The sequence below is a fragment of the Lynx rufus genome, unplaced genomic scaffold, assembly GCF_022079265.1.
Source record: "Lynx rufus isolate CCGP_SWC_20201006 ecotype Redwood Valley unplaced genomic scaffold, mLynRuf1.p SCAF_2, whole genome shotgun sequence".
Classification (NCBI taxonomy): Eukaryota; Metazoa; Chordata; class Mammalia; order Carnivora; family Felidae; genus Lynx; species Lynx rufus.
In genome coordinates, this window is record NW_025814834.1 from 102,942,072 (window position 1) to 103,074,863 (window position 132,792).

The 132,792-nt window shown below is 42.7% G+C and overlaps 2 protein-coding genes across 10 annotated transcripts; one reads left to right on the forward strand and one right to left on the reverse strand.

Moving 5' to 3' along the window:
- Positions 1 to 43,356: 43,356 nt before the first annotated feature.
- Positions 43,357 to 106,433, reverse strand: CUNH2orf76 (chromosome unknown C2orf76 homolog). 9 transcript variants are annotated; one of them, XM_047084667.1, is made up of 8 exons: positions 105,930 to 106,415; positions 94,523 to 94,647; positions 90,904 to 91,108; positions 80,312 to 80,456; positions 65,276 to 65,326; positions 60,414 to 60,451; positions 52,088 to 52,169; positions 43,357 to 43,971 (listed from the first exon to the last, which is right to left on the reverse strand). In XM_047084667.1, exons 4-8 carry the CDS (start codon positions 80,442 to 80,444, stop codon positions 43,895 to 43,897), a joined length of 381 nt encoding a protein of 126 aa, XP_046940623.1. In that variant the 5' UTR covers positions 80,445 to 80,456; positions 90,904 to 91,108; positions 94,523 to 94,647; positions 105,930 to 106,415; the 3' UTR covers positions 43,357 to 43,894. The 9 variants fall into 9 exon arrangements, with proteins under 9 accessions (XP_046940623.1, XP_046940622.1, XP_046940626.1 ...); XM_047084666.1 differs by lacking the exon at positions 90,904 to 91,108 and having other exon boundaries at positions 106,412 to 106,426; XM_047084670.1 differs by lacking the exon at positions 94,523 to 94,647 and having other exon boundaries at positions 106,366 to 106,420.
- A 150-nt stretch (positions 106,434 to 106,583) lies between these two features.
- DBI (diazepam binding inhibitor, acyl-CoA binding protein) lies at positions 106,584 to 112,166 on the forward strand. The gene is made up of 4 exons (XM_047085657.1): positions 106,584 to 106,683; positions 107,741 to 107,858; positions 110,405 to 110,467; positions 111,870 to 112,166. Exons 1-4 carry the CDS (start codon positions 106,675 to 106,677, stop codon positions 111,941 to 111,943), a joined length of 264 nt encoding a protein of 87 aa, XP_046941613.1. The 5' UTR covers positions 106,584 to 106,674; the 3' UTR covers positions 111,944 to 112,166.
- Positions 112,167 to 132,792: the final 20,626 nt, after the last annotated feature.

The window sequence follows — 132,792 nt, forward strand, 5'->3', positions numbered from 1 at the left end:
GCTCTGTGTGTTCCATGTGGGATGTCCCCTGGCTGGTCCCACAAGTCGGTCCAGGGTCCATCAAGAAAACAAGAACTCTTCAGAGAACAGCCACCTATCATGCAGTCAACCTTTTCTACTGAAGCAGAACTGGCTTACTGTATAGGGAAGAAAAAACCCATACACACAAAGCAGTCTAGTGGCTAAAAACCATTTCCTGGGAACAATGACCGAAAGATGGCCTTGAGCCCCTGATAAGAGTTTTCCAAAGAAAGAACCATGGTCAGAAAACAACTTCACTACAATAATTTTCAACAACAAAACAAATCTCATCTTGGAGTTTTGTTTTTCTGCTCTGTGTCCTTCCACACATCACGGTGAGACAGTTAAGCTTTAAAAGTGATAGAATGTCCATTATTAAGTTCTTGTGTGGTTTCACACAAGAACTAAGGAACAACCAGAATAACTCACGTAAGTTTAAGAGCAGATTTATCACTCAGCTACTTGATAAGCTGAATCTTTTCCGAAAGCAATGACGTGGGCCATTGGAAGTACAGAAGCTTGCTTCTACTGGGCCACTGCCCTGGTGTCTTTACAAAGAGGAAGCTAGAACCATTAGAGCAGAAATTCTCAATCTTACCAGACCAGCACCAACTTTTTCTAATGAATACTTGAAAATCTATTTTTACTAACCTAAAATGAAATTCAGAAATAGAACCTACCTATGCATATATTTTTTAAATCAATATAATAAGTTCTTAATTAAAACAAAATAGAGGGGCACCTGGGTGGCTCAGTTGGTTAAGCATCTGACTTCGGCTCACGCCATGATCTCACGGGTCGTGACTTCGAGCCCCGCGTCAGGCTCTGTGCTGACAGCTTAGAGTCTGGAGGCTTGCTTCGGACTCTGTGTCTCCCTCTCTCTCTGCCCTCCCCAGCTTGACTCTGTCTCTCTCTCTCTCTCAAAAATAAATAAAAAACGTTAAAAAAAATTAAAAAATACATTTATATAAAATGAAAATAATTTACACTAATATATACAATACTGATAATAGTAATTATTATGAGTAATAATCATACAGTAATTGGTTTTAGGAGACATACAATAATACTCAACATTGTTGACCTTCTTTATAACTGACATTTTATTTTTTTAAGTTTATTTATTATGAGAGAGAGAGACAATCCCAAGCAGGCTCTGCAGTGTCAATGCAGAACCCGACGTGGGGCCTGAACCCACAAACCAGGAGATCATGACCCGAGCTGAAATCAAGAGTCCAATGCTCAACTGACTGAGCCAACCAAGTGTTCCTTTGACATTTTAAAGTAAGGGCTAAAGAGGGGCACCTGGCTGGCTCAGTTGCTTAAGTGTCCACTCTTGATATCAGCTCAGGTCGTGATCTTGGGGTCATGGGATCGAGCCCCATGTTGGGGTCTCCCTGACAGCATGGAGCCTGCTTGGGATGCCCTCTCTCCTCCCTCTGGCCCTTCCCTGCTTGCATCTCTCAAAATAAATAAACTTAAAAGAAATAAGGGATAAAGGAAGTGTGTGTGTGTGTGCATGCACACGCGTGCACTGTCTGAAACAGTATTGAATGCTGTGGAGAAGCAACGTGCAGAGCAGTAAGTGTCCACTGAATTTGAAAACAGGGAAACTTTACGGTGAGAATGTCGATGTGGTGTTGGAGGACTGGGGAGGAATGGAGACGCTAAGGAAATGGAGACTAGTTCTGGACAACTCATCCAAGAGTTGGTTATAAAGTGGGAGAGAGAGGGGATTGGTAACTGGGGAGAAATCGAGGGACAGAAAGAGAGCTCGTTTTTTTTTTTTTTCCCATGGTTTTAATCTGAACGTGTTTTGGGTGTTCCTGGAAAAGAACAAGATAAACCGGAGTGGCTGAAGACAAGAGAGACAGAGACAGAATGGGAATCCCAAGTCCTAGAGGATATGGAAAGAGCACAGGTGGCTTCAGTGAGAAGGAGGAGTGGCCTGTCTTTTAAAACTAGGTTACAAATAATTGTTGGATAAAGTGAAAAAGGAGCTGTCCAGGGAAGCTTAATAGGGGGTTAACCAAATGAAACAACTGGTTTATAACATTTTTTTGTCTAAGGTGAAACATACTAATTTTGTTTCCTGGAAAGTGTGCCAAGTGGAGGTTTTGCCCAGTTAAATTCTGTTTTCCCCCACCACTTTCTGTAGTAACTCCAGGTCCTTTATCTGAGTTCAGGTTGACCTCTAATAGTTATGCAAAATTCTTTGGCTTCATGTTTGTGTCCTCTGTCGAGAAATGGGCAGTCACAAATGGAACCTTTGATACACTTCGCAACCAAAAGCCTCTACGTCAATCCTCCCGTAAAGTGAATTATCAACCCCTTGTTTATTGAGTGTTGATTTCATTTACCAGACCAGAAGCCTAGCTTATTTCCATAATCTCTATCATAGGCAGAGCTTACTTTTAAAGTTCTAATCTAGGGGCACCTGGGTGGCTCAGTTGGTTGGGCGACCGACTTCGGCTCGGGTCATGATCTCGCAGTCTGTGAGTTCGAGCCCCGCGTCGGGCTCTGTGCTGACAGCTCGGAGCCTGGAGCCTACTTCAGATTCTGTGTCTCCTACCCCTCCCCTGCTCACGCTCTGTGTCTGTCTCTCAATAATAAATAAACGGTAAAAAAAAATTTTTTTTAAATAAATTACTGTTCCCTTACTAGAGAATTCATTAATGCTTTCACCTTGTGAGGAGTCTTCCTGCTACACAGCAACTAGTTCCTGAACAAAAGACATACTTTTTAAAAAAAATTTTTAATGTTTATTTTTGACAGAGAGAGAGAGACAGAGCATGAGTGGGGGAGGGGCAGAGAGAGGGAGACACAGAATCCGAAGCAGGCTTCAGGCTCCAAGCTGTCAGCACAGAGCCCGACGCGGGGCTCGAACTCACAGACTGCGAGATCATGACCTGAACCGAAGTCGGACGCTCAACCGACTGAGCCACCCAGGCGCCCCAAAAGACATACTTTTAAATGTACTGCTAAACTCTCAGGAGGTAAGAGAAACCACATGGCAGAAAATAAATGGGAGCATGCATGCACATACAAATAAACAAGACAATGCTGTCCTTGGCTCCTGGCAAAAGCAAGTTTAAGTCCTATCTGGAGAAGAGCAACCTCAGTTCAGACCAACCAATGAAAGCTCCATATCTAAGATCAACAAACCACAGGTGAGAATCAGCAGAGACACAACTCCCAAGGACTTCAAAGAATAGAACTATCAAATAGAGAATAATGATAAAGTAAAGGATTAAAAAATAGAATCACAAAAATAAGAAATAAGGCACAATGAAAGGACTTGATATGATGAAAAACGAAAATTCAGGAATGAAAGATTGTTGGAAACAAACCTAATTTGATGGATTTAACTGCAGGTTGAAGAAAATTAGTGAATTGTAAATTGGAGCTGAAGAAATTACCCAGAATGAAAAAAAAAAAAAGAGACAAATAGATAAAAAATACAAAAGAGAGGTTAAAAGTTAAAATGAAAAAGTCTAACATACAAATAAATGGAGCCCCAGGATGAGAGAATGGTAGAGAGGCAAATTTTAAAGAGATAAGGGCTGAGGATTTTCCAAAAGCAATGAAAGACTGAAATCTAAGAAAAGCAGAAAGTGTAATGCATGCCATCGAGCAGGAAAACAAATTTGGAAAATGAAACCACACCCAGACACACTAAGAAACTCAAAAAGCAGCTGGAGAAAAGTGACAGATTATTTGCAGTTATGACATTATAACAAACTTAACCAATGGAAATCAGAAAATAGTGATCTAATATCTTGAAAAGTGCAGAGAAGAAATAACTGTCAACTTAGAGCAAAACTAATCTTTAAGAAAGAAGGCAAAATAAGGACATTTCAGATATAGAAAAATTAGAGAGTTTACCAATAGTTCTGATCTCAAGAACTACTAAAAAGTACACTTCAGATAGAAGGAAAATGATCCCAAACGGGGAACCAAAAAAACAAGAAGGAATGATAAGCAAAGAAATAGTGACCATACAGGTACATCTAAACAAGCCATGTCTATATGAAATAATAATCATGTCCACTTACATGGGTGCTTTTTTAAAAGGCACACTAAAAGACTAGACAACAATGACATGTAAGGTGACTGAGTAAATGAGTTAAAATGTTCTGAGACTCCTGTATCTGTTTGAGAGTGGGAGAAATTACGGACTAATTCAGATTTTGTTAACTAAGCTTGGAAAAATGCCAAAGGTAACCACTAAAAACCTTAAAATACAATATCCAAATCCTCAGGGGAGGAAAAAATGAAATAAGAAAACAAACAAAAATTTCAATTCTTAAAAAAGCAAGAAAAGAAAAATAGCATAGAAAAAGCAGCAGATATCAAAAGCAAAAAGCAGATGTTAGAAACAAATCCACCTATATCAATCACAATAAATACAAATGCATTAAACTCTTGAGTTAAAAGAAAGAGACTGCCAGATCAGATTTTTCAATATAGTTATATGCTATCTACAAGTGGCATACCTAAAAACTAAAGATAAAGCTATAGTAAAAAATGTGTTAGGCAAAAACAAACCAAATGAAAGTTGAGGTGGCTAGATTATTATACAAAGTACACTTTATGTCAAAGAACATTATTAGGGATAGAGATAGTCACTGTATAATGATACAGATTTAAATATTTTAGAATTGTATGTATTTAATAATGCAGCTTCAAAATACATAAAGCAAAAAAAGGGAGGACATATAGGGAAATTTATCATTCCTGGGAGATTGCAACAAACAAAAAGTTGTCTGTGTGTGGGTTTAATTTTTTTTTTTTAATCTCTCAGCAAAATAGGAATAGAAGGGAATTTCCTTAATCCAACAAAGGTAATCTATTAAAACTTTACAGCAAATATTATTCTTAATGGTGAAATGTTAGCAGCAGTTCACTTACAATCAAGAACAAAAATGCTCACGATCACCACTCCTACTTAAGATTGTACCAGAGGAAGGGCTGCCTGGGTGGCTCAGTGGGTTGAGCATCCAACTTCGGCTCAGGTCATGATCTCATGGTTCATGGGCTCAAGTCCCATGTTGGGCTCTGTGCTGACAGCTCAGAGCCTGGAGCCTGCTTCAGATTCTGTGTCTCCCTCTCTTTCTGACCCCACTTGTGCTCTCTCAAAAATAAATAAAACATTAAAAAAAAAAAAAAAAGGATTGTGCCAGAGGTACTAGCCAATGCAAAAGAAGAAAATAGTACATGAAACAAATGGTGTATATAGAACAAGAGAAAAAGACACAAAACTCATTATTTACAAGTAATAATTTCCTATACTGGAAACCCGAAAGAATCTACAAATCTTTATAGGTAATAAGAGAGTTTAGCTATTCTTCTTCTTCTTTTTTTTTTTTTTTTTTTTGAGAGAGAGAAAGAGCAAGTGGGGGGGGGGGGACAGGGGCAGAGGGAGAGGGAGAATGTTAAGCAGGCTCCATGCCCAGCTTGCAGCTGACTGGGAGCAGGGAGAGGGTGGGGGAGGGCGCCTTGATTTTAGACCATGGTGAGATGATTTGAGCTGAAATCAAGAGTCAGATGCTTAACCAACTGAGCTACTCAGGTGCCCTGAGAGTTTAGCTATTCTTTTTATTTAAAGATTTTTTTTTAATATTTTTTTTACTGATTTTGAGAGAGATGGAGGGAAGGGCAGAGAGAGAGAGAGAGAGAGAGAGAGAATCCCAAGCGGGCTCCATGCTGTCAACACAGAGCCTGACACAGGGCTCGACCCCACAAACCTCGAGATCACGACCCAAGGTGAAATCAAGAGTCAGACACTTAACCAACTGAGCCACCCAGGTACCCTGAGCTATTCTTAAATACGTTTGAATAACTAAAGGAAATCATGTCTAAATAACTATGGAGAAGCATGAGAATGATCCCTCACCAAACAGTATCAACAAAGAGACAGGAACTGACCATGCTGGATCTTGAATCCTGGACTTTCCAGGGTCTAGAACTATGAGGAAATTAATTTGTTTATGCCACCCAGTCTATGGTATTTGTTATGGAAGCCTGAGGGAGGCCAGAAGGCAGAAAGATGACATACTTAAACTGCTGAAAGACAAAGAGAGTCAACCAAGAATTCTAAATCCAGCAAAACTATACTTGCCATATGAGGGACAAGGAGATTCACTTCAACATGACAGTGTAAGGAGCTCCACTGACTATTCCCTAATGAAACTGGTGAAAATTAGTTTTTAAACCAAGCATTTAAGGCGTCTGGAAATGGTCTTTAGCAAATCACAAATGACAAAACATAGAAGAAAATCCACCCCACAAAATTGGTAAGAAAGGCAAGAGTGTGTGGTGTCTGAACCAAGACCTCTCCCTCTCTCCCTCTTCCATCTCGGTAAGGTGAAGACTCCAGAATGCTGCAGCCAAGAACCTCAGGCCACCAGCTGAAGCAGGTAAAGAGCTCTCTTCCCAGGAGAAGCAGAACTTCAGGGCTTCCCCCTGTATCCCCAGCTTCCTATTGCTGAGGCTAATTCCAAGCAAGTACTGTTGAGAGGTGCAGCCTCCTTTCTTCTGCTCAGCCCCCACTCTGAGAACAGAGGCCCCTACCTTGGGTGTGGCATGCTGAGAATACTGGGCCCCCAATTACCCTTGTTCCAGCTCATGAGGTAGTGGCTCCATGCCAGGAGAGGCAAACCAAAGGGACTTCAGGCTGCTGCCACCACCCTACAGTCATCACTCAGCTCCTAGAGCTGGACTCAGAAGCTTGCCATTGTTCCCACCCATAGCTCTAGAGCCCTGGCTCAGCGATTTGTCTAAGCCAGAGAAGCAGGCTACAAAATGGGAGAGCTCCTAATCTTTTCCCAAAGGAACTGACTTCATTTTCAACAGAGCATGGAGAAGTTCAAACCTAAGGGCGCTGTCAAGAACACTGGAGGTTTTGAAAAAAGGCAACGGGGAGATTTCATGGATTTTTAAGAAAATACAGCCTAGCTGTCAGCTGGCTAGTTTACAAGAGAACCATGGAGGGAGATGGCGGGAAGGAACCCTCCTGGGGTCAGAACAAATATCAAACACAGAGCTTAGAAGCTACTCCTTCTAAGGAGCCACACTTTGATTGGATTAGTCTGTAGAACAATTTGTGCCCCAGGGCATTACTGGAAACAATAGAGCAATCATCTAGCAGTTAGTGGAGTTTAACAGCTAGACTGTGGTCTGGGAAAGAAGGAGAACCCTACCAACACCACTGTCATCCCAAGGGAACTGTGGGTATTTCCAAGTTGGAAATACACCGTACAGCAGGGAGGAAATAGATGTCATTAAAATAATCCACTCACTAAAAAACAAACAAGCAAATAAAAATAAAATAAAAATAAAAAGCCCTGTGTGTGTGTGTGTGTGTGTGTGTGTGTGTGTGTGTGTGGCGGGGAAGGGGAGGAGTTATACACTACATTATCTAAAATGTCTAAGTTTCCAACAGAAAATTAGGAGGCATGCAAGAAACAGGAAAATACAACCCATACATTGTGAAAAAATAATAATAAGGCAACAAAAACTGCCTGTGAAAATGACCAGATACCAGATTTCACAGAAAAAAACTTCCAAATACCCATTAGAAATATGTTCAAATATGAAAGAGAAATGAACATATTCACAGGTAAACAAAAACTAATATTATTAGTATATATATAATTTATATAATAAATATAATTAATATAATATAATATAATATAATATAATATAATATAATAAGAGATAATTCATCACTAGCATATCTGCTATTACAAGACATACGAAAGGGAGTCCTTCAGGCCAAATTAATAGGACACTAGGTAATAACTCAAATCCACATGAAGAAATAAAGAACACTGGTAAAGGTAACTACAGAGATAAATACACAAATACACCTTTTTTATTTGTAACTCTTTCTCCCCTCTTATCACCGAGACCCCAAGACCTGGCCTGCGTACCTGCTTGTACCCACTGACTTTTGACCCACATTTTTCCTCAAGCTCTTCTTTCTAGCTTATCTCTGAATTCAGGCAAAAGACCCTACAGGTGTAACATCCCAGTGATGGGAACCAAAACTATCCCTCAAGCAATAATGACTGATTTGCTGCAAATAAAGTTTCCTTTTGTTCAACAACTCACCTGGTGTAGTTTCTGTGATTCACCAAGGAGTGAATACATATTTGTTTGCAATCTGAAAGACAACTCAAAGCAATAATTACATATCTGTGTTGATGGGCACACAGTGTATAATGATGTAATTTGTAAAACAGCACAAAGGAGGGAGGACAGAATAAACAGGAGCAAAGTTACTGAAATGAAGTTACTATTGAAATCAAGTTGGTTACAAGTTGGTTATTAACCCAAACTAAATGGTTATAAGGTAATATATCAATTAGAAGTCCCAACACAACCAATAAGAAAATAAGTTAAAATATATAGTAAAAGAAATGACAAGGGAATTGAAATTGCACACTAGAAAATGTCTATTTAACACAAGAGAAAGAAATAATGGAGAAACTGAGGAATAAAAAAGAAGACAGAAAACAAATAGCAAGATGGCAGTCATTAATCCTACCTTATCAGTAATTACATTAAATGTAAAAAGATTTAAAATTCCAGTTAAAAGGCAGAGATTGGCGGAACGAATTTGGTTTTATATGACCCAACTATCTGTTGGCTGCAGAGGCACACAGTAGACTCAAAGTCACAAATAGGTGGAAGTAAAAGGATGGAAAAAGATACACTGGGCAAACAGTACAAAAAAACAGAACTATATCATGAAAGACTATACAATAAAAGACTACTAGACTTTAAGACAATATTTGTTACTGGAGACAACACTTCATAGTAATAAGCGTCAACCTATCAAGAATTTTTTTTTTTAATTTTTTTTTTCAACGTTTATTTTTGGGACAGAGAGAGACAGAGCATGAACAGGGGAGGGGCAGAGAGAGAGGGAGACACAGAATCGGAAACAGGCTCCAGGCTCCGAGCCATCAGCCCAGAGCCTGACGCGGGGCTCGAACTCACGGACCGCGAGATCGTGACCTGGCTGAAGTCGGACGCTTAACCGACTGCGCCACCCAGGCGCCCCAACCTATCAAGAATTTATAACAGTTATAAGCATATATGCACCTAACAATAAAAATGCATGAAGTAAAAACTGTCAGAATTGAAGAGAGAAACAGACCACTCAACAATAATAGTTGGAGACTTCAAGAGCCCATTTTCAGTGACAGGTAGAAAATCTTGATAAAAGATCAATAAAGAAATCAAAGAATTGAACAATATTATAAACCAACAAAACTTAACACACATCTATAGAACACTCCATCCAACAACAGCAGAATATACGTTCTCAAGTACACATGGAACATTTTCCAGGACAGACTATGCAGTAGGCTATAAAACCAGTCTCAATACATTTTAAAAGACTGAAATACAAAGTATGTTCTCCAACCACAGTGGAACAAAACTGGAAAACAACAGAAAAATACTTTGGGAATTCACAAATATGTGGAAATTAAGCAACATACCAGCTGGGCAAAGAATACATAACAAGTAGAAATTAGAAAATAATTTGAGATGAATGAAAACAAAACCACAATATACCAAAGCTTATAGGATACAGCTAAAGCAGTGCTTAGAGAAAAATTATAGGTATAAATACTTATATTTAAAAAGAAGAAATAGGGGTATCTGGGTGGCTCTGCCGGTTAAGTGTCCAACTCTTGATTTTGGTTCAGGTCATGATCACACAGTAATGAGATCAAGCCCCACATCTGGCTCTACACTGCCAACAGCACGAAGCCTGCTTGGGATACTCTCTCTCCCTGTCGCTCGGCCCCTCCCCTGCTCTCTTTCTCTCTCACTCACACATTCTCTCTCAAATTAAACTTAAATAAATACATACATACATACATACATACATCTCAAATCAGTAACCTAAGAAACTAAAAAAGCAAAAGCAAAGGAAACCCATAAAAAGTAGAAGAAAGGAAAAGTAGAAAAGAGAGTGGAAATAAGGAAAACAGAAAAGAGAAAAACAATAGAGAAAAACAATTCACAAAACAAAAAAATCGATTCTTTAAAAAGATCAGCAAAATGGACAAACCTAGACTGAGCAAGAAAAACAGAAAAAAACCTTAAATTACTAAAATCAGAAATGAAAGTGGATACATTACTACCAACCTTCCAGAAATAAAATAGATTATAAGAGAATACTATAAGCAATTGTCTGCCAACAAATTAGATAGATTTCTAGGACAAATTCCTAGAAAGTCACAAACTACTGACACCAAGTCAAGAAGAAAATCTGAACAACCTATAACAGGTAAAAAGAATGAATTAGTGATCAAAAAAAACTTCCTACAAAGAAAAGACCTAGAGAAGGAGGCTCCACCAGTAAATTCTAACTAATTTTAAAGAAAAATTAATAATAATCCTTCACAAATACTTTCAAGACATAGAAAGTATGAGACATTTTCTGTTACGGGTTGAACTGTGTTCCCCCCCAAATTCACATGTTGAAATTCTAATCCCCAGTACCTCCAAATGTGACCTCATGTGAAGATAGGGTCTTTATGTTTTCTTTTTAATATTTACTTATTTTTAAGAGAGACCAAGTGCAAGCAGGGTAGGGACAGAAAGAGAGGGAGACAGAGGAGCCTGAAGCAGGCTCCAGGCTCTGAGCTGTCAGCACAGAGCCCGATGCGGGCCTCAAACTCACGAACCGCAAGATCATGACCTGAGCCAAAGTTGGAAGCTCAACCAACTAAGCAACTGAGGCACCGGAGATGGGATCTTTACAGAGGAAGTAAGTTAAAGTAAGGTCATTAGGGTGGGCCCTAATCTGACTTATGTCCTTATAAAAAGGGGAAATTTGGATAGATGTACACATAGAAGGAAGATGATATGAAGGCTCACAGGAAGAAGGTGGCCATCGACAAGCCAAGGAGACAGGCCTGAATAGATCCTTCCCTGGCCATCTCAGAAGGATACAATCCTGCTGCCACCTTGATTTTAGATTTCTAGACCTAGGAGAACTATGAGACTATATGAGTCAAGAACTATAAGACAATGAATTTTTATTGGTTAAGCCGCCCAGGTTGTAGTACTTTGTTACTACAGCAGCCCATCTAATACACTAATACACTTACTTCCCAGCTCCATCTATGTAGCCATTATCACCCTGACAATGAAACCAGACAAAGGCATCACAAGAAAACTACAGATCAATACCCTTTATAGATATAGACACTCAAAACAAATCCTTAATAAAATACTAGAAAACTGAACCCAGTAACATATTAAAAAATGTTACAAATCATGGCCAAGTAGAAAAATCAATGCCATATGCCATATTAATGGAATTAAGAACAAAAATCACATAACCATCTCACTAGATGTGTAAAAAAGCATGTGAAAAACCCAACACTTTTTCATGGTAAAGATACAGGATAAATTAAGTATAGAAGGAAACTTCTTCAGCCTGATAAAGGGCTTATATGAAATATCCCTACCTAACATCATAGTTGATGGCGAAAGACTGGATGCCTTTTTCCTAAGATGAAGAGGAAGACAAGGATGACCTTGTCTTGTCTTACAAGTCTCACCAAATTGTACTGGAGCCCTAGCCTGGACAACTGGGTAAGAAAAGACATAAAAGGCATCCAGATTGGAAAGGAAGAAGTAAATTATCTCTATTTATAGATGACATGATCTGTATATAGAAAATTCTAAGGAATCTACTAAAAGAGCTAATAAATGAATTCAGCAAGGCTTCAGGATAGAAGATCAATACATAAAAATTAGTTGTACTTCTTATCTGAGCAATGAACAATACAAAAATGCAATTAAGTAAACAATTCCAGTAATAATATCATCAAAAATACTTGAATACTTAAGAATAAATTTAACTCAAGAAACAAGAAAAATCTCAAATTAGCAATCTAACATTGCACCTAGAGGAACTAGAAGAAGAACAAAGATAGCCCAAAGTGATCAGAACAGAAGCAAAAGAAATACATAGAGGCCAAACAAAAAATAGGAAAAAAAAGTGTAAAAAAAAAAATCAGTGAAACCAGGAAACCAGGATTTGGTTATTTTAAAAGATAAATACAATTGATCAGTCCTTAACCAGACTCATCAAGAAAAAAATAGAAAGGACCCAAATAAATAAAATCAGAAATGAAAGAGAAGTAACAATTAACATGCAAGGGACTATAAGAAAATACTACAAAAAAATTATCTGCTGACAAATTGGACAACCTAGAAGAAATGGATATATGCCTAGAAACATACAGTCTTTCAAACTGAATTAGGAAGAAACAAAATCTGATTCATTACTGATTACTGCTAATGAAATTAAATTGGTAATCAAAAGCTACCAAAAAACAAAGTCCAGGGCCATATGGATTCACAAGTGAATTCTACCAAATATTTAAAGAAGAATTAATACCTTTTCTCTTCTAACTATTCCCATAAAGAGGAAGGAAAGCTTTGAAATACATTCTATGAGACCAGCATTACCCTGATACCAAAACCAAACAAAGACACCACAAAAACAAAAAGAAAGCTACAGGCCAATATCCCTAGTGAACACAGATGCAAATGAGCCTCAACAAAATATTAGCAAGCTGCATTCAACAATACATTCATCACAATCAAGTGGGATTTATTCCAGGATGGCAAAGATGATTCAATATTTGCAGGTCAATCAATGTAATACATCACATCAACAAAATGAAGGATAAAAATCATACGATCATCCCAATAGATACAGAAAAAGCACTTGACAAAATCCAACATCCATTCCTGACAAAACTCTAAACAAAGTGGGTTTAGAGGGACCATACCCCAACATAATAAAGGCCATATAGGAAAAACTCACAGCTAACATCATATTAAAAAAATATGATATTAAAAATGGTTAAAAAAGTGAGAGGTTTTCCTCTAAGGTCAGCAACAGACCAGAATGCCCATTCTCACCACTTTTATTCAACTAGTACTAGGAGTCCTAGCCATGGCAATCAGACAAGAAAAAGGAATTAAAAGCAACAAAATTGGTAAGGAAGAAGTGAAACTGTCACTATTTGGAGATGGCATGACACTATAAATAGAAAATCCTAAAGACTCCACAAAAAAACTACCAGAAGTAACAAACGAATTCAATAAGTTTGCAGGATACAAAATACCCAGAAATCAACAGTGTTTTAATATCCTAATAACAAAGTAGCAGAAACAGAAATTAAGAAAACAGTCCCATTTACAATTGCACCAAAAATAATAAAATACCTAGGAATCAACTTAACCGACTAAGTTAAAGACTAAAACTATAAAATACGGATGGGAAACAATTGAAGACAACACAAATGGAAAGATATTTCATGCTCATGGATTAAAAGCATTAATATTGTTAAAATGCCCGTACTACCCAAAGCAATCTACAGATTCCATGCGATCCCTATCAAAATACTAACGCGTGATCTCGCAGTCTGTGGGTTTAAGCCCTGCATTGGACTCTGTGCCAACAGCTCAGAGCCTGGAGCCTGCTTCAGATTCTGTGTCTCCCTCTCTCTCTGCTCCCTCCTCCACTTGCGCTCTCAGTCTCTCTCTCTCTCTCTCAGAATAAAATAAACATTGAAGAAAAAAAAAAAAAAAGAAGTACAAACAAGTTATGCAAGTGGCCAAAACTGCAAGATTTTATAAGAAATCTATGTCGACCATTTGCACAATATTAAAGAAGAGAAGAAATAAGGGGCCTAGATACAGCAAAAGGAGTCATGAGAATATCAAAGCAATGGCCACGTGTTCTGGAAGACGTAGCAAAGTTGCTTCTGGTTTGGATAAAGGAGAAGCAACTAGGAGGTGATACTGTGACCGAGAACTTTACCTGCGAGAAGGCAAAGGCCTTGTGTGCTGACCTCGTAAATAAACTGCCAGGTGCGTCAACAGAAAATGAAGAAGGCTTCAAGGCAAGCAGGGGATGGTTTGATAACTTTAAGAGAAGTGACATCCGTAGTGTTATGAGGCACTGAGAGGGTGCGAGTTTGGACGCTAAGGCAGCTGAGGCGGTCTCTATCAAGTTCCAGAAGCTCATGGTTTCTGAGTGTTACCTGCAGAAGCAAGTTTTTAACTGCGATTAGACGGGGCTTTTTTGGAAAAAGATGTCAAAGAGGACCTACGTTACAGAAGAAGACAATGCAGTGCCCGGTCACAAGCCCGTGAAAGACCATCTCACCCTCCTGTTTGTGCTAAGGCAAGCAGGGATTTCAAAGTCAAGCCCCTGCTCGTGTATCATTCCAAGAATCCATGAGCCTTCAGGAAATGCAAGGTGCAGAAGAGCCAGTTAAACGGTCTGTGGAGGTCCAACAGCAAGGCTTGGGTCACTTATATCTTGTTCATTGAGTGGATCAACGAGGTCTTCGGCCCTGCAGTGAAGAAATACCTTTTAGAAAAGAATTTGCCATTCAAAGCCTTGCTGGTTATGGGTAATGCTCCTGTTCATCCTCCAGGCTCTTAAAGCGATTTACTGGAGGAATTTGAGTTCATTAGGGTCAAGTTCCTTCCTCCCAACACCACTCCAATCCTCTAGCCCATGGAACAGCAAGTCATTTCAAACTTTCAAAAGCTTTACACCAAAGTACTATGTCAGTGATGCTTTGAGGTGACCGAAGGAACAAACCTCACCTTCCAAGAGTTTTGGAAAAATCATTTCCACATCATGAACTGCCTCAAGATCATCAATGAAGCCTGGGATGGGGTTACCAAGAAAGAGAATCCTCAATTCTACTTGGAGAAAACTGTGGCCCGATTGCGTTCTTGCCTTCTCTGAGGGGCTTGCCGTGAACACGAGCCACCCGTTGTCAATGAAATTGTGTCTTTGGGGAAGACCATGGGACTGGAGGTGAATGAGGGCGACATTCAGGAGCTGGTGGAGGAAGAGAGGCAGAAGCTGGCCACCAACAAACCAATGGAGATGTCGTCTACAGAGGAGGAGGAGAAAAAGGTAGAGGAATCCCTCACTTCAAACGAGATCAGGGAGATGTGTGAAATGTGGGAAACAGCGCAAAATCTTGTAGAAAAGCACCACCCGTATAAGTCTGTAGCAGTGCGAGCAATGAATCTGTTTAACGACAATGCAATGTCACATTTCCGCGAAATCCTCAAAAGGAGGCCAAAGCAAGTGTCATTGGATAGGTTCCCTGGTAAGTTGTACAAAAAGAAAAAGTTGCACAAAAAAGAAAAAGATTCATAGAGAGCAGTGATTCCATTAGTGATAGTGAAAGCTGTCCTACACAATAACCCTCCTCTCTCGTTTCCCTCACACCAGCCACAAAGGTTTTCAAAGGCAAGTGCAGGTTAATTTATTTTTCTTACTATTTTCTATTTTCTTTATTTCTATATTACAGTATTGTAATCATTTTATATGAATATTTTTGGGTTGTGGAACGAATCATCTGAGTTTCCATTATTTCTTATTGGGAAATTCGCTTTGATAGACAAGTGCTTGGATTACAAGCATGTTTCCAGAATGAATTATGCTTGCAAACCAAGGTTTTACTGTATTTTTATTTATTATTATTTTTAAAGTAGACTCCACGCCCACTGTGGGGCTTGAACTCACAACGCTGAGATCAAGAATCAGTTGGGGCGCGTGGGTGGCTCAGTCAGTTAAGCGTCTGACTTCAGCTCAGGTCACGATCTCGTGGTCCATGAGTTCAAGCCCCGTGTTGGGCTCTGGGCTGACGGCTCAGAGCCTGGAGCCTGCTTCCGATTCTGTGTCTCCCTCTCTCTCTGCCCCTCCCCTGTTCATGCTCTGTCTCTCTCTGTCTCAAAAATAAATAAAACGTTAAAAAAAAAAAAAAGAGTCAGTTGCTCTATTGACTGAGCCATCCAGGCACCCCACTAGGTAAATTTTATGATACGTGAATTATATCCCAGCTAAAAGAAAGAAAATGATTCAGAAGTAAATGGGAAGAAATTTTAAGAATACCTTAACCAATTTAATTAACATTCTCCTTATATGGATTCAGAAGAGTGATTTATGATGAAACTGCTTTTCAAATAAACTGATAAGAGAGCATTATGTCATTTTTTTTTAAATCTAAAGTAATTTTCCTTTTATTGCTGCACCAAAATCATGTTACGTCTTACATGGCTTCTTAGAGTCAGTGGAATATGGCATGACCAACGTGGCATTGCAGGTTACTGGGGAAAAGGAGGTAATGCTAATAAATGGTTCTTGGCAAATTGATTACGTATGTGGAGAAAAAATCCCACCTCACACCATTTACTAAAAACAATTCCAGATAAAGACTCAAGCTTCAAAGGTAAAACATTAACACTTAAAGGAGAAAGTACAGAACATCTTTATGACAAAGGGGCAGAGAAAGACTCCAACAAGACACAAAAGGCACTAAGCATAATAGAAAACAATATAGGCAACTACACTGTGAATTTTTTTAAGCCACTGAATTGTACATGTTAACATGGTGAACTTTATACTATAGGAAGTTTACCTCAGGAAAAATATTAAAAACTCTTGTTTATCAAAAGGCACCTTAAATGATATTAAATAATAACTACACTGGAATTAAAATAAAAACTTAACATTAATTAAAGTCTCATATTTAAAAAAAGAGAGAAAATATATTTTGCAAAAACTAAAATCAATTTTTGAAAAGTGACACCCAAAAAGAAAACTGGAGAAAAGACATGAACAGGCAATTCATAGAAAAAGATATATGGGGGTGAAATAAACCTATGAAGAAGAAATGAAAATGAAGGAGAATGCCAATGAAGACCACAACAAACAGCAAACTATTTCCACTGGGCAAAGGTGGAAAAGACGTCCGACAAGTATTGGCACACATGTGGATCTGTGAAGACTTTTGTATTCTGCCAGTGACAGCATAAATTGATGCAACAGCTTTAGAAAACAATTTAGCATTACCTTGTAATGTCAACTATTTGCCAACTAACAATCTGTGATTTTCCCCCCTGGCTATACTTAGAAACCTTCCTGTAGGTGTACAAGAGCAAACGTCTATACGAGAATTCATGGGCATTCTGAGAAGGCAGCAACACTGGTGTTGTAAATGTGTAATCTCTCCAAATTCCCCATAAAGACACGGGGCAGCCAGGATTGCAAAACTAAAATCCCCTGGGCAATAATTATGACAGTCACATAGATCTTGCAAACCTAAAACTGAACGGGTAGAAACATACCTACAAGCCCTGCATGGTGCAGCAGCTGAGTCAGAGGAAGCAACAGAGTATGTGCCAGACCTAAGAACTTCAAAATAAACCAACAGGCAGCCACGGGAAAGCCAGTGGGCCAATTAGAGAAGGGCACCTGACATAGGCGGGGATCTGCTTTCTCTGACAGCGGGTGAGTTCAAGGGGTGGAGTCTGAAGGGACCCGGGCAGACTGAGTCCAAAAAACACTCAGAGCTGACCAGCCCAGGCTCCCCAACAGGACGAACCCCCAGGTGAGGCACAACGGCTAGGAACAGAATCCAAAGGGAGCAGGTCAGGAAAACAGAGAAAAGAAAAAGAAGAAGATCCAGATAAAAGTAGCAGAGGCAGAGTCACTCAAAAAGTGAGGTGCTGCTGTTCTTTACTACTTAATCTAAATGACAGAAGGTACTCTAAAGTTGTGAAATTAGAATAACTCCTTTTTTTTTTTAACGTTTTATTTATTTTTGAGACAGAGCATGAATGGGGGAGGGGCAGAGAGAGAGGGAGACACAGAATCGGAAGCAGGCTCCAGGCTCTGAGCCATCAGCCCAGAGCCCGACACGGGGCTCGAACTCATGGACCGCGAGATCGTGACCTGAGCTGAAGTCGGACACTTAACCGACTGAGCCACCCAGGCGCCCCAGAATAACTCCTTTTTTAAAGTTTATTTTTTTGAGACAGAGCATGTGAGTGCGCGCGCACACACACACACACACACACACACACACACACACACACGAGCAAAGTGGGGGAGGGGCAGAGAGAGGGAGAGAGAATCCCAGGCAGGCTCCCCACTGTCAGTGCAGAGCCAGATACGGGGCTCGAACTCATGAACCATGAGATCATGACCTGAGCCGAAGTCAGAGGCTTAACCGACTGAGCTGCCCACGCACCCCAGAATAACTCTTATATTATACCTCCTTTCTATAAGTTCAGGAAATCTAATATTATGTAAATGTAAGTCATAGTTAAAAAATCAAATCCCGTACCGTTATTCAAGCAAAAAGGAGCAGAATCACATCCCTGTGGACAATGGAAGCAGTCCAGAGACATGCACAGATGGAAACTGTAGCCTAATATTTCAAAATGGCAAGAAGAAGGAGAGGAGATGTAAAGGGAGCCTACAGATTAAGGGAGATTAAAAAGACACTTTGAGGGGCACCTGGGCGGCTCAGGCAGTTAAGCATTGGACTTCGGCTCAGGTCATGATCTCACGATTTGGGAGTTCAAGCCCCATGTTGGGCTCTGTCTTAACAGTTTAGAGCCTAGAGCCTGCTTTCAATTCTCTCTCTCTCTCTCTCTCTCTGCCTCTGCCCTGCTAGTGCTTTCTCTCTCAAAAATAAATAAGCATTTAAAAAAAATTTTTTTAATAAAAGACACTTTAAAAAGAAAAAAACAGGCAAAGCTAAATTGTAGAATTTAGGAATGGTTGATAACACAGCAAGAACAGAGGTAATCAGCACAAAAATCAGGCTGGAGGAGGGAGAGCACTGTGTTTGGAAAAGGGAGCATGTCAGGCTGATGAGGTCGGAGTCAGTCTCCTTGCCATGGGGGTGTTTAAATGCATCCCCTTGTTAATTCATTAACTTTCATTTTGTTTTATGCTACATATACATGTATATGTGTGTGCTCATATAACGTTATTTTAACAAAACTTTTTTTTAAAACAGAATGTTTACAGAAGTATTATTTATCATTGCTTCAAAATGGAAACAACCCAAATTCCATTGACAGGGGAATGCATGAATAAATTGTACTATTCACATGATGGCTGAATATTCAGCAATGAAAATAAAATATGCCTTGCCCTAGTGAAACTTAGAAACAATATATAGACTGAAAAACACAAATCGCAAAAAAGGAAACAAACAAAAAGGCCATGGGATACCATTTTTAGAAACTTCAGAAACCAAGCAAAAGCTATACAATACATTGTTTAGAGTATACAGACACATATGATTTTAAAAACTCTTTTGGGGGGGGGCGGGTGGTGCCTGGGTGGCTCAGTTAAGCGTCCGACTTTGGCTCAGGTCATGATCTTGCAGTTTGTGAGTTCGAGCCCCGCGTCAGGCTTTGTGCTGACCGCTCGGAGCCTGGAGCCTGCTTCTGATTCTGGGTCTCCCTCTCTCTCTGCCCCTCCCCTGCTCACGCTGTGTCTTTCTCTCAAAACTAAATCAACATGAAAAAAAATTTAAATAAAAATTCTTTTGGGGAAGCACGGTGGTAAATACAAAATTTAGGAAGGAATACTCACATACAGTACTTTTTAAACTACATTTTAAAGGGAAGAGAATGAATGAGAAACCCAAAATTCAGTATGCTTTTTATTTCCAGGGAAGCAACAAGGATGAGATAATGTAGGCTCTCACGAACTTTATTCTTAAGCTGTGTGGTGGGTTCGCAGTGCACCTCCCATTATGGTTTCATAATTTACAAATATGTTTTTTTCGTGAAGAGTTTATCATATCTGCACACGAAGAGGAAAAAAATGAAAATGTAATTCTTCCCTTTATCAGCCATTTGCTCATTCACTCAGCCACTCAACAAATAGTTGTTGTGTGCCTACTGTATGCCAGGCACCGGGCGAGGTTCAAGGGCAGGGCAGTGAACAGAAAAGACACCACTGCTACCCTCTTGGGGAGCCCAACCTCCAAGGACTGGAGATGGTGCTGAGCGTGAAGTGGCTTTTCAACATCCGCAGAAGAGCCAGCAGCATCCACAGTCAGCAAATCAGTGTCAGGAGGAGTGGGAGATACCTTCCTGGTATCCCTTGACAGAGGTGGCTTTCAAATTAAGGCAATTAAACAGCCAACACGAAACAGCAGAAAGGTCAGACTGGCGCTCCAAGACAGCGGCTCCCAGACACTGCCGACTTGGTTCCAAGAGGAAATTTTAACTTTCTTAAAAATGGAATGTACACGGGGCGCCTGGGTGGCTCCATTGGTTGAGCATCTGGCTGTTGATCTTGGCTCAGGTCATGATCTCACAGTTGGAGAGCTCCAGCCCCGAGTTGGGCTCTGTGCTGACAGTGTGGGGCCTGCCTGGGATTCTCTCTGTCTCTCCCTCTCTCTCTGCCCCTCTCTCACTTGCATGCTCTCTCTCTCAAAATAAATTTAAAAACTCAAAGAAAATAGAATACACACACACACACACACACACACACACACAGATTATTCCAAGTTTATGTCCTCCCTCCATTTCTGGGTTAGGATCTCCTTTCATTTACCTATTGACAATGATGATGGACAGTTGCCAGGCTTTGTTATACTTTGGAGAAGTACCGTTTTAAAAAAATTTTTTATTAGTTTTCTTTATTTTTGAGAGGCAGAGAGAGATAGAGCGTGAGGGAGGGAGGGGCAGAGAGAGGGGGAGACACAGAATCCGAAGCAGGCTCCAGGCTCTGAGCTGTCATCACAGAGCCTGACACGGGGCTCAAACTCACAGACCTCGAGATCATGACCTGAGCCGAAGTCGGCCGCCCAACCGACTGAGCCACCCAGGCGCCCCACCGTTTTGTTTTAAATGTGCCTTACTTGGTAGAATGAAGACCTGGTGATTCCAAATCAATCTCCAAGATTTAAAGTATTCATTATTTAAATCTCAGAGTCGCAGAATTGTTGTCCAGAGTCGTATTTGAACCCAACGCTTACTTTTCTGGAAGAGAATGTAGGGAAAGTGGGCTCACTCTGCACTAACAAGGAACCGACAGTGTCACGAGGTGGGAGAGAACTTGCCTGGGGTCAGGGGCGGCCAGGGCTGACCCCCCAGCACGGCCGTCAGGGTGGACAAGTTCAGCAGCTTCTCCTCCTGGGCTTGGTGTCTTCATCCAGCAGTGGGAGGTGAAAGCCACCACACAGGCCGTTGTGACAAGTACAGAGAGAATACGTGGACGGTAAAGGAAAGACTGCCTGTCATGAGAGCACTGCTTGGCTCCGTTCCTGGCACCTAAGAGCATCCGTGCATGTACTTACACGTGGGTGTGTATATACGGGCATCGTGCATATGCTTGCACATATTACTACAAATACAGCTAGTCCTGCCAGGCGTCTCCATTACAGAGCCAGCCTGCAAGGAGTTTTGTCTGAAGCTCCAGCGATCCTTTGGGTGGAGTGAGCGGTGTCCAAGGTCAGGTGCTTAATTGGCTGGGCTCTTCTTTATCCTGTCGGCCAGGGAGCCAGCACCCGCACTCATTTTATGTAGCCCGCCTTCGCCATCTCTGCCATTCCAGACGGTGCCGGGGCCTTACTGCCTTTATATCAACGTTTTCTGCAAATCGACTCACTTTCTCCCTTGAATACATTAATTTTTAAAGCGCTCCTGTGGAGAAGCAGCATAGCACAGAGGTGAAGAACACAGAGTCAAGGGCCAAGCTGTCAGGGTTTCAACACTGCCTCCACCGCTTTGGAGCCTTATTTAACCCCTTCGTACCTCAGTTTCCCCATCTATAAAATGAGGGCAATCGTTCGTATCTCAGAGGTTTATAATTAGGTTATGCGAATCACAGCACTCTCTCTTTAGAAGCCTTTATTTTTTTTTAAAATTTTTTTTAACGTTTTATTTATTTTTGAGACAGAGAGACAGAGCATGAACGGGGGAGGGGCAGAGAGAGAGGGAGACATAGAATCGGAAGCAGGCTCCGGGCTCTGAGCCATCAGCCCAGAGCCTGACTCGGGGCTCAAGCTCATCGACCGCGAGATCGTGACCTGAGCCGGAGTCGGACGCTTAACCGACTGAGCCACCCAGGTGCCCCTCTTTAGAAGCCTTTAAAATGAGACTTCCGGAGAGTAAGTGCCATATAAGTTGGCTACATAAGTACCTCTAGTGTCAGTGGGAAAACCAGCATCACTTGCCATAAAGTCTTAAATAAAATTTTAAAGATAAAAACGAAATGGTGTTGTTAAATTCTAGTTAGATATTTACCTGCTAAAACACTTAGTGGAGTAGCCCTGGTCTTCTTCAAAATGAAAAACAGGGCACCTGGGTGGCTCAATCCATTAAGCATCCGACCTCAGCTCAGGTCGTGATCTCAAGGTTCGTGGGTTCGAGCCCCGCGTCGGGCTCTGTGCTGACAGCTCAGAGCCTGGAGCCTGCTTCCGATTCTGTGTCTCCCTCTCTCTCTGCCCCTCCCCTGCTCATGCTCTGTCTCTCTCTCTCTCAAGAATAAATAAAACGTTTAAAAAAATTGTTTTTAATGTAAAACACAGAGGACGCCATGAGGCTGAGGAAATCTTCAAGACGTGCCAGCAAACTGAGGCAGAAGACCTGGAGAAGACAAGAATAACTTTCTCAATGTACTACCACCTGAAATCATCCCCTGCTGCACTACGAGTAGGCTCTACCTACTCTGGAAAGTTCTGGAAAGGCCAATCGGACGTAAAAAGTTGGGAAAGTGAGAGGCATGCCGAGGGAGCACATATAAATGGAGAGAGGAAGCAGGAACCCCTGTGTTGATCCATTTATCATAACCTCCCCCCCCAACCTGTCCCGAGTTGAGAACGAAATACCTTATACTGATAGGCTGGCTCCCAGGTGGAGAATCTGTTTTCACTTTGAATTGAAGTTGTTGTACAAGGCGCTGCTGGGCGGGGGGGGGGGGGGGGGGGTGGCTACCGTCACCCACCCATCCTCCTCTCCGGTGACTCACCACCTCCCTTCCCAGTAGGTAGGTGGTTCCAGATGATACCTCACAGGCAACTTGCCTCCTAGTTTCTTTCACGGGCAGAGCCGGTTCAATTGTCATGTATTTATTCTTTTAACCACCAGTGTCACCTGAGAGGGCAGGCAAGAGCCGGGGTCCCTGCCCAACCCCCAACCCGTTCTGTGCAGCGCGGTTACCAGCACCTGCAAAGCGTCAGTCCCCGCGGGGCCCTGATGGACGGGGTGAGTACCCCCGCCACAGTGCCCCCCCACCCCAAGAGGATTAAGGGTGACGTTTAGGAAGCAGAGCTCCATCCCATCCCCGGAGGGAAGGTGCCACAGAGCCATCAACACACAGTTCTGAATAATCAGTTCAACACCAGAACAACGAAAATGGGAAGGGAAGATTAAAAAGTAATCCAAATTTCATAGCCCTGAGGGGTGTGATGGAATGGGAAATCCGGTGAAAGCATAAAGCCCAGAATCATAAAACCCTCTCATCTGAGTCTTTTAAAACCTCGAGGCAGAGGTAGGAAACAACATTCCTGCCCTTAGAAGAATTACCTTAAGTCCTTCTGAAAGAGTGCCCACTTGTGATGTTCTCAGTGGAGAAACTGCAGGGGCTGGCCACTCTAGGCGAGTGTCGGGATAACTCCCTGGGCCAGCTCACAGTGGATCGAGAAGTTGAGACCCCCCCTCCCAACCCCAGAGCTCTCTCCACAGGGTCCCTGGAAGATGCTGGCAACCATCTCCCTCCTGGCTTCAGGCAGGGTGCCAGCGGTGGTATCCAGGAGCAGCATGGGCAAGTGGGGGGTCGGGGGTGCGCAGGGATTTCACACCTGGCCACCTGCCAGCCCTCCCGTGCCCTGCTTTCTGTAACATGTTCGGCCAACCCCTGCCCTCTCCACCAGCACGCCTGGGTGCAAGCCCAGGGTTTATACCGGTGCTTTTTCTTCCCTCCATCCTTCGTGTGCACCTCCCTCCCACTCCTTTTTCTCCCCTTTCTCTTCTCCGTGCCCCGTTTCTATTTTAGTGCTTAAAGACCGAGATTGGAGGGTTTTCCCATTCTTGGGTACCATAATTGCCAAATCTGGAAAACAGAAATTGGGCTTTGACAATGGCACTGAATCTTGGAAACTGAAACTTTGCAGAAAGTCCAGAATACAAGCTCTATGTGACTGCATGACGAAATGCCCACAGACACTGAGGAACGCGGCTGAGACAGAGTTGGCTAGCTGGTAGAATCCGGCTTTTCCGCCCTGTCACCATGATATGTCACCATGATATGACAACAGCTTCAGACATCGTGCTGATGCCTCCTCTGAGCCACACATCCTTTTCTCCCCCCAAACACTGGGGTTCCTAGAAGCCCCCCATGATGAAGCAGCACCCAACTTCAATTTCCCCACGCCCTCTCAATCTTCATGACCAGAAGAACTCATCTCGCTAATATCTTATGGCCTTTCCAGAATTTTCCAGAATATGTACAGCCCAGCCCTAGTGCGTGTGCCAGGGGAGGATATCAGGTAAAAAGTGTGCATATCCAGCTACCTACCCATCACTGAGCCATACTGCGGGCAGGCCCCTGCCCAGCACCTGACAGACATCCTGTCATTTAATCTGGATGACACCCCAGGCAATGGGTGCTGTTGGCCTAATTTTACACATGAGGAAAATGGGGCTCAAAGTAAACTGTGCAGAGTCATAAAGACCCCAGAGGCTCTGTTCTTTTTTTTTTTTTTTTTTTAACGTTTATTTATTTTTGAGAAGAGAGACAGAGCGTGAGCAGGGGAGGAGAGAGAAAGAGGGAGACACAGAATCTGAAACAGGCTCCAGGCTCTGAGCTGAGCCCCGACGCAGGGCTCGAACTCGCGGACCACGAGATCATGACCTGAGCCGAAGTTGGACGCTTAACTGACTGAGCCACCCAGGCGCCCCACCGGAGGTTCTGTTCTTGACTACCATGTCGCTGTGCCCATGGAATTCCCAAAGAGGGGCAGTCGGTTAAGCGTCCGACTCTAGATTTCTGCTCAGGTCGTGATCTCACTGCACTGACAGTGTGGAGCCTGCTTGGGATTCTCTCTCTCCCTCTCTTTCCGCCCCTCCTCCCTCAAAATAAATAAATAAACTTTAAAAAAGAAAAAGAATTCCCAAAGAGATTTCAACGAATCACTGGGTTTGTGTGATACTAATTTAGGTATATTGTCAAATTACCTCCACCCTGAAAATACCGTTCCAGGTTTCCTCCTGCTGTAGTAACAACTACATGGAAACACAGAGGTACATCAGCCTGTGTTCATTTTGTATACTATGCATCATTTTTTTTTTTTTGGTAATTTAATGGCTAAAATATTTCTCATGTTTAAAACTCAAATACATGTACACAGATAAAAAATAAGTATACTTCAGGTATTTGCCAACAGAATCTTAGCAGTTAACAATTTTCTAAGGATCCATCCTTTAGATGGAATTTCACATGAATGAATTTAGATTTGAGTACCTATAGGTAGTATAATGTGAAAGCCTCTAAAATTTCGAGCCTACGCTCTGTGACACCGGCCGTAGAGACCTTAGGCAGATTGGTGCATGTGAGCCTCCGTCTTCCCATCTGTAAGGAGGGGATGCGACGTCTATGATCCAGGGTTGTGCACAACATCACATAAAGGCATTCGTACACAAAAAGCCCACCGCAGCCCTCACGACACATCAGTACCTTGTCATTTCCTTCCCAGGTTTCCTTAAATAAGGGATACACATTTGTTTGCACAGTCTTACTAAATTCTTAAAAATCAATAGTCATACCCAATTCACGTATATATACCTATATATAATAAAATTATCCGCTGTGCATAAAATCATGTGAAAAGAATGACACAGTAACTATCCACTGACATTTTATTTAACGTGATAGAGTGCCACTGTCTTAGTACAAAGTGACCTCAACCGCTTTGAAAGTCCTTATTTTTCCTGCAACAAATCATACGGTGAAGGAAGACCTTCACCAGGGTCATGTAATTCGTAAGGGCTTCTTTGGGAATATGTACAGGCATCTTTGGGGACTTTGAAGGAAAGTCTCAGTAATTGGTTTTAATGAGGCTTTTTTCCCCGCACAGGACCTATCCTGTCTCCCTTTTTATGTGTCAGGCCCATAATGGCGGGGGCCACATTTTCTCTTTTGTATCCCCTAGCCAAGCCAACTCAAATCAACAAAAACATTTTAAACAGATAGTGCATATCCAACACTATGTCAGGACACGGAGAGAATATAAAAGACGCAGAAAATTGTGGTCGTAGCTGTGAGGCACAGATAATCTCGTCAGGCAATTTTGGCACAGGCTGAGTTATCTGGATATTATTGCTGGTATGTGACTTCCTTAATGTAAGTTCCAGAAAGCCCAATAGCTTTTAGAAGATTATACGATGCAATAGGGAAAGTGAATCCATTCATTCGTATGCAAATAAATAGACCTATACATTTATTAAGTCCTGATATGTGCCAAGCAGGGGAGCTACAACAGTAAGACGTGAGCCCCAAACTTGGGGAGAGCCCCATCTTGTGGGGAAGATCAACATATGGAAAAGCAAGGCAACAGTGTGCTATAAGTGCTGTAGAAGACTGGCCAGGACATGGTGAGGACACAAAGGAGGGCAGAATTGAGTCTACTGACTGTGAAGTGATAGGACAGGGGGGTCAGAGAAGATCTTGGAGACTAGCAGTCCTTGACTGCCTCCCAAGATGAATGGCAGTCGGGTGGAGAGGGGGTGGAGCATTCCAGAAAGCAGTGTGAGAATCCTGAGGTAGGTGGAAGCATGCTGTGTCCAGAGAGAATAGGTGGTGGGGACAGAGGAGGGCTTTGGGAGAGGAAGGGGTCGCCAAATCACTAGCAAGAGAAAAGGCTGGAGATGTGCTTTGCGATTAATCCAAGAAGTCCCCAATGCCATGCTAGAGCATGCACTTTATCCTGAAGGAAATGGGGACCCATCAGGTGGTTTTTTAAATGGGGGAGGGGGTGGAGGGGAGAGGGCACCTGGGTGGCTCAGTTGGTTGAGCGTCTGACTTTGGCTCAGATCACAATCTCATGGTTGGTGGATTTGAGCCCAGCATCGGGGGGCTCACTGCTGTCAGCTCAGAGCCCACTTTGGATCCTCTGTCCCTCTCTCTCTCTCTCTCTCTACCCCTCCCCTGCTCTCTCTCTCTCTCAAAAATGAATAAACATTAAAAAAATAAAAATAAACAGGGAGGGACACAGTCAGACTTGCATTTTTCTAAAACAGAGATCACTCTGGCAGCAAGTGTGAAGGATGGACCCAATGGATGAGAGTCTGTAGGGAAGGACACCAGACAGGAGAGTGTCTCAGTGGTCAAGATGAGAAATGATGAGGGCCCAGATCAGGACAGTAGCAGTAGAAAGAGAAGCGGAGGGCGTTCTTATGCAGTGTTAATTCCAGGATTTCTGAGCTGACTCATCCTGAGAAGGTATCAGAAAATAGTGAGAAGCAAAGAAGATACCACTCATGGTAGTTACAATGAGGAATTTTTTTCTAGCACACCCAGTGAGTATAAGAAGCCTCCCTTTTACGCTTAGAGTCCCTCCTGGCTTCCTTACAAAGACAGTGTGGTAGTTGGCTCTGAGCAGGCTCTAAACGTCCCCTCCATCACTTACTAGCAGGGTAACTGAGTAAATCTATGTAAAGTGCTCTGGTGAGGACCCACACGGACTACACTCTCACTAAATACTAGCTATTAAGTACTAGCTGTGACTACATTAGCTGTTACTACACTATTGCATGGTCTCCCTTTTCATGGCTTGGCTTGGCTTGCAGAGGTTGCTGACCCTGGTTGTGGGAAAGATACTCAGACGTGGCATTTTCAAATACGGCTTCTGCCACTCACAGGAGGTCTACATGAAGGGAGCAGCCACCAGCCAGAAGTCAAGCAACTAGCACACCCCAGTTCTTAACACATAGATGCCACAGTTTCCCTCTATGTACATGCCCCCCCGCCCAAGACGCACCCCTCACTGCACCCCTGTGCGCCTGAGTGCACACACTTCAGAAGGTACTGGAAGGATGGCTAATCATATATTTTTTTCATAAGAGCTGAGACACACGGTCAAAAACAAGGGAAATTTCATTTTTTGTTCAGAAGAACAAAGAAGATTATGACCTTGAAGATCTGTAAAGGGGACATGATGCTTGTTCAAAGACATTAAGGATCTTTTTGATTACTTGAAGCTTTTTTTTTTTTTTTTTTTAAGTTTATGTATTTATTCTCAGAGAGAGAGTGTGTGCACATGCACATGTCACTCCCAGGCAGGAGACTGGAGGTTTATTCTCTGGGCTCTGGGACCTGGAACATTCTGGAGGAACAAGTCTCACCCAAACACAGAGCACTTGTATGGAGCTTTTAAACACCTCAAGCTTAGGAGCACTGGGGTAGCTCAGTCAGCTAAGCATGCAACTTTGGTTCAGGTCACCATCTCACAGCCTGTGAGTTCGAGCCCCACGTCGGGCTCTGTGCTGACAACTCGGAGCCTGGAGCCTGCTTCAGATTCTGGGTCTCCCTCTCTCTGCTCCTCCCCCATTTGTGCGTGTGCTCTCTCTCAAAAATAAATAAGTGTTTAAAAAAAATTAAAATAACTAAATAAATAAATAAACACCTCAAGGTTAAATATAAGTGGACATTTAGGGAATGCCTCTACGATGGAAGAAAGAACCCAAAGCCAACAACTGGGAAAAGGAATGCAGAGAAAACAGAGACACTATGAGGAGCAGAAAAAACATTTAAATAAAATAGCAATTATTAATATCTTTAGAAGAAAAGAGAAGATATCACACCCATACAATAAAGAAAGGATACGATAGAAAAGAAATACAGAACGAGAAGGAAATTGAAAATATGATAGCAGAAATATTTAAAAATAGAAAAATAAGGGGGTGGCAGAGTGGCTCAAGTTGGTTAAGCATCCAACTCTTGACTTCAGCTCAGGTCATGATCTCAAGGTTTATGAGTTCAAGCCCCACATTGGACTCTGTGCTGACAGTGTGGAGGCTGCATGGGACTCTCTCTCTCTTTTTCTCTCTCTCTCTCTCTCTCTGCCCCTCCCCCCATAAATAGGGGCACCTGGGTGGCTCAGTCGGTTAAGCGTCCAACTTCAGCTCACGTCATGATCTCATGGTCCGTGAGTTCGAGCCCCGTGTCGGGCTCTGTGCTGACAGCTCAGAGCCTGGAGCCTGATTCAGATTCTGTGTCTCCCTCTCTCTCTCTGACCCTCCCCCATTCATGCTCTGTCTCTATCTCAAAAATAAATAAACGTTAAAAAAAACTTTAAATAAATATATATATATATATTTTTTAAATAGTAAGATAAAACTGAGTAAACTTCCCAGGAAGGAAAACCAAAAGACAAAAGTTAAAAGTTTAGAGGAACAATCCTGGGAGTCTCATATCTGGCTAATGAAAATGCCAAAGAGAACAAACAAAACAGAGAAGAAAGAAATCACTAAAGAGCCTTTACAAGAAAACTTCCCCAAACTCAAAGATACGAGTTTCCAAATTAAAAGTGTCTCCCAAATGCCCAGTCCCCCAAATCTAAAACACACCCTTCACCAAAGAGAGAGGAGTTAGGTCAGGAAACAGTGGTAAAAGTCTTTCGTATGATTGATTTTTTTTTTTAACTTGGTAAGAAGTTACACACATTTTTTAATTCTCAAAAAAGAGGGGTGGGTTCTTTTGATAATTTGGAAGTAGAGTTTCATTCTGTTCTCTATTTTTATTAAATTATCCTTTTGGCTGGTAACAGAAATTGAGTGGCTATATTATCTTTCCTTAAATATTAAACTGGGCCAACCCTAGCATGTTGTATATGAATTTGTGATAACAAACACATCTATAAAAGACATCTTTCTTCTTTCTTTCTTTCTTTCTTTCTTTCTTTCTTTCTTTCTTTTTCTTTCTTCCTTTCCTTTCCTTTCCTTTCCTTTCCTTTCCTTTCCTTTCCTTTCTGTCCTTAGTTTTTATTTAAATTCCAGTTAGTTAACATAGAATGTAATATTAGTTTCAGGTATACATCCTATTTCTTCCTTTTTTTAAGTCTGATTCCAGGTCCCCATCTGTCTTGAAATTCAATCTCAGCCATTAATTGACCTTTCTTATCCTCTACCGCAAGGTTATGCAAAGGTCCTGGGGCGAAGTATTCTAGGATTCTCTTTTAGTCATCAGTTCACAGTGGCTTTCCCAGAGGAGACTATTGTTGCTATCCATGTGGTCCCGAGAAGCTGAGCAACCGGGCAGATCCTATAAGGAATGGAGGTCTGGAGTCTTGAGTACAGTGGGAGGGCTTGTCCAGTTGGGGGTAGCAATTTCCTCCCCAGAACACACAAAACTGCCAGTGGTAGAACTTGCCCTGTGGAATCATTCCAGCCTCCCGGCCTGCTCCTCCTTCCCCTCCATCTCAAGACTTACGGCAAAATCTGCCTGACCAGCTAAGGCTCCAGGAAAGACTGAAAGAATCTGTCTTCAAACACTTCTGCTTTCAGTCTTAAAGCACCCCTGGGTGAAAACACCAAAGAGCCTGACCACCTTGGAATGACGGGAGAAAAGAATACAGAGAATTGCATACAAATTCCTATCTCAATAAACTACTCTGTCCCCTTGGTCTGGAGACTTGAGGAAGGCCAGTCAGCAGAACTTTTGCACACGGGTCTTAACATGTTTCTGTCACACATGGGAGACCTGAGACCAGGGACTGCTCATGAGGTCACGTGAGCCCCATTCTGCCAGGGGCTGTAACCGTTTGGAAAAGGAAGAGCTGGGAAGGAGTTGATGAGCTCCCGCCTGGTGCGGGCCTTCCTAGGACTGTCACATGTGACCAAGCCTCTCCTCAGCATCTTGGCCTGCAAGCGTCTACCAGCTACGGTGTGTGCATTAAAGAGCTAAGTGGCACTGACAGGACTGAGGACCGCAGTTAGACCCCAAGAGAGTCCCCAGAGCTATACAGAGACCCTGCCATCTCGGGCCCTGCCCTCCGCCCTAGAGTTTTTTTCCATCGGCCAGACTCAAGCTGAATCATGAAAAGAACATGCAGAGGAAGTTCTGCACTGTGGCAGTCTGGTTCTCTATTCTGTTCGCTACCTAACGGCTGTATTTCTTTAATAATCTAGAAATAAACAAGGCTTTCTGTAAACTATTCAAAGGGTTAATGGTACCGCCTTATCACGTGTGAGCACTTCCAGCCTCCAGAAGGGACGAGATACTACCTCGTGCAAAACAACTGCCATGTCCCTGAGGCGGCAGTCACCCTGCTTCCAAAGCTCTGGGCTCTGCTGCAAACTCACCTTGTCACCTGCAGAAGGATTGTTTCCAAGCCCCTCTGCCGAGCACAATGTCTTCTCTAACATCACTGGTTTGGAAAGGGATTTGTTTAAGCATCTAAGCTCAGCTAAACAAAGGGAGTTGCACACAATGCAGTATCCTTGGAAGCTTTAACAAAGGATCTATTAAAACTTGCTTGCCAATTTTCAATCTTTAGCTTCCAAAAGTAATGCTCGACAAATAAGCAGGGGAATTTTCCAAAGCATTAATGCGTTGTTGGTATTCACTTTAGAAATAAGTAAGATTATTGAAGTCTAACCGATTAAAGCTAGTATTGGTTTTGAAGTAATCAGGCACTGACTTTTGAAAGAAATCTGAATTTGAGGCAGTAGCCGTCCCATGATCACTTTCGAACAAGAGTACAACATTCCATACCATTTACAGGCTGAAGGCTTTGACTTTCAGCTAAAGGACTCCAAGGCTGATCTGACAGGTGGACAAACCTCCCCAGCAAAGCACAGTCACTGACAAATGTCCAGCCGTCTCGCCCTTGAGACTCCGAGGCCCAGGCAGACTCTGCTGACACCTGGTGGCAGACTGTGAGTTCAAAGCTGATTTCCCTCCACCTGACCCGCTGCCTGGATTTCTAGTCCGTGTAACGAACACCTGCTAGTGTTTTGTGGAGGAAGAGCTGCTCTACAAGATCTAAAGATTAATAGCGGGGCATTAGCACCACTGAAGAAGTCTGGGCAGGTACCAAGAATATTCACACTGCAAAGCCTGCCTTTGCAAAATTGTTCTTCCCAAAGATATTTGTCTGAGCAACCTCTGAATCCACTTCTGTATCTGTTCATTCTACCACGCCTCCCCTGCTCCTGTTCTTTATAGCCAAAGAATACAGAAAGGAATGGCCTTATTCTTACAAAAAGGAAATTTAAGGGGCGCCTGGGTGGCGCAGTCGGTTAAGCGTCCGACTTCAGCCAGGTCACGATCTCGCGGTCCGGGAGTTCAAGCCCCGCGTCGGGCTCTGGGCTGATGGCTCAGAGCCTGGAGCCTGTTTCTGATTCTGTGTCTCCCTCTCTCTCTGCCCCTCGCCCGTTCTTGCTCTGTCTCTCTCTGTCCCAAAAATAAAATTAAAAAAAAAAAACGTTGAAAAAAAAATAAAAAAACAAAACAAAACAAAAAGGAAATTTAAATGGCTCTGCTGTTGTTAATGAACTCAACCCTAATTGGGAAAAACTCCAACCAGAAGAAAGAGGACAAGCACAGGAAACATTTGACTGGTAACATTTTGACAGGTAACATGCCGAGCGTTAGCTTCATCCAAGGGCAAGGCACCCAAGGAAAATGAATGGGAGGGAAGGTTTTGTGGAAAATGAAAAGTTGAGTCCTTGCCTGGGTCCCAGGAGCAGTACTGGGCAGTATTATGGGAGATGACAGGTGCAGGTGGAAGGGAGAGAATTCACAAGCAGTGGAAAATACCTGACTTGTAGGAAAAGGCCTGGCTTTACTTCCCAAAGTGCTTCTCTCTTTTGAGAGAGAGAGAGAGAGAGAGAGAGAGAGAGAGAGCACCCGCACACTCGAGCAAGTGGGAGAGGGGCAGAGAAAAGAAAATCTTAAGCAGGCTCTATGCCGAGGGCTAAGCCCTATGTGGGGCTCGATCTCACAAGCCTGAGATCATGACTTGAGCTGAAATCAAGAGTCTGATGCTTAATTGACTGAGCCACCCAGGCGCCCCACTTCCCAATATTTGATGTGGGATAACCTTTCATTCTGTGCCTAAACTTTCCCTCTGTGCAATGAATCTTCTTTGTGCAACAGCAACGTGACAGTTGTCCCCAAAATAGAGTATGTGTGTGCCAGGCACTGAGCCAGGTCATCTGACCAAAACCTCAGAGCCCTTCTGTGAAGTCAGTGCTATCATACCCCATTTAACAGGGAAAGAAACTGAGACGCAGACGGCCCGAGGTCACACCTCCCAACTAGTGACAACATATGCATTCTTCTAACCCAGGGCCATCTGCCTTCAAAAACCCTCCTCTTTCCTCCTTCCTCACGCTCACCAAAACCAAACACTGGGGGAGAAACAGTTCTGATCCATGCCGAAGTGCACCACTGGCCGTTTTGAATTTGTGTCATTTCAAAATGTCACCACAAGTTCACTTCTGGGTCACTTGTAAAACAAGCAACTTTGCACTAAGGTAAGTGGGTGGCGGGGGCGGGGGGGGGGGGAGGGGGGAGATCCTGCTGTAATTTGTACAGTTGTAGGATCCACGGTTCAGTTCCAGCAGAAACCGAGTACAGCTTTCCAGGGACAGTTCAAACAGAAACAAATGACAGTCTAGGACACCTATGTTGCCTCTTGTGAATAACCACCATGGCGCTTTTTCCACCTCACGCGAGAACCCCGCTGCAGAAAACACCTGGCAGCAGAGGGAAGCCACAGGTGCCGCAGCACCCAGCTTCAGGCCAGTAAAAACCAACTAACTCTTGATGAGATGTTTCCTCTCCCGTTCAATTCCTCAATTCCATCCGAGACACATATGCGCGCAGGACTGCTGACCAATTACAGCCTACGTCCGTGTATAAACGCGGATGACTGTTCTTCAAGGGCAGAAGCTTCTCGAGTTTGTCCGATCGACACAAGTTTCCTTTGCTATGAAATGAGCTTCAAGAATCTATAAAGTTTTGCTTTCAGGCTCAAATACAATCTCAAGGTCATTCATTCATTCAAGAAATACTTATGCTGCTCCACTAAGTGCCACAGACTTCTATACACTGGGGGCATTCTAACAGCAGGAGACAGACCAGAAAGAGGGTTTTTTTTTGTTTTTTTGTTTTTTTTTTTTTTTTTTTTAGAGTTAGAGGGGCAGGGAGTGCTGCAGGGGGCAGGCTTTTGCTATTTTATATGGGGTGAGCGGGGAAGTCTTTAACAGAATTTATGCAGACACCTGACAGAAACGAGGGCAACTCACAAAAATAACGAGGAGAAAAGGCATTGCAGGCAAAAGGAAGAGTGAGTGCAAAGGCCCTGGGCTATGAATGTGTTTGGCATGCACCAGGAAGAGAAGCAAGGCCAAAGCGGCTATTCAGAGAGAGGAGAGATGCTGGTTGAAGTCACATAAGCTTAGGGGCTGATCACATAGGACCTCACAAATCTCAGCAAGAAATTGGCTTTTTTTCCTCAGCAAAGGATGACAAGATTTAGGTTCTGGAACAATCACTCTGACTGCTGGGGGAGGGACACCGTAGCAGGGCAAGGAGTAGGAGCAGGGGGTCCCAGTTAGAAGGCTCTTGCAGTAATCCAGGGGAGAGATGGTGATGCCTTGGGCCAATCAGTAGCAGGGAAAAAGGCAAGTCGAGGCTGGAGGCTGGATATACTTCGGAGGTGGAGTTGACAGGGCTGGCTGATGGACTGGATGCGGGGTAGAAGAGGAAAAAGAAAAATGTCTTCAAAGTTTTGGGTCTACACAAACGGACGAGGGTTCTTTCCTTCGGTGGGGAAGACCGAGGGGCGACCAGGGGAGGGGAGAGAGCTCAGAAGCTTGTTCTCTGACATGTTAAGGTCTGAGATGTCTGTTAGCTCATTCGCCACCTTAATGGAGATGTAGAGTGGCCAGTTAGAGGTACGAGTGTGGGGCTCGGGGGAAGATCTGGGCTGTGGGGTAAAATGAGGAGTCCGCAGCATGTAGTTGGTGTTGAAAGCTGTGAGATGCCTGAGGTCATCACGGAGGTAGATGCAGTTAGAGAAGCCAGGGGGACTGGGCGTTCCAGTATTGGAGGAGATAAGGGCGGGCGGAGGAAATGAGGTTGAGTGGCCAGTGGAGCGCGAGGAAGCCACAAGAAGCAGGGGTTTGCAAGAGGAGGGTGTCCGTTGCTTTTGTGTCAAATGTCCCTGACAGGTGGACTCAAACACGGAGAAGCATATTCCTCTGGCAACAGGGGAACCACTGGTGACCCTGCCCGGCGCCGTGTCAGTAGACCGAGGGGGACAGAAGCCCAACCAGAGAGAGTTCAAGAGAAGCTGAGAAGTGGAAAAAAGGAGGGTGTGCAGAACTCTGTCAAGGGTTTGTGTTAACAGGAAGATGGGAGTCACCCCAGCATGTTCACATGCCGGTGGGAATGACCCGGAGGAGGGGCGAGGACAGCACTGTGGTGGTGCTTGGGGGCAGGGGCGGGGGCGGGGAGGATGCCCAGACGGAGGACAGACTTGGAAAGGGGCACTGCTGCTGGCTCACCACCGTCACAAGCAGGGGGACACGGTAGTGGGAGCAGGAGCAAGCCACCCGCCGATGGCCTGTTTTCTCAGTGAAACAGGAAACAACAGGAGCAGCCCTCAAGAGGAGAGGAGGGGTCAGGGTCGAGGGTCAAGGAGGATGTCCACTGGAGGACGAAGGAACCAGGGACATGCAGGGCTGCTGGGCAGCGTTAGGAACTTACTGGAGCCCGGCACTCATGAACCAAAGCTTTGTCAGTCCACATGCTTGTATCCAGCCGTGTGCAGGCATTCCAGGCACAGAGTGGGACTAAACCCAGGGGCATGGCGGATGAGGACCAGAGAATCTCCGGGGAGGGGAGGGGCAGTGAAAAGGTGGTAGGGGCCACGAACTCTAGGCCCGGCGAGGCTGAAGAACCGCTGAGGGGGTGGGCACTGGAGGGGGAGGGACGGAAGGGCAGGGGGCCACGGTTGGAAAATGAGAGGTGTAGTTATGAAGACCGTGTTGCCTACTGGGGTGTGGCTACTATGATGACCATGGCTAAGGTGTGACTGCAGGAGCAGGAGGCCGAGACGGAGTACAGGATCAGCACATCGCAGCCAGGCTGGTCAGTGACCTGAGAGCCCCGTGGTACTGTGAGGCTTGTCTGTACTGAACCCCGACCAGAGCGGTACTGGAGAGGTGACGGTGAGGCAGGAGCTAATATGGTGAAGGAATGGGGGGCAGGCGGCCGGGGGCCTGCAGGCGTCTGCAACGGGGGGTGGGAGGTAGGCAGTGCATAGTCTGATGGCACTGGGAGCAAAGTTGGGGGTTACAGGGAGGAGGAAGGACAAGGATTAGGAAATTAAATGAGTTTTTTTGTTTGTTTTTCGCTGAACAGAATTTAACACTGAAAGGATAGGAGAGAGCTCGTGATCTTTCTGGCTCCTACCATGAACTCCCCTCCCACAAATGCTGGCGGGGCACAGAGAGAGGTGGAGGGTGGCAATGAGTTTGATAGTGTGGGTCCAACGTGCGCAATGGGGGCTGCCCGGGCCTCCAGAACCCAAGATCCACCGCCTTGACGGTGGAGTTCAAAATATTAACCTCCAACCAATTAAGTAACTATCCTGCCAGCTTCAGTTACTTATGCTAATCTAACGAATCAGAAGAGTTCTGAGGAAAGTAAGGGAAACTGCGAGCAACCAGTAATCAGAGCCCTGCCCCCAACACGCATGCACACACAACAAAGAAAAGATGACAAGGGTTGTACCTCTAACACCGTCATCCTCAGACTTCTCTTCCCGCTACAGATGCGAGTCCACAGTCTCAGACACCCCCTCCTTGCCTCCATATGCAGCGGCAGTTTTCCAAAGGGGCCCAGGCAAAGCCGCCTCTCTGGGTGTCCCAACGAGGCAGGAACATCCTCACCTCCCCTGCCTGTGTGTGGAGGAGGCAGAAAGGAAAGCAACTAAAACAGCTTTGCTGAGGGAAAGCTCCTCAAACTCACATACAGCGAGGCTTAGCTAAATGTGGGACTAAATGTGGGACTAGGGCCTGTATGCTCCTGTGGCACAAGAACAATTGAAAAGGGCACAGAACCATGTAGAAGGGGTGCCAACCAATAACAATGGGACAGCGTCTCCTGGCTGACACCCTTGCTACCATGTTTCTCCAAGGGCCCAATATTGCTAAGTGTGGCATTTGAAGCCAGGAGGAACCTGTTCTGTGACTTCTCAGGTTTTAGGTCTTGGGCGAGTGTCTTCATGTCTGAGAGCATCAAGGTTCTTGGTGCCAAAATAAAGTTGATGGCTGCTGCAGTGCTCATAATGAGCATAAGACACTGTGCACTTACCTTTGTGCTAGCCCTGCGTGCCCCGTAGGCAATGTCTTGCTCGATCCCCAAAACTCTGTGAGGTGGGCATTGGCTTCTCATTCTACAGATGGGGTTCTGCTTGGAGTTCTTTCCAACTTGAGGACTTATGAGATCATACTTACAACACCTGCAGTGTCTGGAACATAGTGATGATTCCAAAGGAAAAGGATACTCCTGAACCGTGTTTAAGAGAATGAGAATATTTTAAATATCAAATGATAGTGCTTTAGAACGCATGTGTAAATAATGAGATATATGCAGAAAAAAGTATGGCATATCGGGCTACGCAAAGGAATGACCTTGGAAGAAGGGGATTTTTACTTACCTTAAAAGTTGGTTGTTTTTAACAAGCAGATGTTACCTGCTTGTTAACCAAAATTGGGGAGGCTGGGGGCTCAGTCGGTTAAGCGTCCGACTTCGGCTCAGGTCATGATCTCACAGTTCGTGGGTTTGAGCCCCGTGTCGGGCTTTGTGCTGACAGCTCAGAGCCTGGAGCCTGCTTTGGATTCTGTGCCTCCCTCTCTCTCTGCCCCTTGTTCATTCTCTGTCTCTGTCTCAAAAAAATAAAAATAATCAAATAATAATAAAATAAACAACAACAGAAAAAAACACACCAAAATGATCAGAAACACTAAAAAACCTATATAGAAGAAATAACCCTAGATGGGATAACCAAAGTGTTACTGGAGATTGCCTAACGAGTTTTTTTCCTTGCTTCTTTTAATTTTTTAAAATTAATTAATTTTTTTAAGCAGGCTTCATGCCCAGCACGGGGCCCGAACTCACAACCCTGAGATCAAGACCTGAGCTGGGATCAAGAGTCAGACGCCTAACTGACTGAGCCACCCAGACGCCCCTACTTCTTTTCATTTCTATACAGATATTAGTTATTAGTAATTCTTAACACAAATACATTCTCCTTATAAACATTACAGGCTTTTACGATTTTAGGACTTTCACCTCCCAATTGTGGTCCCCTCCCTAGAGGTAATCAGAGTTACCAATTTGGTGTATATTCTTTTTTGCATATGTACATATGTGTATACAATGTGTATATTCATATATATGTACATATATAGACACATTATAGGTATTATTTTGTGCCTTTAAACAAATGACATCACAGTTTGAATCCCTCTGCAATTCCATCAAGATGTCCCGAAGACGGTCCCGTGTCAGTAAATAATATATGTGCCCCTCATTGTTTCAAATTAAGTAGTTGAGAATCCAGATACACTGTACTTTGTTTACTCTGCTACGACTTTAATTAGGTTGTTTACAGTGTTTTTCTATTGCAAATAACACTGCAGTAGATTCCCTTATAAATGCCTCCTTCTGCAGGCACGAGAGGGTTTCCCTGGGACAGATTCTGGGAGGTGGAACTTCTGGGTCAATGGAATCTGCACTTTTGGTTTTTTAATAGATACCACACCTAAGGGACTGCACACGAATTTCTACTCCCACTGACAGCGTGGGTACACATCACTGCCAATATTTATTACCAAACCCTTTTTTACTTTTTGCCAACTTGACGAATGAAAATGTATCCTTTTGTTTTGAATCTCCTTGAATAACACCATGTGCTCCTTTTCACATGTTTATAAGCCATACGGGTTTCCTTTTTCATGAACTCCTCCATAAAATGTGTCTGTTTTTTTGTGGCATGTGTGTCCATTTCTCATAGACTTATTATAATAACAGTTATTCACATATTCAGGAAACGAATCCTTTGTCTATGTAAAATTTTTTTTCATGTTTATTTGAGGGGGGAAGGGGAAGCACGCGCGCGCGCGCGCGCGCGAGAGAGAGAGAGAGAGAGAGAGAGAGAGAGAGAGAGAGAGGGAATCCCAAGCAGACTCTTCTCTATCAGCCTGACTCGGGGCTCGATCTCACTAACCCAACGGTAAGATCATGACCTGAGCCAGAATCAAGAGTCAGACACTCAACCGACTGAGCCACCCAGGAGCCCCATTCTTTGTCTACTTTATAACTGCAAATATGGGGCACCTGGGTGGCTCAGTCGGTTGAGTGTCCAACTTCAGCACAGGTCATGATCTCACGGTTCGTGGGTTCGAGTCCCGCATTGGGCTTTGTGCTGACAGCTCGGAGCCTGAAGCTGCTTCGGATTCTATGTCTTCCTGTCTCTCTCTGCCCCTTCCCCACTCACGCTCTGTCTCTCTCTCTCAAAAATAATACATTAAAAAATTTTTTTTAAATAACGGCAAGTAGTTTCTCCCATTCACTTGTCTTTCAACCTTTTTTTTTTTTTGAGGGAGGGAGTTAGTTTTTCATAGAGACACATAAAATTTAGCAAATTATAGTATTTGCATTTTGTGTTTTAAGGACTTCTCTATCCCATGGTCATATACATAATCGATTTTTTTTCCTAATAAGCTCATCATCTTGTTTTTCATGCCTAGTTATTTAATCCATTTGAAATTTATGTGAATGGTAGCAAGTAGGACCCTAACTCACTCTTTTCACGCCTAGCCAGCTGCTAAAAATATCCTTTTCTTTTTTTTAATTTTCTTTTTTTTTAATTTACATCCGAATTAATTAGCATATAATTATCCTTCTTTTCTTACAAATACATTTATTATATACTAAGTTTCCACATACATTAGTTTTACTTGTTATTCTCTTTTTTTTTTCTTTTTTTTTTTTTTTTTGGTCTATTTCTGTATCACTCCCCAGTTGTTTTAATTATACACCTTTAAAGCATATTTTGACACCTGGTGGGTAACCCCCCTTCCTTTTTGCTTTTTCAGTTGATCGTGGCTCTTTTCGCACATTTCCTTTTCCAAATAAAATCTCTAAGCCAGTTTGTCAAACGCCAATATAAATCCTTGGGGGTTTTGATGGAGGTTACACTAAGTTACAGGTTCGGTACAAACCTACGTCTTTACGACACCGGGGTTTCCATCTATGAACATGTGATCCCTCTTCGCTTAGGTCTCTTATATCCTCTAGGAACGTTGTGTGCACACGTCTCAGTAGGTTGGTCACCAGGTGCTCTGGAAGTCTCTCGTTACTTCTCCTAATGTGTCACTCGATATGCTTGGAATCCTGTTGTCTGCAAAGGGATGGTTTACCTCCTCTCCAGTATCTGTGCTCCTTATCACTTTTCTTATTGTATTGGCTACAACAAGACCCGCAGAACAATTCTGGATAGTCCCGGCAGCAGTGGTCACCTTGGTCCTGCATCTTCTCTGATAGGTCTGCCTAGAACACTTGTCCCGTAAGCGGGTTCTCTGTGGACAACTTTCGCTAAGCGAACGGCACATCCTTTTCCTGCCTTTCACTTATGTCCGGGGTTGCAGATCATCAAATGCTTGTTTGGCAGCTGAGAGAAGCGTAATTTCTTTCTCCTGTAATCTACAGATTTTGTGAATTACTTTGATAGGTTTTCTGTAGTTTTGAACCAATCTTCCATTCCTGGTAAAAGCCCTCTTCAGTCATAAGACATTTCTAGTTTTGATTTCCACACCTGTGTTTATAACTATATGTAACTGTCTAATCAGGAAAATACACACCAAAACAAAGGACTTTGTATGCATCTTTTTGCATTGTTTGTTAAAAAAGAAAATATACAGGTAAAAAAAAAAAAAGGCTTCATTTTTCTTAGAAAAGAAAAACTCGGGGCGCCTGGGTGGCTCAGTCAGTTGAGCATCCGACTTCCGCTCAGGTCATGATTTCACGGTTCATGGGTTCGAGCCCCGCATCGGGCTCTGTGCTGACAGCTCAGAGCCTGGAGCCTGCTTCAGAGTCTGTGTCCCCCTCTCTCTCCACCCCACCCCTGCTTGTGCTCTGTCTCTGTCTTTCAAAAACGAATAAACATAAAAAAAATTTTTTTTAAATGAAAAACTGGTGTGTAAACTGAGTGCAAAACGAGCAAATGTAATGTGCTCTAACCTGTTCTTCTCCTCACCAAATCCCCTACTTGGGTCAACGCCCTCGCCATCAAGCCAGCCACTCGCTCCGGCAAGAATCACCAAGTCCCCACTCCTCCTTCTGCTACACCCTCCACACCCAGCCCTCACCAAACCCCAGATTCCCCCAGTCCCTCCACCCCACACCTCTAACTGGAGGCCACAGGGCTGACAGGGCAAGGTCAGGACTTCAAGATACACCCAGGTCCAATCCCACTGTACACGACTGCATCACTTTGGGTGAACTACCTTACCTCTCTGGGCCCCAATTTCTTTATCCATAAATAGATATGATACTATCAAGACTGAAGAGCTGGGGTAAAAAGTGAATGAGATAATATATGTAAAGTACCCCACAAGATGCTTGCCATGTAACGCGTGACCAAATGTCAACACTATCTCGCGAGAGTCTCCTCCCCTCCCCTTCCCCTGTGCCGAACTCTGGAGGTCAGCCATCCAGACTTTTGCCTGGTCCATGACAACTGTCTTTCTGCCTTCTAGATGCTGCGGCCAAAGCTCCCTTTCTAAAATACAAATCTACTTCTATAATTTATCTGTTTAAATCTTTCCATTGGCTCCCTACTACCTACTAGGTAAAGTTCCAACTCCTTAGCGTGATAGATAAAGCCTAGCTCAACCTCCCTTCTGGCCTTCTCTTCCTCCCCTCTGGTGCAAGGGCCTTCCACTCTAGTACATTGAAATCTGTAACTTCCTGTGGAAAATCCTGAGTTCTTTAACAGCATTTTGCCTTTACACATGCTGGTCCCTCTTCCTAAAAGCTTTTCCCTTATTTTCTACTAAGTAAAAATTCCTATTCAATCTTTTAAGAAAAAGCTCAACGGATACTTCTTTTAAAATAAAAATTAGGGGCACCTGGGTGGCTCAGTCGGTTGAGCGTCCGACTTCAGCCCAGGTCATGATCTCGCGGTCCGTGAGTTCAAGCCCCGCGTCAGGCTCTGTGCTGACAGCTCGGAGCCCAGAGCCTTGTTTCAGATTCTGTGTCTCCCATTCTCTCTGACCCTCCCCTGTTCATGCTCTGTCTCTGTCTCAAAAATAAATAAACATTAAAAAAAAATTTTTTTTAAATAAAAATTAACCCAGGGCACCTGGGTGGCTCAGTTGGTTAAGTGTTCAACTCTTACTTTTGGCTCAGGTCATGATTGCAGTTTGTGGGACAGAGCCCTATTTCGGGCTCCATATTCACAGCATGGAGCTTGCTTGGGATTCTCTCTCTACCCCTCCCCAGCTCTCTTCTCTCTCAAAATAAACTTAAAAAAAAAAACAAAACAAATAAATAAAAATAAAAACTAAGCCTGCACAGAATATAGAATTAACTATCCCATCATCATTGTTCCCATGGCAGCTTCCACTGTTACTATATTAAAATTACTTGCTTAAATATCTTTCCCCACTTGCTGAGGCAAAAACTGTGTCTTATTTAAGTGTTTATTCACTCCTCAGGAGCCTGGGTCATTGGCCCATTCAGCCCTTTTTTAATGAATGAAACCATGAATAAACTTTCTCTTTTAAATAAGGCTCTACTATACTAAATCTTTCAATAAAGCCCCAAAAAACCATATTTTGATTATGTTAATCAGACTTTCAAAGCTGATTTTTTTTTTTTAAGTTGCCCTCTACCACAATGAAACCAATTTGTCCTACTAGCAATTTTGAGGGTTCTTGGAATAATTCTAGGGCCGACTAACTTTGTAGGAGTTCTCATTAGATCCACATGCTGTCCGAGAGGCCCCTTTGAAATCAGGACTCTTTAGGAACTGGTAGTAGCCATTATAGGGAACCCAGAGTATTATATTATTTTGAAAAAAATGTACCTTCCATGACTTAGACTTGTTCTCAATGAACAATTTTCTTCCAGAAGTGCAAACATCCTGCTACCTTTTTTCTCCAAAGAAATGAGTTTGGTTCTATTATAGTTTGCTCCTGAAGTAAGGAAACACAGCTCGGGGGGTGGGAAATCAGTCGTGTTATTTGTGTGGGCTGAAATATGAAAAGAAAAGAAACACTCTTACATCAGAAAACCTCTCACTGTGGCCAAAAAGATGCCACATGAGAGACTCATAATCTCTGCTAACCAAAGACGGTAACGGTCCCCAGTGGCTCTAATGGAAACCATGGGAAGAACACAAAATGAACAGAATGACCTTCGTCTTATATTCTTTATTAAAAAAATTATTTTTGAAATTTATTATTTGAGAGACAGAGAGGGTGGACACATGCAAGAGAGCACGTGTAGGGGAGGGGCAGAGAGAGAGAGAGAGAGAGAGTGGCAGGAAGAGAGAGAATCTCCAGTTGGACGCTTAACCGACTGAGCCACCCAGGTGCCCCAACTTCCAATCTTTTTAAGGAACCCAACATGCAAGCCACCCAAATAACCCCTAATTTCAGAAAAATAAGTTATGACTAGAGAACCAATCGTCCATGATGATTTTTGGATAACCATTTCTTTCACTTAAAAAAAAAATCATATGTTTTTTTCTCATAAATAAATACATTATTTTACAACAAGAAAAAAAGAAAAAGTACAGACTTGCAGGGACAGAAAACACCACAGACTTCAGCAAAAATCGCAGAGCCTGCGATTAATTTTTTAGGTTTATTTATCAATTTCAAAAAAAAAAAACTCACTAGTGGGATAAAGAGCTTAAGACAGGTATGCAAAAAGGGAGCCCCCAAAGGGTTTTCACCAGGATGAAATGGGATTAGCTTTGTAGTTCTTATAATCTTCTTCACAGAAGAATGCAATTTCAGTTTCATGAGCTGGAAAAAAAAAAAAAAGACAATGGAAAAAAAATGTTAATATAAAACTAGATTTTTAAGCAAGTATTGAAATCCATATTACTCTGATTCAGTGTTTCAGACGCCGAAAGTGAGAAAAATGAGCTACTTGTTTGGTTTCACATTTCATCAAATCAACAAGAAGTATCGGTTGTTGTTGGAAGAATTCTGAACTCGAATAATTTAAAATTAAAAAGAAAAATACCCAAGAAAACAATTAAAAACAAGAATTCGTACAAGACTCTGGTGTCCAGGAAACCATAAAATTGCTCATGTTATAGACCTCTTAACAGTCCTAGAAAATTAACGTTTATTTTTTTTTTCCCCAAATTTGCTGCTCAGTTACTGAAGGCGGAGGAAGAATGCTCTTTTTTTCTCTCTCTGAAATTAGCCTGTAGGTATAATAATTTAATACTTAGAGGATCAGTAGAATACTTTACAGATCACTTTACATTCTCCCTCATGACCCATCAAAATATGTGTCTGAAGAAGTTAATTTTTTGCCTGCTTATGACTAATTCATGAGGCTTCAACAATATGCAAAGTGAAAGACACAAATTGGCTTCTACCGCAATACCTTCAAACACCTCTAATTATTCACAGGGGATATAGCACAGCTAAAGGACCCACAGAGGGGCAAAGCAGTCACATTCTTTCAACCCAGCAGGTCAAGGACTCCGTCTTCTAAAACAATAAGTCAGCAACATTATTAATTCAGACTGGAGACAAATCTGATGGAAAGCCTTCCAATTATTAAACATGCAATTCTTTAAGGTGTGCGCCAACAAGTTCCACATTCGTTTTTTAAATTAAACCAGAAGTTAATACAGTCTGCTTAGCTTTTACAGAAAGAGCAAAAGGGCCTTCAGAATCTCGACAAGAAAACAGACAAGATTATTTGTAATGAATACTGATCACTCAATTAACATATCCTGTAAAAACAGACAAGTAAAACTCTTCAAGCCAAATAAATAGGATAATAGGGAAAGATGCCAAGGATTACCACCCCCGGGTCTCTTAGTTTACCAAACTCATCTCATCGCTAGAATTTACCACAAAAGAATGAAATTAAGGAGCTTGGCACAGCACTTCAGTTAAAAAAAAAAAAATGCTGGTCTTAAGAATATCAAATTTATTGTTTCTCAATCATGAGTTGCCCGTGCTCATTACGGAAAACACAGAAATGTGGAAAGAAGAAAATAAAGACACCCATAGTCTCAGATCCTCATTCCAGTCTCACTGCATCTTCAAGATTAAGTGAAGATGAATCTTGATGAAAATCAGATTACAATCTCAGCACAATGAGCCTGGGGGTGGGGAGGAGGTGGGCAGAGAGAAACAGAGAATCGGTGAGGAGGGGCTGTAAACAAATGCAGCCCAGGCAAACCAGAAGCTCACGTACAGCTACATTTTACAAGAAAACAGCCTTTAAAAGAATGGCTAAGAGGCCCTGCACTTGGAATCAGTAAACTGTTGACAAGGGGGCTTCAGAAAATTCAGTATTCAAAGAGAAGATGTTTTGGGGTCTGTCCTTTCTACAAAAAGCTCCCGGGGTTTCCTTTTTTGAAGTGAAGCAAGCCCAAAGGTAGATCTATATCATTTATAAGCGACGCTAATCGTTCTTCAAATGGAGAATGGGCAAAAGGCACCCTGTTCTTAATAATCACAATGCAAAGTGTTATCTAGGATGTGCTATTTACATACAGAACTTTACACAGTGCTTTGCCCACACAGCACTTTGCTCAATACACACTAACTGTAATTACGGTTTTCACTTACTGCAGCTGACATTTATCTGTACCCCTTTTGAGAAAGGGATGCATCGTATGGTTCCTCAGTACCGCAGTAACAGGTTCAGAATAAGCGGATGTAAAGAAAACACTGACGAAGCATTTTTGTTTTGACATGCAGGTTTGCTCGGGTTTAATTAACTTACAGATCAACTCATTATTTATCTAAAGTATTTACGCCTTCTCCCATAATACAGGCTCAAAATGAGATCCTCCTAAGATCAAGATTTTATTTCCAGATGAATACTTTTCCTCAGAAAAAAAAAAAAAAAAAAAAAAAAAAAAAAAAAAAAAAAAAACAAGACTGACAAATGGATTACACTCAAAAACTTCAGGCTGGTAAAACTGACACCCTTAAAAAACTGGAAAACAAGACACAAATTCAAAGCAGGTTACTCAGAACATTAAAAAGTAAGACTTAAGATGTATTGTAAACTTTAGTAATGTGGTCCTCAAACAAAATGGAATGTTTTTTAAAATCAATAAAATTCTGTTGAAAATGTTTGAGACAACGATTTCCTGTATTGAGGATGCAAATTTACTTGTGAATTTAAAATGAAAACAAGTTACAAAAGATTTTCAAGACCTCTCCATAATCACCCTTTCGCACCATCATCCCTTAAATTCTTGCTTCTCCAATTCTATTTAAAATGGCTCCAGAAGAACCCTCGGGAAGGCTACTGTGTGCCAGTCCCCCAGGGCACCTGATTTTAAATTAAATGTGCTGTAGGCGACAGGGCACTCGGGTGCACAGAGCCTTGGCAAGTGGATCTGAAATGAATGTAAAATCTAAAACGCAATAAATACATTGCCAGTTCATCCTTTGTCTTACTATCAAATGATATCAAGTAAGAATCCTTCAAATACCACGCATCATTTTAATGCAGACTTTCAAGTTTGCTGAAATGAACATAAGCCAGGATATTCAAACTTTGAAAATGAAATGAATAATTGTATACCATGTGTCCAAACAGGTCAGACACCATATACGTTCAACTTTAAAAGGAAAATAATAATGCCTTTATATAAAAGGATGTAAGAAAAACCAATTTTAAATGTGAAATCTCAAGGAAAATTCAAGGCAATCTGCTTAAACTCCTTAACTAGCTTATTTCAAAAAACTCACCATCGACAAGGATTTATTGCAGTTTCAAACTCCCTGGCCTGTACTAGTCAGCACCAATGTAGCATGAGAAGAGAGACAGAGACCTGTGCGCTGACTCTGTGGGACAGATAATGATCAAGGCAGTCTGTAATGTGATAATAATTGCAGATTATGGACACACGTACACACACACACACACACACACACACACACACAATACGGGAAGAGCGAGGTTTGGTTTCTGCGGCAATTTGAGACCAAAAGGACAAAGTTCTGCCCTCTCTCCTGGTCCAGGAATACATCTTACCCTTGCCAGGTTCACAAAATCCCAATGTACAAATCATTCAAAACTGTGCTCACAGCTGAGTTATATTTCTAACTTTGCACCAAAGGGATCCGGCAGAAAGTTCCCAAACACAATGGTTTTTATTTTATGTTTGCTTCAAGCGTCTGGTGTTCCTGAGATCAGCTGGCAGAGAGGGTTTCAAGCTACAGTTTGAAGAAAACGAATAGTAAAGGAAATCTGACCTTTGACAGACTGGACACAGGCCTGTGATGTCCACAATGGTGATGGGAAGGTAGAAAGGAAACAGTCCAGACCTCTTGCTCTGGAAGCCCAATTTCCTGGGTCTAGCACCTACTTCCCTGAGTACCAGACTATCACTGTGTTGATGCTTAAAGTACAGAACAGCCCCCTTCCCGCGCTGTCAAGGGAGGAGAGCACGTCCGCCCGAAGATATTACTGCCCAGAAGAGAATGGGAAAGGGACCCAAACCTTCAGGAAACACAAATCAAACACGAGCCCGATAAAGGAATGGAAGTCAAAGAATCCCACAATATCAGCTCTACGTGTGAGGTCATCAGAAAGTGCTGGGCACAGAGTCAGGGATCTGGTCGTGGGCAGGCACCAAGAGGTGACACGCAGGAGGAAAACAGACCACAAGGGAGCTTTGGAAGGATCACAGCATCTGGTTTTACGCAAGCTCTTCCCTCAGATCAGCACTTCTGGTTTGGCCCACTGTATCTTGTCTTAAAATATTTCCAGCAAAACACAACTGGTTGAAAAGAGTTACCTTGCCACCATTTCTTTTCTAAGGAAAGAAGACTCAAAAGATAATAGTGGCAGAGTGTTGCAAAAGGAAAGAGATACCCCCAAAATACTTACATGCAAATCTACCACTTAGGGGAATCAGTGCACAAAACCACAATCATTAATAACAAGGTAAAAATCTTTCAATTACAAATAACAGTTCTGAGCCAAGCTTTCTTCTTCCTTCCAAAAAGCAAATCTTTTTACTTCTGTCTTTTAGCTCTGAGTCCGCAAGCGAAAATTTGCCCTGACGTCAGGCGCAGAATATACAATTGGGATCTGCAATGCAGATAAAAGGTCGGAGCAGGAACTGGAGAATTTCTCCGTGAGAAAAGAGATCTTCAAACAAGTTTGTTCCCCTAATTTCCCCTCCACACACACAGTCCTTCTTTCCCTTTCATGAATTCTGCAGAAAAGTCCTAATGATAAATTTGTTACATTGGCATTATTCCCATGGCAACTGGCTATGATGGCAGAGTGACAGCTCTACAGCAAGATCAAGTGGTACAAAGGGAGAGGGACGACTTCAAATTTTTCCCTTAAACCTCTTAAAAACCTAACCAGACACAGCACTGAGGGAGGGGCAATTCCCTAGAAAAGTCGCACACGTCAAGGGTCGTTTTTACAACTCTACTCCCACTTAGAATTTTTGGTTGGTCTCCAGGGCCCGTCGCCTCCTCCTCCAGGTGTTAAATGAAGCTTCTCCAGGGTACAGCTACACGGCCCCAGGCAACACAGAGGGACGCTGTGGGACAGGAGAGCCACTCAGGCTGGGCCTAGCGTCACCCCTGAGCAGGGCTAGGGGCTTGCAAGGTTCTTGTAGCACCCTGGGACTCGTGGAAAGGATCTGATTCTCATCAAAGACCCATGGCTTTAAAACAGGAATGACAAAAAGGTGGATTTGATGCTTACCTTCGCAGGTGGTTCATTACATGAGTCTGAAAGGTTTTTTTTAATTTTTCTTAATGTTTATTTATTTACTTTTTGAGAGAGAGAGAGAGAGAGAGAGCGCGCGCACGCAAGCGAGCTTGTGCAGGGGAGGGGTAGAGACAAAGGGAGACACAGAATCCAAAGCAGGCTCCAGGTTCTGAGCTGTCAGTACAGAGCCCGATGCAGGACTCGAACCAACAAACTGTGAGATCATGATCTGAGCTGAAGTCGGATGCTTAACCGACTGAGCCACCCAGGTGCCCGTACAGGAGTCTGAGATTAATTAAACAATTAAACCAACAACTCACATTTGCCAACTGCCTTCTCCAAAATGGTTTCCAAGCAAGTATTTCTGAGGGTCTCTACGGACATCGTTCCAGATGCTTTCATAGATTTTTTTCATTCAACTCTTAAGACAACAGTCTGACACAGGTCTAGTTGGTTCTGTTTTGTGTTACAGAGATCAGAACATTCGAAAACACTAAATGCCTTCCCAAAGGTCACAAAATAAGTGAAATGCAGAGCCCTCACTCAAACCAATTTTCAGGAGTCTATTCTTTATAATTGGTTCCTTAATTTACAAATTAAGTATATGTGAACTGTATAAAAATTTTCCACTACAAGAACAATTAGACAATATGGAGAGGAAAAAAAAGATCAATTGTTTAAAGTGCCACCGCCTGAAGAACCATTTCTAAAATTTTGTTACATGATCTTTTCTCCATATACACATACAGATGTGTAAACATGTATTTTAAACAGTAATGGTATCACACAACATATTCTATTTCCATTCAATAAAGAAAGCTCTACACCAGTGATTTCACAAACAGGGAAGGTGAGAGAACCCCTGCCACCCCTCTGAAGGCACATCTCAACCTCCGGGGAGTCACAGAGTTTGAGGAAGCGTACTCCTGTTGGCCTGGTAACAGATACAAGACAAAGTTAAGGAGCGAGAAAGTCTCATTGGCCAAACTGACCTACAGGAAGTTAGAGGTAATATACATTCCCAAGAGTAGTACAAAAGAGTATCCACTTCCCAACATTCTCTTGGATACTACCACTTTTCTTCATGTCTGCTAGTCTTGAAACCACTACTTGTCAGGGAGCCTGGGCAGCTCAGTTGGTTAAGCGGCCGACTTTGGCTCGGGTCATGATTTCACGGTTCATGGGTTCGAGCCCCATGTCAGGCTGTATGCTGACAGCTTGGAGCCTGGAGCCGGCTTCGGATTCTGTGTCTCCCTCTCTCTCTGCCCCTCCCCTGCTCGTGCTCTATTTCTCAAAAATAAATATTTTTTAAAAATGTTTTTTAATGTTTAAAAGAAATAATAAATAACAAATTGGTACTTGTCCAAGGTCACCCAGCCAGTAAGTGGCAGAATGAGGTTGTAAACCCAAGCGCTCTGGCTCCAGTCTCTAATTCTTAACCACTAGATTACTATTACTACATAAAATAGCATCTATCATCATGTATCTCTCTCTCAGGACTAATAAGGCTGAACTATTTCTCATATGTTAGCTATTTCTTCCACCAGTAGGATTTCTTATCTTTTTCAAGCTAATTATAAGAGCTTTTATCAATTCAGGCTAATAACTTTTTTGTCATATACAAAGTAATTTTTCATAGTTTGGTGCTTCTGCTTTAACTCTGTTTACAATTTTTCGTTTTTACGTGGTCAAATATATCATCTCGCCCCGATTTATGGCTCTGCCTTCAAAGTCATGCTTGGAGAGCTCTTCTCCCCATGATTATGAAATTACTAAGCTACATTTTACTTAAAAAAAATTTTTTTTACATTGTGACATTTAATCAATCCACAACTTATTTTGGAATAAAGATTGAGATAAGGATTTAAATTTTATTTTCCTGAATGCTTTGGCAATGGGCCTGACATCATTTTCTAGCTAATTCACTCTTTCCCCACTCATTTGAGATGTCAAAACTGTATCATATTGCGAACTCTGACTTCTTTTTTAGTTTGCTTCTGATCTTTTCCATGGAGCTTTCAATCCGTACATTAATACCACAGCAATGTTATAATAATTACAGCTTTATGCGTTAGTAACAAGCGGGGCTAACGTCTAGGTGCTGTATGCGTCAATAACACAGGTGCCACTTGCTGTAATAATATAATAGCATTTGAAGAAATAAATGCCAAAATAAAAACCGTGTTTTCAAACAATAGCAATCTTACCGATTTATAATATGAAAAGACACTAAATCCAGCTAAAAGTGGAAACAAACAGGGAAAGTCAGTCTAAGATTTTGTAACGTGTTATTCAAAATCCTACTTAAATTAGAAGACATGTCAGGAACTTACCTTAGCCACACGGATCCTTCGAAACTGAATTCCTGACATATGTCACTAAAATGACTCAAGAGAACACCTGCCAAAAAGATGGAAAGCTTCCTAACAGGGACCTCACTTAGAGTACCCCTTAACCAGTACATGTAAATAATTATGAAGGAAGTGTGATCTGTGCTGTTTCATTAGTCACTGACCGCAGAGGTACGTCAGAGGCATAGTGCCTTTAACTGCTCACACCTCTGAAAATCTTCACTGCTATTGCCAGATGATCTTTAGGTGTACATACACAGAATTAGACTGACATCTAATGGTCACAAAACATGTCACATGGTATTTCTTTAAAACAGAACCACACGCAGGTTGAAGAGCTAGGTGGGGCCCCTTTTCAACCGCACACACTAGGCTCCTGCTTGAAATTCCACGGCTTGGCGGCCCTGAGTGATCCAGAAGACTATTAGAAACTGCGCTGCACGTTATACAAACAACATCTTACTTCATTATTCCACGTTACTTCTACCAGGTCCGTTTCTCTCAAACCGTCAGTTCAAATGATGCTGATAAGAGTAAGTAGGTTATTAAGTGAGTAATAACCTGTCAATCACTTAAAATAACTCTCAGCAGAATTCTGAGCATACCTGCTGAAAAGAACTATTTGCATTCTGCACATTTGGAGAGCAGATATCTCCTGCCCTCAGTCAAATGATCTGAATGTACATCATTCTCGTCCTCCTCCTCTGAATAATTATCAGGGAGTGTAAAGAGCACCCAGGGTAGCATTTACTTTGCGGTGAGTTATCCAAACATCAGCCGGGCGTCAGCAGAGAGGCTGGGGGAGCGAGCGCCCCTCCAGCACCGCAGGGCCCCTCTCACTCACCGATTCCAGCGGCTCGCAGCGTGCTGTCTTCCTTCAGCATGAGTCTGTCGTCATCTTCCAGACTCAACACAAGCTCATTCGTCTGGAAAGAAAGAAAACCTGCATCTTACCAGTACTTATAGGTGCTTTGTGTTTGGTAAGACTTCTTGAAGACACAGGATTGTTACCCTGGGTCACGGCAATAACCGGAGTCACATGCTGTTCCCACCACCGACAGGGCAGAAGCACACACATGTGAACACCCATTATGTGTGCTCGCTCCGCAAGGGCTGGGGAGCACAGGGCTTTGGCACCAGGTCCAGATTAAAATTTGGTTTCCACCAATGCCCCGCTGTGTGTTCTCAACAAACTACACAGCCTCTCCAAGACTTAGTTTCCTCCTTTGTAGAAAAGGGTAGAGGAAGGAATCTTCTCTTTTTCCCTGTGGTGAAGATGAAATGAGATGAAACCATCAATAGGTTATCCGTCACAGAGCAAGGACTCTCCACATTAGCTGCTGCTATTCTGTTGTTGCTGTCGTCATCGTCGTCGTCATCATCATCATCATCTCATCCTCACAGTATTCCAGGAGACCACCATTACCATCATTACCACCACCACCACCATTATCATCATCATCATCATCATCTCATCCTCACAGTATTCCAGGAGACCACTATCACCATCATCACCACCACCACTACCATTATCATCATCATCATTGCCACAACCACCACCACCACCATTATCATCATCATCATTGCCACAACCACCACCACCATCACCACCACCACCATCATCATCATCACCATCATCACCACCACCACCATCATCATCATCGCCACAATGACTACCACCACCATCACCACCATCATCATTGCCACAACCACTACCACCATCATCACTACCATCATCATCACCATCATCACCACCACCACCATCATTGCCACAACGACTACCACCATCATCATCACCACCACCACCATCATCACCACCACCATCATCATTGCCACAACCACTGTCACCATCATCATCATCATCACCACCACCATCATCATTGCCACAACCACTGTCACCATCATCATCATCATCACCACCACCATCATCATTGCCACAACCACTGTCACCATCATCATCATCACCACCACCATCACCACCACCACCACCATCACCACCGCCACCACCATCATCACCACCACCATCATTATCATCATCACCACCACCATCATCATTATCATCATCGCCACAACCACCACCACCATCATCACCACCACCATCATCACGACCACCGCCATCATCACCACCACCATCACCACCACCATCATCATCACCACCATCACCATCATTATCATCATTGCCACCACCACCACCATCATCGCCACAACTACCACCATCATCATAATCACTACCATCACCATCATCACCACCACCACCATTATCATCATCATCACCACCACCACTGCCACCACCACCATCATCACATCACAACCACCACCATGATCATCACCACCACCATTATCATCATCACCACCATCATCATCGCCGCCACCGCCACCACCACGATCATCACCGCCACTACCATCACCATCATCATCATCTCATCCTCACAGTATTTCAAGAAACAGAGAGGTTACGAAACAGACCCAGAGTACATGGAACTGAAGCCTGAGCTCTGGCCAGCTTGACTTCAGGGAAAAACAAGCTTACATCCATGTATCTAAAAACCTTGCCCTATCGAGTAAACACATGATCCCATGTCATATTAACTTGATCCCATGTGATATTGACTGTAACCTTTCAAGATGAGGTTTCAGGTGGTGGTGGATGAATCTGTCCTCCAATGATTTTTTTTTTTTTTTTTACAAATCCAGTTAAATATTATAACTATAGGAGAAGACTTTGAGTTGATATCTGCCCCCAAAAAGCACACAGAGATGAACACACAGTCCACTTGTCAACCAGAATGCAGCTGCTTAGCAACATAGTCTATTTCTAGAATATGGTTAAGAGGGAGAGTCCACAGAAAGGCCACTCCAGCAGCCAAAATAGAAGGCCCAGAAGCCATGCTCCACAGTTCACAACTTCACCTACTAGAGAGCACAGGGCTTGATCTCCAGAGCACAGAGATTAAACGGGCGGCAGCTGGGGGAATGTTATTTAAAACAAATCATTTTAGAATAGGTAACAAACTCATAATACAAAATTCTCCAAGTGCATATGGATGGAGTGTAAAGTACGTCTCCTTCCAATCCCTACCTACCAGGTGCCCAGTTCTCCTACAAATAACTTCTACTAATTCTGGTGTATCCTTCCAGACACTGTCTCTGTATATGTTCATGCAGGCAGAAATGTGCATGTAAAATTTTTCAAACAAATAACAGCATATTGTACGCTATATTCTAACACTTTGCTTTTTTCTCTTAAAACATAGCTTAAAATCATTCCAAATCGCTATACGAGATGCCTCATAATTTAGCAAGGCTGCAGGGTATTCCACTGAAGAGACACAAACACACATACACACACTCTGTCCTCACTGATGGCCATTAGATTGTTTCCATCCCTTGCCACCATAAAGAACCCTGCAACAAATAACCTCTCATACGTGTGTCATTTTGCATACATACAAGTTTTATGGCGAAGATAGATTTTGCACAAGTTTTATATGTAAGATAAATTCCCAGAAGTAGAACCGTTGGGTCAGAGAATACACACAATTTTTTTTCTGGCAGATATTGCTAAATTATGCTTCACAGAAGTGGTACCACTTTACAGGAATGCTACCAATTGCTGAGAGTACCTGTTTCTCACAGCCCCCCTGACGGTATTATCAACACCGTCTGATCTTTGGCAACCTAACAGATGAAGATTATGTGCAGTCTTAATTTGTATTTATTTTGAGTAAAGCCATAAATATTTTGTTTTTTAATGGGCTCAGAGGATAATTTTTTAAAAAAGACTTTATTTTTAAGTAATCTCTATACCCAACATGGGACTTGAACTCATAACCCCGAGATCAAGAGTTACATGCTATTCTGAGCCAGCCAGATGCCCCTCAAATGATAATTTTCTAAACAGAATTGTAATACACACACACACACACACACACACACACACACACACAAAGAAAATTAGGCCTTGTCTGTAATATAACTTAGAAAATTTTGCTCCAAACAAAAAAGACTCATAAATATGGAGACCAAACTGAGGGTTGCTGGAGGGGTTGAGGGGGGGGATGGGCTAAATGGGTAAGGGGCATTAAGGAATCTACTGAAATCATTGCTTCACTATATACTAATTTGGATGTAAATTTTAAAAAATCAAAAATAAAGTTAAAAAAAAAGAAAAAAAAGAAAATTTTGCTCCAGTGTTCATTCCTTCCTTGATTTTTTTCTTATAATGTTTTTTTTCTAGTAAAAGTGCTGAATGCCTGTTGAATAAATACATGAAGTAAACTTAGCAATTTTTCTTACAGTTTCTGGGTTTTCTACATCTTACTTAGAACGGCCTTCATTCCAAAATTCCTTCTAAAATTTCACGTTTTCTTCAAACATGTTTATCAATTTCATTTCTTCTAAGCTTTTAATTATGGAGAATCTCAAACATACACTGTATACCGAGCAGCATACCGAACCCTCCACGTACCCATCACCCGGCATGAACAAATGATCTACCCATGTTCAATCTGTTTCATCTACATTCCTACCTGTGGGCTCTACTGTCACACTTAAGTCATTAACCCGATGGATATTTATTTTGGCATGAAGAAAAGAATACGGATTCAATTTAGCGGTTTTCTGGACGTCTCCCCAGTTGTCCCAGTAACACTTACAGAATCCTCCATATTTTCTCTACAGCTTTGAATTTACTATACACTAAATTCCCGTATATATTTGGGTCTCTTTCTGTACTTTTAATTCTGTGCCATTCACCTAACAGTTCATGTGCCAGTTACTACGCTGTTTTATTTACTTTAGTTTAATCATATGGCTAATACATGTCAGGGCTGGCCACTCTCCTTTCTCTTCCTTTTCCTGACTGTTCTTACTTTTTGCATATTAGTATTACAATCAGCTTCTTTAATTCATATATATACACAACTGCTGCTGTATTTTATTGGGGTGACATTAAATTCATAAGTTAACTAAGAGAAAACAGACATCTTCAAGCTGGTGCATCTTCCTATCCAAATACCCTAAGCATTTCCATTTAAGTCTTACGTTGGATCCTTTTGGTGTGTCTATTTTTTTTGTTGTTGTTGTTGTTAAATTGAGGTAGAATTTCACATAAATAAAATGCAAACATCTTCAGGGGAGTTCAGTTCAATGGACCTGGACAACTGAATAACCCTCACTAGCATTCTGAAGTTTTCTTCTTAAAGATCTTGCACATTTCTTAAAAAATTTCTTGCAGGGTATGATTTCTTCCTCTCATAAACTTTTAACAAGAGTAGTTACCTGGTTTCCAAACTCACAAAATAGGAGAAATCAGAGTTTTTATTTTAAAACAATTTTTTTATGTCTATTTATTTTTTAATTTATTTGAGCACAAGTAGGGGAGGGACAGAGAGAGAGGGAGACACAGAATCCAAAGCAGACTCCAGGCTCTGAGCTGTCAGCACGGAGCCCGATGTGGGGCCCAAACCCAAGAACCTCGAGATCATAACCTGAGCCGAAGACGGACGCCCAACCGACTGAGCCACCCAGGCGTCCCTAGAGTTTTCATTTTAAAACTCTTTAATAGGAATTATTCTGACTTTACAAACAACCCCATAATACACACACAGGTACATTTTCTTGATAACCATGAATCATATTACGGTAATTATTTACACTGTACTATTGATTGACTCATTCATTCAACAAAAACTGAGCTCAGGGGGCACCTGGGTGGCTCAGTAGGTTGAGCATCTGAGTTCAGCTCAGATCATGATCTCGCAGTTCATGGGTTCAAGCCCTGTGTTGGCTCTGTGCTGACAGCTCAGAGTCTGGAGCCTGCTTCGGATTCTGTGTCTCCCCCCCGTCTCTCTCTCTGCCCCTCCCCTGCTCGTGTTCTGTCTCTCTCTCTCTCAAAAATAAATAAACATTGGGAAAAACAAAAAACAAAAAACTGAGCTTGTGAGCTCCAAACAGTAGGCTCCTCCAAACAGGAGGCTCTCACAGGAAGGTATCCAGATAGTTTCATTGTAATAGTGGGAAGACATTTCTGTAGATACCTGGTAATTAAGAAGTCTCTAAAAGTAGAAAATTGAGGAAATGGGGGAAATGCCTTTGTGATCAAGGTCATTAAGACAGTTGGAAGTCTCTTCCTCTGGCTGAGGAAGGAGACTAAAACTACAGCTGGGTTGCTGGGTTGTTGGAAAACTGATGGGCTGGTCGCTGGTCCAGGGTTGCTTTACAAGCCCCACAGACGAGGAACAGAAAATGGAAAACAGAATGCAGATGGGGAAATGAGAAAAATGACTGGAAGCTGGATAAAGCACAAATGAGGGCTTTGGGGTAAAGTTTTTCTTAAGTTTTAAATCTGTATCTGTAAAAATATATTAACCCTTTTCCTTATAAAAAGCTGAAGAGGAAACGTGGAAGAACCATCCCTGGGGTGTATGGTCTGTACTTAACTAGAATGGTTATGGCTTAGATGAAAATTTATAAAGCCAGATTCCAGAAACATTCTAACGCAACTTTATTTCTTTAAATAAAGACATTGTTCAATTGGAAAGATAAGCTCTAATTGTATAACTCTAACATGCCAGGTTGGAACATGTGTTTAAAATATAAGAAACAGGCTCCTGGGTGGCTCAGTTGGTTAAGCATCAGACTCCTGGTTTCGGCTCAGGTCATGACCTCACAGTTCATGAGTTCAAGTCCCATGGTGGGTTCTGCACTGGCAGCACGGAGCCTGCCCAGGATTCTCTCTCTCCCTCTCTCTCTCTGCCCCTGCTCCACTCTCTCTCTCTCAAAATAAATAAACTTAAAAACCATTTTTAACATAAGAAACAATTCTAATAGATTTCCAACTACAAGAGGAAAATTTCCTGATTTTTTTTTAAATGTCATGATATTGAGTATTTGAATATTATGAATCAGGTCTTTGTACCTAATCGTACGATCATATGGACAAGTCCAACAATGTAAAAATGCAACACTGAATGGAGAATGACATCACTGTATTTCACAACCTTTTCAAAGAGCATATTGTTTCCTTATAACTTTATTATATATATATGTGCGTGTGTGCGTATGTATGTATACATATGTATGTATACATGTACATATTTATACATACATACATATGTATGTATATACACACACACACACACGCACATATATGTATACGTATATGTTTTTCTCCCTCTACAACAAGCCCAAACTTCCTATTCTCCACATTTTAGAGACAAGGTTGTAAACCCTCCTGTCCCAGAAAAAGAATGAAGTCAGTGGCCATAGTGGAGGGACATTCTAGCACTCACACAAAGTGCAGATTCCGCACCGCAGCCCAGACACATGTGGCACTGAATTTTAAAGCATCTGACAAGGGGTAACGTCAAATTGGTACATATAATCCGTGGTATAAAAAAGTAAAATTACTGGAAAGAACTAGTCCTACCAGCACCTTGATTTTAGCCCAGTGAAACTAATTTTGAAATTCTGGCCTCCAAAACTAGAAGAGAATAAATGTGTGTTATTTTAAGCTACAAGAAAAAAAATGTTTTTTGAAGTTACTAATTCACAGTTGATAGCCATACCCTGATGCCATTTTCTTTGTAATGTCCGGTATACATTTATTTGAAGGCTGACTGAGTTTATGGTAGGCATCTATGACTAGAGAAGACAATGAAATTAGGTGAATTCAAAAATAAATACTTAATTCAAAAATCGATGGTGTGCCTGGGTGGCTCAGTCGGTGAAGCATCTGACTTCGGCTCAGGTCATGATCTTGTGGTCTGTGAGTTCGAGCCCCTCATCAGGCTCTGGGCTGACAGCTCAGAGCCTGGAGACTGCTTTGGATTCTGTGTCTCCCTCTTTCTCTGTCTCTCTCCAGTTTACCCTCTGTCTGTCTCACTCTCAAAAATAAATAAACATAACAAATTTTTTTAAATTGTTATAAAAACACTCTTATGAATGAGGCATTGTGCTAGATATTGGAGATATGAAGAACAAATTATGGTCCCTCATCCTTGACTAGTTTGTATAATAAACTAAGGTTACAGCTTTAATGAGGAGTCGATACAAAGTCATTGACATTCAAGAAAAAAGATCGCTTTAGCGTGTATGAGAAGCAAATCTTTGATTGTGGCTTTATAAATACATTACTCTAAAAAAGTAAGAAAATAGACATGTAAACACATGATAAATAAACAGCTCTCTCCGGAGCAGGTAAGATACCATTAAGACTGCAGGCCATGCCCTGTGTGCAACTTGAAGCCATGTTCCCAAGAGCCAGAGTCCCGGACCTTCTCTTACACACAGAAAGAGATAGGTCAGAAAAAGCAAATTATTTTTACCTGCTTTTGGCTCTTTTCTTCTGGTACACAATTAAGAAAATCAAAGATATTGAACTGCCAGATAACAAGTGGTTTCCTCTTTTTTTTTTTTTTTTTTGTAACCTAAATTTACTTTACCAAGTTTTATGCTTATGTTTATTTTATTTTAAATATTCGCTTGATATAGAACATGTATTCTTTGGGATGCCTGGGTGGCTCAGGTAAGCATCTGACTCTTGATTTTGGCTCAGGTCGTGATCTCACAGTTCATGAGTTTGAGCCCCGCTTGGGATTCTCTCTCTCTTCCTCTCTCTCTGCCCCTCCCCTGCTCATGCTGGCTCACGCACTCGCTCTTTACATAAATAAATAAATATTTAAAAAAATAACATGTATGCTTTTTTATAAATTTTTCTTTTAACGTTTATTTATTTTTGAGACAGAGACAGAGCATGAACGGGGGAGGGTCAGAGAGAGGGAGACACAGAATCCGAAACAGGCTCCAGGCTCTGAGCTGTCAGCACAGAGCCCGACGCGGGGCTCGAACTCACGGACCGTGAGATCATGACCTGAGCCGAAGTCGGGCACCTAACCAAATGAGCCACCCAGCCGCCCCCATGTATGCTTTTTTAAAAATTAACATTTTTTAACAAGATCTACTACTCACAGGGATATGACTTGGTGAGGTTTTTTTTTTTTTTCCCTTAATGGAAAAGTAAGGCTGTAGGAAGGGTACTTATGAAATAAAAAAAAAATGCTACTATAATGGAAAATATTTTAGGAGTGCATGTGTTTGTTCCCTTATTCACTGAGACAGCCGACAGCGATTACTTTCTACGTGCCAGATGCCGTACATATGAAACGTACCTTTGATTTATGTGCTTGATGAACAATCTTTAGTTTATCTGAAAGAAAGAAAGAAGTATTTTTACAAAGATTATTCTAAAACTTCATTTTAACAATTTGCAATGGAAAGATACAGCTACAGAACTGAGAAACTTACGTCCTTGCCTTACAACCAGTTCACTTAAAAATGTAGTGCAGTAGAAGAAAAAGCACCACTATAGGCCATTAAAGATCACTGTGTTTAAAGATATCTGAAAGCCGTGGCCTTTGGCACACACAACTATATGCCGTAACCTGCAGTCACCTTGGCACACCTTCCCCTTAGAACAGAAGCCAGATGGATCATGTCACTCTGTCTTGTTCCTGGGGGGACTTGCAGAATGCTACAACGAGCAGATAATGTAAAAAAATTATCGGACATTAACATAAGCAGTTCAAAACAATCTACCTGGCTCTCAGAATGCATACAAGCGGCAGGAGGTCAAAGGATCACCCTGGTAATCTGGCCAAGGCTGCTAATGCCCAAAGAGTACCAGTATTTGCCTCCTGGTTTTCAAATGATGCACAGGCTCACACCGTCTAATCTGCTTTATTCAATCCTCCTTCACTCTTTAATCTGTTTACCTTGAAGTCAGGCCACACTGTGCTTTTCCAAGAAGTAATTTCTCCGCATTGGGCAAATTCTGACTCTGTAACAATGACCTCTTAATTATAAATAGGCTCAGCATTCAACAGGCTTAAAGTCACAAAGTTTCCAATTCTTCACTTGGTTTTCTTTCACCATTTAATTAGTGTACTGTGATTACATGTATTATTATATCTGGATAAACTCTTAAGCTTAAACTAAAATTTATTTCTATCAATCATGCCGTTTGATTCCATAAGGAATTCCAATAGTAAAACAAAAGGATCTACTTTAAAAAAACAGGCCCTGATTTAACTCTGTTCTAATAACACAAAAGAGGGTAGCTATCCAGTTAAGAACCAGCACTCAGAGTTACCCATTATTTTAAAGTCAGCTTTCAATTATCAATTGCAATTTTTAATACAAGGTCAGCCTAATCCTAAAACTCTATGTATTGTTAAGAACTAAAACTAAATCTAATCTAAGTGAAAAATGAGTATTAGGAATGTAAATATACCACAACTGCTAAAAATAAGCTTATAAGGTACACAAGAAAATAAACAAATAGGCTTTTGGATTACCTATTATTCCAAGTTCCCTTTTCTCTTTTTCTCACTATAGACAGATACTGGTTTATTATTAGAGACAAGTTAGAAAAGCCAGTAACAGTTTTTTAAGTAAAAGGATCCTGCTTAGGGTTCAGTTGGTTAAGCATCTGACTTCGGCTTAGTCACGTTCTCATGGTTTGTGGGTTTGAGCCCCAGGTCAGGCTCTGTGCTTACAGCTCGGAGCCTGGGGCCTGCTTCGGATTCTTTCTCCCTCCCTCTCTCTGCCCCTCCCCCGCTTATGTGCACACATGTGTGTTCTCTATCTCTCAAAAGTAAATAAATAAACATTAAAATTAAAAAAAAAAAAAAGGATCCCACTTAAAGCCTGTTACAATCAATATGTAAAACTGTAGTTTGGCCTTACCAAATATTAATTATGTTCTATATTTTTTGCTAATGAGCCTTTAAATTACAAATATCTTTGTTCTAATGGGTTCTGCAAACCCATAATAAGAGGGCTACATTTTTTTTTAGCAGAAGAAGAAATAATGTGAACAGAAATTTATAGATTTTTCCCTCCAACAGAAACAGGTAAGATGTGATAAGAAACAACAAGCTAGCAAAATATATTATATTAATAATAATGTCCCTTTCTTGTTAAACAATCTTTTTTCACTTGTTCTTACCTCTTTTTTTTTTTTTTTAAAGTTTTTTAACGTTTATTTATTTTTGGGACAGAGAGAGACAGAGCATGAACGGGGGAGGGGCAGAGAGAGAGGGAGACACAGAATCGGAAACAGGCTCCAGGCTCTGAGCCATCAGCCCAGAGCCTGACGCGGGGCTCGAACTCACGGACCGCAAGATCGTGACCTGGCTGAAGTCGGACGTTTAACCGACTGCGCCACCCAGGCGCCCCATCTTACCTCTTTTTTTAAAAAAAAACCTGCATTGGGGCGCATGGGTGACTCAGTCGGTTGAGCATCCGACTTTGGCTCAGGTCATGATCTTACCGCCCATGAGTTTGAACCCCGCGTCGGGCTCTGTGCTGACAGCTCAGAGCCTGGAGCCTGCTTCAGATTCTATGTCTCCCTCACTCTCTGCCCCTTCCCCACTCATGCTCTGTCTCTATCTCAAAAATAAACATTAAAAAGTTTTTAAAAATTAAAAATTAAAAAAATTTTTAAAACCTGCATTTTTTTTTAAATTTTCTTAATGTTTATTTATTTTTGAGAGAGAGACAGAGACAGAGCCCAAGCAGGGGAGGGACAAAGAGAGAGGGAGACACAGAATCTGAAGCAGGCTCCAAGCTCTGAGCTGTCAGCACAGAGCCCGACGTGGGGCTCGAACTCACAAGCCACAAGATCATGACCTGAGCTGAAGTTGAATGCTTAAACGACTGAGCCACCCAGGCACCCCCAAAAATATCTGCATTATTAACAGAAACAACATCTATGGGTATTGCACCCTTAATAGAAATTCCTTGAGGAACATAACCTCATAAAAATAAAAATAAAAAACTTGTTAGGTATTTGACGTGTTCACACGAGCATTGTTTAATCTCACACAGCCTCATGAAGCAAACAGTATTAGAAGCTCCATGCTGCACAGCCACCAATATTTATTACACACATGCACAGTGTCTAGGTGACAAGGATTTAAAAATAAGACAGCATCCGATGTGCTTTAGAACACACAGTCTGGTCAGGATAAATCAATAATAGATGTAGATGACAATTAAATGGGAGAAGAGCCCATGAGAAATCTCAGACTCTCAAGTCGAGTGAGCCAGCCCTTTGCCCAAGGGCACAAAGACCGCAACCAACAGAGTGGAAATCTGACTCTGCACCCTTTCCGCTCCCCATCACCCAATGGATTCTATTCCCACAGAGTATGTAGCAATACCAAAGGACAATGACAGGTGAGAAAGTAATGTTTGGCTGTTCTTAGTGAACACAAAGCAGCAGATTGTTACAAAGCCAAACCCAGACTGAGTTACTAAGTCCCTGGAAGTCTATCAAAACCCTAGTTCTCTAATTTCTAATTTCACAGATAAATGTATTCACTTCTTCTGCCAATTCACCTAAATAGTACACAAATCCTAGAACAAAGCAGTGTTAAAAAGGTGGAAAAATATAAAAGGCACATGATCTACCACCATGATGATTAACAATCAGACATTCTAATGCCAGTATCTAAAAGTTATTTTTCAAAATAACTTACATGGAACACAAGTTTGAGTATGTATGCATATGCATGCACATGCACACACACACACACACACACACACACACACACAGAGGCATGCACGCACCATGCAAAAAAGGAAACGGCATTTGTAGGTTGATTCAAGTTTAAGGTTATATTGCAAGTGATTATACTCTGAAAGCCATGAAAGCCAGAATTGAGAAGTTTCATATTTACTTAACCATGCTTTTTTATTCCTTTCTCTTATTCAATATTTAGTATGTAAATTCTTTAAGCACAATAAATCAAAGTACTTTCCATTCAGCGCCTTCAACTTCTGCTTGACTACCCCTTATGACCTCACAATTAGTCTCTGGATATTAAAATGCATACACACGGTGAAGATTGTGATTTCAAAGTATTTTAGGTCATAAGTTGCTCTACCAAATGGGAACAGAATTAAAAGCCACTCCAAAAAAAATGATCTAAGGTAATAAAAAATTTATACTTCAAAAAATGTCTGTACCAATTAACAGAAATATTTATTAGGTGCGTCATAATTTTCAAGTGAAGTCTCAGACTCAAAGTTTGATGAGTGTCATTCTGCTGAAGGTTAATAACCATGCCATCTTTTTACCAAATAATGAAACCCAACTTCCTGCCTCATTACTACATTTTTAAACAACACTGCAACATACAAAACTGCTATGTAATATGGTCAAGTTACTGGCATTTAAATTAATGTTTAATCTCTTCTTTTAATTCCCAGTCTTTAATCACTTTTAGTTTCTGGTTACCTTACAAAGAAATTCATTTAATTTTTTTTTTAATTTTTTTTTAATGTTTATTTATTTTTGAGAGACAGAGAGAACATGAGCGGAGGAGGGGCAGAGAGAGAGGGAGACACAGAATTCAAAGCAGGCTCCAGGCTCTGAGCTGTCAGCACACAGACCAACATGGGGCTCAAACTCACAAACCGTGAGATCACGACCTGAGCCGAAGCCGGACACTTAACCGACTAAGCCACCCAGGTGCCCCAAGAAATTCATTTTAGACATGGTTTGCCAAATATGCTATTTATTCCTCATAAATAGGCCACTTTCATACACAATTACAGTTTAATGATACACCAGGATTCCTAGATTTCTAAATAAACTTCCATATTGGTTTTTATTTACAGATAGTAAACTAATTTTTAAAAACCAAATTCAGGGGCGCCTGGGTGGCTCAGTCGGTTAAGCGTCCGACTTCGGTTCAGGTCATGATCTCACGGTCCTTGGGTTCGAACCTCGCGTCCGGCTCTGTGCTGACAGCTCAGAGCCTGGAGCCTGCTTCAGATTCTGTGTCTCCCTCTTTCTCTGACCCTCCCCTGTTCATGCTCTGTCTCTCTCTGTCTCAAATATAAATAAATGTTAAAAAAAATTTAAAAAAAAATAAATAAAAACCAAATTCAAATTGCTAGCAACGTAAAACTAATGTGAAACTATATTAATATACACTTTTAAAGAATACGAAAAATTAGTTACCGTATTTATAATTTCTGAATGGTGGTGGCAGGCTGGTCCTCAAAGGAATATCTATAAAAGAAATATTATTTTTATTATATTCAAATAGACACTCATAGTATATGCATAGTCTTTTGCTCGCTCTGTTCTCCTAGACCTCCAGACTAAGCTACTTTGAAAAGGTCAATAGAACACAAAATGAAGCTAACATGCCACCAAAATCCAAAGGTCACCTAAAATAATGGAATCACTGAGAAGATGTTGAGCCGTTATTAGCTGAACTAAGAATTCAGCAACGTTCTTAAATGCACTGGCATTTTATTCAATACAACAGCATCTATGCACATTTGAAATATATAGCATTCATGTGTGAGGTAGTATTTTCTATACAGTTGATGTTAGTTTAGCATATGACCCCTTCAGGGTCTTTGGCCAATAGTGGAAACCAATGATCTAGAACAGTCATTACTCTTCCCAAAATTCAGACAACCTACAATATAACTACTCTACCTCAGCAAAGAATGCAAAAAAAACAAAAAAACAAAACAAAACAAAAAAAACCTAACTAAATATTCTTTTTAAAGGAGTATTTCAAATACCAGTATTAGTTTTCATTAATAACATCTGATGCTACAATACTTACAGAGGGCAATCTTATATCAAAATTACACATGCATATACCCTTTGATCTAGGAATTCCACTTGGAGAATTGATCACAGAGATACACTTTGCACACTCTGTACACGTGTTCAATATGACACATATACCAGGATACTAACTGTAGCACTGGTTGCAATAGCAAATGCTTAGGAAAATCCAAAGAAACATCCTCCGGTGGGGGGTTTTGCAAATAAATTATAATATGCCCAAACAATGAGACATAGTTTTCAACTGTACAAAAAAACAAAAGAGGCCAAGAAAGCACTCTACTAATATAAGATATTCAAGATATGTTAAAGATAAAGAAAGCATAAGGCTGACCATTATTTTTCAAGTAAGCCACGTTTTGAGTAAAATGGGGGAAAAATAAGAATATATGTTTGTAACAATCCTAAAATTTGTATGGAACCACAAAAGACCCCAACTAGCCAAAGTAATGTTGAAAAAAAAAAAAACAAAGCGGGAGGCATCACAATCCCAGACTTTAGCCTCTACTACAAAGCTGTAATCATCAAGACAGCATGGTACTGGCACAAAAACAGACATTCAGATCAATGGAATAGAATAGAGAACCCAGAAGTGGACCCACACATGGATGGCCAACTAATCTTTGACAAAGCAGGAAAGAGTATCCAATGGAAAAAAGTCTCTTTAGCAAATGGTGCTGGGAGAACTGGACAGCAACATGCAGAAGAATGAAACTAGACCACTTTCTTACACCATACACAAAAATAAACTCAAAATGGATGAAAGACCTAAATGTGAGACAGGAAACCATCAAAACCCTAGAGGAGAAAACAGACAACAACCTCTTTGACCTCAGCCACAGCAATTTCTTGCTCAACATGTCTCCAAAGGCAAGGGAATTAAAAGTAAAAATGAACTATTGGGACCTCATCAAAATAAAAACCTTCTGCACAGCAAAGGAAACAATCAACAAAACTAAAAGGCAACCAACGTAATGGGAAAAGGTATTTGCAAATGACATATTGGATAAAGGGTTAGTATCCAAAATCTATAAAGAACTTATCAAACTCAACACTCAAAAAACAAATAATCCAGTGAAGAAATGGGCAAAATAGACACTTTTCCAAAGAAGACATCCAGATGACCAATAGACACATGAAAAAATGCTCAACATCACTCATCATCAGGAAAATACAAATCAAAACCACAATGAAATACCACCTTACACCTATCAGAATGACTAACATGAACAACTCAGGCAACAACAAATGTTGGCAAGGATGCGGAGAAAGAGGCTCTGTTTTACACTGCTGGTGGGAATGCAAACTAGTATAGCCACTATGAAAAATCGTATGGAAATTCCTCAAAAAGTTAAAAATAGAACTACCCTATGACTCAGCAATTGCACTAGTAGGTATTTATCCAAGGGATACAGGTATGCTGTTTCGAAGGGGCACATGCACCCCAATGTTTACAGCAGCACCATCAACAATAACCAAAGTATGGAAAGAACCCAAAGGTCCATCAATGGATGAATGGATAAAGAAGATATGGTATATATATACAATGGAGTATTACACAGCAATCGAAAAGAATGAAATCTTGCCATTTGCAACAACATGGATGGAACTAGAGGGTATTATGCTAAGCGAAGTAAGTCAGTCAGAGAAGGACAAATATCATATGACTTCACTCATATGAGGACTTTAAGATACAAGACAGATGAACATAAGGGAAGGGAAGCAAAAATAATATGAAAACAGGGAAGGGGACAAAACATAAGAGACTCTTAAATATGGAGAACCGAGGGTTGCTGGAAGGGCTGATGGGGTAAATGGTGAAGGGGCATCAAGGAAGACACCTGTTGGGATGAGTACTGGGTGTTATACATAGGAGATGATTCACTGGAATCTACTTCTGAAAATATTATTGCACTATGTTATATGCTAACTAACTTGGATGTAAATTATAAATGAATAAATAAATAAATACATTTTTAATCATGAAGAAAAAAGAATTAGCGTTGGATGCTATTTTCACTGTGGCTTTCTATTTTCTACTGCAATCTTTATTTGTTTATTCTGCTTACTTTGGTTTTCATTTTTCTTTTTCTAGTCTCTTAACATAGAAGCTGAAATCATTGGTTTGAGATCTCTTCTCTAATTTAGGCACTTCTAGTCCTATAAACATTCCTCTAAGTACTGTTTTACCGGCTTCCCATAAATTTTGCAAAGTTGTGCATTCATTTTTTTTCAGTTCACAATACTGCGTCTTTTGACCTCTGCTTTTGCACATAGGTTATTCAGAAGCATGCTAATATTTGGTTTCCAAATATTTTGGAATTTTCCAGAGATATTTGTGTTATTGATTTCTCATCTAATTCCACCGTAGTAAAAAAAAAAGCCTACGTTGTACGAGTTTAATCCTTCTACATTCATCATGACTTGTTTTATGGCTTGCAATATGGTCTCTTGGTATACGTTCTGTGTACACGAGACAGGAATGTGTATTCTGTTATCTGGTGGAGTGTTCTACAAACGTCAACGTAGCCAATTTAGTCCAATAAGTGTTGTTCAAGTTTTCTGTATCCTTACAGATTCTCTCTGTGTTCCATCAATTATTGAGGGAGCAGTGCTGAAATTTCTCACAATAATTGCAGAATCACCTATTTTTCTTTGCAGTTCTGTAGCTCTGACCTCATACATTTTTGAAGTTCTGTCGTGTCAGGTGCATAAACATTTAGAATCCTTATGTCATCTTAATTGGTGTCTTACCATTATCAAATGAGAGTCTTTATCCCCAGCAATATTCTTAACTCTGAATTCTACTTTATCTGATATCAGTTTTCTTTTGATTAGTATCAGCATGGTATAACTTCTTTGTCCTTTTACCTTTAACTGATTTTTATCTTTATATTTAAAGAGCATGCCCTGGGACACCTGGGTGGCTCAGTCAGTTGAACGTCCGACTTCAGCTCAGGTCATGATCTCACGGCTTGTGGGTTTGAGCCCCGCGTCAGGCTGTGTGTTGACAGCTCAGCGCCTGGAGCCTGCTTCGGATTCTGTGTCTCTCTCTCTCTCTCTCTCTGCCCCTCTCCCACTCACTGTCTCTAAAAAATAAATAAAAACAGTAAAAAAAAAACAAATAAAGTGCATGCCTTATTGGTGACACATAATTTAGGACTGCTTGTTATGTCTGTCTTTTAATTAGGGAGTTCAGACCATTTACATTTAATGTGATTACTGATATGATTGGATTGAAATCTACCACTTTGCTATTTGGGTTTGGTTTTGTCCATCTGTTATTTCCTCTTCTACATTCTTTTGACAAATGGCTCTCTGACAATTTTTTATGATTCCACTTTAACCCTTCTGTTCGCCTATTATCTATAACTCAGGTAATGTGTGTGTGTGCCCGAACATGTGGTTGCTCTAAGATTTGCAGTAAACAGCTTTAACTTATCAGTCTACCTCCAAGCGACACTGTAACACTTTATAGAGAGTGAAAGAATCTTATGCTTCCAGGGGCACCTGGGTGGTTCAGCCTGTTGAGCAACTGACTTCGGCCCAGGTTATGAAGTCACGGTTCATGAGTTCAAGCCCTGAATCTGGCTCTGTGCTGACAGCGCAGAACCTACTTTGGATTCTGTTTCTCTCTCTCTCTCTGCCCCTCCCCGGCTTGTGTGCACTCTCTCTCTCTCAAAAATAAACAAACATTAAAAAAAAAGAGGACCACCCAGGTGGCTCAGTTGGTTAAGCATCCAACTTCCGCTCAGGTCATGATCTCACGATTCGTGGGTTCGAGCCCTGCATTGGGCTCTGTGCTGACAGCTCAGAGCCTGGAGCCTGCTTCACATTCTATGTCTCACCTCTCTCTCTGTCCCTCCCGCACTCGCACTCTGTCTCTGTCTCTGTCTCTCTCTCTCAAAAATAAACACTGCAGAAATGTTTTAATAAAAAAATTTAAAATAAAAAGGATCTTATATTTCTATTTCTCCCCTCCTAGGCCCTGTACTAGTTCTGTCATATATTTTCCATAAACGCCACAACATGGTTAGTGTTTTTCTTTACGTGATGAAACATATTTTAAGAAAATTTTTTAAATAAGGGGAAAAAAAGCCTTTCATATTGACCCATGTTTACCATCTCCAATAGTCTTCATTTCTTTGTGTGCCTCCAAATTTCCATCTGGTATCATTTTCCTTCTGTTGGAAGAAGGCCCTTTAACATTTCCCATAGTTGATGTTTCCTGGTGATGGTTTCTTTCAGCTTCTGTACGTCTAAAAAGTCTTTCTTATGCCTCCATTTCTGAAAGATGGGAATAGAATCCTAGATTGACTTTTTGTCTTTCAATACTTTAAAGATGTCGCTCCACATCTTCTGACATGCACTCATTCTGATGAGAAGTCTGTGTCTTTCCTCTTTGTTCCTCCTTATATATTGTGTTCTTTTTTTTGGCAGGGGGGTGCTGTTTTTAAACTTTCTCTTTATCACCAGCTATAAGCGACTTCATTATATATGCTTTGGTATAGCTTTCTTCATCCTTCTTTTGCTTGGGATTTGTTGAACTGCTTGAATATGTGGGTTTATAGTTTTCATCACATTTGTAAAATTTTCGACCATCATTTCTTCCAATACATCTTCTGTCCCCGTCCCAGCTCCCCTCCTCATGGTCTCCAGTTACACGTATATCTGGCTAATGGCAGCTGCCCCACCCCTCCCTACCGCTCTATTTATTTTTCTTTCGGGTTTTTTTCTATGCTTTATTTTAGACTGTTTTTGTTGCTTTGTTTTCAGTTTAAGAATCTTTTCTTCCGCATCTGATCTACATGTTAATCCTATTCGGTGAATATCCATCTCAGACGTTGTAGTTTTCATCTCTAGTTCAATTTGGGATTTTTTTCTTTTCATATCTTCCATTGCTAACATGTTCAACTGTCCGTCTACCTTCCTGAACATTTGCAGTATAGTTATAATAATTTTCAATTGTCCTTGTCTACTAATTCTGTCATCTGCAGCATTTCTGGGCTGGTTTTACTGGATTGATTTCTCTCCTAATTATGGGTCATATTTTCTCACTTCTTTGCATGCCTGGTAAGTTCTGATTTGATTCAGGTCATTGTGAATTTTATCTTGTTGAGTGCTGGATATTTGTGTGTTTCTATAAACATCCTGAGCTTTGTTAAACTACTTGGAAACTTAGATCCTTCCGAGTCTTGCTTTCGAGCTTTGTCAGGTGAGAACAGAGCGGAATTTACCCTAGGGCTCATTGTGCCTTACAATTTCAGCAATACCCCTTTAGGTACTCTGCCTGATAACCTGTGAATTACAAGCTCTTCCATTCTGGCTGGTGTGGAGAAAAACAAAAAACAAAAAAAAACTATTCTCAGGCCTGTCTGAGCTCTGAGCATGCTGCCTTCTGCTTCCTTCAGATTGTTCTTCACCTTGACTTCCGGTAGTTTCCTTACACCCTTGTGCTGACTGTATTCAACTGAAGACACGCTCTGCAAATCTTCAGAGCATTCCCTTTGCACAGCCCTCTCCGTTCCAGGTCTCTGTCCTATGAAGTCTCCAGGCTCCCCTCCAGTGTGCCAGCTGTTGAGCTGAACTCATGGAACTCACCAAGTTCTACCTACTCTGTAGCCTACAGACTCCCTCCAGGTGGTAAGGTGGCACAAACACAGGGGTCACCTTGTTTGCTTCCCCTATCCCAGGGACCACTGTCTTATGCTGCCTGATGTCCGGTATCTGAAAACCACTGTTGCATAACTTTTGCATAGTTTGTTTGTTTTTTTTTGTTTTTTTTTGTTTTTTTGTTTTTTTTTTTTGTTCCAGGCAAGAGTGAGTTCAGTTCCTGTTGCTCACCTTAGCTGAAAGGAAAAGTCTGGGGCCTATCTATTACATTTTGAAAAGGATGTCCAACTTTACACAGAGTTTGTCTTTTATCTTTCCTCACCTTTGAACTTAACTTTGAGACCTAATGAACTTTTACAGGAGAATCTGGGATTACAGAATGAATTCTGCAAAAATTAATTTAATATTTCATTATTGGAAAGTTGATGAGAAGGTAACCACTAACTTTCCTCATTCACTTAGGTCTCCATGAAAGGCATCCATAGAAAAATTAATAAGCAAAATAAGGCAACTTAATAAATATACTGCTGGCAGTTAGGATGCCCCCCAAAGAAGTCTGACGTGTTAAAACATACATTTCAATATAAAAACCAATAAAGTCTCAAAAATTATTAAAATATCAACAGGCAATAAAATAATTCTTTACCTCATAGTAAAGGCTATAAAAATAGGAGTACAGTTTGTAACTTATTTTTAGACTTTTGGGAAAGCACAAACACCTAAGGGAAAGAAGTGACCAGTTCAAGGACTAATCAGTATAAGCAAGAACACCAAACACCCACCATTCATCAGAATAATGTCCAATATTATAACGTAACAAGGGGTCCTGTCTATATAATAGTAAGATTCCAAGGTTCAGTTCTATCGAGATGCTATTCATTTTAATTATGAAATACTCTAAACATAAAAAGTGTGGAAAATGGAAAATTCCTTTAACCCACCAACCAAATTTAACATACTGTCATGACTGCTTCAGATCCTTTTCTATTTTTTATGAGATAAAACAATATAGATACAGCTGAAACCTGTCTTTCCCTAGTCCCCTTATCTCTCCTTTCCTGGAAGTAAGCACTAACTGCCCCTAACTTATCATATCCCCTATGTTGTTATACTCTCATTCTATAAGTCACAGCCATAGAAAACAGAGTGTTATTTTGTGTTTTAAGTTTATAGAGTTCAGAATTTAAACTAAAGAATCTAGGGGCACCTGGGTGGCTCAGTCAGTTAAGATCCGACTTCAGCTCAGGTCATGATCTCGCAGTTCGTGGATTCGAGCTCCATGTGGGGCTCTGTGCTGACAGCTCAGAGCCTGAAGCCTGCTTCAGATTCTGTGTCTCCCTCTCTCTCTGCCCCTCCCGTGCACGTGCTCTGTCTCTCTCTCAAAAAATGAATAAACATTTAAAAAAATTAAACTAAAGGATCTACAGTATATTTTTTAGTACAAACTAGAAAGCATCTGTTGAAGGACGGGTCTCTTTGTGACAAGGTGATAATGTGCTGTGACTATGCTACTACAAAATTACCCTGTTCCTTTCTAAAAAAAAAAAAAAAAAAAGGAGGGGGGAGGACCAGGGGACTGCTTCTTTACAGCAGCATGTGAAATAATAAATGTAGAAAGAATCACACAGTAAGAAAAATCCTGATTTCTAGCAATATCAGCAATTCAGATAAGGATCACTGGTAAATACTATAACTACTGGAAACAAGATATGTATATGGTCTCAATGTTTATCACTCCATGTGCTACTTCTTAATTAGAAAGATACTTTTACAACAGAGAAATCCAACAGCCAGTGCCTTAACCAAATGACTGAAATTTGTATGACCAGTAACAGGACAAAGCAACATCAAGCGCTTTCGGATATGATGCAAACAAGAATGAGTCACCTCCATCGGAGGTCAGCAAACTATTTATGTAAAGGCCAGCCTGTCAACATTTTAGCTTTTGTGAGCCACACGGTCTCTGTCACAGCCATGGCTGTGTTCCAATAAACTTCGTTTACAGAAATCAGGTGGCAGCAGGTGGCAGGTCAGACTTAGCTTGTCGTAGCTTGTCCACCTGCAACCTAGGCGGTAATCCTGCCAAAAATGTTTAACCTGAATCTGATCATGAGAAAACAATCAAATAAATCTAGATAAAAAAAATCAATATAGTGACAGATAAAAGGTGGGGGGGCTGCTCCAGATCAAAAGGAATTAAGAAGACATGGTGTGCCAAGAAAAGACACAATGGAACCTGAGATACATGCTTCTAAATGAAAGAAACCAGTCCGCCAAGACTATATATTGTGTAAGTCTAAGTACATGATATCCTGGAAAAAGCAAAACTAGAGGCATTAAAGGGCTCAGTGGTTGCCTGCGGCTTGTGGGGGAGGATGAGCAGGCAAACCGTGGGGGATTTTTATGGTGGTGAAACTATTCTGTACAACAGTGTCATGGTGGCTACACAACATTAGTCATCTGTTGAAGCCCACAGAACTTTAGAGCACAAAGAGTGAACTTTAGAGCACAAAGAGTGAGCTTGAATGTGTGCAAAGTGAAAAACCACCATTTAGGAGGGCGGAAGATCCCAGGAAAGATTGCAGATAGTGACCAAAGAATCCAACTGCATTGCAAATGTACGAAGCAACCTTCCTGAAGGCAGTGAAAGAAAGGCTGCTGATCTAATTAACCGTGGCAATGAAGAGATTCTTGTAAGACTAAGGCAAAAGGAGCTGCACAAAAGCACTGTGCTCTAGTTAATATCAAGTTGCTTCCCAGAGGGTATAGATGAAAAACTCTGATACTGCTAGACATGTAAACTGGAATTAAAGAATTAAGTAAGTGGATGGCAGAGGATGGGAGCCAGAGTTCTCATTCTTGGAGTGGAAACACAAATCCGCCAGGGGAGGAAGCTAGAAGGAGACATGTTGGGATGGACTGGAAAACATCAGGAAGGACTCATGTTTACCACACAGATACAGATGGTGACATGAAAACACTTGGGGATGTGTGTATGCGCACAGGCTGCCCTTTCAGCGGAGAGAGCTTTATTTTTGTTTGTTTTTAATATTTATATATTTTTGGGAGAGACAGACCGTGAGTGAGGGAGAAGCAGAGAGACAGGGAGACACAGAATCCGAGGCAGGCTCCAGGCTCTAAGCTGTCAGCACAGAGCCCGACGTGGGGCTTGAATTCACAAACCGTGAGATCATGACCTGAGCCGAAAGTCGGACGTTCAACCCACTGAGCCAACCAGGTGCCCCTCAGCTGAGAGAGCTTTAAAGAACAATACCCCAGGAGTAATGACCACCCCCAGATCTGCGTTCAGGGACCAGGGATCCTTTGAGAAATGGCTGATTCTGGGACAGGGACAGGAAATCTACACAATGAGCCTGAAGCATCTTATAGCGCCAGAAAGTAAGAAAGTACTCAAAACACACATACACACAGAGACGGTATACGAGGGATGAAGGAGTTCTGAACTGCAAGTCTGGACAAACCCTCCACAGCTTTTTTCTGTTTTGTGGGTGAAATGATTTTACATTTAGAAGGTCTCACGTGTTACAAAATATTTAAATGCTTCCGAATCAAAGATTGATTAAAAGGTCTTATATTAGCTAGATAACTGGTTTGGACACTATTCTGAATCTAGAAAGTCATCTATATAAGGTAGTATATACAGTACCTCTGTGATCAGAATATCTGAATAACATCCATCCCCCATATGTTAATAACAGGTTTATTTTATTTTATTTATATACTCATACATAAATATAATCTTCTGTATTTATATACTTATTTATAAATAAATGAGCTTATATTTACTGCATTTATATAACTTTAGGTTTTAATAGCATGCTGTTGTGGAACAGTGATTGTCAATGGAGAATGAATCCAATTTAACCAAAGTTCCTTGGCTGAGGGAGAAATACAGACAGACAAGGCAGGAGACTAGATGAAGGACGGCAAAAAAGTGAAGAACAGTTAGAAAGGCAAGAAGTCATCTAAAATAACCCCAAAAGATCACGGCATGCCTGGGTGGCTCAGTCGGTTAAGCATCCGACTTTGGCTCAGGTCATGATCTCATGGCTAGTGAGTTCGAGCCCCTCATCAGGCTCTGTGCTGATGGCTCAGAGCCTGGAGCCTGCTTCGGATTCTGTGTCTCCCTCTCTCTTTGCCCCTCCCCGACTCTCACTCTCTCTCTCTAAAAAAATGAATAAACATTTAAAAAAATGTTTTAAATAACCCCAAGAGATCATTCATCACAATGACCACTTTTGGCTGTGTGCAAAATTCACTGTGCCACGGTGGCAAACCTCTCTGCTCACTGTCCGTGTTCAAAACGCTAGAGCAAGGTGAACTCCATGCAAAGACTCATTGACAGTGGGTCCATTTAGCTCAGAGATCCCACCTCAGCAAGTGAGGCAGGAGAACAGAAAGGAGGCAACTTAGCGCGGTGTTTAAGAGCACGCGTCGTACATAAACTGCCAGTGTCAAATTGCAGCTTTGGCTTTTATTAGCCACGTCACCGCAGGCAAGTGTGTTAACCTCTCTGTCCCTCAGCTGGTTCACCTGTAAGATGAGGACATAACCGATCCCACTTTAGAAGGATTCTGTGAGGATGAAATGAGATCACCTAGTTTAAGCTCCGAGCACAGGACCACATACAAAGCTGGTTACCATTATTACTTGAAAAATTCCCCAGAAATAAACTCTTTGGTCTTCGTCACATACAAAACTGTAAAAGGTAGACAGGTGGCCCACCGACCTTTCAGAGAGGTTCCACAGTGCTTCCAATCGGATAGGCTTGGGCACAGAGCCCACACCCCAAAAGTTCACCTTTTAGTGTCCCACCCTCACAACTAAAACAAGCAGCGGCCATGTTGTTACTAACACGGGTAAAAGATGTGGGAAGGCGCGGCCGAGCACCGAGCTGTGATCGGTACTGCTGCTCTAACGGAGAAGGCGTCCTAGGGCACCTAGAAGGAGAAGAGTACAGTGACCCCGGGGGGACTATGTCTCTTTCTGCCACTGCAGCAGCCTGAAGATCACACCTCATTCTCAAGGACTTGAGGAAGAACCTATCCTGCACCGTACCAAGAACATCAGAGTGCTTACAAGGTCAACACTAAGAAACGCTGTCAGCCATAACACACAGGTTTTAAAGTAAGCAATGTAGGGGTTTGTTTTTACTTCAAAACCCAAATATGCTTTTTGGTGTTATCTTTTCCAAAAGCAGGACACTCTGCAATTGGCAATATCTTAGTGCCAACTCTCAACTCCCCCCTAAGAATTAAGAACACAGCAACAACAACACATACTCTATACGTCAGCCTGTAGTTACTTTCACAAACAATTATGTTCTCATGAAATCTTTCACAGTCACTACGAAGCCAACTGACTGGTCTGTCTTCTGTATATGTCGCCCACCTTGACCTATACAGGTAATACTGAGTAGTAAAACTACCAAAATTAGAGGTCGGGGGAGATGTGAGGGAGAAGAGTTGAGAAGATTTACAAAGTCAATCAGGAAGTACAATGTCAAGAATTCACCACATTTTGGATTTGGAGCATGCGCTCTAGGCTCAGACCCAGCCTGATGGAAGAAGGCCCCCTGAATGGAGACCGCTGATCCCGAAGAGGCTGGTCTGCCAGATGCCTGGCCTTGCCCAGAGTCTGACCACATCTGGCATGTTCCGGGACAGGGCCAGCCGGGACTCCATCCCAGGCTGCGGGGGGAGGGGGGAGGGTACGGAAAAATGAATCAACCTGCACTGCAGTCCTGACTGGTGTCCTCATCTGTGTGAGACAACATGTGTGTTCAGAGCAGTGAGGGATAAATAAAATACTGATGATGGTGGGGGAAAAAAAAAAGGAATTTACCACATTTTAGAAACTTAGCTATATACATTTCCACCGCATATATATAAACCAAGATACTGGTTTTGCAATATCATTCTCCAGTAATGGAATCAGAGCTCCTCAGAGAGATAGCTGCTTCCAGGGCTGAAGCAGGGAAAGAACAGGACAAGTCTGGAACACCTTGTACCAAAAAAGTAAAGAAGTGCTCAGAGAATGATGGGGACATGTTAGAAGGGCCTGGGGCCCGATGGAAGGGGCTGTCACCAGCCAAAATGGGGATACCTGGAGCATCAAAATAAATAATGAGGGGTGCCTGGGTGGCTCAGTTGGTTGGGCGTCCGACTTCGGCTCAAGTCATGATCTCATGGTTTGTGAGTTCGAGCCCCATGTCGGGCTCTGTGCTGACAGCTCGGAGCCTGGAGCCTGCTTCAGATTCTGTATCTCCCCCCTTCTCTGTCCCTCCCCTGCTCATGCTCTGTCTCTCTCTCAATAATGAATAAGCGTTAAAAAAAAAAAATTAAAAATAAATATTTAAAAATTTAAAAAAACCAACAAAATAAATAATGAGAGTAAAGAATTATAATCCTCTGACTAAAGTAAGAATCTGTGAGTCCACAGTGATATGATTAATGATTAAATAAATAAATGGGATGGCGGAGGTGCGGGCTGTTCCTTAGTGGAGAAAAACAACTACCATATGTAAGAGGAAGGACAGAATAGGAAAAATCACCATTTGCCAATTATCATCATAATCACTGATCCCGGCAAGAATCATCAAAGAATGCTAAATTGGTGGATCAAAGTTTGAGAAGTAACAGGATATTCACATGGCCTCAGAATATATTCCTACAAACTACTTTTCGATTACGATTAAAATTTGCAGTGAAGAAACCTGACAGACTCCACTCCAACCAACTGATCAGAGTTACCATTGCCAGTACTGGTGTTGATGGACAGTGGAGCCTCCTGGTGTGATGCACAGAGAAGCCTGCATCACGTCCGGGACTGCTCTGCCAAACATATAACCTAAACCCGACTGTGAGAAGACACCAGAAAAATCCAACCCAGATGCACTCTATAAAACAACTGGCCCGTGCTATTCAAAGCTGCCAACGTGGGACGCCTGGGTGGCTCAGTTGGTTAAGCGTCTGACTTCGGCTCAGGTCATGATCTCACGGTTTGTGAGTTCAAGCCCCGCGACGGGCTCTGTGCTGACAGCTCGGAGCCCGGAGCCTGCTTCGGATTCTGTGCCTCCCTCTCTCTGTGCCCCTCCCCCGCTCATACTCTGTCTTTCTCTAAAAAATAAATAAACATTAAAAAAAATTTTTTTTAAAAAAGCTGCCAACGTGATGAAGGCTGCAGACTAAAGGAATCACAATGTCAGGGGAGCCTGGGGGGCTCAGTCGGCTAAGCGTCCGACTTCGGCTCAGGTCATGATCTCATGGCTCATGAGTTCAAGCCCCACGTCGGGCTCTGTGCTGATAGCTCGGAGCCTGGAGCCTGCTTCACATTCTGTCTGGGTCTCCCTCTCTCTCTGCTCCTTCCCTGCTCACACTCTGTCTCTCTCTCTCTCAAAAAGAAAAATAAACATTAAAAAAAAAAAAGTCAGATTAAAGGAATTGAATGTAGCATGTGCCCTTGAATTTTCTTTTGCTATATTTCAGTGTTAAGTTCCTGATTTTGATCATTGTACTGTAATTATGTACGAGAATTTCTTGCTTTTAGGAAATATACACTTAAATATTTAGAGATAAAGGAGAATCATGTCAGCAATATACTTCTAAATGGTTCAGAAAGAAAAAAATGAAGGGGTAAGTTCAGTAAGAGAGAAAAGGGAGAAAAGGAGACAAAGGTGGAGGGGAGGGGAGGCTAAGGTTAAAAAAAATGTAACAAACCACTAACATTTCAGGAACCTCTGTGAGAGCATCTAGGAATTCTCTGTCCTATTTTTGAAACTTCTCTGTGTCTGAAATTATGTCAAAGTAAAAAAAAAAAAAAATTAAGTTGGATATAAAGTGATACACTTGTCAAAACTCAGGGAACCGTATGTAATCTGTCCATTACATCATATATAAATTAGATTTCGATTAAAATAATAAAAGCTTATTCTAGATGTTTTATCAAATGTTGATGGTAAAAACAGGGGTTAGAAACCCATCGAGGTCCTACAAAAAAAAGCCTTCACTGACTTCATGCCTATCGAACGTCAAGCTCAAAATGAAAAACGAACACCAGTTGGTCTGGCTGTCATTTCTGTGATCACACTGACCCACAGCACTCATGATTTTCCGGCTATAAAGACGGAGGCCTGCCACCTTCCGAGCATGCTCCCCATGAGGCCCTCTGTGTGCTCAGCCAAGTAAGGCCATGAGCTACACCGCATTCCCTTGTTAATCAATCTCCAAATCCATAAGCCCACCACAAGCAAACCAAGATCTTAAGTTTTTTTAATTAAAAAAAAGGGGGGGAGGAAGTGGCGCCTGGGTGGCTTGCTCGGTTAAGCATCCGACTCCTGGTTTCAGCTCAGGTCATGATTTCATGGTTTGTGAGTTCGAGCCCCACGTCAGGCTCTCGCTAACAGTACATACACAGCCTGCTTGGGATTCTCTCTCTTTCTGTCTCCCTCTGTCTCTGCCCCTTCCCTGCAGAGGCTCTCTCTCCCTCTCTCAATTTAAATAAATACACTTAAAAAAAAAAAAAAAAAAGGCGGGAGGGGGAGGAAGAAGCCAAACATGAGGGTAATGATTCCCGAGGAGGGCACACGCAATGCCCAAAGAGCCTTGGGAAGATACTCTGGCTGATGCCAAAGCCCAGACCAGGAGCTGGCCTAGCACCTGGCTGAGAACCTAAATTAATATCTTTCAAAGTAGTTTTAAAAGATTACCATCAATATAGTAGTCAACTATTTTTCTCAAAATATTGATAAAATGAAATGATTAAGACATCTCATACCTTGCTTTAGAAATACTATAAATTCCTTTGTAGTTTGGTCCAAATTAACTCCATGATACACTATAGGTTTGAAATTGCGATGCTCAAAAGAACGAATGAGGCGTACTGTAATGGTCACTTCTCTGGAAGCCATGCGGAGAAATTCCTGTGGCGAGGGACATGAGAACAGTCTGAATAACATCCATTCACAATTACCCAACAAGCGTGCATTTCCACCATCAGCTCCAGGGCGCCCGGCCATCGTTCCCACGCTGCATGGTTACTGACGGAGTCCCCAAACCCAGGCCAGATCCCAGGCACCCAAAAGGGTCCCAAGGTTACCCCCGTCTGTCCACTGTGATCCTGGACAGCTCTGTCACAGTCACTGATGTCCTGATTGGCACAAAACGAACAGGGCCCAGAGGAACACAAGTGACACAGGTGTGTGGGTGCGTGTACGGGAAGAAGTGGGGTTTCCAAAGACGCATGGCATAGACATGACTGAATGGGATTTGCTGTGCCAGACGTCCCCTCACTTGGTCCTGAGACAGAGTCAGCTAACAATACGTCACAGTTTAATCTCACAACTGCTGCCAGATTTCAGTGCTGATTTCATTTTCTGCTGTGGTGTTTTCCCTCTTTCACGCTATTGTTTAAGCACGTTTGCCTCATTCTAAAACTACATGCTCGTGCTATGTGCCAGCTGTTAATGTCATCTCCCCTGACTCTACCATCAAACCATGAGGTATTACACTGATTTTAAAGATGAGGAAACAGACTTGGAGAGACTGCACAAATTGCCCAAGGCCGTAAAGCAGGTAAATAATGGAGCCACGTTTAATTCCAAACTGATGCCTGAATCGTGGCTCCCTTGTTTACCTGTTCCAAAGTCCATGCTCTCATACACTATCAGAAAATCACACCAAATTATTTCCTCCTCAAAAATCTGCAAAGTTGCTTATGATCTAATGAGAGAATTATGGTCTACTTCTATCCAGTAATAAGTACTTCATGCTTTCAACTCTGCATACAATTTGCAGCCGTAATATACAATTACATTTGGGAAAAAACACCTGTAATACTACACATTAGACATCTAACCTCCCTAGTAATCAGAGAAATTCAAAATAATGGGATCACTTACTGAACTAACAGACTAAAAAATCTGATAATATCTAGTGTCGGCAAGGGTGTAGAGCAATGAGAATTTAATCAGGGAAGGTGGGCATCCCAAACAGGTACACTTTTGGAGACAATCTGGCAATATTTAGTAAAACTGAAGATATATGCTCCTTTCAATACAGCAATTTCATTCATAGGTACCTGAGGGAACCTCCCAAATATGTGCAAAAGAATATTGTTTATTAATTCCAAAAACTGGAAACAAGATGTCCATCAACAGAAGAGGTAAGTAAACTATGGCATTCGGTGAAACAGTATAGGCACTAAAAATAAATGGACTGTACACACCAACATAAATGAATCTCAAAAATATTATGGCAAACGAGGGGCAGCTGGGTGGCTCAGTCGGTTAAGTGTCCGACTCCAGCTCAGGTCATGATCTCACGGTTCATGGGTTCAAGCCCTGCATAGGGCTCTGTGCTGACAGCGCAGAGCCTACTTAGGATTCTTTCTCCTTCTCTCCCCACCCGACCCCCACTTGTGCTCTCTCTCTCAAAATAAGTAAGTAAACTTTTAAAAATATATATTATGGCAAACAAAAAGAAAGCAAGTTGCTGAAGAGTCAGAGCACATTACCATTTATGCAAAGTTCAAAAACATAGCTTGTTTCCTCAAAAAATTAAAAATAGACCTACCCTATGACCCAGCAGTAGCACTGCTAGGAATTTACCCAAGGGATATAGGAGTGCAGATGCATAGGGGCACTTGTACCCCAGTGTTTACAGCAGCACTCTCAACAATAGCCAAATTATGGAAAGAGTCTAAATGTCCATTAACTGATGAATGGATAAAGAAATTATGGTTTATATACACAATGGAGTACTACGTGGCAATGGGAAAGAACGAAATATGGCCCTTTGTAGCAACGTGGATGGAACTGGAGAGTGTGATGCAAAGTGAAATAAGCCATACAGAGAAAGACAGATACCATATGGTTTCACTCTTATGTGGATCCTGAGAAACTTAACAGGAACCCATGGGGGAGCGGAAGGGGTAAAAAAAAAAAAAAAAAAAAGAGGTTAGAGTGGGAGAGAGCCAAAGCATAAGAGACTGTTAAAAACTGAGAACGAACTGAGGGTTGATGGGGGGTGGGAGGGAGGGGAGGGTGGGTGATGGGTATTGAGGAGGGCACCTTTTGGGATGAGCACTGGGTGTTGTATGGAAACCAGTCTGACAATAAATTTCATATATTGAAAAAAAAATTACTTAAATAAAAAAATTTTTTTTTAAAAAACATAGCTTGTATTACGTTTAAAAAAGAGATAATTGTTATTTCTGAGCCAAAGGAAGGAGTATGCAATACGAAAGAAGTACACAGACCACTTATATTGGTAGAAGTTTATACCTTAGGCAAGGTGTTCAGTATATGGGTCATACGTTATTCTTTACATCTTTTAATGTGTTTGGACTCCTTCATAATATACACCACAAGCTACACTAATTTGGCCTAGAAAGTCTTTCTGCATCATAAAATGCTGATACAATATTTTACTAAGGTTGAGGGAATATATAGACCATTATATATGAAAAGTAAAGGTTCAAGCTGCTTTAATACATAATTTATAACTACTATTGTTTATATTTAAATGAATGGTTCTTAATGAACTGAAAATTATTTTCTCTCCCTAAAATAAAGTTAAGGATTCACCTTATAGTCTTGCATAGTGGTTAATGGCCTTAAATTAACAAATCTTTTGGGGCACCTGGGTGGCTCAGTCAGTTAAACGTCCCACTTCAGCTCAGGTCATGCTCTCACGGTTCGTGAGTTCGAGCCCCGTGTTGGGCTCTGTGCTGACAGCTCAGAGCCTGGAGCCTGCTTCGGATTCTGTGTCTCCCTCTCTCTCTGCCCCTCCCCCACTCAAGCTCGCTCTTTCTCAAAAATAAACATAAAAAATTTAACAAATCTTTTGATAATTCCAATATTAGCTATGACATTATTTCTTCTTAAACTGGATTACAATGCCCCCACCCAAATTCTGATCCAAGAATTCTACCAAGTAATAGCACTTCAGCAGACATCCACAAAATTACAATTTAAAATATACTGAAGTACTTAATAAAGCAAACTCCTTAAAAAAAAAAGGGATATTATAAAAGAGCCCTGTATTTTTTTTTATGTTTGTTTATTTTTGAGAGAGACAGAGAGATAGAGACAGAGAGTGAGTGGGGGAGGGGCAGGGAGAGAGGGAAACAAAGAATTCGAAGCAGCTCTGAGCTGTCAGCACAGAGCCTGATGCGGGGCCTGAGCCCATGAACCGTGAGATCAAGACCTGAGCCGAAGGTGGATGCTCAATCAACTGAGTAAAATACATCTAAAATTTCTGTATTTTAGAAGCAGCGTTAGCAGGTTTGTTAAAAGCATGACTACTTCTTCCTCCTGTCATCAAGCTCCCACAACAAAGAAGCCCTCCAAACGACACCCACACACATGCAAGCCACACATGCCAGGAAGCCCTATAGAGTAGTCCAAGTGCTCGAAGAGTTTAGAGACAGACAGAACTAACTAAAAACCACCTCTACCTCTTTGCTGTAACACAAAGTTGGATCCCACACAGTAGAATCTCAATGAATAGTGGTAGCTGCTTTTAGCAATAGTCAACTTGGGATAAAATAGGGTTGGACATAAAGGCAGCTCATTTAGACAGCAGCAGAAGATCCTAGATTCCCAGGTGCCATAAATGAATCGTGTAAATGGTCTAAGGAGGCTGGGCAGGCTGGCACATGCATGCCTTATGAAACTGTTTTATAATTACAGGTTTGTTTCTTTCCCTTAATACAAAGCTTCCCAAAAGTCATACTTAAATAGCTGAAATTGCAAGTCTGCATTCATATCTAATTTGGTCCACAATGCATTGCCGTCTTCACGGGAAATTTGTTGTTATTTGTATCAGTAACTAAAGAATAACAGCTACTGTCAGAAACCAGCCATTTCCAGATTTGTTTTAAGGACTGCGGGAATTACAGCTTGTTGGTTTAGGAATGCAGACATAGTGAAGAGCCAGTTTAGAAAGCTAATATTACAGATTACAAAACGTGACATTTTCCCAGAGGTTCAACCTACTTAAAAAAAAAAAAAAATGGATCTCGTCAAATTTAAAAGACATTCCACTGAAGGGACAGAGAAACCAAAACAATACACTTGGGAATAAATTAATAAAAAATCCTCAAGGACAGACAAAAGATCTGAATAAATGAAATGACCATGTTCTTAACTATGAAGGCTCAAAGCTGTAAAAGAATCAATTCTCCCCTAAATTATTCTATAAACTGAATAAAATCTCGATCAAAGTATAAAAGGTGCTCTAGGAACGTGTCACAGATATTTCTAAAATCTATCGGAAAGAATAAATTTGTGAGCTTGGTCATCAAAGTCATAAAAAATGAAAAAAAGGACCAAGTATTGAAACACATTATAAAGCAACAGGCATATAATAGTAATACATGAATTAGCTGGTATGATTCATATTCTTACAAAAGTCAAGAGTAAAAATGTTAAAGGGACAACTTAAGTAATTTAATTAACTTAAGCAATTTAAGCTGTGATAATGAAGCAGGAAAACCTGGCAAATCGGTGGCACACAACAGAAAACTCAGAAACAGACTCTAGGTTAGAGAATTTGGTACAAGATAAAAGTGGTATTTTACATCAATGGGGAAAAGATAGTTTATTTAACAAATGGCATTAGGAGAATGGTCAGACATTTGGAGAAAAGTAAGGCTACATTCTTACCTCATTCCTTATACAAAAATAAATCATATAAGGAACAAATATTTACATTTAACTGTAAAACCACAGACAGGCACAAGAAAAATGGGCACATATTTTTATAATCTTAAAAGGTAAGAAAGCCCTTCCTAACTGAATAAAAATCAGCAACCATCCAGAAAAAGGCTGATAGGTATAACAACAGAAATATGTCAGAAAAGACCAATATCTTGGTAGAAACATGGGTAAAGGTACTTGGTTATCTTTACAAAGTCAATAACGTGAAAAGTTGATCAACTTTACTAGTAACTGACAAATCGCAAACAGAAACAGTAAGATAACAATTTTGCCATCAGATTGGTAAACTGTTTAAAAATTTTAAAAAGTGGCCAAACCAGTGTTGGCAAGGATGTGGAGAAATACTTTTAGACACTATGGCTAACAACATAAAATGGGCACAGCCTTTCTGGAGACGAGTGAGGTAATCAAAATTTTTAGTTTACCTGCCCTCTGACATGGCAATTTCTCTTCTAATCTACCCCGAGAAAATTATCACATCAAATATTTTATAAATCCATGAGTTCATAATGATACTTTTAAAAGGCCAGTCACTCTGGGAGTTAACATGGCACTTGTTTTTCTGAAAATTGGTTTACCAAGGTGGGATGGGGCATAGAAATGAGAAAAATAATCAAATTTTATGCTTTTCTTATACAGACTGCATTTCACGGTTATCAAACAGCTGATGAAGAAAAGTTATTTTTTCTAGAAGAATTATAGCTAAAAAGGAAAGAATGATAGGATTTTAAATTTTTTTTATATTTATTTTTTTTGAGAGACAGAGTGAGAGTGGGGGAGGGGCAGAGAGAAAGACACAGAATCCGAAGCAGGCTCCAGGCTCTGAGCTGTCAGCACTAAGCCCAGTGCGGGGCTCAAACCCATGAACCGCAAGATCATGACCTGAGCCTAAGATGAAAGGTCAACTGACTGAGCCACCCGGGCGCCTGAAGAATGATAAAATTTTAAAATCATGATTTACATAGCTATCAGAATGGCTAAAATAAAACATAGTGATAACGCCAAATGTTGGGAAGGGTGCAGAGAAACTAGATCTCATTCACTGCTGGTAGGAATGCAACTCTGGAAAAGGTCAGTTTCTTACAAAACTAAGCACGCTCTTATCATCCGTCCTGTCAACCGCACTCTTGGGCATTTATGCCAGAAAAATGAAAACTTAATGCTCACACAGAAACCTGAATATGAATGCTCATAGCATATTCATTTGTAATACCCAAAACCTGGAAACAACTCGAACATCCTTCAACGCGTAAATTGCTACACCAACTGTGGTATATCCATATCATGAAATACTACTCAGTAATAAAAAGGGATAAACTATAAATACGTGCAACAATCTTAGTGGATCTCAGGGAAATAAAGCTGAATGAAAAATGCCAACCACAAAAGGTATCATACTGTAGAATTCCATTTATATGTCATTCTTATAATGACAAGATTACAGAAATGGAGAACAGATTAGTGTTGTCAGGAAAGGAGGAGAGAAGGGAGCAGGTGTAGCTATAAGAGGGTAGCATAAGAAAGCCTTATGATAAAAATGCTCTGATTCTTGACTGCGGTGTTATCCACATTTATCAATACGTGTGATAAAATTGCATAGAACTAAATACATGTGCATGTAAAACTAGTGAAATCTGTATACCATCCATGGATTGTATCAATTCCCTGGTTGTGATGCTGGACTATATACTCAAGCAAGGTATTACCACTGGGAGAAACTGCGTGAAGGGCATAAAGGAGCTCTCTGTATCATTTCCAACAGCTGCATGCGAATCTACAATTACCCCAAAATTATTAGTTGCTAAAAATCATCATTTTGAAAATTCTATGAAATAATAAATGTAAGGAAAGATCATAAAGGGATGCCAAAATGACGAGGCACAAGATTGACGGGAAAGTTTAGAACAGATACATCGGGGGGCTGATGGCACCTGAACTTACTAACAATCAACCCTCATGAATGATGCTAGTTTCCAGATCTGACTTCCCACTTATGGGCTATCACGACAGGTAGAAGAACGCGTCAAATGACACCAGAAGGAGGCTATCAGTCAAGTTCAGACTGGAACATTCTACTCAATAAATGACTTGGTTTCTTCAACAAATAACATGAGAAATAAAGAAGGGGTAGAAAATTATAAATTAAAAGTGACTTAAAGAGATATATCAACCAAAGCAACATTTAGATGGGCTGTGATTTGCATAATATTAGATCTTATTAGGAATTAATGTCAGTTCTGTTTACTTGATATTACGTTTGAGTCCTTATCTTAATTTTTTTTTAATGTTTATTTTTAATGTTTGTTTATTTTTGAGAGACGGAGCATGAGCAGGGGAGGGGCAGAGGGACAGAGGGAGATACAGAATCTGAAGTAGGCTCCAGGCTCTCAGCTGTTAGCACAGAGCCCAACGCAGGGCTCGAACTCACAAACTGTGAGATCATGACCCGAGCCGAAATTGGACACTTAACCGACTGAGCCACCCAGGCGCCCCCTCTGAGTCTTTATCTTAAAAGAGTAAGGTGTATGGGGCTCCTGGGTGGCTCAGTCGGTTGAGTGTCCGACTTCAGCTTGGGTCATGATCTCACGGCTCGTGAGTTCGAGCCCCGCGTTGGGCTCTGTGCTGACAGCTCAGGGCCTGGAGCCTGCTTCCGATTCTGTGTCTCCCTCTCTCTCTGCCCCTAACCCACTTGCATTCTGTCTCTCTCTCTCAAAAATAAATAAACATTAAAAAAAAAAGTGTAAGGTATATATAGGCAAAATGGTATGAATGATTTGCTTTTCAAATACCCTGACAGAGGAAAAGTAAGTATGAGAGTGTAGATTTGGGGGGAAGCAGAAGAAGAAAGAAGAAGAAGAAGAAGAAGAAGAAGAAGAAGAAGAAGAAGAAGAAGAAGAGAAGAAGAAGAAGAAGAAGAAGAAGAAGAAGAAGAAGAAAGAAGAAGAAAGAAGAAGAAAGAAGAAGAAGAAGAAAGAAGAAGAAAGAAGAAGAAAGAAGAAGAAGAAGAAGAAGAAAGAAGAAGAAAGAAGAAGAAAGAAGAAGAAAGAAGAAGAAAGAAGAAAGAAGAAAGAAGAAAGAAGAAGAAGAAGAAGAAGAATGGTAGGGACACCTAGGTGGTGCAGTCGGTTAAGCATCCAACTCGTGATCTTGGCTCAGGTCATGAGCTCACAATCTGTGAGTTTGAGCCCCACATCGGGCTCTGTGCTGATAACAAGGAGACTGCTTGGGATTCTGTCTCTCTCCTTCTCTCTGCCCCTCTCCAGCTTGTGCTGTCTCTGTCTCTCTCCTCTCTGTCTCTCTCTCTCTCTTAAAATAAATAAACTTAATTTTGGGGGGGGGGGAAATGAATGGTAGAACTAGAACATTGTCAACTGCTCAAGCTGGGTATATACGGGGCCTCGTCATACTATCCTATTTTTTTATGTTTAAAATTTCTCACAAGAAAAATATTTCAAGAAAAGGTAAGTACATGTAGATGTACATTCAACGAAGCTGTTTTTCACTAGAGTGCTTCCAACAGTTAACAAAAATTAGAATCCATCTAGAGGCCCACTGGTGAAGAACTGGTCAAGTAAATTGTGTCACACAGTTGCCGTAAGATAAAATCCCCTGCAGCCACTAAGGGCGATATGGTTCCAGGGACACTAACTTTGAAAGCTGCCTATGGCATATTAGTGAATAAAAATAAACACAAGCGAGAAAACGGCAGGTGCGTAGTATCTCCATAAGCACGGCGAGACACTGTCCAGATGCTGACAGTGGCTTTACCAAAATGCTGACAGTGGCTATCTCTGAATGGTAGACATACCAGAGACTGCTACCTGTTTTATATATTCTTAATATTGCTGGATGTTTTAATAACAATTATGTGTTTTTAAGTTTAGCTGTTTCCCTGTATGCTTATTTTCATGTGGTATGCACCAAGAAAAAGGTATTTTTAAAATGAAGCCATTTCCGTTTCTTTTAAGAAGAGATAACTGGACAAAAGCAAGCAACCCAGGACTTATCAATACTGTCAAGGGTAGACAAGGCTAGAGACTCAGTTAGGCAACCAATACTGCATTAAGGGTTACCAAATAAATCTGAAGCACACGCAGCCCAGGCACCAGAAGTAGGTCACACGCCCAGGACGAGTCTAACCTTGTCCAAGATGGCACAAAGGCCCTGGGTACCCAGCCCTTCCCTCCTCTCTGATGTTACCTGTCTCCACCACAGTCCACCTTCCATGTATCACTCCAGCATCAGTGACAGCCCATAGTTTCCCACACATACCACGCTGTTTCTAAGCCTCTGCCATACCTTTCCACCCCCCCCCCCCCCGGCTTTCCCCCCAAACTCCCTCTGCCCCTCGCCTCTCTGCCTCACCGTGCAAGCAAGCATCCTGCAAAACTCAGTCCAGACCACCTGCTCCGGGACATCTCTGCTGCCAGCTCCGCCTCTGCCCCAGGCTGAGCCAACAGCCCCTCTGCTCGCCCACAGCACTGGGTCATGCCGCAGGGAAGACGACTGTTAAAGCGGGTTAGCGTACAAGCCCCTTGAGGGAAAGAAGGTTCCATGGCTTATTTTTGTAGAGCCAGCAATACGTGTGGCCTGAGGCACATCAGAGCCCCCCAACGATGTCAGGAGAAGTAATGTGCAGCTGAAGGGCTGAGGAAATGAGGAAAATCTGAAGCCTTTCCTACGGACACCCTGCCATATCAGTCCTGCGCAGTCACGGTACCTAGGGTCTATGAGCTTTTCCACAGCCCGTGAAAGTGTTTGAGACCTTAAAAAAAAAAAAAAACCTTGTTATTCCAGAATATGAAAACGTTTTAAAAAATCAAAATTAACATTTAATCAAATACCTACAACATATAACCTTTCAACAGCAACTCGGCTCTGTTCATAATTATATGTCAGGTTTTATGTAGCATATGGGTACATTTTATATGATGTAAGGTGGGGATTTGAAATGTTATAGTGCCGAGGGGTGAGGGGCATGAGAGAAGAAAGGAAGGAAGGAAGGAAGGAAGGCAGGCAGACAGACAAGACAAAAGAAACATAACAGTGCCTGGGGCTTAGGAAGGTCATTAAACCTCCCTGCCTAAAAAAAACCTGTTCTGGTACTTCCCCAGCTGGTTTGGGATCATGAAGTAAAAGCCATATCCAAAGCAAACTAAATTCTTGAAAGCACTGGGTGTTAAAACCAATTTGACAATAAATTTCATATTTAAAAAAAAAAATTTAGGGGTACCTGGGTGGCTCAGTCGGTTAAGCGGCCGACTTCGGCTCAGGTCATGATCTCACGGTCCGTGAGTTCGAGCCCCGCGTCAGGCTCTGTGCTGACCACTCAGAGCCTGAAGCCTGCTTCAGATTCTGTGTCTCCCTCTCTCTCTGCCCCTCCCCTGTTCATGCTCTGTCTCTCTCTGTCTCAAAAATAAATAAATGTTAAAAAAAATTAAAAAAAAAATTTAAATAAATGTCCATCAACTGACAAATAAATAAATAAATAAATTCTTGAAAGCAAAGATGCAAACACAAAATGTGTGTAGGAACCCCCTCACCTGGAGCTCCCAGGTCCCTAACAGGTAACCAGCGCATCATTCAGAGCCAAGAATGGACGCAGCCCAGCAGCCTCCCTCCTGGACCAGAATTCCCGGGTCCTTACAGGATAGGTTGGAGCTGTTTTTTCCGACCCAGGCTCCAGAAGCACAACCAGCAAAGGTGGAAATTCAGCAGGGAATGGTCAGGGAAAGCCAAGCCAAGCTGCATGCCAGCTTCCCTGAAGGCCCAGCTGTTCTCCTTCCAAGCCGGCTCCCCTCCTCGTGGCAAAATTCCGAGCTGAAGCACTATAAACCAGTTGGCACAGGCTCCTGAGGTGAAAAAATAGACACGGTACATAAAAGCTCAGAGCCTAGCATTAGGACAAGCACAAAACATGCATATTCGCAGAATACTCCATTGTTAACTTTAAGTTATCTCTATCAGCTCTAACTAACTAACTAACTAACTACAGCCGATTCTGGTTATTTGCAGTAGACAAGGTCTAGAAAGTGAATCAGTGAATATTGAACCACTTCCCCTAAGGACATACAGGGTTAGGTTCTCATGAGTCTCTGGGATGTCCGGTCACAACATTTTCATCAAGCAACCAAAATATAACCTTGTTTTATGTGTGTTGATGCTTAAAGATGCCTCTTTTATATTGTTGATTTATTATCAACATTCAGCTCACAGCCAACGGCACTGTAACTCGGGTCTGGGAAAAAAAAGTTAATCTTATACACGTATTTTTCTTCTTCGGGCATATCACAGCCTTCGTGCATTCAGAAACACCAGACTGCACTTCAGCACTACATGTAGCCATTTTGGAGAGTGGGTTCGCCAACAAAAAGCACAACGATGTGAAAAGTATGGCACTAAACAGAACGTAAACCAGCCACTTGTTTACAACCTGAGAGCTGAAACAAGAAGGTCCCCCTGTTTGACCTCAGCCGGGAGCGTGAACCCTGGTGAACTCCTATTTTTCACCGTTCTGCGCATGTTATTTCCACCAAAAAAGTACTCTGAGTATTGCTTTCAGGGTTACAAATAAATTGTAGTGAGTTGGCGAATTCATAAATAAAGAATACGCAAATAATGAAGACTTTCTTATCAAAAACAAAACAAAAAAAAAGTACATGTGCCTTTAAAAGCATTTGAAGAAGGCATGCTCTTGACCTTTTTGTAAATGAATGGAATCCAGAAGGAGTTAACTATTAGAAGCTTTAAGAGTATGAAAGTAGTCAACATTGAAGCAGTCAACGAGGGGAAGATTCTATAACCACCAGACAGTAGAGGGCACTGGGTGACCTTCCTTCCTGCAACCAGCAGGTTTCCGAGAAGTGGTGTATTACGTCCTGAATTTTAACAGATTCCTAGGGTGCATCATTTTGAAAAACTAAACATCTTTGTAAAGTTATATCTACCTCCTAAATTTAAGTATTATAGAACCAAAGCTGCCATATATCAAGTTTGCTTTAAAGCTTGTAAATAATCCTATGCATTGCTAAATGTCATCCAAATGTGTCATTTCACTAAAGTCGGGGGGTGGGGGTGCCTAAGACCAGAAGGAGGGGGGAATAATACCTTCATTATTTTTATTCATCTTAAAAGTACTGAGCACCTAGCATCCTGCTAAGATGGCGAATGATAAATGTTCACCTTTTAAACAGAACTTAACCTTGGCAAATTAATACCTTTATATAATATTTCAGTGTAACTAAAGTTCATAAGAATTATTTATGAAGTTCATAAATTAAATCACATCACATTGAAGACTATGACTAAAAGTGAAAGGTTCATTCCACTTTAATCTCTTCTGGCCTACTTCAAAAGCATATTTTGTTTTTTTAACCTCCAGAGGGAGAACCAACTTTTATTGTAAAAATAGATCTCAGTAACAATGAAATAGTAAAAGCTGGTCATTACAATAAAAAGAGAAAAACTGAACAGGAATTTGCTTTAAATTTTCTCGAAAGCATAATTTTTTAAAATATGAACTTAAGAATACATTTATAAACTAAGACCACATGAGGATTAAATAAACATTTGAAAACCCCTTGGCCTTTTTCTTCTAAGTATTTAGTGGTATAAATGAAATCAAAGCACTATTAGAAAACTCAGTTTATTCACCTTTCATGGACATAAGACATTTGAGAAACATATTTTCAATGTATTAACTTATGAATGATTTTGAAGTTTTTAACCTCAACCATTTATTTAATGTTTGTTTATTTTTGAGAGAGAGAGAGAGAGAGAGAGACAGAGGGTGAGTAGGCGAGAGGGGGGGGAGACAGAGAATCTGAAGCAGGCTCCAGGCTCTGAGCCGTCCACACAGAGCCCGACGCGGGGCTCAAACTCAAGAACCGTGAGATCATAACCTGAGTCGAAGTTGGATTCCCAACCAATTGAGCCACCCAGGGACCCCAACCTCAACTATTTGTTAGGTAGGTTAAAAAAACAGTCTTCTTCTTTAGGGGTTTACATAACACCTTAAGTACAAAATAAATATCAGCTAAATCTGATGACTACAAAAATGCTTCTCAGTGTTGTAACTACTCTGTTACATAATGCCATTAGCACCTGCCCTTTCCTGAGGCAGAGTCATAAGCAATTCTAATAAATAAAATGTTGAATGTCGTGAGTATATCATCCCCTGAAAAATCAACACCTGTAATTCCACAGACCTGCCTTTGTGACCCTCAAGTTGGGGTAAATACACAAAATCACAATTTGGGTTCTCTGCTCAAGACAAGTAAGACTCTCTAAGAACTACTATCGTGGAGGGGCGCCTGGGTGGCGCAGTCGGTTAAGCGTCCGACTTCAGCCAGGTCATGATCTCGCGGTCCGTGAGTTCGAGCCCCGCGTCGGGCTCTGGGCTGATGGCTCAGAGCCTGGAGCCTGTTTCCGATTCTGTGTCTCCCTCTCTCTCTGCCCCTCCCCCGTTCATGCTCTGTCTCTCTCTGTCCCAAAAATAATAAATAAACGTTGAAAAAAAAAAAAAAAAAAAGAACTACTATCGTGGACAGTTGAGTTTCCCAAAGGGTTAGACACTTAACTATTTGGAAAGAATATTCCACACACTTTCCTTCTTAAACAAGGTATATTGAATATCAATTCTACTTTTTTTTGATTCACAGCCCTCGGTGAGAATGTTAACCCTTGTACAATGTGTTGGGAGGCAATTCTCCAGGGATCTCTCGCACTTTTGCACATCTTATGAGGAAACGGCTGCTTTCATTCTGGACTATCTACACACAGATGTGTCTGGTAAACAGCCTAGAAACACAGACATCCTCTCCCTCCAGAGGAGAGGGCAGAGTTGTTTACTGTCCAGTAGAACAAAAGGAGAGTCCCCTTCCAGGCTAAGGTTAGGCAGGTTTGTTTGTACCACTTAAAAAACAAAAAATCTGGATTAGCTCAACTCAGGGTTCTACAGCCGCAGACTCATGGGGCAAGAGGAGGAAATACACAAACATGAGACTCATGCTATTGGCTGTGCTGTACTCCAGTTCTCTGTCCGTGACCCAGGAGTCTCATGCTCTCTGCCAGCACCTAGATTGGGATTTCCTAAACTCAGGGCTCTACAGCCATGACTCTAACCCACTGAGTGGGCAGCATCTTTCTGGACCACTCTGCATTGCCCCCATGGGATAAATGGGCCAAGAGGCGCTGACACAAACACGCAATTCATGCTGCTGACTGCGCCGTGTAGAGACAGTCCTTTGTCTCTGACCCCAGATTACCATGTCTTCTGCGGGCGTCCAGCAAACTGGGCTGACTGTCGGCTTTCAACTAGGATAAAATTTCAGGTTCTTCACAGTTCTTGGTAGTTGCTGCTGACGACGGACGCTAGCAGAGACATGGCTTTCTGGAACAGAAAAGACAAAGGTCTCGTGGGCTTTGGGGATATAAGAAGATCCCCTGGGGTCTGGCAGCAAATGCTCTTGTCCAAGAGGTGGGTGTTGGGAGTAAGGGCTGATTAACCTTTAGAGGATGAGCAGCAAAGGGTAGGACTGACACAAGCTGTCCAGTGGTGCTTTGGCTGTGGCTCACCGTCCTTGGCAATGCTGCACGCCACCTCTCAGATGAGAGGCAATGTGGCTGTAGCTGTTGGAACAGCAAAGGAGTCCCCAGAGCCTAAACAAACGAGGTCCGCAATGAGGATCTAGAGCTCTGGGTGACTGAAACGTTCATTAAGTTGGACGATGAACAGCCACCAGGCCACTCGGAACTAAAAGTGTGCCTTGCTTCCTGGCAGAGAGCCCCTCTCCTGCTCTGCACCCCCAGTCCTTCCCCTCACCCTCTACCCTGAGATCTGCTTTAAGAAGAAGGACAATTCCCCGAAAAACAAATAATCCAGTGAAGAGATGGGCAAAAGACATGAAGAGACGCTTCTCCAAAGAAGACATCCAGACGGCCAACCGACACATGAAAAAATGCTCAACGTCACTCGTCATCAGGGAAATACACATCCAAACCACAATGAGATACCACCTGACATCTGTCAGAATGGCTGACATTAACAACTCAGGCAATAACAGATGTTGGCCAGGACGCGGAGAAAGAGGACCTCTTTCGCATTGCTGGTGGGAATGCAAGCTGGTGCAGCCACTCTGGAAAACGGTATGGAGGTTCCTCAAAAAATTAAAATAGAACTACCCAACGACCCAGCAACTGCACTACTAGGGAATTTATCCAAGGGATACAGGTATGCTGTTTCGCAGGGGCACATGCACCCCAATGTTTCTAGCAGCACTTTCAACAATAGCCAAAGTATGGAAAAAGCCCAAATGTCCATCGATGGATCAATGGGTAAAGAAGATGTGGTATATATATACAATGGAGTATTACTTGGCAATCAAAAAGAATGAAATCTTGCCATTTGCAACGACGTGGATGGAACTAGAGGGTATTCTGCTAAGCAAAATTAGTCAGAGAAAGACAAATATCATATGACTTCACTCATATGAGGACTTTAAGACACAGAACAGATGAACATAAGGGAAGGGAAGCAAAAATAATATAAAAACAGGGAGGGGGACAAAACAGAAGAGACTCTTAAGTATGGAGAACAAACAGAAGGTTACTGGAGGGGTTGTGGGAGGCAGGATGGGCTAAATGGGTAAGGGGCGTTAACGAATCGACACCTGAAATCATTGTTGCGCTATATGCTAACTCATTTGGATGGAAATTTAAAAAATAAAATTAAAAAAAAATTTTTTTTATTAAGAAAAAAAAAGGAGGAGGAGGACAATTATGGGTAGGCTGAGGTCTCCCTGTCCTTAAGAGAGACTAGAAAGCCTTATCCACCTAAGTATGCTGGGGGACTTCTCGGAAGGGAAGGACTCCAACTTTTATGGCTCTGTGGATACAGGTACCAAGTCACCACCCTACCTGGCCCTGTGTAAGGAGGTACTCAGATTTAGCCAATGGGGTTTGGATAAGATTCACAGTGGGGGAGAGAGACTAATGTGACCTAGTGGATGGGGCCCTTCAGGCCAATCCAAAGTACTATTGTTTTTTTCACGTGAATGTATAAATGGTAGGTTACACTTACTTCTACTTCCCTGTCCGTAGTGCCAGGGGGGGATTCTCCCTCATCGGGAGGAGCTACAGGCAGAGAAACGCCACCACAAGCTCCCCTGCATCCCCTCCCCAGGAAGAACTGAAAATGGACATGACCCCTCTGCTCAGTGGGCAGAACTCAAGGCCGTTGCCATAGCTCTGGTTGATGTTCCCATGGATGAATCTGATGTTTGTACTGACCCCTGTGCTGTCGCCAAAGGCCCAGTGGTTTGATCTGCCACTTGGAAAACTGTCCGCTGGGCTGTGAACCGTGGCAACGATTCTCAGCTGCTGACCGAACCAGCGGGGCAACTCCTCCAGATGCCCACAAATCTGGTGGAGCCGCACTCCAGCTACTGATGGCACCTACACCACCCGGGCTGCCCACACGGCTGCCTTGGTCCATCCTCGCAGGCGGGCACAACAAAAAGAACTCCACCTCTGATACACGGCCACCGCCGCGTGCCAGACTTGTGACTCCAGCCAGAGGCTGATGCGCTGGTCTGGTGGCGAGGGAGGCCACACCACACAGACCGTTGCCCCCACCGGCTTCTGGCAGACTGCTTACACTTGACCTTTGACCTCCTCTCAGGAAGCCACACTCCCAATGACATTTTTTTTTTTCAGGTTATAGTCTTAATGTCCCAAATCACCTGAAACCACTGTGACCTTTGAAAAGAATCTGTGCCATGTGTTTGGTTTTCCACACTATTTGCAGTCTGACAATGGTGCATCTTTCATCACAAATGCTAAGGAACGAAGGGCTAACGGTCAAGGTATTCCATAGACTGTCTACTCCTCCCTACCACCCATAGCCATCTGGTATCGTCTGAAAAAAGGCTCCTGAGAAATCAACTCAAAACGATTTCTCACCCTACCTGCCTAATCTCCTCCTGGAGCACATAACGTACAAAGTACAATGGTCTGTCCCCTGAATGTGGCCGTCCCCGGAAAAGGATCAGCCTCTCTCCGGAGCTTCCTGGTTAATGATCAGAACAAACAATATTGCAAGTGGGGGTGAGGGGGTTGATACAGACCAGTGTGAAATCCTGGGATTCCATACTGGCCATTCCTTTGTAAGATGCTTCTTTCTTTCCTCTGCAGAAACCCCCTTGCCAGCCTAATTGGTACATCCTCCATGTGACAAGTCGCCAAAAGGGGCTTAGGGGATTTGAATTCTGGTTCAGCTGCCTGGATTCCCTTGTTGAATTGACCAAGTCCCAGATCACAAGAATAATGACCCACTCAAATGCACCGCAGTCCAAAGTAGGGGACATAATGCATCTCTGTGAGTTTTATAAAAATTCCCTTCAGGGGAAGTGCCTGGCTGGCTCAGTCAGTGGAGCGTGCGACTCTTGATCTCAGGGTGTGAGTTTGAGCCCCACATTGGGCGTAGGGATTACTAAAAAATAGAATATTTAAAAAGAAAAAAATTCTCTTCAGGGAGTAGGAGTTGATTAGAAGAAAGGTGAAAGTGATAGATGCTGGAATGAAACACGCAGATTTCTGTACAGGTGGAGGGAGAGAGATAATCTCAGCATCTAGGGAGAGAACGACTTACACCCCCAGGAAACGCAGGCAGGGAGCTCTTTAGAGATCTTTTGTCTTTCACAACTGCCTGTCCCTGCAATAGTCCTCATGAGGCAAAATACCCTGCTGAGTTTCCCCCAAACTACTGTAAGCACCTCCAATCTCCTGACACCTGAATCTGCCGACCCCTAAAAGATGGCTCTGACCACCATACGATCACTGTTACCAACAAGTCTATCTGACGCATACATCCCAGCTCCGATGCCTCCCATGCAAAATACTTGTCAACATTTCCAGGTGTCTCCTCCGCCTGTTCCCACAGACAAATGCCACTCAGCTGGTAGCACAGACAGGACAGGACTGACTGCCCTCAGGCAGCCCCACCAAAGGCAAGTTCCACATGCAATGATGTGTGCTCAAGTGAAAACCCTCCAGTCCACCACACTGGAGGCCTGGACAACCTGTGCCCTCTGAGCCACAAGGCTCCCAGGGTAAACTGTAAAGAAATTTCTTTCCAAGGACACCATGTGCACCACCAGGCCTGTGATTTGTGTGTGTGTGTGTAAGTATTAACTTGCCTCCTTCTCAAAAGCACTGTTATTTGCATCTTAGACCCGTGGGTGTTTCAAGAAAACACCACAAGCAAGCTCTCGGGTAACCAACACAGGTGATCACTCCAAAACTAATCTAGTTACTCAGTGGGAGCTTCCAGAAGATTAAATGGCTCATTGCTTTAGGTGTGTCCTATGGATAGTCTTCCCTATGACCAGTCTTCCAGTTAGAAAAGGTGGTATGAAATCTGTCCCCAGGTGTGTTCTTTCCATGTATTAGTTCTTTTATTTATTGAGGTATAAATGAGATACAATGAGTTACTTATATAATAATTACGTAATAATTAATACTTACTATTAATAAATATTAATTGATAATCATTTAATTTTAATAAAATTGTTTAATTTTAATAATTAATATTACAAAATTATTTAAATTTTGACTTTCTGTATACACCTGTAAAAGCATTACAACATTCAAGATCATGAAAATATCCATTCCCCTGCCTCCCGACCAAAGTTTACTCATGCCCCTATATAATCACTGGTCCTCTCCCGAGGTAACCACTAATCTGCCGTCATGATAGATTAATTTGCATTTTCTAGAATTTTAAATAAATGGACTCAAATGGATTATACTTTCTTGTCTAGCTTCTTTCACTTGGCTTATTTTGAGAAATCTGTCCCCAGTTGTAGCTAAAGTGATTAGTAACACCACCTTGCACCGCAACACATTCAGGTCAGGATCAACTCACAGGCCAGACTTGTTATGAATGACAGAATCATTCTAGACTACAAACCAACATGTCTTATGAATACAAACATAAACATCCTTAAATTATTAGCAAATGGAATTCAGCAATATATACAAGGAATTACATGCCATGACCGAGTGGGGTTTCTTCCAAGGAAACAAAGGTAGTTCAATATTTCAAAAGTAATCAGTGTAATCTACCATAGCAGAAGGCTAAAGAAGAAAAATCACATAATCATATCAGAGCTAAGGAGGGGTTAGGGCTGAAGGGAAGCAGTTGTGGCTATTACAGAATAATATGAGGGCTCTTGATGATGGAAATGTCCTGTATCTTAAGTCTTTCAATTGTGGTATTACTGTTTTGCAAGATGTTACCATTGGGAGAAAACAGGTAAAGGGTACAAGGGATCTCTGCATTATTTAACGACTGCGCGTGAACCTACGATTACCTCAAAATAAAAATTAGGGATTTTTTTTTTTTAGTGCATTATCTCAAAATAAAAATAAAGTATTTGTTTTTTTTAAATGGCATTGTTTCGGGGAGCCTATGTGGCTCAGTCGGTTATGCTTCCGACTCTAGATTTCGGTTCAGGCCATGATCTCCCGGTCTGTGGGAACCAGCTCCACATCGGGCTCTGCCCTGACAGTGCAGAGCCTGCTTGGGATTCTCTCTCCCTGTCTCTCTCTCTGCAAGTGCATGCATGGATGTTCTCTCTCTCTCAAAATAAATAATTTTTTTTTAATCTCCAAAAAATCGGCATTGTCTCCAAAGGAATTATCAGTCAAAACACCTGTCATCATATTTTAGTATTTCTAATTCCTATCCCTAGTCATAAATATAATACTTTTTTTTAATGTTTATTTATATTTGAGAAAGAGAGAGACAGCGTGTGAGCAGGGCAGGGGCAGAGAGAGACGGAGGCAGACTCTGATGCAGCCTCCAGGCTCTGAGAGGTCAGCACAGAGCCCAATGCAGGGCTTGAACTCACGAGCCGTGAGATCATGATCTGAGCCGAAGTCGGACACTTAACCAACTGAGCCACCCGGGCGCCCCAGTCATAAGTATTTCTAGACAGGATACAGGCAATATCTCAGCAGTGTTTATTTACGTTTAAATAAGTCTTAAGAAAGTCTTCCCTACTCCTAGACAACGTAGAACGCTTCCTACCACAGCCCCCTGATCGCAAGCCCTGGTCTCCTAGTCTTACCTCAGCCCAAAATACCACCCCACCATGTTAGCTGGACAGACACAGGACAAAGAGCAAATCATACACATACAGGTCTCACGCACACTCTTTCTTCTCTCACATCCAGCTTGCTACAATTCCTCTGAATATGAACACTCACAGGAACAAGAGAATGGCAAAGGGGAGGGACTGGCTAACACCTCCAGCTGCCTGGCCACCAAAAACGAGTTATGCCATCAGAAGAGTAAGAGAGACACAGGAAGAGAAAAGAATGGGGGGAAAAAACAGAGGGAACAGAGAGAAAAGCCACGCTGCATTCTTATCCCCCCATCTCAGCACTTACCTCCTTCCTCCACCTTCACAAAACAAACGTCCCCTACTCTGCCCACCTCCTACCCCAGAAGCATTTTCCAAGTGCTTCCTTCCCTTTAAAACACACTAATCTCCTCCCAGCTTTGCTTGAGCTGTGCCTCAGGAATCACATACCAAGAAATGAAAATAAATACTGAATGGAGATAATTCATCATTTGTGAGCACTCTAGCCTTTGCCTTCTAGCAAAGCTTTCCTGTAACTGTAGTCCATTTTTTTAAATAACTAGGTTCCTTTTAGAAATTACAGGTTTAGTTTACATCAAGACACCTAATATAAAACTACGACTCACACCCACCGGGCAAGCACTGCTTTCAACCTCTGTTAAGGCATCTTGCCCGGCTGCCTCTACGCTGAGACCCAGCAAGGGTAGCCTGTGAGTACTCAAGACTGGCACCCCAAGGATGTGAGGGCAGGCTGCGGCAATGACAAGAGCCTCTCCACTAAGTGGGAAGGCCGATTAGGCTGACTAGTTGGCTCATCAGGTTCCCCATCTTCTCTTAATATTTCAGGTGTTCTGTTTCCAGCTGGCTGTGATACAAAGAGGTTACATAGTCCTTTTACCAGAATTAATCTACTTTACCATAGCCTAGAGTTGCACATTCAGTTCTAATAGTTTCCAAGTTCACAGCTAATCAGAATGACTACATTTCCTAAAGAGCAAATGACTCTGTTCATTCACCTGCCATTTTGTTCAGGTGTCTAAGAAGTGCCAGGCACTTGGAGATACAGAACTGACCAATACAGGGTAATCCCTATTCTCCTTGGCTTATGTAGAGGAGGGAGATCAGACCGAAGAATACATAAATAAAAATGACTATGGGGGTGCCTGCGTGGCTCAGTCGGTTAAGCGTCCGACTTCAGCTCAGGTCATGATCTCACAATTTGTGCATTCGAGCTCTGCGCCGGGCTCTGTGCTGACAGCTCAGAGCCTAGAGCCTGCTTCGGATTCCATGTCTCCCTCTCTCTCAGGCCCTCCCCCACCTGTGCTCTGGCTGTCTCTGGCTCTCAAAAATTAATAAATGTAAAAAAAAAAATTTTTTAATTTAAAAAAATTAAAAAAATGACTGTAAATAAAATAATTACAAAGTGTGCTAGTTGCTAGCAAGGATATAAACAAAGCTGAGGAACTTGCACTTTCTGGGGATACGCAAAGCAATTTCCCTTCCAATGCTATCCAAATATAGAATTAAAAATTCATATGATTTAGGGGAGCCTGGGTGGCTCAGTTGGTTGAGCATCCGACCTCAGCTCAGGTCACGATCTCAAAGGTTCGCAAGTTCAAGCTCCACATCAGGCTCGCTGCCGTCAGTGCGCAGAGCCTGCTTCAGATCCTCTATCCCCTCTCTTTGCCCCTCTCCAATTCATGCTTGCTCGCTCTCTCTCAAAAATACATAAAACATTTAAAAAATTCATATAATTTATTGACCCCCAAACATACTCTAAAATTTACTTTAAAAAACTAAATCGCAGATGCCGGCTTGCTATTATCTCTTTAGGTTAAAAGCTAAATGTCATTCCAACTGCATAGACTAGAAGCAGTAAGTGGAGGCCTTAAGACATCATTTCCTTAGGTAGAAATTACCCAAAATGAGTCCCTGAGGGAAGGAAGCAGGAAGCAGGCTGGAGGGCATGCCTTCACCTGTTTCAAAACCTGGCCTAGCGGGGGCTCCGCAACACGAAAAACCACTTAGCACCCTGCTCCCTGGGATCCGCAATCCTCACTAGTTCCATAGTTCAACTGCATTAAGCAACTTTTGTGGATTCACCTGGGCACAAAACCATCATGTGAAAAAGTGCTTTGTTTTAGGAATGTGGAGCATATTCCAAACAAGCAACCAACAAATCAACTCCACTTAAATTGGAGATTGCCCCCACAACTATATGGTCAACTGATCTTCGACAAAGCAGAGAAGAATACCCAATGGAAAAAGGACAGTCTCTTCAGCAAACGGTGTTGGAAAAACCGGACAGCAACATGCAGAAGAATGAAACTGGACCACTTTCTTACACCATACACAAAAATAAATTCAAAATGGATGAAAGACCTAAATGTGAGACAGGAAAGCATCAAAATTCTAGAGGGGAACACAGGCAGCAACCTTTTTGACCTTGGCCATAGCAACTTCTCACTCGACACGTCACCCGAGGCAAGGGAAACAAAGCAAAATGAACTATTGGTGCTTCATCAAAATAAAAAGCTTCTCTTCTGCACAGCAAAGGAAATAATCAACAAAACTCAAAGGCAGCCTACACAACGGGAGGAGATTTGCAAATGACATATCGGATAAAGGGTTAGTATCCAAAATTGATAAAGAACTTACCAACCTGAGCACCCAAAAAACAAAGAATCCAAGTAAGAAATGAGCAGAAGAGCGACATTTTTCCAAAGAAGATATCCAGATGGCAAACAGACACATAAAAAGATGCTCAACATCATTCATCATCAGGGAAATACAAATCATCAGCACAATGAGTTACCACCTCACATCTGTCAGAATGGCTAAAATTAAGTAACACAGGGGCGCCTGGGTGGCTCAGTCGGTTAAGCATCCGACTTCGGCTCAGGTCATGAACTCACGGTTCATGGGTTCAAGCCCCGCATCGGGCTCTGCGCTGACAGCTCGGAGCCTGGAGCCTGCTTCTGATTCTGTTATCTCCCTCTCTCTCTGCCCCTCCCCTGCTCATACTGTCTCTGTCTCTCAAAAATAAATAAATGCAAAAAAAAAATTTTTTTTAATTAAGTTAACACAAGGAACAACAGGTGTTGACAACGATGTGGAGAAACGGGAACCCTCTTGCACTGCTGGTGGGAATGCAAATTGGTGCAGCCACTCTGGAGAACAGTATGGAGGTTCCTCAAAAAGTTAAAAATAGAACTACCCTATGGCCCAGCAATTGCACTACTAGGTTATTTACCCAAAGGATACAAAAATACAGATTCAAAGAGGTACATGCACCCTGATGTTTACAGCAGCATTATCAATAATAGCCAAACTATGGAAAGCGCCCAAATATCCATCAACTGATGAATGGGCAAAGACGATGTGGTATATATACACAATGGAATACTACTCAGCCATCAAAAAGGACATCTTGCCATTTGGAAGAACATGGATGGAGCTAGAGTGTATTATGCTAAGAGAAGTAAGTGAGAAAAAGACAAACACCATATGATTTCACTCACACGTGTAATTTAAGAAACAAATGAACATACGGGGTGGGGGGAAGAGAGGGAAACAAACCACAAGAGATCTCTAAACGATAAAGAACAAAGGTGATGGAGGCAGGTGGGTGGGGGATGGGCTAGATGGGTATTAAGGAGAACACCTGTTATGATGAGCCCTAGGTGTTGTATATTAAGTTGTTGTATATTAAGCACTAGGTGTTGTATATTCAGTTGTATGAACCACTGAATTCTACTCTTAAAACCAATAATGCACTGTATGTTAACCAGAATTTAAATAAAAATTTGAAGGAAAAAATGAGAAATTTTTGAAAATTAAACAAACAAACAAACTGGAGGGGCACCCGGGTGGTTCAGTGGGTTGAACGTCTGACTTCAGCTCAGGTCATGATCTTGCGGTTCGGGAGTTCAAGCCCCACATCAGGTTCTCTACTGTCAGCACAGAGCCCACTTCAGATCCTCTGTCCCCCTCTCTCTACCCCTTCCCCGCTTACGCTCTAGCAAAAATAAAATAAAAATAAAAGATAAAATAAACTGGAGACTACCATGTTAAAACACTAGCCCTGCTTTCTACAGCGTCCAGTCAAAACTCAATCACATCAACCAATCTCTGAGGAATATGAAGTTACACGGTCAGAGCTACCTAATCTTTTCAAATGTGCCAAACATAATAACCTAATGTTAAAACCTAGTGACTTTAAGATACATTTGACTAGAAATCTGACCCACACAGGCAATAATCTGAATTCCCATTAGCCCATCTGTAAGCACTACATGATGGAACAGAAATGAATCCAGGCTTCATCTGTGCCTCAGAAGGGGATTTAAAAAAATAAAAATAAAAACAAAAACAAAAACAGCTCTGAATTGTCACTTTGGGAAAAAAAACCGTACTTCTTAAGATTCAAATGTAATCTCCCCCAGTGTAACTCCAAACTTTTTGTCAATTTGTTTGGCTTTGCTTTGTCTACCAAAATTACACAGAGACTAAAATAAAGCCTCCAGATTTGTTCTCTGCTACTGGCCTCCACTTCTTCCCACATTTTATAAAGGCTGGCCTACCAGTAGTTAGGAAATTACCTCCGAAAGCTTCCACCCCACCTTTCTTTCTAAACTCCTATAGCCATAAATTGGGGAGAGGGGGGTGTGGATTTGTAGTCTAGACCTCTTGACACAAATTAGGAATTGAAGAGGAATCATCTCCTTTCCTTTTTTTCAAGTTTATTTTTATCTATTTTGAGAGAGAGAACGAGAATCCCAAGCAGGCTCCCCACTGTCAGCGCAGAGCCGGACATGGGGCTCAATCTCACAATGGTGAGAACATGATTTGGGCCAAAATCTAGAGTCGGATACTTGACGGAATGAGCCACCCAGGAGCCCCATCTTTTTTTAAATGATCTCCAGAGAATTTTCCATCAATTCCCTCCCTTCAGCCAGCTTTGTAACCACTACCAGAAAATTCTTATCATCCTCAAACTCTGCCATCCACCTGTGCTGCTCCTTTCTGTTCCCATGGAGAATATCACCCTAACTTTGTAAAGACCTGCCCCCTCAGTGTCTCATCCTCTGCTTAAAAGCCTGACTTCCCATCTCAAAATAAAAGTACCATATAGTACCTATAAAGGCCACGCTCTCCGTCACCTAGCCAGCCTGCCACCTCTTTCAACTCTCCAGTCTCCTCTCTTTCTTCTCTTTCCCTCCACTCCCTGGTCACACCTTTACACTTACTTTCTGCCTGGAAATTCTGTTGAGGGGCTTTCTCAAATGTTACCTTCCCTTGCCCTCCACCTCCCATGTAAAACTAAACTTCCAACCCCCTATCCCCCTAACAAACTTTCTACTTATTTTGTTAACCAGTATCCCCAATGTTCCAGGAATGCAGGAATTTATCTGTTTCCTTCACTGCTGTATCCTCAAGGTCTAAAAGAGCGCAAGTTAGGTAGCAGAGAGTTCAGTAAACATTTGTCAATGAAGAGTCATTCACTTGACAGACACTTGCTGGGTACCTGGTCCGGGCGGGGTTTGTTAAGGCAAATAAGACACTGGCAAAGCTTTTAATGCATCCGATGGAGAAATGCAACACAAAACTGTGCATTGCAGGACCGCAAACTTAAAGCCACCGGCAGGTCACAGACACGCCCAAAGCTCAGAGGAAGAGGCCTCGGCTTCGCCTTTCTGGGGCCGGTCCAACTTCCCACGGCGCAGTTCTCCACGGACCGATCCCGGAGGGTCTCCTCTAGACCCCCGAGAGGAGCGGAGCGCACTCGCCCTCCCCAGGCCTGAGAGGTTGCTAGTCCAGAGCCGCAACTTCCGGGCTCTTCACTCCAGATACACGATTTAATGAAACAAATTTAAAAGCCTCTGCTCTTCAGCCACCGCCCCTTCCTCTCTGCCCCGCGGTGCATTCCCCCGCGGCGGCCCGGAGCTGAACCCCGCTCGGACCTGCCTGCACGGACCCACAAGCACGCCCGACTTCCGCGGCCCAGACCTGTTCCCGGCGTCCCGTTCGGCTCCTCTCTGCGCCTGCGCGAGTAAACCCACGTGGGTTCGGGAGAGGTTGGCCGCGCGGCGGAGGCTGAACACGCCCCCCGCGTGAGACTGGCTTCTGATTGGCTGCCTGTCGCTGGCCTGGCCCGGTTGGAGCCGCCTGCGGCTGCGCCTCTAAAGGCGCTGCCAGTCGAGTCTTGTGCTACTGCTTCCTGCTCTTGGCCGCCTGCGCTCACTTTCTGGAATCCTTGCAACCCCGCCGGCATGTCTCAGGTATAGCGCGTGCCTAGCCTGGCTGCCAAGGTGCGGCGGGGCTAGAAACTGGGGGGGGGGGGGGGGGGGGGGGGGTCGAGGGGGGTACTATCCCGTAAGCAGAACTCCGCAGAGTCTTTCCCGTCCCGGCCCCGCTGTGCCTCCTGGACCCGTGCCCAGCTCTGACTCTTTGCACAGAGCTTTGTGAGCGGAACTTTCCAGGTTTGGACTTAGCTACCCACCGGTAACTGCTGGGAAGTTGCCCGTGGGGTGGACTCCGCGGTGAGGCAGGAACAGGAGTTGGAGAAGAGGGTCCTAAGGACAAAGGTGGCAGGTAGAGGGTTGCATGGATTGAAGGAGCAAGGGGACCGAGTTCCCCATCCGGAAGGTCAGGGCAAGAGTAGGGAAGCCATGCAGAATGGGAAAGCAAGGAAGTGGTTGTTAACAGTTTAGAGGTCAGGGGACTCAGGGGCCGAGTGTCCAACGTACGAGAAGGGGAGAGGTGACCCAGAGGCCTTTCCCTCCTTGGAATGTAGCCTCTTTTCTGAGACCGAGCTGTGTGGAATGACCTCTGACTCATCACCTCTCTCCAATTGGAACACCAGGAGAGAGGTCGGCGCTGGACGCCTGGTCCCAGGCGGGGAGGGGTCCAATGGCCTCTGGCCAGCCGCACTCAAAACTGTACCCATCTCAGCTGTTTCAAACACGCTGTGCTAGTCCCATCCACAAGTCGAGGCTTTATTGGGACCCCGGCCTGGCCCAGGGGTGGTCAGGCAGTTGGCCACGCTGCTTTTTCAATGAAGTGAATGCCTACTGCAGGCACACCTAACCTTCCTCCTTCACCGCTGTGTTTCTAGCACCTGATAAATAGTGAGAGCATCCAGTACATAGTTGTCCATCGAATGAGTGAACCAATGTGCTTCCCTTCCTTGTTTTGCTGAATCTTTCTGGCTTCCCTCTTGGGGAGATGAGAAGACACACTGCTTTTCCTCAGGGGCATCTCAGGAGTGCTGCCTTTCCAACCTGTCTTTCCCCATTACTGAGCTCTATTTAGGCCTTTCCTCTCCCCCACGTTTAGGCTGAGTTTGACAAAGCTGCTGAGGATGTTAAGCACCTCAAGACCAAGCCAGCAGATGATGAGATGTTGTTCATCTACGGCCACTACAAACAAGCAACTGTGGGTGACATAAACACAGGTATGCTGAGATGAGCTTGGGAAGGCCCCGCGTCAAAGCAGGCTCAGCAGCCTTGATGGGTGCTGGAGCTCTTCTAATCTGTGGGAACTGCACTCTCAAAACCGCCCGAAGCCCTACTCTTCACGTGGGACATGGTAATAGTTCATGGGGCTCCCCCCGCTCCTCACGAAGATCACGTTCCTGAATGGGACTCACAGACCCTGCACTGTTCTCAGTGGCTCAGGTCGCAGAATTCAAACCCGAGTTTGGGGAGGACTTTACGGGGTATCACCAGCATTTTGCATCTACTTGGGAAGAAGCAAAGACCCCAGCTTGGAAGAGACTTGGTCTCAACTCAGTAGTAGCTTTGTTGAACTACGCTGCTTCAGTAACATGCCTCCCCAGACAGGACGGAAGTCAGAGCACTTGGCAGCCTGATATCGGGAGCAGAGAAGCAGCTGGCTTCCTGTGGCAGGTCAGAAGCCGTTTTGCTGACCACAGCCCTGATGACCATTTCTCGCCTATCAAAAAATCTTGGTACAGATTTTGAGGCCATAGTCTAGACTACCATAGTCTGAAGACAGCCTTTCCCCCCTTGGACGGTTTTTATTCCTCCCCTAAGTCCCTGAAACCCAGCTGTATACTGAGGCAACAGCACGATTCACTCTATGCAAGGGCTCAGAGGCGGTGGCCATGGCAGCCCAGAAGGAGGTCACCCCCTTGTCTGTTCAGGAGGGTGGCATGGCCCCCAGTTCCACTGCAGTTGGGGTGGAGGGTGGAGCAAGTCGGTGGCTGCCAGCCATCTGGAAGCAGGAGATGGTGCCCAGAGCTAAGGATCATGAGCAGCACCAAATTAAAGTTCACAGGAAGGGCTTAGCTGAGAGAGGTCTAGGGGCAAAGATGAGTTTTATGCTAGGTTAATAAATTCTCTATCCTCCCAGGGAGAGGGGGGAGAGATGAAGTGGGGGTGGCCGGAGGGGCTGAGATGCTTTTCTCCCAGACAGGATTTTCACAGACACTGGCCTCTGCCCTTCTTTTGCAGGAGCACACATAGACTGGCTTGAGTAACTCTCATTTCCTGACTGCGGAGGCTTCGGCTCCTTCTAGGGCCGCACCATCCAGATACAGTCACCACTAGCCACGTGTGTCCATCTAAATTTAAATTAGAAAGAGTTAAAAAAAAAAAAATCCAAAGCTCAGTCCTCAGTCGCACAAGTCACCTATCAGGTGCCACAAGAGGCAGGTGGCCCTGAGTTAGTGCAAATGTATGTCTCCATCTGCACAAAAAGGGCTGTTGGAGTGCGCTTGCTCTCCTAGATGATGACTCTGCAGGTGCACCTCCTGGTACCCCTGGGAATACCTCCCTGAAAGCACCTGCGGAGACTTGATGTTTCTCAGACACAGTGGTCCCGGCGGTGGGCACTGCCACTGCTCCTTTTGCCTTTGCTCTCGGTATGGCGGTAAAATAGGTCAGCGGGGAGGTGGCGAGGGTGTTTCCCAGGTGCAGCTGATGACAGGCCTGGAAGCATAAAATCATGCTTTAACTTGAAGGATGCTTTGCCTTCGGGGGGAACAACTGCCCACAAATCATCAAGAATTAGACTAACAATTTGGTAGAAAAATGGGGCAAGGATATGAACAGACTGTTCACAGGAAGGGACTCCCAGAAAACTGATAGCAATAATAGCATGAAGGAGAAGAACCGGGTGGCTGAGAGCAGGGGTCGGAGGGAAACTTTATAGTAGCCCTCTTTATAGCATTCAGATTTTAAGCCATATAAATGGATGTAGTACTTGTTTTAAAAAAAAAAAAAAATGTTTTTAAGTATGCCTTTTAAAAGAAATCTTGGAGGGGCACCTGGGCGGCTCAGTCAGTTGGGCATCCGACTTCGGCTCAGGTCATGATGTCACAGTTCGTGAGTTCGAGCCCCACGTCGGGCTCTGTGCTGACAGCTCAGAGCCTGGAGCCTGCTTCACATTCTGTGTCTCCCTCTCTCTCTGCCCCTTCCCTGCTCATGCTGTGTCTCTCTCTGTCTCAAAAATAAATAAACATCAAAAAAAATTTTTTTTAAATAAAAAGAAAAAAGAAATCTTGGAGTTGTTTAACTTTTAAAACAAAGACCATCTAGTAATGAAAAGTTTTCTTACCGTTTTCTTTAGATCATAAGTTTGGGTTTCTGTACATCTGGGTTTCTAAAGGCAGAACCCGCTATGCTAGACCCATTTAACTCCATAACAGAGCCTGGAAGGAACAGATGAAGTGAAAGATGGCTTTCAGGGCAAGAACATCGATAATGTTCTCTGTTAGAACTTGAAGCAGATCCGGGGCACCTGGGTGGCTCAGCCGGTTGAGGGTCGGACTTCGGTTCAGGTCGTGATCTCACGGTTCATGAGTTCAAGCCCCGTATCAGGTTGCCGCCTGCTCTCAGCGCAGAGCCTGCTTTAGATCCTCTGCCCCTGCCCCTCTCTGCCTCTCCCCCACGCATGCACACGCACTCTTTCAAAAATCAATAAAACATTTTAAAAAGGCTTGAAGCGGATCTAATGTCCTTTCTTCCCTTGTTTCAGAACGGCCTGGACTGTTGGATCTCAAAGGCAAGGCCAAGTGGGATGCCTGGAATCAGCTGAAAGGTGATTGTTCTCATCAGTTTCCCTGGTTTGTGAAGCCCAGTAATGAAACACTCTTCATTATGAAGTGTTAGGGGTGAAGAGAGAAAACAAAGTGGATGAGGCCCATGCTAGAAACCGGCCTAACCTAGCCAGAATGGAAAAAAACTGGGCCACCTACTTTTTCTTCTAATACCATGTATGCCTCCTCCAAGAGCACCATCTCTGCGCAATGGCATCATTGGGAGAGGAGGGGCTGGGGACCAGGTTACTGAGAAAAGGCTGGGAGGTAATTAGTTGGCCTGGGTTTTCCGTATATTCCCGCACCTTCCTCTCCCCGACAAGGCGGGGTAGTGACCCCCTACCCAAGCAGCCTTCCCCAGCTCCCCTCCAGCCAGAAAGGCACATAAAAGAAAGGAATGAGCTAATGCATGGCAGGCTGCTGGCACATCGTAGGCCCCTGAATGGAGCTATTATATGCTAAGCAACGGCAGCCAAGAAGGAGCCCGGCTCCGGCTTAATCACGTGCCACCTGCAGCAGCAGGACCCACAAGTTGGCAGTGAAGTGCCTGCCAGCTTTTGTGTTCTTGCTAGCTCATTTCTGAATAAGCCCTCTGTCTTCCTGCAAATGGAAAACCCTTGAATTCAAAAAGGGCCAGAATACAATAAATACACTCCTAGGATTTGCAAGGAACTAGGACAGGAATGCCCGTCTGACTGCCCGTTGTCACTGGGCATTTCTGTCCCAGTGTCCGTGTACTCTCCAATGCTCCAGAAAGCACTCGGATTCCCGGCGTATCTCCCCTTCACCGCAGAACCCAGGAAACTGGGTGTTACTGCTGAGGTCAGTGCCCTTTGGACCGCAGCACGAAGGCAAAACTTTGCCTCCTTCCACTCCATGAGCCAGCTGGTTTCACTCAGAGTTCATGAAACTTTACTCACAGCTTCCCTCTGGGGAGAAGAGGGCATCTGGCTTTGCTTTTTCATGGCCACATCTGGCAGATAAGAGCCCGGCAGAGGGCTACTTGATAGGCCAAAGCCAACCATGAGAGGAAGCAGGACGACTAAAGTCACTACAGCTCCCCGTGTTAGGCTTTCCTGCCTGTCCAGAGTGTCCAGCCTCTCTCCCCAGGCTCAGGTTGACCGCTCATTCCAGCAGTGGGGGACTCACGTGGCCGGCAGGCCAATGACAAGCCTCAGGACAGCTGTATACACGTTATGGGTTCAGGACTCTGTGGAGCATTCACCGTGGGCCAGGAGCCTTGAGTATTTCAGGCCAAGCCTGTGAGGTGCAGGTAGTGGAATCCCCACTTTACAAGGGAAACTGAGCCTCAGAGCATTAAAACTGGGGGCTGTCTAGGGCTCCAGTCTGCTGCTTTCCTACCGTGCTGCCTCTCTGACCAATAACCCTGTTGACTCCTTCCAGGGACTTCCAAGGAAGATGCCATGAAAGCTTACATCAACAAAGTAGAAGAGCTAAAGAAAAAATATGGAATATAAGGAACTGGATTTGGCTGCCGGCGATGCATTTCATCTAAACTGATAACAATGCCTTGTTTTTCTAATGCTGTGGATGATGAGAAATGATGAAAATAGCCCATTAACCTAGATCCTGAAGACTCTACAGGATACGGCCCTAACAGAGTAGGGGCTGAAATGGTTACTGACGTGCTCTGAGTAGTTTTTATCTGTAGATCAATTAAAAGTGCATTTGTTACTTTAAGTCTTTGGTAATCAGAGTTCTTGAAATCGCTTCCTCCGTTCTAATGGCTCTTCCTCACTTCCTTTTTCTAAAGATTTGTCTGGAAGCGTTGGAGCTCACCCTCCACTCTGCTAGGGTGCGAGGTAGGGGACCCACCTAGTCTAAGCCTGAAGTGCACACACCTCTGATGGGGAGGAAAAGAATTAGAGAAATCGCTTTTCCTAACTCCTTGTTCCTCCCCATTCCAGCCACATCAGTTGCATGCGCTGGCTGAGACTTCAGGCCGCAGGGACTGCCAGTCCTGTGCTGGGGACATTGCTGGCCTCAAGCTCTGAGGAAAGCAGGGTTGACAAATATTTAAGGTTCGTCTGAGGTCCATCCAGTCCGTGGTTCCAGAACAAATGAACAAGGCCAGAGGCCCCTGTCAGGAATGAACTATACCTGCCACGGGGCATCCACAGAGCCCCAGGCTCACAGGCAGCTGGGCGGGCATAACCGAGTCGGGTGGTGTGGGTGCTTAGCAGGGAAAAAAGGAGATCAGGACCCCAGAGGCCAGGGGTTAAGGTTACAGAGAAGAAAGGCTGGAGCTCGACCCTGGTGGGTGTAGGTTGCTGAAAAGAAAAAAAAGAGCTGGCAGGCCCTCCTCACCAGATGTTCTACTCCACTCGTTTCCACGGTCTTGCAAGGAAGGTTGGGGTTTCCCCATCATGCAGCTGTGGCTGCGGAGGCTGAAATCAAGGAGAAGCTCCTCAAGGCCAAGCAGCTCTCCGTTCCCTCCAAAGCCTGTGCCCTGGTCTTAGACATGGTTCAGCCAGAAGAACAGGAGTTACAGTGACTTGCCCAAGGTCACTCCGCTGGTGACTAATCTGAGAGCCAGCATTCACGTGCACGTCTCCCTGGCTCAGGTGCCCGTACCACACAAGGTGGCCCCCCAGGCGTGACCCGTGCTGGAACGGCAAGGAGGGCAACTGTCTGATATGGCTGGAGTACGGCACACCTTCGATGGAAAATGGGACTAGAGAGTGAGAAGTCTTGATAATGAAGTTGAAAAGTACAAAATTTGACTGTCATCAAATGTGATAGGCGGCTGCTGGGAAGGAGATGTGGTCAGAGGCGTTCCATGAATCTGACTACATCAGTGGGTTTTGAGAACGGTGACCGTCCGGTTCCAGCCCAGCCTACGCATGGAAAACTAGGCCCAGAAGCTCAGGGGTAGGCAGGAACCTACTCCCCATGGGGTCAAAGTCCCAAAGCCTAGCCGTGCAACTGGAGCGAAGTGACTTCCTGAGTAGCAATGCCATTTAGGTGGAAGTCTCCCCTGGGCGCTAATGTGACTGAGGGCATGTGGGGCAGGAGGCCCACAGATCTGCCCTCCTCCCACCTGGTTGCCCTGCACCAGCCTGGTGGTGCCAGCCACCAAGGCCGCAGAACTCCCAGGCTTCCATGATCCCTGAGGGAGGCAGTAGGGAGCTATAGCCACCCACCTATTATTATCTGGATTATCTGCTTTGATCAGTTTTTGGCTGCTTCTGGTGTAAACCAAAGGAAAAGCCACCCTGAATGGAGCCCAGGGCGTGGTTCTTGTCCACACAAACCTGGCTCCGGGCTCAGGCCCAGCACGCCTACCACGAGGGTGGGGGTCCGCGTGAGATGAAATTGTGTGAGAAACTCCTGCCATAGAGCGGGTCCCCGGTGTGTGGCACTTCATCCGGAAGTTTTGTCCCGCCAGTCTGAAAACCACTCTTGTCCCTGGGAACGTCCCTCGAAATCAACGTCTGTCAGAGTCAAGGACCTAGCCCAGAAGCAAAAGGCCCGTCCGCCCACAACTGGCGCAGCCTCCAGTCACTGGCTGTCAGTTGTGAGAACCCGCAGGGCCAGCCTCCCACTCGGGTTGGTGAATTTAATCCTGCTTTGAAGTGGGCACCACACCTCAATGCTCTGTAATCGGGACTATTGGACCCATTATTGAGATGAGGGAATTAAGGCCCAGGTGACGTGAATGGATCCAAACCCAGGAGTCTCTGTCCAGGAAGGCTCTGCTTGTCCCCTTCTGTCACATGCTCTCTCGTGGCCACTGGCTGCCACTCAGACATGCATCTCCACTGTCGCTCAGAGGACAACGGTGACACTTGCCTCACTGGGCTAGCAGAAGGTGCTAGGAAACGCCCCACCTGTGCCAGTCTTCCTGCGGAGTGGCTCAGGGAGGCAGGTCACATCTCCCAGGATGGAGCAGGGCCCCAGTGAAACACACTTTTTTAAGCATCTCAGGTGATTCTGAGGCTCTGCGAGGTTTGAGGAGCCCTGAAGCACCCCCATCCCCACCCAGACCCCACCCCCCCACACACACACTATAGAGTAGTGGTACCGATTTCTACCAAAGTAGCCAGTTGTGGTGTTCTGAGAACACATCACCAGTGGGCTCAGGGGTCATGCCTGCTCCAACAGCTTCTGCGGAAGTCCATATACAGCCCGGGGAGGATTCACAGGGTGTCATTTGGGAACAAACGAGGAGGGCAGAGGAGCAGGGCAGGGCACCCAGTCTTCCCCTCTCCTCGGTGAGGCATCCACAGCTCCCCTGAGGTACTTCTTACCTCCAATCTGCCTCTGGCGACAGACTCACCCGTGAATCCCACTGCCATCTCTCAGGTGCCGGATCACGAATCTTCTTGGAGCCACATTTTCTTCATCTAGAAAATGGGCTGATAGAGTAAAGAACCTCACAATCCCCGGCAGACACAACTTCCTAGCAGCCCGGAGGCCTTTCCTAATGCACATCCTCACCCTTGATACTTCCTTCCCCATTATCCGGACAGGTCCTGACCTAGAGCCACAGAAGGCTGTTCCCCACCTTGGCCAGGCTCCATTAAGTGGGAAGTTACTGCAAATGCAAGTAAGTGTAGGTTGTCTCAGGATGTTCTCCCTACACAAGAGTAATTCCAAAAGCCAAAAGCCTGGGAACCAGTGTCGAAGATCAATAAGGGACTTGCTCTGCCACTATATGCCTCAGTTTCTTCATCAATAAAATGAGGCTGAGCAGAAGGGCATTGTCCGGGATAAATAGGAAGGAAAGCCGTAGGAGGGGAAAGAGAAGGCACCGGAAATGCCTGCCTTGATGTGAGTCAGGCTGGGAAGCTGTGAGGGGGTGGTTTAAGTAGCCAGGTGATTAAAGGTGTTTAAAATTAAATTACAGGTGTTTGGAGTTGAGGACAGGGCAGGAAGAATAACCAGCAGAGGCAGGCTTTAGCAGAGCTCTGCCTTTGGGGCCTGGGTCAAGGCAAGACAACGCCTCTACCCTTGGCAGCTCCCAAGGAAGAGATCAGAATGTTTCCTCTCTTAGTTATTTATTTGTGTGATTCTGCATGACTTCTCTTTTGAAAGAACATGGGGTAGCTAAGAACAGACCAGAAAATAAGCAAAGTTCCCTCAGGAGTCTAGAGTTGAAAGACAGCTCAGGTGCCATCTTCGCCTCGAAAGATCTGTAAACCACAAACTGCAGGGCAACAGAGGTGCCCTGGGATGCCCTCTCTGCCTTCATCCAGAGAATCCGGCCCCTGCTTTGCAACACCACCCCCACCACTGCCCCGCCTTGGATACAACTCAACCCTTGGAAGACCAGGAATTGGTCAACTGACAGCTTTTCCTTTTTTTTTTTTTTTTTGGTAATTTTCTTTATAGTTTTTTTTGTTTGTTTGAGAGAGAGAGCAAGCATGAGGGAGGGAGGGGCAGAGAGAGAGAGGGAGAGAGAGAATCCCAAGCAGGCTCTGCACTGTCAGTGTGGAGCCCAACGTGGGGCTCAAGCTCACGAACAACGAGATCATGACCTGAGCCGAAATCAAGAGTCGAACACTTAACCTACTGAGCCACCCAGGTGCCCCAACCGATAGCTTTTTCTGAATGTTTTATGATTTGGGGTGAGTATCCTTGCTAAGTAATGAATAAACATAGCTCTAGACTACGCATATTTTCCTTTTGTATGTAGCTGTAAAGTCCGATAAAGTCTTTCCAGGGAAATTGGTGAGAAAGCAAGCATGTGGCACGGCACTGTGGGGAGGGGTAATCTCTGGGGCCCTTGACCCTGGCTGCTGGCCCCGGGCTGTCACCACCACTTGGATCTGCCAGCCACAGTGGGGCATGCAGCTGAGTACTGGGAGAGCTCCAGGCCTTTGAGAGTCTCCCTCCCCCCGCGCCCCAGCATCCCACTTCGACAAAGACATTCTTGCCCTTGGGGGAAAAAAAGTTTTTTTTTTTTTAAATTCTGGCATCCGGAATTATGGGAGAATAAATTTCTATTGTTTTAAGCTACCTAGTTTATGCGATTTGTTGCAGGAACCCCAGGAAACTAATGTGCCTGCCCACTCTGTGTGGCTGCCTGTGGGCTGGTTCCCTCCACCGGCAGCCCTCTAGAAGACCCTGAAGGTCTTTGTCAAGTGCAAATGTGACACCATTACCTGGAGGACTCTCTTGCGAACACTCGATTGGGTTCATCTGTTTTAGAGATCCAGGGCCTTAAAGCACGGGGGTTAGCAGTTTTATCATGAACAGGTAGAGCTTCAGTTGCTGCCCAGGTGACCACACTGAGAATTCACCCACCAGCCCCAGAGCATCGCCACTGAGTAGGAGAGGTGCGGAAAGAAAAGGAGGACTGCAAAGTGGGAGGGGTTTTGGAGAGGTGATTACCCCACCCTTAACACGGTTTTGCCTCTGTGTGGCCCTGCCAGTACATCAGGTAATATGTTGGGGAGGAAGGAGCCTGGGCTTTGCAGATTTGAATTTGAATCGCGGTGTGACCACTTTTGTTCTTTGAGCAAGTTTCTTATCTTCTCCGAGCCTGAGATAGTTTGTGTATAAAATGGGATGATCTTGGGGCACCTGGGTGGTTCAGTCGATTAAGCCTCTGACTTTGGCTCAGGTCATGGTCTCAGGGTTCATGAGTTTGAACCCCATGTCAGGTTCTGTGCTGACAGCTCAGAGCCTGGAACCTGCTTCAGATTCTGTGTCTCCCTCTCTCTCTGCCCCTCCCCTGCTCACTCTCTGTCTCTCAAAAATAAATAAATGTTGGAAAAAAATGTAAATTGCCTCATCTCTATGAGTGAGGATTGAATAAATGCCTAATACACAAAAGAAAAATTAATACATGATAGCTATTATTGGTCAACAGAAGAGTTTTGAATAAATAAAGAATGAATTCATCTTTTTTTAGGGTTTGAGGATTTGAGAGGTTCTGACTGAAGTAGCCTACTCTTCCCAGTCTTAAATTGTGTATCTTTTGTGTTCATGTGTAGTTGGACCAGCATCCCTTCTTTTGAGGAAATATCTCTGCTCCACTATTCCTGAGGAATTAGCTCAATAGAACCCTAGAATATAGCACAGATACTTTTTCCTAAGGATCCCAGCACGAAAATTCTAGGCAAGAATGATTTCTTGGGCTACCTGACCATGAGTGGACCAATCCCATAGCCAGGAGCATGAAGCACCTTGATTGGCCAGGTCTCAATGGAAAGTTCCCCATCCTTGGGAATCTCTACCTGTAGAGATTCCCAATCATAAGCTTGAGCTGCCAGCAGCGTGTTAGAAATTATTTACCATAGCAAAAACTAAAGTTAATATTCAAAGAGAAGCAGGGGCAAAAGAGAGGTAGAAGGAAACACAAAGCTCTGCAATATCATCTGGGTTCTGTATTCAGCTGTCAAGATGCCAGATTTACCCCTGAGCTATTCATAAATGTGAGCCATACATTCCCTTTTTCATACTGATATAGCTGGCTTCTTGTTACGTTCAAAACAAAAGGTGTAAAATAGTATCCTTAACTCTTTTTCCTGAGTTGACCTGCCTGGTGGATGTATTAGTCAACTTTTTGTCATTGTAATGCTCTGTAACAAAGAGTTCCCAAAACTCTGTCTTATAAAAATAAGCAAATACTTCTCACTCATGGGTCTGCTGTTCAGCTATGACCCTGATGGGCTTCCCTGAGATCAGCTGAGCCTGAATCAGGTTGAGGTTTGGGTTTGGGTATGGTCCATGTATCTCCTTATTCTTGAACTAGCAGGTATCTGGGAGTGTGTTCTTCTCCTAGAAGATTGCAGAAAGTTCGAGAGGCTGAACCAAGGTATGCAAGCACATTCAAAGATTCTGCCTGGGTCATAGCTGCTCACATTTCATTAATCAAAACAAGTCTCATGGCCAAGTCCAAAGGCAGCAGGGCAGGAATGTTCACTCTGCTTACTCCAATGGGAGACACTACAGAGTTTCCTGGCAAAGAACATGGATATGTAATTCTGTTATAGGGAGGAAGAAAAAAAAAATGGGAACAGTAAGCTGGAAAAGAGAATAGGTTTGAAATCTGGGAAGTTGTAGGTCACAAATGTACTCCACCACTAATGTACTTGACCAAAGGACATTCTCCTGGGTCCACAAAGGTCATCCTCTCCAACCAAGTACCTAATTTTAGAAGAATACACAGGGAGTGATGAGAGAGAAAAAGGATATACAAGCAGACCTGATAGAGGGAGCTCCAGCAAACATAAAGGACCATGAGGAAATCTCGAGAATGGTAACAGAGAAGGATCCCGATTCCTAATGATTGATGATTCTGAAGTAGTATTGGATCATCCTTGGGCTGCTCACCTGAAGACTTCCTTCTGTCAAAAAATAATCCCTTGTGTATTTACGTCACCTTTTTTTCGGGGGTACTATTACTCACAGCCAAATACAATTCCTAAGTGATACAGGTACCGTGAATAGTCAGGACTATGTCCACATAAAGTAAGTATGGTAATATTACAGTGTATGGGAACCAGGATTCTGGATCAGAAACTAATGCATTTCTTATCTGGGGGGGGTCTCAAAAATTTGATGTTCCAGGAGTAGTAAAAGAATAGAGACACCTGACTGGCTCAGTCGGTAGAGCATGCAACTTCTGATCTCAGGGTCATGAGTTCAAGCACCATGTTGGATGTGGAGCCCACTTAAAAACGTATATATTATATATGAAATATATATACTAAATTATAACTATATATGTATATGTATACATATATGTATATATATGTATATAAAGAATAGAATACAAATCTAGGGGATTCTTTTGAGTAAAAATGATCTTTCAAATTTGGGTTGTAAGAACATATTCCAGTATGTGATATATTAGTCTCTGCACGTCTCTATATGTTTTATGTATTTTTTTTAAATAGTGGGAGGAAAAGAAATTACTTTAGTAGTCCCTCAGGTCAAGTGAACCTAAAGAAAAATCCCTCCAAGCCTCCCCCAGTGGTGAGGGAAATGGTTTGCTTTACACTATCGTGGCCAAGTGGATGATGGCTCCCAACCCTTTGTACCCTTCATGTATAGAATTACAGGGGTGCCTGGGTGGCTCTGTCAGCTAAGCATCCAACTTTGGCTCAGGTCATGATCTCACAGTTCATGAGTTCGAGCCCCACGTCGGGCTCTGAGCTGACAGCTCAGAGCCTGGAGCCTGCTTCGGACTCTGTGTCTGCCTTCTCTCGCTCATGCTCTGTCTCTCAAAAATAAGTAAACATTTTAAAAAATTAAAAAAAGAGGGGCGCCTGGGTGGCGCAGTCGGTTAAGCGTCTGACTTCAGCCAGGTCACGATCTCGCGGTCCGGGAGTTCGAGCCCCGCGTCGGGCTCTGGGCTGATGGCTCAGAGCCTGGAGCCTGTTTCCGATTCTGTGTCTCCCTCTCTCTCTGCCCCTCCCCCGTTCATGCTCTGTCTCTCTCTGTCCCAAAAATAAATAAACGTTAAAAAAAAAAAAAATTTTTAAAAAAATTAAAAAAAGAGAAGAGAATTACATACCCGTGCAACTTTGCTGCCTCACCTTGAAGACCCTCCCACTAAAATGGCCAGAATTTTCATCTCCACTCCATTGACAAGAGGTGTGGTCATGAGACTCGCTTTGGCCAATGAAATGTGATCAGACACAAGGCAAGCAAGAGCTCTAAATGGGCCTACTTGGCTTGCTTTGCCCTCATATGCTTTGCCATCTGCCATAAGAAGAATATTCCTGAGGAGCCGCTGTCCCAGGGGGATGAGAGACAGATAGATCACACCTAACTTAACCCACAGCCTAAAGTTAAGCCCGGTTGGTCGCAGAGAAGCCCGACTGAGCCACCATCAGCTGAAGACCTGTGAGCTACTACCCACTGATGATAAATGTCATCAGATCTCGGTGGGGGGGGGCGGTGTTGGTTATGCAGCATTATTGTAGCAGATGTTTACAGAGGACATTTGGTGTTTGGGCCCAGCCAGCATCCCTTCCCTCTCTCATTTGAGTGACTGCCGAAAGTGGTTCTGGTAGGCTGCCAACCACAGTACCTCGTCCCAGAAGTGGACGTATCTGAGTCCATTCAAGATAGCAGGAAGGGGGAGGAAAGGACAAAAGGACACCCACTCTCCTCTAACCATCTACGGTAGGCAGAATAATGAGACCCCAAGGATGTCCATGTTCTGATCCCCAGAACCTATGAATATGTTAGGTTACATGGCAAAGAGCAATTAAGATTGCAAATGGAAGTAAGAGTGCTAATTAGCTGACCTTAAAATAGAGAGAGGATCCTGGGTTATCCAGCTGGGCCCAATGGGTCCTTAAATGTAGAAGAAACAGAGAGAACAATCAATATCACAGTGATGTAGTATCGTTGGCTTTAAAGATGGAAGGGGTCATGAGCCAAGGCATGCAGCAGCTTCTAGAAACTGAAAAAGACAAAGAATGAGAGCCTCCCCTACAGCCCCCGGAAGACATACAGACCCCCTGATACCTTCACTTTAGCCTAATGAGATCCGTGTCAGACTTCTGACCTCCAGAACCGTACGACAATAAATTTGTGTTGCTTTAAGCTACTAAATTTGTAATAAATTATTAAGCAACAGGAAATCAGGCAGGATTATAGGAAACAAATACAGGATCTGTCCCTAAAGAATCACATACGTCTCTGCCTATATCTCATTGGCCAGAATTTAGCCATGTAGCTTTGCCTAGCTATAAGACAGGCTGGGCACCTGGCCAACCCAAAGAGAACTAGGTGTCATTAAAAGGGGAAGGGGAGAATGTACAGGTGGCAACCTTAGTCACAGAATTCCACTCCTTGGACCACAGTGATTACCGGGGGTGGACATGACTTAACAGATTAGCTCTGACCTCAGACTTCATTTGGACACTGAAAGAAAACACTTTTCTTTTTCTTTTTCTTTTTTAACATTCATTTATTGAGAGACAGAGAGACACAGAGCATGAGCAGGGAAGGGGCAGAGAGTGGGAGAGACACAGAATCCGAAGCAGGTTCCAGGCTCTGAGCTGTCAGCACAGAGCCCGATTCGGGGCTTGAACTCACAGACCGTGAGATCATGACCTGAGCCGAAGTCGGATGCTCAACCGACTGAGCCACCCAGGTGCCCCAGAAAACACTCTTCTGTTAGTGTGTAACAAGTCACCCCCAAAATTAGTGGCTACAAATAACAACAATATGTCATTCTCATGACAACAATATGTCATTCTCATTCTCCTCGTTCTGGACTTGACTGGGCTCCACGGGATGGCTGTCATTCAGAATGGCTCACCTGGTTTTCCATGGTGGGCATGGAGTCCTCTGAGAGCCTCCTCACTCAGGCTCGCACCCGGTGCCTGATGCTGGGTGTCAGCCAGCACCCCTACCCAGCGATCTCCACGTGCAGTTGGCTTCCTTATAGCACGAGTTCCCAAAGTGAGTGTCCCAAGGGACGCTGGCAGAATCTCTACGACCTCGCCTCCAGAGTCACACAGCATCCCCTCTGCCATCATCATAAGCTCACCCAATTTCAAGGAGAACACAAGCCCCATTTCTTAAGGGAAGAAGCGTCAAAGTCCCATCGTTGGAAGACACAGTTGCAGCCATTAGCAGGAGTAGAACCTGCCAGAGATTCATGACCTTAACACATGAGGCCTCCATCAAGCTGTCCTTCCTAGATAACTGAACCATTACATCCCCTTTTTGCTTGAGCTAGTTTGATGTGGGTTTCTGTCACTTCCTGGCTACAACAATATAATGCACAGCTCACAAGGCTGCTCTAAGGATTAGACGACTGACAATGCTTGCAAACTTCACATCACGAAGCAAACTCTAGGGACTTTCTAAGTGAAAGTTACTTCCCTTCCCTTCCAGTGACCCTTCACTTCCTCTGCGGATGGTAGGAATTTGCAGCTAATGCCATCCATGTGGCAAGACAGCAATGGCAGCAACCTTTGCCACTATGGACAGTTCCTTGCTTGCAATTATACTCTTGGGAATTTTGTAACGCATTTGCTCCAGCCCAATGCAGACAAAGTTCTGCTCGTCAGTGGTAATCTTTGTTCCTTCTACCCACTGACTTAACATTTCCATCAAAATGAGCCTAAATGGAGACCGGCACTGTCTTCATAGTATAAGCAAAATATTCTGCAAATGATTTGAAGAGATTTTAAACAAACCTTTCAAGGTACAGTCTCCTTAAATGCATCATATTATGAATTCCCGGTAGACCTCTCTTTCATGTCCCAGTTTCAGACTGCTGCCTTTAAAATTCCTTTTCTGGGGTGCCTGGATGGCTCAGTAGGTTAAACATACGACTTCAGTTTGGGTCATGATCTCAGTTTGTTGGTTCGAGTCCTGCATCAGGCTCTGTGCTGACAGCTCAGAGCCTGGAGCCTGCTTTGGATTCTGTGTCTCCCTCTCTCTCTGCCCCTCCCCCACTTGCACTCTGTCTCTCAAAAATAAACAAACATTTTCAAAACTAATAATAAAATAAAATGAAATTCCATTTCTAATTTGAAAACAGTGTGCATGTATTATAGATAACTTGGAAAATACCAGAAACTATAAAAAGGAGAACAAATAATCTCTCATAATCTTTTAACATATCATGAGGATCACATCATGTATAAAGTTCTATAACCTCATTTCTCTCCTGTAAGAGAATATCATGAAAGTGGCTACAATTAACAACTCAGGAAACAACAGATGCTGTCGAGGATGTGGAGAAACGGGAACCCTCTTGCACTATTGGTGGGAACGCAAACTGGTGCAGCCACTCTGGAAAACAGTGTGGAGGTTCCTCAAAAAATTAAAAATAGGAGCACCTGGGTGGTTCAGTCGGTTAAGCCTCTGACTTTGGCTCTGGGCATGATCTCGCGATTCGTGGGTTCGAGCCCCGTGTTGGGCTCTGTGCTGACAGCTTGCTCAGAGCCTGGAACCTGCTTCAGATTCTGTGTCTCCCTCTCCCTCTGCCCCTCCCCTGCTTGCACTCTGTCTCTCTCTCTCTCTCAAAAATAAATAAACATTAAAAAAAAATTAAAACCAGAACTACCCTATGACCCAGCAATAGCACTACTAAGAATTTATCCAAGGGATATAGAAGTGCTGATTCATAGGGGCACATGTACCCCAATGTTTATAGCAGCACTTTCAACAATAGCCCAATTATGGAAAGAGCCTAAATGTCCATCCATCAACTGATGAATGGATAAAGAAGATGTGGTTAATATATACAATGGAATACTACTTGGCAATGAGAAAGAATGAAATCATGCCATTTGCAGCAACGTGGATGGAACTGGAAGGTATTATGCTGAGTGAAATAAGTCAGAGAAAGACAAGATATTATATGCTTTCTCTCATATGTGGATCTTGAGAAACTTAACAGAAGACCATGGTGGGGGGGGGGAGGGGAAAAATAGTTACAAATAGGGAGGGAGGGAGGCAATCCATAAGAGACTCTTAAATACAGAGAACAAACTGAGGGTTGATGGGGGTGGTGGGGGAGAGGGGAAAATGGGTGACGGGCATTGAGGAGGGCACCTGTTGGGATGAGCACTGGATGTTGTGTGTAAGCAATGAACCACGAGAATCTACCCCCAAAACCAAGAGCACACTTTGCACACTGTATGTTAGCCAATTTGACAATAAATTATATTTTAAAAAAAAGAGTATGTCATGAAAAATGTCTGCATAGTATTTCTTTTTTTTTTTAATTTTTTTTTCAACGTTTATTTATTTTTGGGACAGAGAGAGACAGAGCATGAACGGGGGAGGGGCAGAGAGAGAGGGAGACACAGAATCGGAAACAGGCTCCAGGCTCTGGGCCATCAGCCCAGAGCCCGACGCAGGGCTCGAACTCACGGACCGCGAGATCGTGACCTGGCTGAAGTCGGACGCTTAACCGACTGCGCCACCCAGGCGCCCCTGCATAGTATTTCTAACATATTGTTGAACTGTCATTTAATTAGTACCCTGATAGGTAATATCCCATTTTTGCTTATTATAACTTATAAAATATCTTCATATTTAGATCTTTAAAAAATTTTTGATTTTTCACTTATATATAGGTACATCCTTGGATATAACTTATTGATTCAGAATATAGAATCTTTTTATACATATATAAATTATGTCCATAAGAAGCTCTTTTTTTTTTCAACATATGAAATTTATTGTCAAATTGGTTTCCATACAACACCCAGTGCTCATCCCAAAAGGTGCCCTCCTCAACACCCATCACCCACCCTCCCCTCCCTCCCACCTCCCATCAACCCTCAGTTCGTTCTCAGTTTTTAACAGTCTCTTATGCTTTGGCTCTCTCCCACTCTAACCTCTTTTTTTTTTTTTTTCCTTCCCCTCTTCCATGGGTTCCTGTTAAGTTTCTCAGGATCCACATAAGAGTGAAAACATATGGTATCTGTCTTTCTCTGTATGGCTTATTTCACTCTGCATCACACTCTCCAGTTCCATCCACGTTGCTACAAAGGGCCATATTTCGTTCTTTCTCATTGCCATGTAGTACTCCATTGTGTATATAAACCACAATTTCTTTATCCATTCATCAGTTGATGGACATTTAGGCTCTTTCCACAATTTGGCTATTGTTGAGAGTGCTGCTATAAACATTGGGGTACAAGTGCCCCTATGCATCAGCACTCCTGTATCCCTTCGGTACATAAGAAGCTCTTACTGGTGTGGCACCTGGGTGGCTCAGTGAGTTAAGCCTCTAACTCTTGAGTTTGGGTCCAGTCATGGGTCCAGTTTGTGGGATCAAGACCAGTCGGGCTCTGCAGTAACAGCATGGAGCCTGCTTGCGATTCTCTCTCCCTCTCTCTCTGTCCCTCCCTGGCTTGCATGCATGCTGTCTCTCTCATTCTCTCACAAAAGAAATAAGTAAATAAACTTAAAAAAAAAAGCTCTTAATACTAATGTATAAAAGGGCCCTTCATCATTACATCCTTGCCAGCCTTGAGTATTAACATTTTATTTTTTTCCCCAAAGTTTTTATTTATTTAAGTAATCTCTACACCCAACTTGGGGTTTGAACTCACGACCCCCCAAGATCAAGAGTTGCATGCTCTTCTGACTGAGCCAGCCAGGTGCCCAGAGTATTATCGTTTTTAAAATTATAATTTGGGGGGTAAAAAATGAGGCTCTGTCTCAGTCCCAGCTCCGCTCTCCAAAGTCTAATTCTGCCGGAGGGAGCAGAAGGCCAAGGGTTTTCCATGAACCAAGGTGGTGTGCCTGAAAGGGTTAATTAACCAGGGAGGACCTGCCACTCACAGTGGGTGTTCTTTGGGCATCACTGCGGTGATAGAGTCACCCTTCTGAATGGAGCCATCAAGACTCAAACGCTCATACAGGAATCTGAGCTCCTGCATGGACAGAGGGAAACGTGTCAGGGGCTCTTAGGCAGGAAACCCTTTTCCAGCGCAGATGGGATCCACGGGCAGAGGGAAGGTCTGCAGTAGCTGGTGACAGGGAGCGAGAAAAGCTGGCCTCCTTTCAACTTCAAGGGACTTTGAGGGTGTTCAACTTACTATTTATTTCTCTCCATTTTGTTAGGGAACCTTTCCAACGCACAGAAAAGTTGAAAGACTTTCACAGTGAATACCCATGTCTCTACTACCTAGACTTTTAGCACAGCATTTTACTCCAGTTGCTTTATCATCTAGCAATTCATCCACTCCTTTATCCGGCAACCTGATTTCTTCTATTTTTTTTTTTTTTTTTAAGTAGGCTTCGCAGCCAACATGAGCCCAATGCCGGACTTGAACTCATCACCCTGAGATCGAGGCCTGAGCTGAGCTAAGATTCGCCCAGGCACCTCTTACCTGAATTCTTTTCCATGCATTTCAGAGTAAGTCGCAGATGTTAGTATGCCTCCCCCTATTACTTAAACAGGTATGTACTTGAGTACTTGAGTACTTGAACATTTGTTTACAATTTTATTGTGTCTTTGGGGTAAAATTTATCTCCAATAAAATGCAAGCATCTTAAATATACCACTGGATAGCTTTTAACAAATGCATTTACTTGTGCAACCCAGATCCCTATCAAAATATAGAGCACTACTATAATCCAGAAAGTTCCATCATGCCCCTTCCCAGGCGATATCTTTCACCATGCTCCCGGAGGCAAACGCTGCTCTCATTTTTTTCTATCCTAGATTAGTTTTACCTGTTCTACAAGTTCATATAGGTGAATTCATACATTTGTATTGTTTATGGGAGGTTTTTTTTCACCTCATCTAAGGACACTTTGTCATGTAGGAAAAAAACTAGCAAGCTATAGGGCTTACTGGGAATCTAGTTTTCACGTGTAACCAGGGAAAAAAACGTTTTCCTTTAAATAGAATTTAAAACAACAGTGGAAAATGCCATTGAGAGAGTCCAAAGGCAAGTCACAGAGAGGGAAAAAAAGGCTTGCAAAATGTCTATCCTACAAAATACTCATATCCAGAATATATAAAGAACTCCCACAAATCAATAATAAAAAGACAGATAATACAAAGGAAAAAAAGAGCAAAGCACTTGAACTTCTCAAAAGAGGCTATGCAAATGGCCAGTAAACACATGACAAGGTGCTCAACCTTGCTAGTCATCAGGGCAATTTGAAACCACAATATGACACAAGTATGCAGTCACCAGAATAGCAAAAAGGAAAAAGACAAATAAATGTCAAGAGTTGGCAAGGATGTAAAGCAATCAGAACTCTCATACACTGTTGATATTCTAGTAGCACAAATATTTCAGCTCAAATATCTTACGCATTGGTTGATAGTATCTACTAACGTGAAACATGTCTATACCGTAGGGCCCAGTAAGTCATTTCCAGGGTATTCCAAATGAAATGCATCACCAAAACACTTGCACAAAAATGTCCATAACAACACTATTCACAATAGCCCCACACTGAAAATAACCCACAGGTCCATCAACACGAGAACAGATAAGTAATACGGAGTAATATACAGTAATGAATGGACAAACTACTCACACAACAATTCAGATAAATCTCATAAATATTGCAGTAAGTGGGGTAAAAGACAAAACATAACATAGATGTATGTTACATCCTTACTTAAAAAATAGCAAATCAAATCCAGCAATATATAAAAAGAATAAAACGAGATTTATGATAGGAACACAAGGTTGGCCCAACATTCAGAAACAAATCACTGCAATTCGCCATGTTGAAAGACTCAAAAAACAAAATGTGATCACCTCAAGACACAGAAAAAGCATTTAACAGATGGCATCCCCCATCTATAATACAAATTCTGAACAAACTAAGACCAGAAAGAATTTTCTCCAACTTGATGAAAGGCGTAGATAATAAAACTCGAGCTAACATCATACTCAAAGGAAAAAGACTGAAAGCCTTCCCTCTGAGAACAGGGACAAGGTAGAGATGTTCACTCTTACCACTTCTATTCAACAGTCACTGGGGCTTCTAGCAAGGCCACATGGTAAGGAAAAAGAAATAAAAGGCATTTAGATTGGAAAGAAAGAAGTAAAACAATCTTTATTTACAGGTGATACGATTATATCCAAAGAAAAACCTAAGGAATCTATCAAAATCTACAAGAAGTAGTAATTGAGTTTAGCAACATCATAGGACACAAGATCGATGTTAAAAAATCAGTTCTGGGATGCCTGGGTGGCTCAGTCAGTTAAGTGTCCAACTTTAGCTCAAGTAATGATCTCACGGTGAGTTCAAGCCCCGCATTGGACTCTGCACTGATCACCCAGAGCCTGGAGCCTGATTAGAATTCTGTATCTCCCTCTCTCTCTCTGCCCTTCTCCACTCATGCTCTGTCTATCTGTCTCTCTCTCTCAAAAATAAATAAACATTAAAATATTTTAAAAATAAAAAGTCACTTCTGTTTCTATGTATTAGCAATGAGCAACTGAGAATCAAAAGTAAAAAAAAATTTTTTTTACAGCAACATCCAAAAACGTGAAATACTTATAGATGAATTTAACAAAATATTTGCAAGACTTGTGCAATGAAAACCTCAAAGCATTGCTAGGCAAATTCAAGAACACTTAAAGAGGTATACAATCCTAATGGATCAGAAAACTCAACGTTAGACTGTCAGTTCTCCCCAAATGCATCTGTAGACTCAACACCATCCCAATCAAAATTTCATCAGGCTTTGCCAGCTGATTCTAACATTTACACGGAAATTCAAACCTTAGAGAAAAGTAAGTTAGAGAACTTTCACTACTTACTTTAAGACTTATTGTAGAGCTACAGTAGTGAGTGGTATTAGCATCAGGGTAGACACAGATAGCAATGGAAGAGAATAGAGTCCAGCAATTGACCTACGATTATACGACCAATTAATTTTTTTAATCTTTTTTCATTGAGATATAACTGACCTATAACATTATATCAGTTTCAGGTGTACCACATGATTTGGTATTTGTACAGACTGCAAAATGATAACCACAATAAGTCTAGTTAACATCCATCATTATGCAGTTACGAATTTTTTTTATTGCGATGAGAACTTTTAAGATTTACTCTTTTAGCACTTTTCAGTCAGGGGCGCCTGGGTGGCTCAGTCGGTTGAGCGTCCGACTTCGGCTCAGGTCATGATCTCACAGTCCGTGAGTTTGAGCCCCACGTCGGGCTCCGTGCTCACAGCTCAGAGCCTGGAGCCTGTTTCAGATTCTGTGTCTCCTTCTCTCTCTGACCCTCCCCCATTCATGCTCTGTCTCTCTCTTTCTGTCTCAAAAATAAGTAAACATTTAAAAAAAATTTAGCACTTTTCAATTATACAATACTGTATTATTATAGTCACCATGATGTATATTACATCCCCTTATCTTATTTATTTTACGACTAGAAGCTTACCCTTTTTGACTCCCTTGACCCATTTCACCCGCCCACCATCCTCTGTTGCAACAAGCAACTTTCAAATATACAATACAGTATTATTTTTTGTTCCAACGTTTATTTATTTTTGGGACAGAGAGAGACAGAGCATGAACGGGGGAGGGGCAGAGAGAGAGGGAGACACAGAATCGGAAATAGGCTCCAGGCTCTGAGCCATCAGCCCAGAGCCCGACGCGGGGCTCGAACTCACGGAGCGCGAGATCGTGACCTGGCTGAAGTCGGACGCTTAACCAACTGCGCCACCCAGGCGCCCCTACAATACAGTATTATTAATTATAGCCACCTTGCTGTACGTTCCATCCCCATAACTTCTTTATTTTATAACTGGAGTCTGTACCTTTTGATCATCTTCACCCGTTTCACTCCCTCCTTCCCTCTCTCTGGCAAGCACCAATCTGTTCTCTGTATCTATGAGGTTGGTTTTTGTTTTTTAGATTCCAAATATGAGAGAGATCACACGGATTTGTTCTTCTCTGTCTGACTTATATCACTTATCATAATGCCCTCGAGGTCCATCCACCTTGTCACAAATGGCCAGATTTCCTTCTTTTTATGGCTGCATGATATTCCATTGTACACATGTACCACGGCTTCTTTCTAAATTTTATTTAAATCCAAGTTAGTTAACACGTGGTGTAATAATGGTTTCAGGAGTAGAGTTTAGTGATTCATCACTTACATATAACACACAGTGCTCATCCCAACAAGTGCCCTCTTTAAGGCCCATCATACATCCCTCAGCTTGTTCTCTATATTTAAGAGTCTCTTACGGTTTGCCTCCCTCTCTGTTTTTATCTTATTTTTCCTTCCCTTCCCCTAAGTTCATCTGTTTTGCTTCTTAAATTCCACGGATGAGTGAAATCATATGATATTTATCCTTCTCTGAGTGACATTTTGCTTAGCATAATACATTCCAGTTCCAACCACGTTGTTGCAAATGGCAAAATTTCATTCTTTTCAATTGCCGAGTAATATTCCATTGTATGTATATATATACCACATCTTCTTTATCCATTCATCTGTCGATGGACCTGTGGGCTCTTTCCATAATTGGGCTATTTGATAGTGTTGCTATAAACATTGGGGTGCATATGTCCCTTCGAATCAGCATTTTTGTATCCTTTGGATAAATACCTAGGAGTACCATTGCTGGGTCATAGGGTAGTTCTATCTTTAATTTTTTGAGGAGCCTCCATCCTGTTTTCCAGAGTGGCTGCACAGTTTGCATTCCCACCAGCAGGGCAAGAGGGTTTCCCTTTCTCCGCATCCTCGCCGACATCTGTTAGGTGCCACAGTTTCTTTATCCATTCATCCACTGATAGACCCTGGCTGGCTCGCACTTCTCGGCTATTGTAAATAATGCTACAATAAACATGGGGTGCATATATCTTTCGAGTTAGAATTTTCATTTCCTTTGGATAAATACTCAGATGTGGAATGCTAGGTCATATGGTACTTCGGTTTTTAATTTTTTTTTTTGAGTAATCTCTTTTTTTTTTTTAATTTTTTTTAACGTTTATTTATTTTTGGGACAGAGAGAGACAGAGCATGAACGGGGGAGGGGCAGAGAGAGAGGGGGACACAGAATCGGAAACAGGCTCCAGGCTCTGAGCCATCAGCCCAGAGCCTGACGCGGGGCTCGAACTCACGGACCGTGAGATCGTGACCTGAGCTGAAGTCGGACGCCCAACCGACTGAGCCACCCAGGCGCCCCTTGAGTAATCTCAAAAAGCTTTCATAGTGACTGCAGTGATTTACATTCCCATCAACCGTGAACAAGGGCTCCTTTTCTTCCACATCCACACCAACACTTGTTATTTCTTGTCTTTGAATACCAGCCATTCTAACCGGTGTGACAAGATATCTCATTGCGGATTTGATTTGCATTTCTCTGATTCATGATGGTCAGCGCCTTTTCAGGTACCTGTTGCCCATTTGCATATCATCTTTGGAAGGCGTCCTTTCGGACCCTCTGCCGAACTGCCTGCCCAAGTAGCTGCACCATTTTCGCATTCCCAACAGCCATGAATGAGAGTTCCTTGGGTCCACATCCATGTGAGCACTTGGTATAGTCAGTGTTTGGATTTTAGCTCTTCTAACAGATGTATAGTCATATCTTGTTCTTTTAATTTGCAATCGCCTAATGACTTATGAAGTCGAGCATCTTTTCATATATTCACTTGCCATCTGCTTATCTTCTTTGATGAGGTGTCTTTGGAGCTCTTTTGCCCACTTTTTAATTGGGCAAAATAGTGGGGGTAGTATTGGCATCAGTATGTTTATTTTCGTATTGTTGAGTTATAAGAGTTCTTTGTCTGGGTTGGATCCAAGTGCTTTATCAGACATGTGTTTTTGCGAATATTTTCTGCTGGGTTGTGGCTTGTCTTTTCATTCTCTTTACAGTGTCTTTCACAAAGCAAGCATTTAAAATTTTCTTTTATGGGTTGGGCTTTTGGTATTGTATCTAAAATGTCCTCACCAAAGCCATAGGTTTATGTCCTACGTTATCTTTTAAAAGTTTTATAATTTTGCATCTTACGTTTAGGTCTATGATCCATTTCAAGTCAATCTTTATGAAAGGTGTAAGGTCAGTGTCTAGAATATATATGTACATATTCTATATATATTTCTATATTCTATATATATATTCTATATATATTTATATATATTCTATATAACCCATATATATATATGTATATATTTTATTTTATTTTTTTTTGGCATGTGAATGTGCCATACTTCCAGCACCATTTGTTGAAAAAACTACCCTTTCTCCATCGAATTGCCTTTGTTCCTTTGTCAAAAATCAGTGGACTATATTCATGTGGGTTTATTTCTGGGCTCTATTCTATTCCATTGTTCTCCATGCCTAATCTGGCCCTAATACCACACTTTTTTAATTACTGGAGTTTTATTAGTCATTTGATTTTTGACAATGGCTCCAAAACAGTTCAGTGGGGGTAAGGCTATCCTTACCCTTCATTTGTTTTAACAAATGAAGCTGAAACAACTCTTGTCCTTATGGGAAAAAAAAAATGAATAAATCTGTCCCGTATTTCATACCAGGTACAAAAAGCTAATTCAAAATGGATCTTAGACCCAAATATAAAAGATAAAGCTATAAGACTACTATAGGAGGGGCGCCTGGGTGGCTCAGTTGGTTAAGCATCCGACTTTGGCACATGTCATGATCTCACGGTTTGTGAGTTCGAGCCCCATGTAGGGCTCTGTGCTGACAGCTCAGAGCCTGGAGCCTGCTTGCAATTTCTGTGTCTCCCTCTTTCTTACCCTCCCCTATTCATGCTCTGTCTCTCTCTCAAAAATAAATAAACATTGGGGCGCCTGGGTGGCGCAGTTGGTTAAGCGTCCGACTTCAGCCAGGTCACGATCTCGCGGTCCGTGAGTTCGAGCCCCGCGTCAGACTCTGGGCTGATGGCTCGGAGCCTGGAGCCTGTTT

What these genes read in the sequence shown, in the direction of transcription:
- DBI (XM_047085657.1), top strand. An exon ending in TGTGGGTGACATAAACACAG is followed by an intron (nt 107,859 to 110,404) that starts GTATGCTGAGAT and finishes CCCTTGTTTCAG; the next exon opens with AACGGCCTGGACTGTTGGAT. An exon ending in TGCCTGGAATCAGCTGAAAG is followed by an intron (nt 110,468 to 111,869) that starts GTGATTGTTCTC and finishes GACTCCTTCCAG; the next exon opens with GGACTTCCAAGGAAGATGCC.
- CUNH2orf76 (XM_047084666.1), bottom strand. An exon ending in ATTCAGAAATTATAAATACG is followed by an intron (nt 60,452 to 65,275) that starts GTAACTAATTTT and finishes TCTTTCTTTCAG; the next exon opens with ATAAACTAAAGATTGTTCAT. An exon ending in ATCAAGCACATAAATCAAAG is followed by an intron (nt 52,170 to 60,413) that starts GTACGTTTCATA and finishes CTTTCTTTCCAG; the next exon opens with ACGAATGAGCTTGTGTTGAG.